Below are 110,639 nucleotides of genomic sequence, written 5' to 3' on the forward strand. Positions count from 1 at the left end.
AGCTCCAAGGAGTGCTTACTGTGCATTTGGGACATTTCTGTCATACGCTTCTCTTTGTTCATCTGTCGCCAGAGGTTCTTGCTCAGTAATGATGTTTTGAAAGAAATAGTAATTTTGTTGGTCTGGATTTATTAGAAAAGGAAAAAGTATAATGTTTACACTTGAAAGAAATTGTAAGCTTTCATCTTTTCACTTAATAATTGAACAAAACACTAAAGCGACTAGGGGTAAGCATTTCTTAGAATGCAATTATATTATTCACCTCATTTAAAAATGTTTGCTATTTAAAATAAAAAAAGAAAAAAGTCTGTTTGTTGTGACTTTACAAAAAAATCTAAAAAAATTAAGTAACTAAATAAAACAATGGCATAAAAATATAGAAAGAAAAAAAAAAGAATTAAAAAAGCAGCTTCTCCGCACTAGACTAGCTAGGAGCTCCAGATGGCAGGAGCTACCTCTTCAAGACTGGGCTCTAATCACAGCTGTAAAAGAGGAAATCCAAAATATGCTTTCACGCATTTGCATGCAGCCATTATCTTCCAAACTGTGGAAAGAAACAGTCTTGTTGCTGGCTGAGAAGCACCTCACACACCTCCTCTCTCTTGTTCTGAATGGTGTTTGTGTCAGTCTGCAGCTGTGTATGGTATTATGTCTTATAATCCTGCATCACTTCTATTCTATCCAGTCATATCTAATGTAGAAAATTAGTTTCCAGTGAAAGTAATATGTAGTGCTTTTATGATATTTGTGTGCAATATCCCCTCTTCCATTGAGGATATTTGATGTAAAGGAAACAAACTCAGTTCCACAATAAAATACAAAAGTGGTAAAGTGGTGTTGACATGTTTCTTGTCTTTGTGTATGTACGTATTTTTAAGTTTTCCCTTTCCTTCAATCATTATTACCTACTATATGGGTTTTTTCTCAAAAGATCAATAACTATTTAAATGCTAGATAAGAAGCACTCTCTATTTAGAAATTGGAAAATAAATGCGGAAGATTACTTTTCTCTCTTGTGGCATAAAACATTACCATGATGTACCATGACGTGGCTTCTTTTTGTTGTTCTCATTTCTGTATCCCTCAGCAGCATGAGAAAACACCTCATTTTCAGTGAGTACACATTTAAGGGGCTGTGTCAGAGATAATACCCAATAAAGTTACATCAAACTGAGCCCACCCTCGTTTGGAAAGGAGGTCTTTTCCCAAGTTGTTGCAGTTCAACAAGAGTGCGCAGCTCATCTCCAGTGGCCATGGACCCTTCGTGACCACCACTGCCCAGTAATCCCGGTGAGAGGGGAGAGAGCATTTGGGGAAGCTGGGCTCTCAGTTTAGTTTTTTACTTTATAAACATCAGACTTTTCCTCTCCTGCTGTTAAAGGGACCCTGTAAGATCAGGCTTTTTATTAGCTCGGGGCGATGGTAATGACATGAAAGCAGGTAAAGGCTGGGGCAGCAGGGAGCAAGGGTGCTCATGCCCAGGAGAAGCAGTGGCCCTGTGGGATTTCCTTCACCCTCAGACAGCAGCCTTTTTTGTGGGCCCTTATCCATCTCCAGCATCTAAGGTTTCATTTGTAACTTCTAATGACATTAATAAATACTGTGCTTGGCTTGAATTGGGCTGAGCATGGCGAAGTAGAGAAAAATGAAGACCAGATGAAGGGAGTCAAGTGCTGCAAATCTTCTATCTCAAGTATAATCCTGCATATGTGCACATCAAGGTTTTTTGAGCTGTTGTGGTAAAGTAGCCTGATGCTACTTAAAATATATTAAAATGACTGTGCATAGCAGACCAGGTCAGGCTTCAACCCCAATTGTTCACCTGCAGTTGCAGGGTGAAGTTCTGGATTTGCACAGGTGGGACCACCCATGGTACCTCTGGATAGGGGCAGGCCAGCCTGGTCTGTAGCATTTGGCTTGCTGCTTCCAGATGCCAAATGAAAGCTCCTTTCTTCAATACAGCTGCTAAGGAGGAGAAATTTTATTCCCACTAGTGTTGTTAATGAACAAATTCAAGCAGCTTATGAAGTATTTCAGATGGCATGGGAAAATGACAGTCCCTCAGACCTTTTCGGTCTATCTAAAATGAGGGATCTGTCTTGTGGCATCCTAGACCTGGAGACTGTTTAATACTGATTTCTAGTGTTCTGTGGTTGGGAGGAAATTGTAGCTTTTCATGGTTCCTAGGACGAGGTGAAAAGAGGTGTCCAGGGGGTCTCTTGGGTAATAGCCATGGTGACACCTCATAGATCCAGCTCATTCCCAGCATTGCAGCAAAGCTCCTTGATTTCCTAGAGGGTGTCTCTGGGCACATGGTACTTCTGCTACATGAGCATTGCCCATGTCCTTCACTCAGTGAACAGTTTTTGACCACTGCCTACTGCTCTGGTCCCTACTTTCATCTCCCACAGACACGATCAGTCCACACTAGCATGAAGCCCCCAGGGCATTGTCCTCTGTTGTGCTGCATGTGCTTTCTTCAGGTTCAGCCCAAAACCACCAGAGGCTGAGTAATGCTGAGTGCCTGCAGCTTACCAGGGGATTTGCTGGTTTTTGCCTGCATGCTCAGCATCATTTCCACCAGAAATGAAATACTGAGGAGAACTAAAGAACTAAATCAGCAGGCGCTGTAGTCTGCACGAGCTCTGTTCGCTGGTTCTCACGGATCCTTACCACTTGATGTAGCTGCTTCTCTGCAGTTCAACAACTCCAGCATTACCGGCCTCGGTGTGAATAGCTGGCAAGGCAGGGGTGGAGGTTAACTGTGCATCTGCTGCCAGCTTCACTGCCAAAACAATTGCATGCCATGATTTACAGCTGCAGCTCGGCCCATCACCTGTGCTTGTGAATTACACAAAGAACATAAGTGGAATAGATGGAACTTATGTCCTAATACAAACAAAGCTAAATACACATAACAATGTCTATACACACTGAGGTTACACCTTGTATACCTGGTAAGGACCAGAAATTAATTTTGACTGAGCTTTTACAAACCTTATGTTATCTCAGCCCAGGGGTGTTCCTTTCTTAGCTTAAAGAGTTGAAGGTAAACTGAACCACTGAACCACTTTAAATACTTAATATGAACCCCTCAGAGTGCAAGTCAGTATTTCCAGGAAGAGTTTAGAGTTTCCAAAGATGTAATTATAGCAGCAGTTACCATGTGTAAGGACCAGAAGAGGCTTCAAAGTTTCTTACCCAATTCATTTAAAGGAGGAATTGTCAGAATTTGCAATAAACAAGGTATACTGAAAGCTGAATTTTGTCCTGAGAATCTAGTGTGCTCATCAATGGGGCTCTAACACTATTTCTGTGCCTGGGGCATCTGCAATTTAGAATGGGTTGAGTGGACTTGAGTTTATCAGAAAGGTTTGAGCAGCAACAGAGCTAGTACTGTGCAATTGCTGAGTTCAGTGACAACTTTGTGATTACTGAGATATATATATTTCCATGGGGAGATTGACCCAGAGCAGATGGCACAGTTTTCTATCAATCACGTTTAGTATCTTGAGTTACTCTTGACTTAATGTTTTGTCACTAATTCTTGACCTATACTTCATTCTCCACGGTTTTATTTTGAAAGAGCCACTGTCCCAAGTTCAGGTTGTTTGTCACTTATGTCAGCAGTAGTTTCTTTTCTACAATCGAAGAGCCTTGTCCTCATCTCAACATTTCCTATCATTAAATTTCTGGGAAGGTAAATGTAACTTCACTTTCCACAAATATGCTCAAATACTCACCAGAAATACATTTTGCAAGGTTCAATTGTAGTTTCTACATAAACAGCCCCAGCAAAACCAGCAGCAGTACTTGCAGAATTGGATGCTGTTCACTGGACCACATCTTTTGCATCCCTCGAAGTCAAGGGTGTAATTCCCTTTTGTAACTATGACGCCAGCTTGTTGAGGAGGTGGGGAAAGAGAGGACACTTACTAACCTGTGCCCCAGGCTGCCTTCTGCCTGTCTCAGCAGCACAGTGACGGCTGCTCAGGTCAGAAACCCCCTTGCACCAGCCAACCTTCATCTGCAGCTGGGGTAGGTCATCGTCCTGGTCCCACAGTTTTAGGGTGACCAGGGAGCCCTGGGACAGGCAGGCAAGCAGCTGAGACAGGCCACTGGGAGAGGGAGCAGGTGCTTGAAGCTGTGGGAAGGGGCTCGATACCAGCACGGTGTGTAGGACACAGCATCTGACTGGGTCCAAGAGCATTCAGTAACCTTATCTTGGCAAGGTCGGATGTTACCATAAATAGGGCCCATCTGTGCAAGGCTTCAGGCAACATTTATTTGAGCTGCAAGGGAATAAATATGTAATTTTCCTCTTGTGAATAATGGATAATGACCTTCAGTGCTTCGCTGGAAGTGTTCTGCCAGTGACACTTGTGGGAGGAAGAGTTACATATCCGCTTGCCTAATCAGCAGCGTATTTGGTGTCTGCCATGGATTTGAGTTGGGAAGATGCTTTCTGAATTAAAAGGAAGAGCTTTAACCTTTAAAGTGCTGGCTTTTTCTCCTAACAGCAGCCGAATTCATGCCAACATACCAAACAGGCTTTGCATTTGTACTGGTTTCTGTTTCTTTTGGCTAGTATTGTTGAGAGAAGGGTCTCTCCCACACCTGGGGAAACACAGGAGAGCTGTTAACACTGCCTAGCATGTGCAACTCTGGCAATGCTGTACCATAAGCATTAGCACAGACAGGTACTAATTTAGGTTGCTGGTCACCTCGTTTGCATGCACAGCTCAGTGACTGTGCATGCAAATGTATTGCTTCTAGCACTGGGAGATTTTCCTCTGCCTTTAGCTATACAGACACCAGGATAATGAGTAGGGAAATTATTCAAAAACTTTCATGAAGAAAGATGCACTCCTGTGATTTAGAAATATACTGACAAGGGAGAAACTGCAATAGCTTTAATCCAAATCACTCCTGTAGTCACAAACGAAAATAGGATGTCAAGGAACATTTCTAGGAGAGGTGATCCAAAAAAAGGCGATAGTGTTACTACCAAGAAAGATTTTGGTCTGTCCCCTCCAGGAAATATTTTGCCAGTTCCATTGACATACAGAAAGGTCTAGGCAGCTGTCTGAAACAGTGCAGCAAGGAGAGCAACATTTCAAAAAGCTTGAGAGTGTCCTAGTGAGGAAGTGCTCATTGGGTTGTAAGCGTGTATCGAATGAGTACCAGGGTGCAGGACTGGATGAACTCAGCAGCTTTTTGTGTTTGTAGAGTACAAAAGTATTTTCTTCTTTTTTATATGCATATATACACACATCCACATTCCTCCCTTACCATCAGAGCTCATGTTTAAGCAGCAGCAGATCAAAAGCTGCTGTATGACTTCTCTGCCCTGCTTCTAAATGCAGCCGGCTGAATCACAGCAGGTGATGGTTATCACAGGAGTGCGCATAAAGTCACGGGCATCCAGATAGAAGGGCTTTTGACTACCTAGGGCCCAGTTTCACTCCTAGGTGTTGCTACAAGTGTTCTTCAAACTTCTTTTTAAGAGTAATCCACCAAGCAGCTGAAAAACAGGTTGTGTGCGCAACATGATTTACGCAAGGCGGTGAACAGTAAAGTCTACCTTACTTTTCCTGGAGTGGAAAGGAGAAAAGCAGGTAAGTCAAGCTGAGTTAGTGGATATTCTGTTGATTTTTCATGCTGCTGTATTTGTGGTGCACAGCTACCATCTGTGTCTCCCTTAGGAAGCTGAGCACATGCCTGAACAGCACTGGTGTGTCAATTACCCCATCTCACAATTCGTCTGTCTCACTGTTGACCTTGCTTAAAGCTAGCAGGTTGGAGAGAGCACCGAAGAGGAGAGTACCTTCCTCCCCTCCCTCAAGCTTCAGTTGCTAATTCATGTTTCCAACCTCTTGAGAGTGAGCTGTGTCCAGGGGCCTCAAACCTCAGTGTGCCCAAGTGCTTGGTACCCCAGGCTGCTTGCTGTCTGCAGAGCCAGGGGCACATTGCTGTCTGAGATGGAGGTGCAGGGCAAAGAGACATGGCCAGCCTCCTTGGAGAAGAGGAAGAAATAAATGTGACATGATACACGGGAGGAACTTGAAGGGGATCAAGGGTGAGGTCAAAGGGGAAGCAGCAATGAGGGTTACTGGAGAATTCAAGAGGGTGCAGGTAGGCTTGTGGGAAATGTGAGGCTTTGCTAGGTGAGAAAACACTGGTTTGGCAGAAGCTGGTTGCTATTGAGACAGTGGTGAGACCTGGGGTAGGGAGAAGCACAACGGAGGCTACTGGACCATGGAGAAATACTTGGCTGGGCCATGAGGGTGGGGGAAGAGGGGCCCTGGTGTGCAGCTGGCCCAGCTGGTGGAAGTGTCAGAAGTGGTTTCTCGCTCAGGTTGATACTGAGGGGACAGATAAATGAGAGGGCTTGGCAAAACTTTCAGCTCCTGAAGCTACAAATGGTCTGGACCCTCTGCTGCAAGTCTTGGGTTTGGTGTCCTTCATCTGGCCCCAGGAATTTGCTTTGCTGCCTGCAAAGCATTTGGTAGGGAAGCCCCCCTCTCCCAAGCGCAGAGGGGGATATCGGAGGAGATTCGGGCGACGGCAGAGAAAAGATTCCATCTACGGTGCTTAAGTTGAGGCTTTGGACTGGGCTCAGAGCATTCAAACCCACAGTGCCTGGAGTAAAACACGGAGGCAACCTGTAATATTCATTAACAGGCTACTCAAAGTTTAGAGGAGGATTTTTTTTCTCCTATTGCTGTAATAGTTAAGTCTAAATAAATGCAAAGGCAGGTTAGGTGTGGGGAAAGTGAAGTGTGCGGAAAGTGAAGTGTGCTCTGTGAGAGAGCAGGGGGCATGGCAGCTGGCAGCTTGCTGCAGCTCAATTAGCATTAGCAGCCTGGCATATCTACCAAGCAGGGTGAGGCAGGGTGGAAGTGGGGCCAGAAACAGGCTCCTGGTGCTGCCAAGAAACAGATGCTAACAAGAAACAAGGAGATATGTGGCAGTGCCCCTTGTGGCCTAGCCAAACAGTGTCTCATAAGCAACAGGATCAGCAGCTGCAGTGGCTAGAGGCCATGAGTCAGCAAGAAGGGTCTTAAAACTGTGGTGGTGTAGAGAAGATCCCAGGAGGGAGAAGCGGTGTCTGTAGAGAGAAGCTGAGAAAGGAATCAGGATGCAGGAGTGATTTTGAACCTTTGGAGGTACAAGCCGTGTTCTGATACTGAAGAACTGAAGTATGTAGTCAGGGAAGGGACACTTTGTTCTCCTGCGGCTCGACTCGGAGCGATGACCTCTTTAAAGCCACCAGTTTTAAGGAAATTGTTCTTAAGAGTGTGTTTGGCCTCCTGCTCTCCCTTAAGGCTCCCTAAATTATCCTAGTAATCAGAAACCATTTAGACCAAGAACGAGGAAAAAAACTTCAGGAGACTTGAGAAAAGCTGCCTAGGCAAGTCCACTGCTGGTTTAGTTAGGCCGAGCCACAAAATCATCCACTTACCTGGAGACAGCACTCTCTTACAGCAGTATGGGAGAAACTATGGGACTTGCTGACAAGATGGGGTAAAGGACCTCCCTGCCAAGTTCTTGGATGTGAAAGAGCAATCAGGCTCTGAGTGTGTTTGCTGGGAATAAGAGAGGTATTTGGTATATGCGGTTAAAATGCTTTCCTCCACTTAAAACAAGTTCACAGATTTGCAGCATGTTCTCACTGGATTTACAGTGAGCTTGTGATGTTAGTATTATCACTGTAAGACTAGACAGGTGCATGATAAAACTGGAACTGCTTATCAGACCCTGTGGTAAAGCACAGTGAGAGAACACTGTTGTTGCCATAACAAGCTGCAAAAGGTTGCTGGCTGCAGCTGATGAGATTCAGTGATGACAGGAATGTAAGCAGGGATGGATGCTGATGCATCCCACAACCAATGCACTATGATCCTTTCCTCCCTTGCCGTTTCCTTCTGCTCTGTGTGAATAGCTACATTGTTTTACCAGTCTGAAGAATGGGGCATGGGACCGTGTACACAACTGAGACAAAAAGGCAATTAGGTCAAAACCCCCATGAAACAGCGTCCAGAATATAAAAGGAAACTGCACTGCAGTATGAGGCTCCTCGGTGTGTGCCGAGGTCATTGTGCGTGTTTCTCTACTGACCTTAAAAATGGAGCAGAGCAGCACTAGTAAAGTCAGAAATTTCTAACTTCCTTACAGGGAAGGCACACCTGAGTGCCTGTAAAAGTGCTAACTCACTAGGCTGAAACTCTTTAAAAGTAGTTTTAAAAACAGTCTAAAGTTAGGCTTCCAACTCCATGTATAGTAGCCTGAATTTTCTAAATGCGTTGGGGAAAAAAAAAAAGCAATCAATATACGTTAATCCTCTTAGTGTCTGAAGTTCAGAGCAGCCAAGGCATTCTTTCCTGTGAGAAACCCCTACTGAAACAACTTGTGTTTGAACTTCTTCCCTCTTCTTTTGTTCCTTCCACCCTCTACACCTTTCATCACAGGCAAGCTACTTCTTATGCCTTTGTTTCTTTGTGTTGTCTCCATCCCACCCCCTGCCTGGCTGATGGTAGGAGGAAAATACATCATATACACGATGAAGATTTCTGAACCACATATGTTTACTTCAGGAAACAAGGCAAAATGGGAAAAGTTTAATTTGCATATAACAGTCACATACAGTCACACTTGCAGCAGGATTGAAGTGAAATATTAATAATGGTGAACACTCCATTCACTGCCAGAGGAATGCATACCACTATGGTAGTCCTTGAGTTCCAATACTAAGCAGATGCTTTAGCTAGCTTCCTAGCTTCCATTTCCTGCTTAGCCTTTTCTCTCAGCTCTCTTTCTCTCTCAACGAGAAGTGCTTGTTCTTGCTCCCACTCCTTTAGCTTCTGCTCATGTTTTGCAATGTCTTCCACTTCACATGCTGGCAGCTTTTCCTTGACAAGTTGGGTGGTCAGGGTTAACACGCTTTCAGATTCAACCTTGCCAAGTGAATGCAGCTTAGAGTACAGCTCCTGTCATAAAAAGGGATTTGGCGGGGAGCGAGAAGGAGAGAGCCAGTCAGTCACAAAATAATCAGCCACAAAATACTTCCCTATAACAACCAATACATTGCTGTTTGAATCTAACTGTTAGCTGGGCTATACAGGCCAGGTAACTATTTTATCCCAGCAAAGTGTTTTGACTGTGGTAGCTGGTACCATTTCTTGAAATGCTAACCTCTAGAATAATTTCTGTGAGCAATAAAACTAAAACAATGAAGTTTCATTTTCATTAACCATTGAAGTTCTCTTTATTTTTCCAAGTTCAGTTATCTGGTATTAACAAAGATCAGCTGACCAGTCAACTGCAATAAATATAATCTAAACACCTTGTTTTTGTGTCTTACCTCAAAACCGACTGAACGATTTGCTCCACGCTGCCTGCATTAGCATCCCTCTCAACAGAGGCACATCACTTCAAATGCTCTCTTGCTAACGCCATACTGAGTAACTCCCACTATTTTTCTTCCCAACAGTTACTGTGATCTGAGGCTTGACTATGCTTACACTGTACAATAGCGCTAAAGCAAGGGATATTTTTTTCAGGGATACTCTACACTGAAACTAAGAGCAGGGCTTCAGTAACTGTGCACTATTTCTTTCCTGAGCTTTACTTATCTAGATTTCATGTAGCATAAAAATGTTAATTCACTTAACAAGATGAATCATCCAGTGATACTATTTCTGGCTTTCTGGAATCTTTAGCCTGATGGCTCACTAACAATCTGATTAATTGCCTTAAAAGTGCAGATACACCACCAAGGAGGAGTTTCCTGTGGGAGCAAGATGACATGGCACTGGCAGATTCTTTACCCCTTGCTCACTCATTAGATAGCAACATATTTTCCTCATTGTTCTTTTAAATAAAATGTTTTACTGAGCCCAGCACTTGCAGAAATGTTTAAAGTAAGTAAGTGTCCTAAAGAAAGGTACATCCATGCTTCTTTCCTGGGCCCTTTGAATAAAGCCTACTGTTTCGCATTGCAGGATGATGGAAAGAAGATGTGCGGATCATCCACCTCCAAACAAAATGGCAATTCTGGGGCCATGCAGATATCTGGACTTCCACTTCCAGTTACCACTGGAAGCTTATGTGCTGTGCTGCTGGCCCACAGTGTTCCTCTTACCCCAGCCCACACCGGCAATAATCTGCAAAGGCACTGCCCCTCAGCTCCTGTCCTGAGGCTCTGCCTTGTTCTTACGCAGGAAACTATGATGTCCCCTCTGAGGACTCTCCACTTCTCTCTGCCTTAGCCAACGCAACTGCAGGCTTTGTTGTGTTTTGCCAGACCCTTGAAGGTTTGAACTTGATTTAAAACGCTAAGCATGCAGGTCTGAGGGGCCTGGGTATTTGGCTCTGTCTGTTTTTTGATTTTATGATAAAGAATGAAAACAAAACCAATGGCTTTGAAGCTAATGGACTAAACCAAAGTCAGTAATATTTAGGTGTATTCCTCTCTATTTTGTTTGAGATGTCATAAGTATACAATGTATCAGTGAGAAACACAAAGAGGCCATACAGCTTGGGTCTGGGGAAGGAACCTGACAATCATGTTTACAGATTAGATATTCATTTTGAACATAACTGGTTTAGATCCTTCAGACTCTCCCTACTACTGACTACCAAGGATGTGCTGAAAAGGGGGTTTATGCACTGAACCTAAGCAGTATGAAATCGAAGTAGAGAAAGGCAACAAACTGGAAAGTACCAGGACTCCTCTCCTAAGCCATTACTGGTACCACTGAACTCCTGGAATCTTCCCTGCTCTGCTGTGATACATTAATGAAACTAATTTAGGAAAGCAGCAGGTACCTGTCCTGCAGGTACCAAAAGGGCACATACTTGAGTGGCTAAATCATTGATTTTTATAAGCAGTCTCCAGGGCTCTGTATGCAGTTAGAGAAGGAGCACTGCTTTTACGGAGGGTGTTCCCAGCATTTATGTGATGAAATGCTTGCCCACTCCTCATTGACACAGATGGAAGGAATTGCCTGAGGAACACTGTACTGAGTGGTAAGCCTCAGCATACAGGATCTGAAAACAGGTAATTACAACACAAATGACAGTGTCAGACAGAGTCTAAATTACAGCTCCAAAGGCTTTACCTGGAAAGAGCCAAATTCCCTCAAGTCCTGTTTGTTTTGGCGGAAGTGAAGGACATGCTGCCTCTCACATATCGTATCTGTTAGGCTGCCGTGGCTTTTTCAGGTACTTCCACAAATGGCTGTTCTGAAGGTTAGTATGAGACGTGGAGTTCAAGTGTGTGTATAAAAGCCATGCAGAACAAGCTACAGTTCTAGACAGGAACTGCATGTCTGGAGCAAATCCACATGCTTTTCCTCACATACCCAGGTGTATGACTTGTGAAAGAGAACTGGGCAAGCAGGAGACAAGCAATTGGTTTTGAGCTCAAGGGGAAAGACTGGGACGTGCTGGTTAATGCAGGGCTGCACGAAGTGCAACCAAAGTGTTTTCAGCAGCAGGAGTGCAAGTCCTGTGTTGGGGTTACACCACACGAGGGGCAGATGATCTGTGCTGGGACAGCAGCTGTGAATGCCAACATCACCAGGTTGCTTCAGAGCTGCCATCTTCCTTCAGACTTGTACGGATTTCTAGTGAACTTCTCTGCCCTGTGAACTACACCCGTAGGTGCCCAGGGGTTCAACTGGGAAGACTGGCTGGTGCTGGCCTAATGGATTTGAGAGAAGAGTCCGAGAGCTCTTTCAGGTTTAGCTGAAATGGCACTCTGACTTGAGAGCTCCTTTTCTCATCCAGACAACCAAAAATTGTGGCTTATTTACATATAAATTACTGTTGGATGCCTAGACTTCACATAAGGGCTATATCTTTCTTATATTCAGACTCTTCTGGTGAGAGCTTAGAGCTAAGCATTGGGACTGTAGTTTGCTGGCTCAAAGTCAGGGCGCTCACTGCCACACCAGGGAATGCCTGAACTGGGGTTAATTATGGAACTTGTGGAAAAGTTGAGGTGAGAAGAAAACTACCGTCTTGGCACCAGTCTGTCCCCAGTTTGACATTCAGGCCTTGTTTTGAGCACTCCGCATTATTTTCTTCAAGGCTAGACAATGTATAGACAAAGAGAGACTCATAAAAATGTCTCACTCCCTCCTTCAAAGGGCACTTGTGTTTACCTAATTCACTGTAATTCATCCAGGCATTAATTATCACATGCTGAGCACTCACTGATTCCCAAACACTTTAATTAAAAAGTTCTAAGTGCCTACAAAGCAAGTTTAATATCCAAAGATTAGTGGCAAATAATTTATGTAAATAAAAATTAAAGAAAGGAAAAGTGTGTGTACGTGAGGTGAAACCATAGAATACTAGTCTTTTAATTTCTGAAATTTCTTTAGAACAACAGTCTGTATCCAGAACAACTGTCCAAGGTTGTGACAACAACAATGGAAACTGATGGCCTATGGAAAGAGTACTGCTCCTGGACCTATAAGCCAGATCAGTTTCAACCTGAGGTATTTCATTTTTACCACATCACAAATCAGAGATGATAAAATACAATGAGCTCGTTATATCGCTATGAGATGATCAAATAAAATGCACTCATTATATAGCTGTGCCCTAATGAACAACTGTTTGTGTTTCATATTGTTATCATCAGCGTGACGACCTAAAGATAAAAGGGACATGATATAGCCTTAATTTCCCAGACTGAAAGTATAGGATGGAACATTCCTACTTAATTATAACATACACAAATGGACAATAAATTCAGGATGGCCTCATGCCTATTACAATTTATTTTAATGAGCAAGAGCCCACACAAGGTCAGATAATGGATCTCTAATGACATACCACTTTCATGAACAGGACTTGATTTATCATTTTGATGTATGAAAAGTGAAGATAAAATCCCAGCAGACAGACAAAAGACAAGTGGCCTTGAGCATTTATGTCTTTGTAGGCTGCTGCTTCCTGTTTGAAGAAGTGAAAATGTAAGGTGACATCAGTTTCAAAAATGCCAGGTAGGATTCCTGATGTACTGAAGGGGTGTCAGTCTACTAGCCATAATAAGCCAGCATATATATTTTCTAGTATATATTATGGTGATCTACTGCAGCTTAGAATATTTAGATAAATTAAGCTCTCTTACCTTGAATCGGCTGTAGTACTCGGGTGCTTTAGACTGCTCTGTTTCTTCTGATTCTGCACACTGTGACTTCTGCTTTAATTCCTTGACTTCCTCAGCTGATTCTGGACCGGGTTTTGCTTCAAGGACAGACTGCAAAACGGTCTCCAGAGCATTAATCTGAACAATCACATTTGTCATTGTTAGCATAAACAGGTTGGAAATACAATCCGAGTAACACTGCTATCATGTTTACAAACAACTTCATGAGTTACCATGTATTTTGAGATGACTTCTGAGTATGGAAAAAAAAAAGAAAACCAAATTCTAAAAGGAAATGGGACTATTCTTGGAAGAATTTTGTACTGTACTTGGGATCTCTGAGGCTGGACATTAAACCCCTGCAACAGAAAAACTCCACCACTCCCTGTCAACAGTAAAACGCCGCATGACTCAGATGCTGACTGGCATTTGCAGATCTGTCAGGCATTAGGGTAATGTCTCCTCTTGGCCTGATATCCGGCTGTAAATACTAATGCTAAATGGTAGTCACAGTGATAACAGCACTAGCATGATACACAATCACAGATACATCTAAACAAGGTATTACTATGGAATGTTTGAACAATATAATCTCTAATAGATCATCTCAATACCCCTTTGGTGAAAAGCAGCAGGGAAATCACCTGTTCAGCAACAAGAACATTCATTCCTATCATTAGTTTGATAATTTAATGGGAAAAATGGAAATGTAGGCATATAATATATTGGTATAGGCATATTTCTAATCTGTCACACCTCTGTTCTCTTCATGCTTTTGTCTTTCAAGGTAGTAAGAGAACCACCCTCTCCTAATCTAATTGCAGCTGTATCAAAAGAATGCATTAGGTTCACTAAGGGACTTAGTAAATTATTTCTGTATGTATTATTTATACAAAAGATGGAACTGATATATGGATGCTGCTGCTGTTTTGGGAATAACATGATCTCCATAACTGGAATTATTGGATGCAGGTTGCCTGCATTTTAAAGTTCAGCTTTTACAAATGCAAAGAGCTGTTATCCTTCTATGAATCCTAAATCTGAATGTTTATCAGTAGGGTGAAATAACTGTGTAACCTTTGAATCTGTGATGCTGTCTCCAAGCAAAAGGGATCTTGATGCTTACGGTTTCATTTTCCTAGCATAAGTATATAATGCTAAAGGAATAAAAATTAGGCTTATTTGAAATAACATTCTTGACACTGAAATGTAATCTTTAAACCAGCAGTACTGAAACAGGATGAAATAAGCAATGAAATAATAACTATGTGCTTGGAAATACATACACTCATTTAGAGACTTTCTCAAACAATTGAAAAAAACAAACCTTGTCTTGCTTGTTCACAGTTAAACAATATAACACAGTACTAAAACAGTATTACTATTGTGTTGTTAAGATAGTAATGGCAAAGAGAAGACACCCTTCTAGTCAGAAATGAATGGAAGCTTAAAGCCTGAAAGAAAAGTAAGTGACTGACAATGACTGGGCAAATCACTTGCAAATGTTTACACCAAAACTGCACAGTCAAAAAAGTTCATTTGAAAACTTCCCTTTTAGATAATGAAATTTATTCAGCCAGAAAGTAGTATTACATTTTGGAAAATAACCAAGTTCGCAAAACCAGGGCCGTCTCTTTCTCAAGTAACTCTGTGACTGTACAGGCATGCAAGGACAATGATTTATAACACAGTCCATACTTCTCAGTGCTATGATAGGGATTTATGAGAATTGCATAATGGTCAACCTAGTCCTGCCCAAGAGAGGCCCAGGATACTACAGGAAAAAAGGGTTTATGGCACTTGAGGTTGTTTCCATCATATCTGCTGCTGAATTCAGTGGAAGTTGACTGACCCCAATATTGACCTGGTCAGTGCTCTTAGTCCTTCATCCTTAGGAATACTGCATTTTAGTTTGAAATATTAATTAAAAATATCTTGTATGGATTTTAATAGTAAAATCCTAATGAGCATTTAGATAGAAAAGGCCAGATGATGCAAATCAATACACCGCAATTACTTTACACCAGATACGGATATGTACCAACATGTTTTCCTTGTTTTCTTTTCTCCATTGGGGTCTGTCCTGATTTCAGCTAGGACAGAGTTAATTTTCTTCCTAGTAGCTGGTATAGTGCAGTGTTTTGGATTTAGTAGGAAAATAATGTTGATAACACACTGATGTTTTCAGTTGTAGCTAAGTAGCGTTTATACTAAGTCAAGGATTTTTCAGCTTCTCATGCCCAGCCAGCAAGAAGGCTGGAGGGGGCACAAGAAGCTGGGAGGGGACACCGCCAGGACAGCTGACCCAAACTGGCCAAAGAGCTATTCCATACCATATGACATCATGCCCAGTATATAAACTGGGGGAGCTGGCTGGGAGGGGCGGATCGCGGCTCGGGAAGTAACTGGGCATCGGTCAACAAGTGGTGAGCAATTGCATTGTGCACCACTTGCTTTGTATAGTTTAATTCTTTTAGTATTACTATTGTCATATTATTATTATCATTATAATTGTTTTTCATTCCTTTCTGTCCTATTAAACTGTCTTTATCTCAACTCATGAGGGTTTTTTTTCCTGATTCTCTCCCCCATCCCAGGGGTGGGGGGTGGGCGAGCAGCTGCGTGGTGCTTAGCTGCCGGCTGGGGTTAAACCACGACAGGGTCACAAAAATGCACTAGAGAAAAATTATTTTGATAATAACAAACCATCCAGGCCTGCTCTTGGTCCTCAGCTTGGTGACACTTACATGACTTGCACTATTGTTTATATACTGCTACCTAAAACCCAAATGAGGCCAAGTATCTCTTCAGGGAAGTTTCCGTGTCGCTCTCTCAGTCATTGCTTTTTGGGCTCTACTACTGGATTTGTACAGAGACACCTGCAGCATTAGAGAGTAATCAGTAACAACCTTATTTTATAAGTTCTTAGTTGTTCACTGAACAAAGTAAAAAGTGTCCCTGCAAAGAAGGCATTGCTAGATATTACTAGCGTTTACTATTTTTACGGTATCAGTACACAGAAGGATGGGATTGTCTATGGACCTGTTGTGCCACAGACAGATGCAGCCTTGTTTCAACACTAGGATGTTCATCTACAATCCAGAGCAAGCTGAGGAGTTCCTTAATTTGTCTGTTTGTAAGCAGAAAAAATCACAAGCGTATTAGGTGGAGTTCTTCAGACTTGGAGTAAGGAAGAAATCCGCAAACCCCAAAGAGGTTACTCAAAATGGTGGAAGCTGCAGATATTCACACTTCCTTCCTTGCACTGTCCAGTATTACACAGAGCTGCTTCCAAGCATGGAGCAACAGACAGGAGAACCCGCTGAGCAGTGCCCTGGCCTTTGTTTGTCAAGGGAAATGCAGAGACTGCAAGCCTAGTAGTGATGCTAGCAAAAGGGAGACTCCCATCACCAGAGACACCTTCAGGAACGAGTACCAAGAAGAGGAGGTGAGACCTCAGTGCTGTTTCTATGCTCCAGCCCGTGTGGTGGTGGTTTCCTAAGTTACTCCTCCTAAGCTGCCTGATTCCAGCATCAGCCTGACGCTCCACAGCACTCCTAAGCTCCAAGTCCCTTAGTCAGTGCTGACCTCACAAAAGGACTGAATCTATCCATCCTCCCCAACTGAGGGCACTACAACCCTTCCAAAAATCACTCTACACCATTTTTGGACCAGTATCACTCAGGACCTCATCTCAGAGGGCACAGAATACATGGACTTAGCTGGGAGAGGAACAAGATGTGATATTTCATCCTCACTGCTAAGAAGTATGTCTCTGAGTGAGTTCAAAAGCTCGGGAAACAAAGGTGTCTTCCCATCCCCACAGACATGTGCTTCCTGTGACACAGACCCAGGCGTCTCTATAGGCAGGGGAAGGCCTAGGAAACATACTTAAATGGTCTGCGGCAATAACAGACACTCATTCCCAAGGACATGCCAGCAGACATCATCACTGGCTCATCAACTGAGGCAGTGGTTCTGTTCTAAACATTACTAGTTCTCCTGTATTCCAAAGACCTCTGAAGTATTGCTGGGCCTCTTCTCATTAGCAAGGCACAGAATTCACAGGTTTTACTGGAGTTTGGCTTGTACGAAATTTCCCTCCGTTCAGTGGGTTATAGCCTTCATACTTACAGCTTCTTTGCAGATTTTGCTGTCCCCTGACAATGAAGCCACGTTCTCCATCACTTGCAAGGCTCTATTCAAGTATCCAGGTGTCCACATCAGTGGCATTAGATTGTATACAGCTCTTAGCCCTTTATTCAACTCCACTTTCCCTGTGATAAAAAAATACTTTAGCGTTAGTAGTTCAACACTAGAGTCTTAACAGAATCCATCTTTTTTAGAAGTGACAGCAAGTGTCTTGGCTTCTGTGGTAAAAACAACACACTCTTCTAAAAAGCTGCTCTGACAGAACTGCTATTATCTTATTTTATTAAGGTGCCTTCTTTTTGCCCAACTTCAAGGCTGTTACATGTTTGTTTCTGCTTTCTCCCAATTCTCCCTACCCCCTCACCTAGAAATTTTGTCCAGATGGAAAAGAGGAAAAGTGGTCAGGTTTTCTGGTTGTCTGGCAGTTGTAAGAGCAGCTCTGAGCAGGATGTCTGCAGATTTCAGACAAATGTCTCCTTAGCCTTCAGGGACTGACTGTGCAGCATGTGTGCACTAAATCTGAAGCTCTGGACTCACCTCTGTGGCCTTTAGGGTCTACTCACACATGTGTCATGGCCAGACTGTACAGTATTTACAGCACATGCTCTGGCTAACTATACAGCTTAGTACCCCTATTTCTGCTGGAGCTTCCTGAGAGGAAATATGGGACACCCGCCAAAATGAAATTTTGGTTCTTGATTTAGGACACTCCGTGCAACAAGGTGTTCACTGACTTTAGCAGGACCTGCGATGCACAGCACCACTGACAATGTGGCTTTTCTTCTGACAGTAATTACTAGAGAACACAAAACTGCTATATAACAGAGGAAATGTACATCACGTTGCAGTTGGTGAGTACTAATTTACAATGATCATCACTTTAAAGTTTTGATTTTGTCATTGTCAATGTAACAAATAATACCACTTCAGTGTAGCTTACAAGAGTTGTATCCTAGCTCTCAATCTAATTTGCACTCTGGCTATAATGACACAAAACTACAAAACACACCTTACTCTTCTTTACATGGAAGAGAACAGTTTAGGAAAAGCAAGGTAATAAGTACACAGACAAAGCTTATGGACTATGGCTGAATTAAAATAGCTGAGGTGCTTGAGGCCACTTTGTGCCTGTAGATATCTTTCACTCTGAGAGGCCGGTTCCATTAGTGTTGGCAAGACTGTGGAATACATGACATAACAGTAAATAGCTTTTGATCTACTGAATGTCAATGTCATGGAACAAGTACTACTGCTCACAGAAAACAGTGAAGTGCATTTTTGAAATATGGCCACTACTCAACCAATCTATATGACATAAAAAACAGTCCAAACTGAATGCCAACTGGACAGCAAAGTCCCTATTTGTATCAGTGTCTCCACTGGATAACAAATTACAGCTCTACGGAAAATCCTGCTTTCAAATTAATTTTCACATTTATCCCCCTTTTTGACCGAAAAGTAGTTTTCTGTCTTATGGTCATGATAAATCTGAATCAGCATCCTAACTCTGCCACTACACATCGTATTTTGGCCACATTTTAAGAACAAGTTCACTTTTTATTACCCTCAATAAATTCTAGAACAAAATATAACACAGTAATGGAACAACTGCATAATCATAAATGTTAAATTAATTAATTACTTTCAAGTAAACAATCATTTTGTAAAGAAGAACAAAACCTATCTGCACTACATTCCTCTAAAGGTTAGAGGAAATTCAAGAATTAATTACCCCATTCCCCATTTACCTTCCCTCCAATTCTGGATATACTCTGATCTAACTGCTCTTTAATAATATACCGTATCATTAGCAGTGAAGACTCCTTAACAGATACAGGATAAAGGCACTGCTATGTGCTGTTCACAACAGAAACATTAACTTTACAGTGAGTAGTAAATGTTCTAAACACAGTATTTTTCAGGCTGTGCTCTCTGAACTTCTTGAGGTTTAAGGATTATTTTAAGGAGCTCACTAACTAGAAAAAGAATCTATTGTCCATAACCTTAAATTTGTGTTATGGAACTCTGTACTTCTGGGTTTTTTTTAAAATTTGTTGGTCCACAAACAAACCAAACCTACTGTTCTTTAAGAACGTCCTCGTTCTTTCAGCTGCCAATGCAAACCTGCAGGGAGCCCTAAAGGAGGTTCTGAAGCTCTCTGATAAAGGGCATACCATTGAAATCAGTACTACCCTCCAGGCTTAGAAAACAGATTCAGTCTTAACTCTGCAATTGTTCCTTCCACTATTTCTGCCTTTTTTTTTCCTAGCCTTCTCCTTGATTACACTTTAATAAAGCAAAGATGCCAATTTAATTCAGCCACTGAAGACAAGTGGGAAAAGATGACTGTGAGGGAGGTAAAACTCACCAAGGAATGCATAGCCATACAGCTGGGAGCTAAAACCCACAGTGCTTGTTTGCTTTAGGCCCGTAAGCACTAGCGATGCTCCAAGATTTCTCTCCTCTTCCCACTGCAAATAATGTAAACTAAGTAAATGTTCCTTGACAAACACAAACATAAAATGGCAGCAGCCAAAGACAGCACACGTGGCTTTCATCAGAAGTCTTAGCAATAAAGTAAAGAATCATTAAACATGTCTAGTGTTCAGAGTTACAGTACGTATATCCTGAGGAAGAGTACACATTATACTGAGGAACACTTCTCTTTCCAGAAGACAGTAAAATGTGAGTGGTTGAGACTTTGCATGGAAGTCAATCAATGCATTTCCTTCAGGACAGAGGGTTACACTGATTTACATTGGCCAAGCTCTGTCTCTGTCCTGTATGTCCTACCACTTGCTTCAGGCTAACACTGCTGAAGAAAAAAATGACATGGCTTCTGTACTAGACCAGTCTTTTGTTTTAAGTATGTAGTAAGATACATCCCTCACTAGAACAGGAAAATGCCGAGAGATGAATATGCCGCTAATGGCTGCTCTGAGTCCAAAATCTGCACTGTGAAAAGAACATATGCAACTCAACAAGACCACTGTATGCCCCAGAATTAAAAGTACAGCTGCCTCTCCAGCTACAGAGAAGGACCAGCTGTCTGAGCCAGACCACCAGTGATGGCTAAAGAAGGGCACCCAATCAGTAAGTACATTAAAACCACAAGAGCAGTGTGAATTTTGTTTTGCTATGGGATAGTACAGTACATTTTTCAAGACCAGAGAAGCAGAAACATCCAGGATAAATGCCTCTTTACGGCAAGTGAACAACTCCCATTGCTAAGAAAATGAGGAAAAGGTAAACTTTTTTTTCCCCAGGTAAACTTAGGGGAAATAAAATATATTCAAGATTGAATGCCCAACTGACTGCACCACGACACTTAGAAACAGAGACTTTGTGTATCGTTTTGAGTGTGGTCAGCTTACCATATATTCAGACTTGGTTACCAGGTACTGGTATAAAACATAGAGAGACTTTCTTGCAGCATGATCTCTGTTACTACAGGCAATAGACTGGAGGAAGCCTGACTCTCTAACACATGGTTTTTGTGGCAGGGTACTTCAGTGTCTTGTTTATTACCTCATGACCTGAAACAAATATCCCTGGTGAAAGGAAGAAGCCTTCTGAAAAATTCCCTGAGGTACACCGAGTCTTAAAAAGCACTAAGGTTCGACCTTCTGGTTTAATGCATTATTCAGAGATGTCTTTTCAAGGTATGGCATTTTTTTGTGTCTCCATTCGGGTGCTACAAGAATTTGCATGTTATCATCTGACACAAAATACCATCACCTGACAGCCAGGCAAGGTATTTGTCTGACCCAGAAAAGGGATACAAGGAGATCGGGCTGTTTCGTGCTGAATTCAGCACTCCAGCTGAATGTTACAGGAAAATCAGATGCAACCGGAAAAACAGGGCTTTTAGCGGTCTAGGTTCTTTTGGGAGCTAGCCCATTTGGCTCCAAGAGCTGGAGGAACTGCAAGAATTCAATGTTAACACCTTTGCAGGGGAAGGTAGCAATCATACTGATTGTTTGCAGCAGTCAAGGAGGAAACTTTCTGGGGCGAGCCAAGACCAGTCAGGCTTTCAGTGGTGTTTACAACAGCAGAAAAATTGAAGTTCTCTATCACCACTGCTATACACACTAAGGACTAACATAGTTAGATTGCTCAAGATTCAGCTCTCAAAGTTAAAAAACATTTCATCAGGCTGCTGGACCCTAAGCTACGGCCAAGGGCCTGTCTGCAACAGGATACTGGCTGACCTGTCTCACACCTTGGGAAAAGGGAATGGGATTTTCAGGAGTAGCTGAGCAGATCTCATAATTCTGTCTACCCCCACTTCTTAAATCAAACACAGAAAATTGGTACTGAGCATTATGAGGTGTTGAATGATGCTCTGTATGGTATACACATATGAAAAAATGGCTTACTGCTGTCTTTGGATGGGGTTATTCCAAAATGCATATTAAATAAGTCACAGCTATATAAATATGCTTCCCTTAAATGTGTCATGTGTCCACACCACCCTTGCTTCCATATTCAGCTTTTCACGAAATGCTACACATATTGACAAGTGCTTGTCTTTGCAGTGAGGATACACAAACACGGACAAACACAACGGGAAAATGAGATGTTGGTCCCTCTGCTTTTCATATACAAGTGATCAAGCATACTTGACTTTTAGGGAATGAAGCAGAATACAGAACAGGGTAAATGCACATCTGTTTTCTATAGTGAAAACTGACATTACAACGCAATTGAGTAAAACCTTAAGGCATCTGTAACATGCATTTTGGAAGATGCTTCAAGGAAGACAAATGGAGGCTTCAAGTGTTTTCCTTATGTACGACAACATGCTATTGAAGGCTTGTGCCAAACTACATGAAAAGTAGCTGCCTAAAGTGATGGACATGGCAAAGCCCTTTTCTGATACCTAACTGAGCCCCTTCTGCAAAGGTAGAATAATGCCACTTCCAAGAGCCTGAACTGTCATGTTGGCCCTAAGCAAGCGAGATGTGAATAAGAAACCCCTAATCCTTGGAGACAGGAGAGATGTAACGAATTTAGTTTTAAAACAAATACATACTAGAAACAATACACCCAAAGCCAAATGGGATAGTAAAAATCCTAGTGAAAATGTTTTATAATTCTGCAACATTATCATTACCAAGCTCTAATGGTGAGCAATACTCACCTTAACAGGGTCCTATACAATAGGGGACAACAGTTTTTCTATGTTAACTGATAGAGCCCTCTTTGAACTGAACTGAAATGCCATTTCATAACCCTCCAATGCGCATACATTACATCTGAAAATCCCAACACACCTTCCCTTTCAGAGAAAGGAGCAAAAGGGGTGACAAGTTATTTGATGGTTTTCATATTTTGTTGTTTCTTTTTTTTCCTTTCTTCTGCAGTTGTAAAAATAATGAAAAAAAAGGCGTATTTATTTTTTCCAAGTAAACTCTGGGAAAGTAAAATATATTCAAGATTGAGTGCCCAACTGACTGCACCATGACACTTAGAAACAGAGGCTTTGTGTATCATTTTGAGTGTGGTCAGCTTACCGTATATTCAGACTTGGTTGCCAGGTACTGGTGTAAAACATAGAGAGAAAGAAGCTGTGTTGAGAATTCATCAAAACTTTCTTGCAGCATGATCTCTGTTACTACTGACATAGCATCTACGGAGGAAAACAATACACAATCAGCAGGTGCAGATTTACACAGCTCCCTTTCGCACCCACTCATGTTCACCAATACTTTATTGCTGTAGTATGTTTTGAAGTAGTTAGCGAGAAAGTTAAAGATGTCTTATGACTAGTAGTATAGAACTAGTCTTACTTGCTTGAGTTATTCAAACACCCTGCGAGAATGAAGAATGGGTTGAATAGCATGAGATCACAGTGAAGGAGCTTTCCCGACTCATCTTAGCTCTACACTCTCCAATTGGCTCTTCCTTGCTCAGCCCTTCAATCATTAACTTTTTTTAAAAAAATCCCTAAAAATGACTTCTTTGTTCTTGTGTTTAAATTACAAACAAGAGAAGACTGGCTTAAATTCACTGCCCTTAAGGTGACAGAAGAGTACAACGGAGCAGAAATGTTGTCACAGATCACCCACAGCACTCACTGTATTCAGCAAACAGTGCTCTGAGGAGCTCCACAGGGAGTTCCAGCAACACTCCCTGTCAGGAAGGACACTTTGTTAAACAAAAGGCCTCGAGCCTGTCACAGAAAAGAAATATGGATGGAATAAGGGGGAATTCACAGACAGGGGGGCTCTCAAAATAAAATAAATACATGTATTGATTTGCCATTTAGCAAAACCTTCATGATAAAAGCTACAGACAAGTCCTGCAATTCTATTGTTCCTTTCAGTTATTTGTTTTATAAGAGGCTTATGCAAAGAAAAGCTCGCTGCAAGTCTACAGTACCAGAAAACTTGCAGTGAAATGAAAATCTTAAATATTTGTCATCAAACATGAGAGGATTATTCACCTCAACACTTAAACAGCCAACAGTGAAAGACAGGCACCTTGACATGGCAATTCAGCATAGCTGGCTCTCTCCAGTGACAGGCAGGAAGTCTAGACAAACAGTTTAGATACGTAGCATTCTGAATAGCTAAATGTAGGTAAGACGAACTCTACTAACATGCACTTCAATTCTTATAACACTCTAATTGTCACTAATAAATGCTAACAACATCATAGGAGTTAAGTCAGACTTGTAAAAACTGGAGAATTTGATTTACATTTGGAATGGGATTAATCACAGTAGAAACTGTGAAGTGCATGTGTTTCAAAATTATATAATGAATAAAAACCCAAAAGAAATGAGATATAAACATGCAGAAAAGTAGTTTAAAGGAAGGAGAAGGTATGTTTTTAAGGTGACTTCAGAGAAAATACGGCTAAAAGTTTTTAATTCAAAGAAAGGCTCTGCAGATGTAAGAGCATACAACTAAGGATGCAGAATTGGTACATATTTTCTTACCTTCATATTTCTTCTGCTTTATAAAACAATCCAACAAAATATTGAATGTAAAATTATCTGGGAAAATTCCGTACTGAACCTGAATAGAAGAAGGAAAAAAAACCAGTGTGAAGATCTGCTGTTCAAATCTCTACAAGCATAGCACTGCAGGTATCAGAAAGATCAGAACCATGGCATTGCACACTGCTGCAAAGTGGCAGTTAGTTAAGCAACACAAGGAGATTAGCACGGCTCCCGTGATGTAGGCCTTCTAACTTTTGATGTACTGGATTTGTTTTGGCATTTTATCTGAGCCTTTGGGACCAGGAGGGGCATTGCCTACCAGGTTTTCACGCCTCTCCTGCATCTAGCATGTTTCGGACACCAACACTGTTTAAAACAAAAAGCTTCCTGGGAAAGAAGAGGAAATAAAAGCTGTAAAGAGCTTTAGCTAAAATTCAAGTGCAACGTTAATCTTTGGTTTGACAAACAAATATCTGAACTTAAACCCACAGTCTACAGGACCTGGCTGCAATAGGAATTCCAGGTAAGCCACACTTGTCTCAAAAAGCCGATCAACTATATTCATGGCTTTTCCTTGTAAAAACTTACCTTGTTTTTTAACGTGTATAAGGCTTTGTCTTCTGCACCATATTTTAAGCACTGTCTGATCCAGCTGTGGATGGTCCAATCTCTCAAGTACCAGCAATTTGGACTATGCCGAAACCTAAAGGATGATAAACGGTCCACGTGACAATATGACTCTTTGTTATCACAGAAACAAATTCTGTAATCAACAAGCTATTGAGTTTCAGAACCCCTGCCTTTCATGATCTCAAATATAAATGTGCCTGTATTTGACTTTGCAGTCAATCATTGCTCTCCAAAGAGCTCCAGCTAGCCCTTTCAAGTAAGAGAAACAAAACTTTGACACACTTTAATAGTGTGTATGAAGGGGGAATCTGACCTTTTCACAAATGGATAATATTTTAAACTTCTCACTTTCCAGAAAGCCTACTGCTTTTCCCCTGAGAAGATGAATACCATAAAATAATAGCTTGGTATATTTATGAAGGCCAACTGAGATTGCTATAAACACTGTAGTACTTTTTAACCTTGTCGTTCTGATTGTATAAGGTTGTATTGTTGCTGGTCTTGTCAAAGAGCAACAGTGCTCCATGACTGATGACATCAGCAAGTATCAGAATTACATCAAAATACAGCTGGGTCTGAACCTTTGGAGCTTGTGTAATCTGGTGTCTCCCACCCCCCCTAACTCATGCCTCACTTCAACCACTTAAGAATTCATTGTGCCTCAGCACAGACCATCGCTGGGCTGCTGCATGCTTCATTTGCTCTAGAAATGCTTTATCAGTGAGGCATGCCTCATGCAAGGGGAAACTCTGCTGGAGAGCCCTCCCTTGTCCCCCTGCACCGGCTGCCTTGTTCCCGACGGATGTTTCTTTAACCTGTTCTGAGACACCTCATGCCATGGCTTCAGCAGTCTTCCCAGGCAAGCTACTCCAGTGCTCAACCGATTTGTAAAATTAAATCCTTTTAAGTTCAGCCTCTTTTATTTCATCCTTATTCAGACATACAGACTTTGCTCTGCATTTGGAGAAGTGGTGACAAAAAGCAGATGGAGCTTCACCTTTGGCAAAGACTCAAAAACCAACTAAGAGTCCAGTGGTAGGAGCTGCTGCCTTGGTCCTGGGCTGAATTTCACACCCCAGTGACAAGAGACGCACACAACCTTTCTCAATTCAAATTGTATGCATGAAAAATGGGCTCAGTCCTCAGCGCAGAAGTGACTGCCACTTCCTGTAGAAAATGCCGATGACTGAGCTGGGCTCATGTGCAGATGCTTGCAGCCTCAAGCCAAGCTGCAGCACCATTTAGAGGCAAGGTTGGCTCTTCCATCTGAGTGAGCATGCTTTCCAGAACATTTATCAGATTAACGTGGCCACCAACTCTCTTTCCCCCTCAGTGAATCTCTGCGTATTGCAACCCACGTCTGAGGGGTACACAGATGATCAAGCCTGGAAAAGTACTGCAGCCTAGAGAGCCTTCAGAATGCAGAAGACATCCGTGCCAAAAGCGGAGCTAAACAACTACACAAAGTCTAAATATACGGTTTCGTAAGTGGCACATGAAATCTCCCCATTAAATTAGAATTTAAAAGAAAAAGAAAAGCATGCTTTGAATATTAAATTACAAACATCCATTTTGTTGCTCTAATTGCTTTCCATTTTCTTCCCTCTGGAGTTCAAATATTGGGAACAGCAAGAATGTATACTTGCTTTCATTAAAGTCCTGTTTCAATAATGCTTACAGGAAGCATCAATTACAGGCATTTGGATTTAATCATATTTTGATGAAACAATTATCTAATTGCTACAGACTGTTTCACCAGCCATTTAAGATGGGTTAGAGTGCAACACCAGCACCCAGCAAGAAAGCTGCCAGTATCTTTTAAAGTTGCTTCGTTAAATGGTTAATATTGTTTCACAAGTGGAAAACAACAGATTTGTCTTATTAAAACATGACACTGATGCTCTCAAAGACTTGGGCCTTTCTTTTGATACAATCTTTGGCATCCTTCCTACTAATTAGTTACACAGGAGGGAAGCAAACATTTAAGAAAAAAAACCAACACCCAAAGGTTTTAATGGGTTTGAATATTCACCTTTTTGCAGAGCTTTATTTATTCTCTTGAGTACACCATAGTGAGAGAGAGCACTCCAATACCTCCTGCACCTTGGGAATGCTACAGCCTACTGTAATGGTGAAATGCTTCTAGGTTTCAAAGTCAAATTGCACTTGGACAGTAAAAGGCCTAACAGTGATGCGATGCCATCTAGAAACAGGATGAAACTGATCCTCAATCAACACAAGCTTCTGGAATCGATATGCACAAAATTCAGAGGCATGTTATAAGAACTCTTTTAACAAAATCTTCACATGAGCTTTGTACGGCTGGGATTGATTTGGGAGTGTGTTTTGTGTACGGACAACCACAGGATCTATCAGATACAATTACTGTATGTTACTATTAAGATCTTTAGGCTCAGACCAGGTCTCCACTGCACTAGGTACTATGCAAATAAGAAGCAAACAGCTTCTCAGCCAAAGAATTTTCTAGTTAATTCTAATAACTAATTACAAAACAGTTGCCTGGGAATGAAGAGAAGGGACTGGTGCCAAATTTTTTCTGTCTCCATGTCAACAAGAATGCAATACATATGCATGTACATGGTCCCTCAACACTACACACTTCCATTAATCCATGATATAGTAGAAGGAGAATTGGAAGTGAAAGGGCAACAGGTACGCTGCAATCTTTAATTGTTTCTGATCCATATAATGCTGGGATGAGCTCTGGCTCTATTCTATCACCTGAGAAGAGAAGCCAACAGAGTATCTCTTTTTACAGCTAACCTAGACAAACTAACCAAATGTTGTGGCAGACATTTTTATTTGAAAGGGAATCAGGGAAAAGAGGAGATTGCTGGTCATTTTGACAAGCATTAACATCTTCCTCCTTCTCTTTCTCCACGAAACACAAAACAGGATATAATTAAACAAGGCAATATGTTCAGGGACAGATGAAAAGACAGAAGGAAGCTAAAACTACAGAAAGCAGAGGATTCAGAGTGAATTAAATAAAGGAAGCCTCTAGCAATTGCTGTATGTTTAATGGAAAGACCGAGAGGTTATCTTGCAGATGTCTGCTGTTGAAACTCATTTTTCTGAGAACTAATAAAAACCTGAGAAGCACAAGATTCTTATAATGCGTTCAGAAAAGACAAGGAGAAGCTTCCATAACAGTATTAGGGGAACTCCCTGTTGGTACGCTTTAATGTTAATTGCTAAAGAATCAATACGGTCATCATGCCAGTCATTGAACTGAGACCATCTGTCCCCACAGGGAACAAGAAGAGGAATATCTGTAAGACACGGAGTTCCTGAAATATCAAGGTCATTGTGAATCTAACAGCACCCAGTGCAATGGTACTAGAATTCCCCATATTTTGGAAAATTGTTCAAATGATGCAGTCCAGAAACTTGATTTTCATCAAACCATTGCTTTGTACTTGCAAAATGATTATAACTTGGAAGAGATACAGTGAGTGTATAGCCTCAGTACAAGGCAACCAGAACATTTTTAGCCAAGCAAGTGCACACTCTTGCTCACAAACTGGCCAGCACATTGGACTAAGAATACATTTTTAGTTTACTAATTTCCTGCACGAGGCCCTATTGCTTATTACTTACAACAGTGCTAAAGTACTCATGCTGTGTTAAAGAAACTGAACAATGGAAAAGTTTATCAGATGCTGAGAGTGCTTTATGGAGTGCTCTACTAATACAGCAAGTACGAGTTACTTCTATTGGTGCCCTCCCACACTGCAGAAAAGCTGAGTTGCCTCCCTTCTTTATTTATTTATTTTAAATGGTCTTTCAAGTTTGTTTGCTGCCATCAAGTGGTGATGCACTCTAGTGTTGCTTTCACATACCTTGTATTCTCAAGGGAAGTAATACAGCAACCCTGAGAACAAACAGAAGCAACAAGATGCTGGACTGTATTCTTTTCCCTAGGTTTGGTACAGGGGAGTTCATTCCTTTGGGGACAGTCACAAATGAGGAAGACTGTGAAAGAAAATTTGCTGGATGACAGAAGAGCAGGTGCCGCAGAAGTAATATACTACCACGAACAGCTCTGCTGTACGGAGGGAAAGCCAGCTCAGCAGATCTGTTCTAATTCTTTGCTAAGCTGACCAGAAACTCCCATTTTGTACTCTGTGGCTTTCTTAAGGGTCGATCCAATCCCTGGTACTGCCAGAGGCTATCCTTGTGCAATACACTATTTTTTCTTTTCCCCTCATCCATGAAACAGGAACAAGAGTCCCCTTCCTTTCTCCAACTTTGTCTGACCTAATGAGAAAGTATTTTGTAATGATCTACACACCCAGTACACAGAACTGTGTGATCTCTTAGGCCTCCAGATTTCAAGACTTTCTAAATTTCACCTGCATTTTGCTTTGCTGATTTTGCATCACCATACATAAAACCAACTCCTTAAATACAACCTCTTGTACTATAATGTTCTTCTCTGTTCTTATGCTTTAGAGATTCCTGTACCATCTTCTGCCACGTTGCAAGGAAGTGGAGAAATTAACAACAGAAGGACACTGAGCAATCTCCATTCTTTCATTATTTCTAATATAAATCATTGAGACGTGTTATTGTGCTTTCCTCAGAGTTAAAACCAAAAAGGTTTCATATGTTGCTAGTCCCCTCGTAGGATCTAGTCCAGGAAAGGAGAGAACCTACCTAGTGGTAGTCACTGTAACAAATTTCTTCCACCTATACTTCAGATCTCTCTTACTTCTTTTAGAACTACAGAGAAATATGGGTTTGCATGTTCCTTTGCTTTAATCAGGATGGGAGACTGCCAGATTTCTTCTCATCCACTTAAAATTCTAACAAGTCCTGAAGCAAAATGTAAGGAGACTTAAAATGAATAAATATCCTAAGAAATGTCTCTGTGAGCCAAGAAGAAGCTCTCTCAATGGAATGAATCCAAAATCACTCCACATTTTACAAAAGTCATACAGGGCTGTGAAGCTCCTTGGCAATGCTATGTTTTTTTCTTCCCAGGCACATTTTTTAAGCTACAGTGCATAATGATCAAATGGATTCCAGGCAGGCTTAGCTTGGAAACTGGAAGGCTAAGGAAACATCACCCAAAACTCTCTCTTTGTTTGTCACTTCAAGCCACAGGCCTTGGGAAAAATCATCTGCATTTTAAATGCACCCAGAGGCATTGCTCATGTGTCAGCATCAAAGGCAACAGCCCTGGAAAAAATCTTTGGTAATTGAAATTTCCTTTTAAACATGAACAAAACTTTTCTCTCTCTTCTTTGCCTGCATCTTAGCCTACACCTTTTTTTGAATGCATCCTTTTAAAAATTTCATGTATAAACACATCAGTCCTATAGGAAATACCTCATGCATTAACAGCCTACACTCAAGCAAAAACAGAGGGAACTCTTTCCTTTTGTGTTGAAATAAAAAACTCAACTAGCATATGTAGTATAAGAAATCAATTATCAAAAGCAGTAACAGGACAGGTTTAAAAAAATTAGACGAGTCAATTATAACAGACGATAGTCTAATGCTGAGGCAGAACTGTGCTCTTACACAAGAAGAAAAGCGGTTTGCAGACTCCCTGAAGAAAGCCCACATTCAGCCCTTATTCTGTTTTAATTTTTACTGACTTTCCCTGATCTTTGATTTTAAACTGATTTAGCTCTTGATTGCTTTGACCATAAAATTAATTCTTCTAAACTAGGCTCGCTCCACCTCCACATGAACGCGTATTACAGCGTCTTTTGTTCAGGAGTTGCACAGAGGTCTAACACCACTGACGAATGCAGCCTCAGGCCTAAACGATCAGTTTTTAGATACGGAGAAACTACAGTACAAAAGCACAGTCAAACATCAAGGCTGAACAGGAGACTTAAAGAATACTTTTAGTATCTGGTCTTGCTTTCCCGTTACACTACATTCAGCTTTTATTTCTGTCCACTCTCATGTTACAGGTTAACCTGTTTCTTAACCCTTACGCTTGGTAAAAGGACCAGATGTGGGAGAGTAGATATTTTGGGTAGAATTATATACTACGCAGTTATTTAGGAAGTCTCAGGATATCACTCTGGTAACCACTCTCTCCTAACAACTGAAGGGACAGAATTCACCATTCAGTAGTCTCAGAGTAGCTATTGCATTGCTCAAAACCACCCTCCTGCACAGAAAGCTCAGCTTTACAAAGTCTCTTTCTAACAATGACTATCACATACAGCAATCAACCATATAGCGGCTAGAATCTAGTTTACCCTTTATTAACCTAGCTACTTTCACAGCCAGTTATTAGAGCTGATTAACAAATGACAAGCTGAATTTCTGATACAACAAGCATTTCTGCCCATTGTTGTCAATCTCTTATGTCACTAATGCTCTTCTTCCTTTTGATGGATTTAAGGCACCCTTGTAAGTACAACACAAGGAACAGCCTTATTATGTTAAAAAGAAAAAACAGTATCATCAACCAGTTGCAAAATCCTAGATAAAAGTTATAAATTTCAAAACAATGTATGAATGGAGAAGCAGTTTACAGCAGCACAAAAGAAATGCTTTTCTTATACAGAAATAGACATAAGAACTACCACAAAAGAAACAGTAACAGCAACAGATCCAGAGCCTACAGCAAAGTTTGAAGCAATTTATTGGGATTCCTGGCTCTGAAAAGTACCTGAATTATTTATCTGTCCTTCCACTCACAGGCAGTGAACATAACAGAACTGGAGTGGAGCAGCTCTTCCAACGTTCTGCCATCAGGTTACACCAAGCAGCTTTGAACCTCTCTAGAAGCATTTGCAAAGCACACAGAGGAGGAGTCCTTCGGACAACTCAATCAACTTAAGTATCCCACAGGCTTGCCTTGAATGCCTCAAATCTTTATACTAATTAGTTCATAACCACACCGAAAAAGCAAAGCCCAGGCTCTAACAACATACTGCTTCTCAGTACACTCTTTGTCCCCGGGAAAACTCTTCCAGGCTGTTACATGCGTTTCCTAAAAAGCTCCTCTAGCCATGTAGATTCAAAATACTCCAGAACTATGCACTCCCCAGCAGGACACCAATGGAAGTCCACTTCTCAAAAGAACACGAGTCAGGATTTCTTCTGTATCAGCTTGGCTTCTTCTGTATCTGCATGCCTCAACCTGACATAACAGGACATCAGTTACAGGCCTTGTCTAGCTAGCAACTAAAGGTCTTAACATTTACAAATCCAGTATCAACATGGTTCCTTGTTCTAAGCATATTTAAACAAGACAGGCTAAAGGGAAGGTTGCCAGTTAGCTCACTAAAGCTAAAACTGGCCATTTGGGGATCCCCAGTGTGACTGGTAGAGAAAAGAACATTGTAATGGTACAAATATTGCTGCTGAGAAAAGGTGGTGGTGCCCGGTTTAGTTTCATGCAGAAAATAAAACCGCGTCATTTTATCGACATTCAGAAGTTTTATTTCAAATGCGAACTATGAAACAAGCAACCCCCCTTTTTGGCTTTACTCCTTTATGGTCCAGACAGAATGAGGTGGTGAACAGCATGGGAGATTGGCTTCACTTCTTGTTGCTTAGAGATACATCCCCAATGAAAGAAACCAAATAAACAGACACTTTAATATAGTATTTCTATTTTTCTCCTCCTAGGATAATAGAGTGTCTTGTTACCCAACACCCTCCAGCTCTCCCACTCCTTTTGGAAAAGACAGGCAGGAAAATCAGATCTTCTTCTCACACACATGAAGAATCTATACTACTTTCATCATAATGCTGAAATTCACTCAAAGAGCAACAGTTAACATGAAAAAGGAAAAGTCTTGTCATAATAACAACAACAATAGAAAGCCCAACATTTCCCCAAACTATTGACTGTAAAGGAACAGCTCCTAGAATTTCTCTCTGTTAAACATACTTCTGGGCTTACAGTTGAAATGACTGGTTTCGAATATAAATGTCATTAACAATCTAGTGATTGAACAGAGATTATCACAGGCTGAGGAAAACACAGGGAATGATGGGGTGAGCTGTTGCTATAGTGATTCTGATAAGATGCTCTCTAGTGCCTTTCCTTGTCCCCATGCAACCACAATAAAGTCTAATTTAAAACCAACTCTTCCATGAATTATATCTTTTCCTGGTATCCTGCCATGCAAAAACATAGAGAGAGAAATTAAGAACCGTATACCACACTACATTTCTTGCTTTGGGAAGATTTTTGAATCTCAACAATTTCTAAGTGTGTCAGGCTGAAACTTGCTGTAGTAGAGCTCAACAAAGGGTCAGCTCTGCTGGAATCTTTACTCATGTCTCCAAAAACTGATTAACACAAAGGATGTAAAAAATGGCATATATAAGTAAAGCACTGATTTGATTGTTACCATTTTATTAGTCCAGCTATGCCCATCATTACTTCAATTAATTCTCCACCTGTCTGAAAGCAGGTACACAAGTTATCAACTGGATTAATTTTTCAAAATGAAAAAGAAATGTTTGTGAAAGGCCATTTGTAATTCATAATTGCTGAAATCACCTTTGTACCTGGTTCACTTTGCAGAGTGACAGAGAACTCCTGCTAAAGACTGCCAGAAAGGCAGTTTCTAGCAGAAAGCTAGTTCCCATTAGCTGCATATTGGAAGTAAGTTTAAAACCTTCTGGGTACCAAAGAGTACTTATGCAATGGGCTTTCTTCAACCAGGGCTATCGGTAAGATTATGTGATTTTAAGGAATAAATTGCTTCAAAGCTAGTTAGAAGTTTTATTTTTAAAAATAAATAAATGACTTCAGATGCTTTAGAAAACCTCCATCTGTTAGCCATCAACTATTGCAGGGATGCCACAGCGAAGCCTGCGTTCCAGTAACCATTAACCAAGGTGGACAGAGATGTAGCACCAAAGGCTTTTCAAGCTGACAAGACAGCGACTCCAAGTTTTCTAATAGTTCATTCAGTGTCAGAGGGAGCTGAATCAGAGTTTGGACCAACGTTCAGGAGTTTCTGCCTTCTAGTGCTAAGCTTAAACTATGACAGTACACCCTTTTCACATTATATTAAAAAGGAACATTTTATGGGTATGCATAACAACTGCTGTCAACAAAAGCCAATAATGACTTCTTAAGAGCACAAAAAAACCCCAGCCTGTAACTAGACATTGCTATTACAGTATCTGCAAACAGCAACTTTTTAACAGTGTCTAATATACAGTCTAAATTTAACCTGAGTCAAAATTAACATAATTTTGTCAGAGACCTAATTCACTGAGAGCTGGAGTCCACATTGTGTCAATGTTGCATTTGCCACTTATTCTACTAAAATTCTTTATGCTTCACGAAGTCCCACCCAGAAATACACCACATACTAGCTTCAAACTACGGTAACGTTACACCCACTGACACAAACCTTGACACTTTTCAGTTTGATCACTGTTGAACTTGCACAGATTACAAGCAATGTATTCCTCTGGCTTGAGTATAAAAGGCTGCAATACAGAAGCATATGAGCCAAAATGTTTATTCTGCAGAGTTGTTCAGTTTCACACCACATGCAACCTAAGCAAAAAGAAGGTGCTGGCAAGAGAGTGCTGCAGGAATACAAATACTGAATGGATCTTAGTAGCCAACTTAAGCAAGGGAAGAGCCAAACCCTACATTTGCTGCCAAACATTTCAAAAACTGGATTTGCACAGTTCAGGTTTCACCTTTTCAGATTTGCTGCCGTAGTCCCACAATTCAAGTTAACCTAATTTTGACCTACGACCTGTGCCCTTTTCATTCTTCATTGCTAGAATCTGATTTCCTTGTGCATCGCTGTCCTTCTGCACCCCATGAGCAAAGGGGAGGCAGAGCTACACAATAAGCTGTCAAGGTAAACAAATAACGTTTTCATATTAAGCATAAACACCTGCAACAGAAGGGACAAATCACCTGATGCTCAGCTCTAGTTTCAGCCACAGCCACTGTCAAAAAGGCAATCATTTCCAAAAAGTAAACCACAGGTGTATAGCCAGGTCTTGGCTACCGGACAGTCCACCATGAATCCATCTACATTTCATGTCATGTCTCAATGAGCAACAGCTTATTGATATTTTTTTGTTCTTCCAACCATGCAATTTCCTGAGAAAAATATTTTTAGCAATGAAAAACAAAAATCCTTGAATCCTTCATGATACATTTTTAACTGTTCCCTAACCACAGTAAGTTACACAATCACAGTACTTCAGAGGCTAACTTCTAGTTAGCATATCTCTTAGTGTATCTAACTTCTTCCAAGCCCAGTGGGACAGGAATGTCCTTTATTCCATTGCATATGATGTCAAGCACATGGGCCAGTAAGCAAATCAAGGATAAACATGGCAAAACTGACTCAAGCATTTTGTCAGGCACTTCGAAATTTGTGGGCTCTTACCAGCTTTGTGATTGTTTTATTCTTTTCAGAAAAATACTGTACCATCAGATCTGTTATTTAAAGAGACAGTAGGTACTCACTAAGTACTGCTTGTACGGTAGGACAAAAGTTCCCTTGCGTACCTACCCTACCCTAGGTAGGTACAAGCTGCGCAGTAAAATGAGGTTGTGCTACTCAAAACAGGCAGAGGATTCCAAACTGCAAAGGGATATTTTATAGTGCCTCCCCTTTTGAGAAAGGAACACAGCCAAGACTGTTAGTTATAAATATAACCCACTACTGGCTTTGCCTCTGCTGATGAGCATCAGTGCATCACGCAAGGCAAGGATGCCCCACCACTTTGCCTTGTTGCAGTGGCCTACTCAGATCTTGTATTCAGGCTCCAAACTGACATTTAGAAGCATCCAGTTCTCCAAGGCACTCACAGTATAGGAGGCTTATACATGTCATGTTACCCACTGCACAGGAGAACAGAGAAGACAGAAGAGGCGGGAAAACACAACTATGTGCAATTATGTACCAGATGTGTTTCAGTCTGGCTTTTTTTATTTTATTCCTCCAAAGAATCATGACTTTCAAAACAATACAATAGTATCTTACATAAGATGAACTTGCTGCTTTATGATTTAACCTGGACAAGGGAAACTCTGCAAAAAGGGGTGATTGCTGCAGGACACTAACTTCAATGGAAGACAAAAAAGAAGCCCCTCTGCAGAGAAAGCAGAGTGTACCACTCCTGCTGTGAACGTTCCTCTGTCATGCTCTCACAATAGCTGCTATACCTTGTCCACCCCCAGTTACAAGCAGCAGCAGCCAGTCTGGTTTGTCAGAGCTTTGGCACAGGCAGTGTAGGCAAGGGAGGGGGGTGGGTTGTCCATTTTACTCCCAGCTGTCTGCTGCCAGAAGCCATCTATTTTGCTTGTGGCTGGATTTAGCCCTGCTCTGTTCACTCCCTAATGGAACTAAGTAGAAATTGGCTGATTAGACTGAAGAAAGGAGTATTTTTCCCCTTTGTTAAATGAAAACAGTAGTGAAAGAGGAGAGATCAGAATTAAATAAATGACAATTTAAAGAGGATGATCACAAAGTTGACTTTAGAGATTAAAGCCAGTTTTATATCCACACCAATTCTTGGAAAAAGATATTACTCATAAAGGTGCAAATCTGCTTGCAAAGCCAGTTGCCAAAATCCATGCACTTTCAGCTAGACAAGCTCTACAGTGAAGGCGGGGGTGGGGGATCAAAATCCCTGTTCATTTTTCAGCAAGAGGAAGAAGGAATGTTTATTGTGTCTACACTTACAGCTGAGAAAACAGGAGTTTCTACCAGCTGCTCTCTTGTATACCCCTTTCCAATTTTAACAACAAACTGAAGAAAGCATTCTTTGTTGGCTGTTTAAATGCTCCCTGAACTAGATCCTGGGCCAAATCCTTACCTGGTCCAAAGAGACAACACATGGTTCCCCCAGCTACCAGGGACTTGCCTCAATCTGCTGAGGACCTGGCACACCACACATGTGCATGGATCATTAATTAGACTAAAGCTGGGAGACAAGGACAACTCTAGCACCTTTCAAGGATGTGCAGCCCAGCGTCCCACAAAATCTGTCAGGGTGGTGAAGATGGAAATGAACTGCTGAGAGCTGCCGCAGTGTTATTCCTGAAATGGCCAACTCCACATTTGACAGAGCCCCTCAGGCTTTCAAACTGATGTAGCAAACGGGAGACAAGGAGGCAGCTGAAAAGCCTGGGGACATTCTCTTTCTGGGACAGGGGACACACCAGGATTTTAGGAAATATGTAAGGGGATATCATCAGCTGGTACGAGGGCCTTTGGCTTCTACCTAAGCTTCCCCCGCCCCATCCTGTCCTACACCCCACCCCACTCCAAAAAAAAAAAAAAAAAAAAAAAAAAGAGGAAGGTATTATTCTGCCTAGGAACCAAAGATTTACCAAGTAAAGAACAGAAATAGAAAAAGAGGTAACAGGGACTCTGCCAGAAGGAACAGTCGCAGGTAGCTGAGCACAGTGACTGGAGTGCACTGAAAATGCAACTGGCCTCATTCCAGCAGACAGTATAGATATCTGCAGCATCCAGCTTTAAAAATAGCTCACTACTAAAGCAGCACTAAAACAACCAAAAAAAAAAAAAAGAAAACCCCCAAGAAATAGGCACCCTGAATAACTGTTTTTTTCACTTTGCTACTGGGCATCTTACATTCAGAAATTTGCACCTTAATTTCCCCATTTCTGGAAAACAAAGAGAGAGAGTAATAACCTCAGAAATCACGCCAGGAAATTGTTAAACTGTGACCTTTGTTTATCAGTACCTCTATTCAATTACAGCAAAGCATTGTTTTGTGGGTCTGTTTGCCATACAAGCTTCTTCTCCCCTTAGGGAGTAGAACACTTTTTCACAGGCATGAATGTGTATGCAGAAATAAGCAGCCATACAAGTTGAATAAATGTACCTGCTTATTTTCATTTTTGTTCTGCACTGTAATGTTTGTGAATGTTTCTGAAGAAGACGGAAGTATTTAGAAAAAATGAACCACTGGAATCAAGCAACGTAAACTGACTTTTCAAATTTCTTTATTACTGGGGCCAAAAAGAAATCTACAGCCTGATGGATATAATCAGATAATTTTCTAAATGTCTCGATAACTGATTGCTGATCAAACATTTCCAGTCCTACAAAAGCATAAACACCCATTTCTGTAAATAAAAACAGCCAGCTATTTGAAAATTAACATTCCCAATCATTTATAAGCTAAAGAAAGATGTATGCTAAAGTAGGTCTCTCTCCTCCCTGTCAAAGTAATTCTGATTCTGTTATAACCATTTTTTCTATAGTGGTGTATAACAGAACAAAAGAAGATCAGATCTATACCTATGGTGCATTATTTCATCCCTTATCATGGTCATCTTAATGTTGTTTCAATTTCCAAAGGCTTTCACCTACCTGTTACTACATACTATGCAGCAACATGCATCAAAATCACAGATATTCTCAAAGCACAACACAACAGATACTCTACTGGATCACATTACCAAGTTGAACGTCTTCACTGTTACCAACAAAGCACAGAACACTTTTCTTGACTACTAGGAAGTCCAGTAAGATGGTGTAGGCCTTTTTTACGTGCTTGATCAGACTGTGTTCATCTTACATGCCCTGTGGAACACAGCAAGCTTATATACAACAAGTTGTTTAAATTTAAGATCATATGGATTTTTCCTTGTATACAGTAAAATGAAGAGGAGTTCTCACTGAAAATTCAAGAGCCTCGTATTTCATATGTTGGCTGAGGTAACACAGGAAAAAATATGTTAGTGCCTTTGTCCTTCTCTCCAACAGTCTACACTATAAAACCAGCACATGACTTGCCATCATTCAACCATACTGACAATCTTCTTAATAAAGGTGGTGCAGAACAGGAATTCTCATGCAGTGAAATGTCAGAGAGATGCTTTGGTTCCAGCTCTGCTTCCATGCACCCTGCAAGAGCTGATACTGTTTCCATAGCAGAAAACCAACAGTGTCATGAAACTGCCTGTATAGGTATTACTAGCACTCATATTAGTCTCCTGGAGAAACTTTTCTTCAAACATTGTAAAGAAAAAAAAAAAAAAAATCAATGGAAAGACAAATCCGTTTCCATGCTAACCTACAATGTACTGTGGCCTGGAATGTTTCAAAACATTTCACATTCTTAGTGGATCTCCAGTCCCACTTATAAGCATTACTTTTCATTACAAATAAGAGAAAACAATTAAAACAGAAAATCCTGAGTAAACCCAGGTAAGTGGATCAGCTTTACAACATGTACCTTCAACCCAAGATGTAATTTCAACATAACAGCTGTGGCAGGCTATGCAGCTCCTATACCCAACATGAGGACACTAGAGAGCCAACACTACTTTCTGCATATCTTTCCTCTCCAGCTCCTAACTTAAATTTTTCCAGAATAAAACTGACAAAGTCAAAACCATGTTCAAGCTCTAAATACTCATCCTGTTCTTAAAAATTCATTTTCAATAAAATGTTTGTCCTCATCTTACCAGCAGCTCATCCACAGTTGCTTGCACAGTCCATCTAAGCCATGAACACCCTGATTCACCCCATAGAAAACCATTGCTAATAGCAACAAATCAGCACCATAACTTATCTCATAAATTGCCTTTACTTACTCTCTTACTACTGATTACAGTAAAATAATCACAACCATTGGCATTCCTATGAAATTTTCTGCCTGATCTGGAAGCCTTTTGACTTTGTACTTATTCCTCTGTCTTGTGACATTTAAACTGTTCAGCATTTTGAGTACACACAGGTTGCACTAGCACAAACCCCTATATTTCCCAAAGTACAGGATAAATGCTCTCCCATTTTTAGCCTATTTTGTTATTTTATACATGATGTGTGAAAATAGATGAAGTTAAAATGGCCTATCGTTTTCATTTGAATGGCTACCCCCACTTTTGCTCACATCATAATCCAGTGCTACTCAGCAGTGTGACTCAGCAAGTTAAAGCTAACAAAAAGTTAAAAGAATTTCTCTTTGAAATAAACTGGTCACACACACACACCCCCAATTCAACAATTTGCATTAAATATCTTTTTTTCCTCAAGAAACATATCTTTTACAGCTAATTTTACCAGCAGGATACCATGGACTAGAGAAAGTTACTAGCTAGGCAACTGAAACCAGAATTTTTAATGACTGTTGCCTCTTCTACAGCTGCAATCATAATATATTCCTTATTCTCCTATGTTATGTTTAGTTCAGCTCAATAATGAGTAACCTGTGACTGCAAATAGCAAGAATGCATGCTTACCTCTTCTAAATAAAAGAGCAATAAAAACTGGCACCTACAAATACTAAAATCCTGACATCTTGAGAATCTGTTCATTTCACCAAATAAAACCAACACTTCCTGTAGCTGGTAAGTTTTAAATGCAAAACATGTTCTGATAAATGCTTTCCATATTGTATCTAACATAATTAATGTTTACATAATTATTAAAATGTATACATTTGCAGAAAAGTAATACTTTCATTCAAGTTCCTTTCTCAAGAAAGTTTCCACATCAATGAAAAATAGCACTCTGGTAAGCACTTCTCTCTTTTTTTAAAGATAATCAAATATATAAATTAAACCTGTAAATAAATACCTGCTAACCTTGTAAGGACCTACACAAGATAGTCTCCTTGCTCAGCAAAAAAATGGTTCCAAATTTAATACAATCATTCCAAAGAAAATCAAAATGGTTTAAAAGGTTACCAGAAAACAACAATAAGGCTTTCTTTAGAAAGATAAATAAAATTATAAACATGAACATGATTAAAGGCTTTTATTTGAATTAAGGTTTCTTGGTTGCTGATTTAAACTGAGATAAAATTCAACAATTCAAATAATTCTAATTCTAATCAACCTATCTGTAATAAGACAGCTCTGGTCTACAGCATGTCAAGATTATTCCTTAACAATGTAGTTCATCATTATTTTTTCTGCTGTATTTATTTTGATTCAAAAAGGAATAAATACTTGCACCATAAAGGAATGATTTAGGTTGATGGATACAATAACTACAAAGTTAGCAGTTCCCAAAGAAGGGATCATGGCAGCTCTGGGTATGGTTGTAAGCCTAATAAAAATTCAGCTTTTTATCCTAGTAATTGCCATCTTCAATATTACTTAAAGGGAAAAGATTGCTGTACTGTTTAACACTAGTTAGGAAAGCTGTAAGAGAGGGAACTCAACAGAAAAAATAACTTTTGTCTTCTGTTTACACAGGTTTGGAGCTGCTGCCTGGCTCTGGCTGCCATTATTGCTCAGGGGCTGTAATGGAACCTGAAGTTCCTTTCAGGGGAAGCCAGATGGGGTTAATTCTTAAGTGTATCTTTACAATTATTAGTTATCAAAGCTAGCAAAGGAATAGATCTCTGCATGTGTTTGTGTTTTAAATTCTGAAGCTTATAAAAGGCTTTACTCCATCCTGGTCATTTGTATTCATAGGAACAGCTCACTCTTTACATTTTTGGCTGCAATTTAACCTCTGTCTAGACTTTCAGTATTTCTAAAATATAACGCAAGATCTGTCTCCAGATAGGCTTTTTGCTGGTGCAGGAATTTAAAAAACAACCTTTAGAATGCCACTGGATATAGCGAAATTGACCTTTAAGGTAAGTATGAGTCAAATTTCGAGACAAAATTGCCTTTTCTCCTTCAACATATGATGAGTACAACACTCGAGATCTGGTCCTAAATACTTACTGCTCACATTGTACTTCAGTCTATTTCCAATACTATCTGCTAGATAGAATGCTTTGAGCTGTTGGCAAGAAAGATGCTGGTTGAAAGATATGAAAATTCTGCTAATATTCTTTTCTTGCAAGAATAGTAACGAAAGCCTTTCTCCCAACGCTAAATGAAAAATGTATCTACATAGGGTGTGGACTAAGTCAGTTCTTTCCATTTCTGAATCTGACTGGCTTTACCTTTCTATCTGCTCCAGAAATACTGGGGGGGGGGGGGTGGGGTGTCATTGCCCCCTAAGGTTGATATATGCATTCTGTTTGTAGAAGAATCTTTCTTTTTCCCTTGTTTTAAATAGAAAGGTTTTTAAAATCCAAAAACTTATCCCCTTTAGTGTTGGCAACATGAAAAAAAGAAAAGATTAGTGTCGAAGGAAAGTCTTCCAACTTTTTCTACTTTTATATGCAGTGCCTAGAAAATTGTCCAGTTTCTGCCAAGCTTAAAGGAAAGCGTATACAAAAGGACAGATGAACTATGTAAAGCAGACGACTGAAAAGGCCTGCGTTACAGGAAGAGATCTTTCTGAATGCTTTTCAGTGTTCTATCTTTATTGATGGTTCACCCCCACTTTACAGCACAGTTACACTGACTGAGCACACCTACTTGAATGAGATGTGGCTACAGGATTAGGCTTGCTGAAACCTGGCTCTGGGTTCTGAAATGTAGTTGCTAGTTATTTTCTCCAAAGATTCCTATAGCTCAGGCTCTGACAAACCATGGACACACAATAGAGAAACCGTGAAAGGTGACAGGGAGAGTACACACATGTGCCCCTCTGTGCAGAAATGAGTGAATGCTGGAGCCAGAAGAGCCGTGGAGTCTCCAAGACCAGAACGCTTACATCTGACAGCACTGGCTTGGAGAGTGACCAACAGTTCTTCCCATGAAGCAGCATCACACACTGGCCACCATAACGCAGTAACATTAAACACAAGTATTTCTGTCATTCAGATGCAAATTACTAGAACATTCTAATGAGGTAAACCTCTCTGGTGCTTCCCTTTCTTGTGTCTCCCAACCTGCCAAAGAGCAGCCCAGATCTTTTGCAAATGAAGTTACTTTGGACTGCTCAGCTGAGGCAGGTGTCCAAACTGGTAAAACATACCATTCTGGCTACGAAGTGTATTATTCTCTCAGACGCTTCCACCACTTCTCAATATCATTTCAAAATAGAACTGCTGCATAATTTGAACAATATTCAGGCAGATACTTCTGACTCATTTATTTTTATATCTCTTTTTTTTTTTACCCACATACTTCTATGGAGGGAGCAAAAGCCAAGACCTGATGAACTGACAAAGTCTATGTCAGCTACAGCCTTAGGACAATGAAAACATCTCAGAGGAAGAATTAAGTATGTTGTAGGATTGTGTCTACATCTCTTCTTTTCCTGTTTGTGCTGGAACAGGTTAATGGTATTCATTACATCCTGTAGATCTATACACAGAAACAAAATATCATATTAGTGGGAATGAATGCCATGCAAAGTGTATTTCAGGAGTAAATTTTTTTTTTTGTCCATTGTGATCATTTATTACTTTAGAGTAACTGAACCTTTTCAGATGCTAGACTGCTTGATTGGCATGAAAGTGTCAAAACCTGCAACTTCTGCACCCAGAGAACAGACATGCAGATATGGACAGTGCAGGTGAAACTTACTTTGCATGTGATGTTGGACTAACTACTGACACACTAGCATTACAAGGTATAAGCACAATTTCATATATATGGAGACCACTATAGTTCCAAAATGATTTAATGGCTGAAATCGGGCCTCAAAACTGTAACTTGCTACCATGAAAGATATAACAGCATATCTAAGAATAACTTATAATAGTTTGCTGTTGTCCCATTTTCTGATAATAATCAACCACTGACCCCAGGTGATAAAATTCTGAAATCTGCAGAAATAACTCTATTTTCAAAAAAGCAATTATCAATCAAGGAACGGCAATGAAAAAATCTAGGTAGACTGTGCAAGTATTTGCAGAGCACATGCATACACAAACATTTACATTTTACAGACAGTGTGTATACTTTTTTCTACACAGTGGGTCATAGGACTAATGCAGTTAAAAATCTTCCTGAGGAATCTCAACATAAAACTTCCACAATTGCTTTCAAACACATTGAAAATCTTTGTTGCCATAAAATGTACACACAGAATCAGCAGAGTTACCTCACCACAAAACCTCTCTCCATTATGCTAATGTTTCCATCATACAAAAAACACCCTGACGTGAGAAATAGTGACATCTCAGTGAGACAGGACGGGTCTTTGATCTGGCTGAAACTGCTCTGCATTCTGATTAGAATTTCTGCTGGGATCCTAGGAGATGAAAGGATTTTTTAAAGTCTGACAGTTAACGGAGGGGGGTGAGGTATTCAGAAGAGAACAAAAAGAGGAGCACTGAAAGCAGATGACATCATGCCTCAAAATGGCCTTTACCATCTTACTGACATGTTCCACAATGTAGCGTAGCAGTTTCTACACAGCTATTCTTGAGAGCTCAAGATCCTCTGTGGAGACAGTATGGCTGGAGATCCACTGCTTTAAAAGAATGGAAAGTTGAAACAGGTCTAAATATAATACATATATCGTATTTTGGGACCCTAAATTCATTATGGTAACGCTCCAGAATACTACTTTTTGAAACTATGTTCTGCCTGACACACTACAAGGAAAGTCTCCAGTCCACAAAGCTTACAATTACAAGTTCTGGCACTCCCGTCTTCAGGAAAACCCTACAGAGCAAGCATGGAAATGCCATTTACTTCCCTGTGATTCTTCCCACAGGCGCAGTTTGCCCTTTTGTACCAGGAACATCTTCCAACCTTGTAGGGGCCTTGGAACTGACTACCCTTCACCTACTGCCAGAAGCGCCCAACGCTGGGAAGAGACATCAAAATCTCCCCCTTATACTATACAAGCAGTTAAGGGGAAAAACACAGGACTCTGGGAGCATTCTGCTTATTGATGTTCGGCAAATGCACATACAGCCAACTTAACAGGCCATGTACATGCCATCTGCTCACAATGGATTTGTATACCTTAGAAGATATAAAAAAGCTTTTTGTTGATACTGCCTTTCTCTTTTTTAGAAGCTCACTCTCCTTACATAAAGTACAAAAATTGTGCTTTGAACTGCTTCTCATTAAGCCAGAAAAAGAGATTTCTTGTCAAAGCTTCTCTGTTTCTTAACTCTCCCTCTCTACCATCTCCTTTATGTTTCATGGTGTGGCCACTTTTGCAGGACTTCTTCTGTCTCAAACATCCTTGCAGCCGCAAAGAGGTATCTTTATAAACATGTCCTTCGTTTGAACTCCAGCCTAAGTGCAAAACGTAAAGAACAATAAAAGGGGCCTTGTGGATACCAACCACATCTCCTGTTTCCTGAAGCTAGCACACTTATTTTCATTTGAAAGGGAAGCTGATGTTATAATTGGGATTTTTACATTTTCACATGAATTACAGACCTCTCTACACTGTTTCACTACCTGCATATAAATGCACTTTGAGAATAGTTTCACGGATCATGCTGGAATGAAGTCTCCTGGAAAACTGATGCTAACATCACCAAAAGACTAAGCATTTTGCAACATCAAAACAAAGCAGCATTACAGGAACACACACAAGAAAAATTCCAACCAAAGCATGTCTGACAAGCCATGTGACACATCAGTACCTCTCTATTGTCTCCAAATAGACTACTAAAATCTGTATCAATTACAAATGATCATATTTGAAGTGCGCATAACTATACTCTCACCAGCCGCAGAATTATTTCTTAGAGAAACAGTAAATAACTGTAATTATTTTTGAACTGCAAATCTCTCCTTCAGAATGTGTTTTTAAGGATAAAAACCCTGTATTTTAAACTGATGTACTAACCAGGCACAGATGAAGAGTGAGAAGGATATTTCAATGTTAGAGACTCCCATTCTACTCTCTGCCTGTTACTATGGAACATTTTCTATGCTTCTAATTTTTTGTCACATCTCACTCTATCTGGATTTTATCTGTACCATTTTGAGACTCAGCAATTAAACTGCCACACTTTCCTCTTGGTGTCAGGGCATTCAAAGGTCTCTTAGCGTTCCTTACCCTACAGGGTCTGACTCCATCAGAGAGAACTTAAGTCTGTGTGGCACAACGTACATTACAATCTTCAAGAATGTTAGCAGAAGGTACTAATAGCACATCTGTAAAACAAAAACAAGGGTTTGCCTTAAACTGGCTTTACTTTCTCCTGTTTTCATCTCACCTGTTGCAGGATGGAAGACTGATTTCTGACCACAGATTCTGACAGGACTAATGAAATCTTGATCAGAAGGAAGGAAAGCTCCACTAACCTCCTCTCCCTGAAAGATTCTTCTTCCTCCTTTTATTTTTTCATTACAGGATATTGCCAGTATTAGCAAACTGGGTTTCTCTTGTTTCCATCTTGAAGCTCTGAGGTTCAGATACTACCCCAGTAGTACAAGAGAATCAAGAGATCTGAAGTCTAATGCAGTCATGCACTTACAACTATGCATATACTTAAAACAATCATCCAGTAAACTTCATTAAAACAACAATCATCATTATTTACAAATAACAACCTGACATTATTTGTAAAGATGCTCTCTCATGCACTTTGACAGGATGAGTTACTTTCTCCATCAGGAAACCTAGCTCTCAAAATGTGTGTGCAACCATCCGTAAAAGAACTAATTTATTTTAGTGATCAGCAAGAAATACTTCCCTCTTAAAGTCGACACTGAGATGTATTGACCTGAAGGAAGCAAGCATTCAACCTGACACTAGCAGAAAAGGTACCCAATACACTTCACTCAACACAAAAATAGTTGCAGAAAACCCTAACAACCCATGCATAAGGTGAACTACACAGCTTATCTGGGGAACATAAAGTACTGAGGGGATAAAAACCCAAACTATACTGCATTTAGCCTTGCTGACTTAATTATTACCACAGCATGCCCGTTCTTATTTCTGTCCATTCTAAGGAAACAAGCTTCCCTGAGTCCTACACTTACACACGCAAATATGCATATAGCCAATTTAGTTAAATTATGACTCAGAGAACAAAAAAGTATCAGAAGGAAAAACTGTAAACAAACATAATTCCTTATAACTTCAGCATCTCTAATACAAATCATAGCTGGAGGTTGTATTAGCTGTTCAGTGGCTCAGACTAACATGCTTGACAGGAGTCAATGCCAGAGGTCCAGAAGGAGGGTAGCCGTATGTGTTGGGTTTGTGTGTTGGGGTTTGTGTAGCAGGGGAGGGCTACAGGGGTGGCTCCTGTGAGAAGCTGCTGGAAGCTTCCCCTGCTCCAAGTCAGACCCGCCGCTGGCCAAGGCCGAGCCAGTCAGCAACGGCAGTAGCACCTCTGGGATAGCATATTTAAGAAGGGGAAAAAGGACTGCTGAAAAACCTGCAGCGGAGAGAGGAGTGGGATGTGAGAGAAACAACCATGCAGACCCCGAGGTCAGTGAAGAAGGAGAGGAGGGCTTGTGTAGGGCTGACCCCCGTGGGAGGGACCCCACACTGGAGCAGGGGAAGAGTGTGAGGAGTCCTCACACTGAGGAGGAAGGAGCGGCAGAAACAACGTGTGATGAACTGACCGCAACTCCCATTCCCCATCCCCCTGTGCTGCTGGGCGGGGAGGAGGCAGAGGAATTGGGAGCAAATCTGAGCCTGAGAAGAAGGGAGTGGTGGGGCGAAGGCGTGTTTTTAAGATATGGTTCTATTTCTCATTGCCCTACTCTGATTTGAGTGGTAACCAATTAAATTGATTTATTTTTTTGCCCAAGTTGAGTCTGGTTTTTGCCTGTGACCATAACTGGTGAGTGATCCCTCCCTGTCCTGGTCTCGACTCACGGGCCTTCCGTTGTATTTTCTCCTCCCCATCCTGCCGGGGGGAGGAGTGAGTGAGCGGCTGCCTGGTGCTTTGCTGCTGGCTGGGCCTCAACCACGACACCATAACAAAGGAGAATTTACCACGAAGGCCCTTACCTGTGAGCTCTAAGACAAGTAGATGCACATATTTTGCAAAAGAGAAATCAAAGCTGGAAAGGTTCAGAGTCTTAAAAGGGCAAGACTTCATGGTATTTACTTTTATGTCTCAAAGTTTATGTTGGGGGGAAAAGATGCTTACTTGTAAAGGTAGTATTCGGCTTGATCCACTTCCTCTCGTGAAGAAATGTTGTCAACAAACTGATTAAAAAATAAGAAATAAAAGCTTCAGAGGGAGCACTCACAAAGCGTATTAGAAGAAAATGCCACTTCAATAAACAAAATACATCTGTTTGGCATACTTAGGTGTCTGACAGTACTGGAGGTCTTCAAGTCTTTGCTTGCTCCTACTCAGGTTTCTTCTAGACTGCTAAAAGTCAAATCTTTTTAAACTGAGACAACTCCCCTCCTCACCTCTAAGAAACATTATGCACCTTGAAAACACAGAGACCACTTGAAAATTATGTCCATATAGCTCAGTACCCTGTATTTTTGCTGCTCCTCTGTGAATTTTTTGCTCTTTAATCACATCCTTTGAGAATACATTCAGTTCCTTACTTTTTTCCCTGCCAATTTTGAGTGAGTCTTGACATGCCTTACTTCTCTTTCTAAAATGTATTCTTTTCCCTAACGTTTGCCTGTTGTGCCTATTCATACTATAAATTCTGAAGGACATGAGCAACAGCATTTTGTATGTCACCACACATAAATAACGGTAAGAAAAAAAATCACCTCCCATGCTCTAAAGCACAATTTTCCTCTCATTTAAAACCTCGTCTACACCAGGCAATCTTCCAAAATTCCCAGTGCTATCAACTATTTAAATAGAAGCCAAGTTTTCAACCAGACTTTGTCTTATGGTAACAGTGAATCCTGTTTTCCTATAAAGATACTGGAACACTCCAGAGTCTTCCCAATATAATACCTTTAGCTCAGAATATATAAACATGTTCTCAAGGTCAGTACTTCTCTTCATCCTAAGCAGAAGCTAAAAAGAATAGTTTCAGCTGAGTGGTACTTGCTCTCCTGTTTCTTAACTCTCCTTGCATGCTGTATACATGTAGGTCTTATCTTTTGAGAGTGGCAATCACATGCCTGTGCGCTTTATTTACATTTTAGAAAATAAGACTCTGATGTGAGCTCCAGGTATTGGAAAGTGGGGCTGTTTGACAATCTGGAAATGCCACTTCTCTAGGGAAGAGGTCAGCCCAAAGCAGGAACATGAAGGAAAGGAATAAAGCTGATTAAGTAATAAAAGGGACAGGAACACCCATTTCCCCCATGGATGCTGTCTCAGAAGCAATTATCAAGGATGCTTGATCTGTATAAATGCTTGATCTTGTAACTGTACAAAAAGTTCTGTGACTCCTCAGTTAGTGGTGCCAATGATCCTAATTAGTGGTGTGTCCTGGTTTTGGCTGGGACAGAGTTAACTCTCTTCTTAGTAGCTGGTGCAGTGCTGTGTTTTGGATTTAGTGTGAGAATGATGTTGATAACACTCTGATGTTCTAGTTGTTGCTAAGTAGCACTTATCTTAAGCCAAGGACTTTTCAGTTTCCCATGCTCGGCCAGCAAGCAGGTGTGCAAGAACCTGGGAGGGAGCATAGCTGGGGCAGTTGACCTGAACTAGCCAAAGAGGTACTTCATACCACAGAACATCATGCCCAGTATATAAACATGGGGGAGTTGGCCTGGAGGGGCAGATCGCTGCTCGGGCATCGGTCAGTGGGTGGTGAGCAACTGCATTGTGCATCACTTGGCTTTTCTTGGGTGTTATTTCTTTTTTTTTGCTGTATTCCTTTTCATTACAATTATTATTATTCTTAGTTAGTAGTGTATTTTATTTTTACTTTGGTTATTAAACTGTTCCTATCTCAACCCACGAGTTTTACTTTTTCTTCTTTCCTCCTGCCCACCCCACTGGGAGGGGGGCGGGGGAAGCGGCTGCGTGCTGCTTAGCTGCTGGCTGGGGTTAAACCACAATATGGTGTTACTGAGGTGCCAGGGTGGTGACTCAGCTTTTTTGGATAATTTTGAAGATTGAAATTAGTTTGTTGGTTTTTTTTAAACAAGTGACATATTTATTCTCCTTCTCAAGTACACACACTAACTTACACAGGGAACTTAAAAGCACATCTCTGCCTTCAGTCCCCCTCCCCAGATTAACCCATCCAGAGGATGGAACTGGTTACTAATTCCAGTAAAAATAATGGCTTTGCTTATCCCACACCAGCATTTGTCCTGCCTCAGCCTGCTGAGGCAAGGAAAGAAAACTACAGAGGCAAAATGTATCCACCTCTGCCTCACTCTGAAAGGAGCCTGGAAGTAGAGGAAGATGCACGCAGACACGCAGTGTGCTAACTCATTGCATTCCCTTAGCAGCCTGGGTTCTTACAAAGTCCCTGAGCGGGCGTTAAAGCTCTCACTAAGATAGAAACCACAGGAAGGCAGGGAATATATATTAGGGAAATACACAGCCTAGTAACAGTTAGGCCCGATTTTACTGCAGAAAAAACTATTTCTGTTTTGAAGACCCTACAGTCCAGGTACTAACTAATGAATACAAAGTAACAATAAAATGGCTTTACACAGCAATTTAACAGTATAACAAGACATTTACAGTCCCCGAACTCCCAGCAGAGGTGATATCATTTATCCCCTCTCAGCTCACTTGATTTCATAAGCATTCCACTGTCATTTCCATCATTTTACAATTGGGATTTATTTCCTTACCCGGGCTATTGTCAAAGAGCTGACAGGCAGTTTTCTTTCATAGGTTCTGTCCATTAAGTGGGCTAAGTCAGCTGGAGAAAACAGAAAAAGAGGACGTTTAATCAACTGGCATTACAGGAAAATCTGCAGAGCCATCATATAACGTAGAATAGAACCTCTGTCCATGAAACCAAATTCTGGTTCCTTCGTAACATCTCATTTTGAAGTTGTATGAAAGCAATACTTTCAATTATTGTCACATACTTTAATATAAAATAATACATGGAAAGGTTCTCAACATGATGATTTTAACTTATTAGAAAGAAGGGGGAAAAAAGCAAACTACCCTATAATGTGTTGGATGAAATTAGTATAACTAATACAACTCATCTAAAAAAACTGAGCAGATGTCCTTAAAACCCACACTTGCTTTCAAGCTTAGCATGTGCTGGACAGTGCTTTTGGCATGGGTTTGTCCTTTATTTTATGGTAAAACAATGAGACACAGAAACAAGCAGTACCGTACTGATAAACCCTAAAGTCACAAACAGCAATCCAAAGAAATCCTCTTAATCAAACTGGGCACTGTGCCACTACCTTATTAACTTTATAGCATTCTGCTCCAGCAGTCGTATAACAATATTAATTTGACCATACAGGGACTTTTAGCTTCTGACTGTTGAACAGGCAGCCAACCATTGCATTTAATGAATTTAATTGGAAGTTAAATTAACTTAATTTGGAGTTTTAGTTTTGTACTGTTCCTGGAAAATAATGACGTCTCAGGAAGAATAAGCTGTTTATTGTATGCTTAGTGTCAGCTGTTTGATTCTTAGCTGAGACATGAACTGATGATATCCAATCTATAAAATTTAGAGACTTCAATCATACTGTTTCTGTCTATTCTGCTACATCTTCCAGGACCAGGAATCCAACATATTATCTCTGCATCATTAGCACGTTGCTTCATCCTTTGCACCCCAAGACTACAACTGTTACTAAACCAGCCTCTCCTTCGACACCTCTCGATTAGTCCCATTGGCCATCCTTCAAGAGCTGATGGGTTGGCTCATTTTACAATTCATTTTCCAGAAAAGCCATTCGACCTCCACACCTGTCAATGAAATGTAAGGTGAGCACAACTTGCAGCTCCACATCAGAACTGACTAAGCCTTCTACTCTGGCAAAGTTGTCAGGGGCAGGAAGCAGCATTGCACCAGTAACATGCTGTTGTCTCCGAGGGATGCAGTCCACGTACGTTCTGTCCACAAAACAAGTGATATCACTATTCCATCATTTTAGAAACACACCTGTACCACCAGTGAATACTGAGGGGTATACAGTTCTAACAGTATGAATAGCATTCAATGCTACTCTGACCTTATAGGTACTCTCTCAAATTACAACACATGTGCAAAGATTTTTGCTGCAGTAAAATGACAGAGCCTTGATTTGGAATCAAATGGTTGACTCTTAGTCTGCACAATGCTGCTGTCTGCCACACAGCAGTATTTCATGTTTACTTAACACGTTCCTTCCTGAGGCACTTTAAGGTGTTCTTCAAAACACAAAAAGAGCATTTATCTCTGGCTGAGGGAAGGCAAGCATTTCATGACCATGAAAGCAAAGGGAAATCTGGGGCAAAGGTACTGAGGAAAGTACCAGCTCCAGCGAAATACAACACAGGATGCTGAGCTGATGTGGGCCACCAAGGCCATGCTATACCAGATAACCACTAAAACAGCAGATCAGCTTTTTTAATGGTAGAGGAATTTCTGCGGGAATATCCTTACAAGAAGTGTCTGTATTTGACTTTGTATTATCTGTCTCTCCAGCACTCACAAACGTCACGATGGAGCACGTAGGTAAAGACTTTGAGGACATTCCCAGTAGTGCTAGAAGTTAGAGAGAACAGATGCTGTGGCCAAGTCAACTTGTCAGGAACTAAGAACTGGATAGACCCTTGCCTAAACATACTAAGCCAACTGTCATCCAACACTCTTCATCTGCATTTCGAGATAGCTGGAAAAACGTACTCATTCCGAAATCTGCTATGTTTGATGACACAGGAACGTGGACCTGTGACAGACAACTGCAGAGGATGGGAGTTCAGTTATCTATTCCAGAACTATTTTTGTTATATGTCACACTCTGAAAACCAGGAGGGACCATTTTGGGCCATACTCAATCCCTGAGCTTGGCACTTCTTTTGTCTAGGCGCTCATGAAGACGAAGAGCCCATTTCAGGAAACACTGAGTACTTAGGTAGAATATAAACCAAATAAATACAATGCTATGAGTGCGAGATCCCATGACTGCCAGCCATTTATACACAGGCCTCCTCTGAGAAGGTCCACACACAGAATCTTAATGATTGACCTTTTATACTGTCTCAAAGCTGGAACTCTCCATCAGAACTTTAGCATGGAAAGCAACATGAAGCACTTATCTATCAGCTCCAGTGTAAGAGTCACAATAAAATGAAAACTGATTAAACCTTAAAGAATAGAAGACAAATCAAGTTAATGGGAAATTTAGCTTTGTTTCCAGACAAATTTTGCTGGAAGTTTCTAGATATGAATAATATGCAGTGAGTAATGCTTTCCTGGTTTGTTTTCTCTGAAAGGCACCAAAAACCACACTTTTTTTCTCATATTCATGATTTGAAATAATTCAGCTACCTTTTGTAAACCAAGTATGATCCGTAAGTTGCTATTCAATAATCAAGATTAAAGCTTCTTCTTAGTTAAAAACATCCTGACAGAAGTACTAGAATGCAAGAAAGTGAATGCCCAAGTCTCCCAGCACTGTTGGTAGTAAAATTTGAGCGCTAACGTTGGTGTATAAACCAAATAAATGTTTTAATGACCAAAGCAAAATTCTGTGTACATTCTAAAAGATACATGTTGCAAATGCTTTTATCTGATAATCATAACCAAAGAGAACACTAGTATACATAATCTCTCATACACATTGCCTAAAAATACATTTCTACAAGATGAACTTTTACAAAACTTTGATTTCTCCAAAAACATACTTCTGGATATTGCAGAATCTCATGGATTTAAATAAACTAACAAAACAAACCATAAGTCTGAGCTGACGTCATTTAACTTCTGGACGTGACTTCACAGTTGTCTCTAGAATACTGGCATCTGAGATATCATGTTCATTTTTATTTTCATTTGTTCATAGAAACTCAGTGTCTTGGTGCCTGGAACAGGGTGATTCAGGACAATGACTAGGAAAATATTGACCCTCACCTTCCAAGTCAGTGGTTATGACATCTAATACCAGTTTGGTGGCCTAGGAAATCAACACAGTTTCAGTTTGATTTGCATTGTGTACCTACCCACAGCATGCAGCTACATCAACAAGTGGCACATCTGGCCACCATATAAGGTCACTACCCTCTTATTCTTAGAAGTGGTCCATCCAGGACAGGGTTGAAAACCAGTGATAGGGCAGCAACGGGAAAGCTGATACAACTGTGATGAAGTTTACCTGTCCTGGGAATGATGGGCAGAGCTAATACTACAAGCTAACATTTTGTTTTCTATATAAAGAAAGCCTTGATTTATTTTAAAGACGCATTTAAAATAAAAAGTAAGGCTGAGGCAAGTACTTTGCCTTACAAATTTATATGTTTCACATTTCTCAGTATTTCCACATCCCTAGCAGCTTCTGCAAACAACTACAGCTTTGTACCGAAGTCAGCTTTGCATGGAAATTATGAACTTCTGTAAGGCAGCACTGCCACCTGGTGTTGCAGATGAGCCATTTTGGGTACCATGAGTTTTTCTAAAAAAAAGACATTTCCTATCTCACTTGGATTCTGCCATCCCTTGGGATTCTGGTAGTCGCTATTGTTCTCATCAAGATGCTTACTGTCACTTAATTTTACCCTTGTTAGTGATGAACCAACTGCAACATTGGAGAATCTAAGCCCAGCCATGCCTCCCATTTCCTTGATATCTAATTTTTAGTAAATGGAGTCCAAATTACTTCTAGACAGGTATCTTCCTACCAGCAAGCAGTTTGTAAATTCCAAATTAACACATTTTCAATTCCTACCTTTTTGAGCAAATATGCTTCTGTACACAAAATACAGTCTTGTTCCTTCCCATGCTTTTTTCAGTACTAAAGTTTGCTAAACTCATTCATGCTTGGAATGCTAAACTGAGACTACAAAGAAGAGAACAAAGCGTATCTTATATGGACACAGTAAATGAGTTTGAGTCTGGGATGGCACCACATCACTGCAGCAGAGAAACAGTACTGACTTTAAGTCAAAAATATTTCTTTTTCCTTTAAATGTATTCTCACAACATAGTTTTGCAGAATAACAGTTCTGAAACAGTGTTTGAAATACACAAATAAAAGAGTGTCTCCTCAACACAAGTAATTTACTGTAGCTACAATCACCAGTCACTACACACAAGATTATATGCGCAACCATACAACTGACAGCTACAGAGCGGACGTCTGCAGGGCTGTCTCCTCTTTGAAAATGCTAATACAGCTGACACCATGTTAACTTGTTTTCTCTTTTCTGTGAACACAAAATGAAAATGCAAAGCAGTTCTTCGAAAAGCATGGAACAGACATCTGCTCTGGATCAAGATCATTGGCAGAGCAGCAGCAAGAACTGTGCTTGCTAAACAGTCACGGAAGGTCTTGCCAGGCCTGCGGAAAGCCAAACGTGGACTGTACCAACACTTGCAAAACAATGTTTTCTTATACAGTGGATTTCTATTGCCTATGACATTTGTCAAAATAACCCTTTTTCATCTGCAGGTGACTGGTTCAAGTGCATCCCAGGGCACTAGTCTGTGGCTCCAGCCCAAAAAACACTGCATGAGCAGTCCCACTGACAGTAAAGGGTTACAAGGTATTAACAGTCTCTGCAGGATCCAAGCTACAGTCATGAGCACCCACCGGCTGTTTCTGGCCCATGTACAGTAAAACATGTTGATAATACCAACCTAGCTGTTTATAGGCAAATAACAGAAACAAATTAGTGCATAAAAAACATCACTCTGATAACTGTATCTGTCTTCCTCCCTGACAAAAGCCCTTGAATTTCACCTGCTGCTTCTTCTTTCAGCCTCATAATCTGTGTTACAATTAACAAACACAGTTCAGGGGCCCAGGAATGAAAAGTGGAAGACAAAGATTATGCATTAAGGGGTCTCCAAAACACTCATGGTACAAAATAATGCATATATATCTTTAGCATGGCAAAATGTTTTGCATGATGCTTTCTATTTAACATAGTCACCAAAAAGATTGTGGAAAGTCATTTCAAATGTAATCTAGCTAAAGAATTTAGCTATGAAATTCACACAAGAGATCTCAGTACCGTATGCAGATACAGTTTAATGTACAGCTTCTCGGAAATGAAATGTTTAGTCTCATTTTTCCCCAAAAGAAAAATCTAAAATTTTAACAAGAAATGTAACTTTCCCTCGAGGAAAATGTTCTTTAAAAAATATGTTTTTAAACAGGAATGCCCTGTAATACTTATAGAATAGGTCTTCTTTCGCACTGCATGACAATTACAACAATGTTAATGAAGAGGACACTCGGAGACAGTCTTAACTGTCAGACGCAAAACTATGACATTCAGAAAACCTTTGGATTTTATGAAAGAAAAAAATCAGCTTGTAGAAACCAAACATGAATTAAATGGGCAAATTCTAACTTGTTTCTGCATTATAGTATTGAATATATGACAGATTTTTAACATGTTGAGCAGATTTTGACATAGAATCTCAGAAGCATATTGCTCCACATATTTTTTTTATTTTGAAGTATTTATAGATGATGAGCTAGTCTAAAATGAGTTCAGGTTGCAATTAATCAGTCAAAATGGAGAAACAGAAACAAACATTTCTCACCCAGGCTATACTCCTCTTTTTGTCTCTTTTCCCATTTTGAGCTGTCCACATAGGCTGCAGAAAGCAGAGATCTTCTACCTAAGGTAGAAAGAAATCACTACATAAGCCATGTTGCTTAGATATCTCTAAACAAACTAACACTTTATTAGATATCACCTTTTTCTGTCACATTTACTGAGTTGGATGCATTAAACTGTCTTTATGACACAGCTGTCAGCAGCAGCTACCATAACAGTTCAGATTCGTTGTACGTGGATGAGCCATTACCTCGTCATTTTTAAAACAGAAAAGCTTTCCCCTAAAAGTTTTTTTTCCAGCATGAAACAAATCTTCCCAAACCTGAAGTCTGTATTTAAGAAAATGATAAATTTGTAAAAGTAGAAAAAACATCAAACAACAATAAAGGATAGCTTCTTTGTGCACATAGACCTTTTTCATCAAATGCTAGCAATTAGCTAAACGTAGGCATAAAAGCATAAGCAAAAAAGATGAATACACACAAAAAGGCCTTTCTGTTGTTGCTGGATGGTTATTTTTTCCACCTGTAAAGATCTGTCTTACTGGAAATGAAAGCTAGATGCTCATCTGGAAATACTCCATTTTTGATCATCTTTTTTTGCATCTCCCATGAACTGCAGAGTTCACTCAAATAAATGTTTTTGAAAGTTTTTTCCAAATGTTCTTTGTACCACCTTTGAAATCTGCTCAAGACACTGTTCTAGCTTTTGAAACAAAATGGAAAATGCTTCAGTTGGAAGAACAAACCATATTTGTGCATCACTCACAGATGATGAGGCCTTCAACACGTGTGAGGAACACCTGGATAAAATTTGTTGATGGCAGGTATAGAAAAACGTGCAGAAGGTTGCAGAAATTAATGTTAAGAAACATGAAATATTTTAAAAATAGATGTTACTATGCTACACACAAGTCTTAGCAACTACTTTAAAGCCTTTATCTGAAAATCTATCTGCTGCCTCTAAAAGTTTGCTGTTCTTGGGTTTGAAACAATTTTTCTCCTTATGATCCTTCCGACATGCAATTATACACACACGTCCAGCTCTGAGCATCTTTGCAAATTTTTGTCAAAAAGACCAGGTACATGGAATTCCACAGTCAGAATATGAGAATATGTACAACGCTTTACCAAACAGTTAGAAAATAAGAGAAAGAGGTATTTTTGTTTGGTTGGTGGGGTTTCTTTTAAAGCTATTTTTCATTACGTTGATAAAAGGGGCACATAAAAGATCTGGGGTTGTTGGGGTTTTTTTTAGAGTAAACTGCTGTATGCTCATTCACAGCTAACGATGCCACTAACAAGCATGAGGGTTTAAAGAACTATTTTCTATAGCACAAGCAACTGTCTTTATGACAGTGCTTTGCTCAGGTTAGCTGGAGGTCAGGTTTGAGCGCTTCACGCCGGTTCACTGCTGAGCAGCTCCAGTGCCAGAGGAAAGGGCGGCGTTTTTGAGACACGGGTATCTAGCTACCAGGAAGCAGCACAGAGAAATTTCTGCTCGGGGAAGCTGAAAAGGCACAATAAAGTTACGCATCATCACAATACTTTAAGTAAACATTACTGAGTTGAATTCTTCCCAAAGGTCAGGGTTTTTGGAAAGGCAGCTTTTCAAAACCATCAGTCTTGGTTGTGCTTCTGTCACCTGAGTTACTAGGTTTTGCTGAAGACTTACTGCCGCGGGCTTGGCAGCCTCCATACAACTCCGCGTGGCTTCCAGTGACCCAAAAGGCAGGTCCTAAGATATCAAGCTATGAAATCGGCAAGGTGGACTATCTATAAAAAACAAATTAGGAACACTCTCCCGCACCGCACGCTAGCGATACGCCGTTCTCAGAGCTGTCTCCAATTTTATATATAAATGTACAAAGGCGAAGAGAAAGTCCCTACGCAGCACCCCGTCCCTGCTCACGCTCCCCACGGTGGCGGCCACCGCAGCCGGCGGCAACCACGGCAACTCGAGAGCCCGTCCCGCCAGGGCCTGTCCCCCGCGGTGCGGTCCGGTCCGGTCCGGTCCGGCCCGGCCCGACCCGACCCGCCCCGGCTCGGCCCGCGCCGACCCTGAGCGCCCCCCCCCCCCCGCCCCGCTGCCGTAGCGAGCCCCGCTACCGCCTACCAACGGACCACCAACCTGCCGCAGCGCCGAGGGCCCTCCCGCTCCAGAGCACGCCTCGCCTGAGCACGGGGGCGGCCATGGCGCCGAGGGAGGAGGCGAGCGGCGGCGCGGGGCAGGCCTGCCAGCGCCCCGCCCCTGGCCGCCGTCGGCAGGCCCGGGCGCAAGATGGCGGCGGTGCTCGCTGGCGGCTCCCAGCGGGTGCTACAGGAGGCGGTGCGGCGCTCGACGGTTCGCCCGCCTGCCTCGGGCTGCTGGGGCTACGCGCCTGGAGGTACCGCGGGCTGCGCGGCCGGGGCGGGCGGCGGGATGCCTGGCCGGGGCCTTGGGCTGCCGTCCGGCCGGGGGGCCGACCGGAGTACTACAACTCCCGGCAGACCCGGCGGCCGCCGCCAGCCTTGTGCCTGACGGGGGTTGTAGTTCCTGCGGGGATGCCCCTCTCGGCGCGGGGTATTGGTGGGGGGAGCGCCGAGGGGCTCCCGGTGGGCTTCAGAGCGGGCCCGTTTGTGCTGCGGTGGGCAGTCAGAGCTGGTGCGGCAGAGTTATCCCGCGGGGAAGGGCTGGGAGCAGTATTACTCAATTTATCCCGTGCTTGCTGCTGGCTGGATACGAGCCACTGAAAAAAAAAATAAACGTGCAGCTTCGTAAATGCGTATGTATTCTGGGAGGACCACAACGTTATCCAGACCCTGGGCTGCACCTGCTGGTTGTCACCACCACCGCTGCGCCCAGGCTTAAGAGGCCTTTCGAAGGTGCTCCCTCGCCCAGAAGACAAAATGGGGCCACATGGAAAGGAGGTGTATGGCAGAGGGCTCCCCAGCGTCAGCACCCCAACTGGGCTCCCGGCCTGCTGCGCCGACATCAGTGGAGGTTTCACTCAGTTTACGGCTCTCTTAGACCCCTCAGAGACATGAAGATCCCCCCTGCGTGGTGGTCTGCTCACGGCTCTTCACTGGCCTTCCTTTTAGAGGGTTGCGGCATGTCTGAGGTAAAGCAGGTTGGTTGGTTAAGTTCTCCAGGATGGCCTGCACAGCCTGCGCGTGCCAGCCGTCATATCAATCTCCCTCCTTTTTCCTTAGAGGCCCTCTTATTTGGTTTTGCACTGGTTTGTTTCTATAACACTTCAACATACGAATTTAAGGAAGCGGTAGGATTCAGCAAATTGAATTCAAGAAGGGTAAAATTCTGCTGCCCCAAGCTCTCTGCTGACACTGCCTGTGACCGCTGAGTGTCCATGCGGTGTGGTGCGCCTGTCCCACCCCAGGCACCAGCATGATTCCCGCATCAGCTCTGGAGAGGCCCAGGACAGGGATGGTCTTTTGGTGTTAGACCGGCTGAGAAGGTCTGTGGGAAGTAAAGGGCAGGGCAATCTAGGCCAGTTTCATGCTGGATAAAGTGTATTTGTTTACCCATTGGAACTGTTTCCATTAAATTTAATGGCTAAAGGTACTATTTAATGGATTTTTTCTTCAGATTTTATGAAGCGTGTCATTAGCATGCTTCACTTGCACAGAAAACAAGTGTTTTTATTTGTATGGCCTGTTGCATTTTGCTAGGGAAATGCAGGAGGAGAATAAATAACCTAACTCAGGTCAATACTTGCTCTTGTTCCTTCATGATTAGAATCATTCTTTAAGAAGCCAAAAACTTAAAAGGTTAGATTGTGACAACATAAACTATTATAGTGACCCTCTGTTACAAAATCATTGGTTGCAAATAAAAATCTACTGGAGAGCTGGTTTTGTGACAGCAGAAACTTCACAAACAGCATTTGCATGATGCTTTTGTTAAAGGAGCTTACAACACAGAACAGTTGAGGGAAGCACCCAAAGTTAATTTTGAGATTCTAGACTCAATGACTGTCTTATCTGTGATGTCTGTGCTGCACCAGAACTTCACTAGGTCTCCTGAGTGTTACTACAATCCAAATAATAAGCTTTGTGTTTTTTCCTTTTGTCTTCCTAATGCGTTTGGAGCTTCCAGAACGATGCATTCTACAATAGCAGGGACAGCACATGTGAGGAAAGGAAGCTGTGCCACTAGTGAGGTGTGGTGAATAAAGAGATGACAAGACAAATCATTATAAAGGCATGAAAGGGGAGGAAGATCTTATTCTTGCGCAGAATCCTCTTGTACCTTGGCTAGGTGGAGACGAATGGTGTCTCTAGTTTTTCTTTTTCACATCCAATAAATATATACTTCTTCATCCTTGTACAGATTAACTCTGGAAAGCTGTGACATAGTGCTCAGGTTCTTTTGTCAGTGACGTGAGCAACTGCAATTTTTGCAGTCTTTTTTTAGTGTCATGCTGCCAGTGGTCTGGCATCACGCAATAATTAACAGCAGTAATTCATAAATGCAAAGTTCAGTGGTATTAAAACAGACGTAAAACTCAACCTTCCTCTTTTTTTCTTATGGTAGGGAAGCGGTATCTGCTAACAGAAGATGATATAAAGTTACAAGAATTTCAGCAGATGAAAGTGGCAATTAGGAATGAAGTTCATGGCAATAAAGGTATTAGTATTTATTTCGTAATCACCATTCTCAATTTTAGTGTGAGTCCTAGGAAACAAGACAGTCAGAGTCATTACAATATGACACCAATTGACCCCATTTAAAGCAGCAGCTTATGTCTTCCTCATGCAAATTTTTTGTAGCTAAAATTATTGGAAGATCTGAGGCTTCGTAGAATGAAGCAATATTAGTTATGCTGTGTTGGAAAATGCGGAGAAGCTTCCAAGTGTGCAAGGTGTTTACGTAAGACCTGAAATGTTTGTGTCCTTGCTTTTCCAACTTTGTCAGATAGTCTAGTAGAAAATACTGTTTCAGTCTACAAATCTTACTTCAAATATATCATCAGCAGAGCAAGTTAATACAAAGCCTAATAGCTGCTTAACTATCCAGAGAAGGCCTATGCCGGTAATTCTCTTTTAATCCACTCTGTAAATTTATTTAGCTTATACTTTTAGATTTTTTTCCTTTTACGTAATGTAAGTCCTCAGTTTTACACCCAATTCCAGATGACGTATGCATACTCAGAATATGAAAAACAAATTCAAGTTTTCCAAACTAATGAAGGAGCAAGATCAGTGGACTTTTTCTGATGGGGATTTTGTCATGCTGTTTAAAATGTATACAAATTCCTTTCTTTAAGGTACGTAAATATAAACATAAATCTGCCCTTAATATTTAAGAAAGATTAGGTAAAACTCCATTTCCTGCACCTGTTTAATCATGTGCAGATGTTCTCGTGATACAAATTGACAATAGTTCCAAGGATGTAGTCAATTTTAATTTTTTTTGTGTGGCAAGGAGGAGACAAATATTCAAATTTAGTTTTATATATACCAGTCTTCTGGGACAGAGAGGGAGGTAAAGTCAACATGACAATTTTTCTATATTAAGTAAAAGTAGAATTTAAATGGGGTGGTGGCAAGTCATAATGTTATTATATTTTGCTGTGATGATGACGTACTCATGTTGGGGATTATTCATCCTGTACTTGAGATACATTGAATTTATTGCTATGGGTCAATCACTCTTGCTAAAACAGGTTTGTAGAAGCCAAATATTTGGCTTTACAGGTCACAGTTGACCTTTTTGTTTTCTACAAATAGTAGCCTTTGAGAACTGATGAAAACAATGTGCTAAGCACCTATTTGTCTGTATGTGTGCATACTGTACTCAGTGTTTAGTCTAACACTTGAAAGATGAAAAGAAGTAATTAGGGCTGATAATAAACTTCATTTACAAATGGAAAAAGCAGTAATAACTATTCTGTTACACAGAATATATAATAGCTATTATTTATTATAGTTATAATGCAACTATTAACTGTAATAGTTATACTGCTAACTACAGCAGTTAGACAATTACCTACAGTAGTTATAATGACTATTATGTGTTCTTTACAAATACAGTTCGGATCCCAGGTGTTTTTTAAATTTCTGCGCATCTTTGAACACATCACAACCATTATATATGCATACTTATATATACACATTCTTCTGACTTCACAGAATTCAGCTCTGCATCTCAGTCTTGAGTAAGGACTTGTATTTGCATGTAGCAACAGATATACATCCAGTAGGTGAATATGTTGTTCTCTGGGGTGCTCACTTTGCACCTCTTGTGTAGGTTACTAGCTTGGAAGCAGCAGTGACCCAGCAACTGCTACAAAAAAGTTCACTTCCCTGCCCAAGATGGGGGGCAGCACCATTAGAGGAATGGGGCTGCCAGGTGGTACATGTGATTTTCATCTTGTGTATGTCTGAATCAGAGCCTTGAGATTACCAACTGAAGGACTTGTCTTTGTGCTTGCTTTGTCATAGGAAAATGTGCTGGATAGAGAAGCTTCTTTTTCAGGGGGGAAGGGAAGCAACTCTAAGTGTATGGCTACGTATAGAAATACATAGATTATTTATGAGACTCTTTGTGTTTGCATCAGTTGTGCAGGCTGTACGAACAGTGTTGAGCAGAAGTTCTTATGCTCATTTGAATGCTGAGTGGGATTGCTTTTGTTTGTTTGCTTGCTTTTTGAAAAAAGAACATAAGGCAGAAAATGTCACTTACAAAACTTCCTTTCTCTTTAAAATTTTTGTATTACCTGTTATATTCCATAACGTACACAATGATTAAGTTCACAATAAGCATCTTCTTGGTTTTCCAAGTCTGACATGACTTCATGGGGACACCTAGGCATGCTTGTCTGTGAGAAGCTTTATGCGTTGTTTTTGGTGAAAAAAACAAGCTTTCTGCTTCATTGAGTCTCCATGTTTCAGTTACTAAGTATGCAACACAGGTAATGGAATTGTCTATAGACTGCTGCTATGATGTGTTTTATTTTCAGATCCATATTTTAAAAGTATTAAAGAAAAATTAAAGAAAAATGGAATGATTCTCAAAAATGAATTAAAAAATTTACTGCATTTATGTCAGACTTCATCTGATGTGGAACTAGCCAGAAAAGTTATTTACAGGTATTTTTAACAATCCAGGTAACACTCTTTTCTGTCTTTATTTTTTTGCTTTTATTAGATCATCCCAGGTTATATCTGCAGTTGAGGGCTTACCTTAATTCAGTGGCTATATGCATAGTTAATCCCTTAAACTAAGGCTATATTTTCATTTACTTTGGATCTTCCAATCCTTCAGAGACTCTCAGATCAAAGGAGAGTCAAGCTACGGGAGTAAAGTGGTGTCCTACTGTATGCAGGATGAATAGTGAGCCACATAGAAACGTCAGCTCTCAGCTGAGAGGTAGTGGTGTGTTCAGTGGTATTTTCCAGCCAAGACACACCTCGTTCTAAACTGGTCTGGACCTAGCAGTGGTAGGTCAGGAGGTTTTGTGAATTAAAGCCTTCCCAGCAATTACAGTGTAGGAGCTATAAGAAAAAAGTGTAACACTTTATTTTTTTTCTTTTTGTTTATTTTTTAGTGGAGGAGGGAAAAAGTTGAGGTATTTTAGCAGGTACTGCTGCTAAAATAGACTGCTGCAGCTTCCTGTGCTATTGCACTGTGAATAGAAGGTAAAGTAGCTGGGAATTTTCGTGGCAGAGACCCATTCTATTACTAATCCAATGCAGGTTACTTTACTGGAAATAGAAGAGATTACATATTACTAGTTAATTTATTAGTTTGATCAAAACAATATTTTTTCCATAAAATTAATCTCCTCTTTTCTAAATGTCATTGGCTGGTGCAGAGAAGTGTGCCTCTGTCATTGCACATACAGATCTTGCTGTCTCTTTAAAGCTGTTTTCCCTTGACAAATTCCATGCCCTGTGTGATTAACTTTTTTTAATCTTTCCAATAGGTACCATGAACAGAATGGAATCACATCCTTACATAATTTTAAATTTGGGCCTCTCTTTATGAGGCTATGTTATGAGCTGGACCTTGAAAGTCCTGCAGTAGAACTTATCAAAGATCAGGTAATTCTCCTATATATTTTGAAAATACATTGTTATTAGTAGTAGTCCAATATGAGTAATTGATGTGCTATGCATGAGCCTTGCATGAGCTCATAGACTGGAAGTATATGTGTTGCAGTAGCAAGGATGTCTATGGCATTAATGTAAGGATGCAGATTACATGGTTTTTGTTTAAAAAATAGCAAAACATTAATTAAAAGAAAATTAAATGCTAGTTTGATAACTTTTTAACTGTACTGCTATATAATTGCATCATTTGAATAAAAAGTATTGATTAAAAAATATTTCCTCAAATGAACACAGCTGATGCATGTTTTCCTGCATCCTGTGTTGCATTAGATCATTCTTGGAAATGAACATTTCTGAGTTTTTATGTAGTAATCCTCTGAAATCTCTTAGATTATTTCCACCAACAGATGTATCATGTTACTCTGTACTTTAGACTCCCTCTGAACCATGTAGAGGTGGTATGATATTCATCAGCTCAGGAACTTGGGCATTTTAGTGCTGAAGAAACTTAAGGACTTGGTTTTGAACATCTGTAAAATGCTATATGTGCTATTATGACAAGACATTAGTTATGCCCAGTGTATAATAAATCGAAAAGATTCTGTGCAATAATGTTGTGTCTTCAAAAATCTCTGGCGGCCAGTGGAAAGTCATCTCTATGATGTCAATTCATTAAGGCATGAAATATGCCTAGCCAGAAATGGGAGAAGTCTTGCTTGGGCTACTATTCTTAAATTAGGCGTGTGTTAGAGTACATCTGGTTTTTGTTTTGGTTTGGGTTTTTTTGATTGAGGTCTATGTCATTAACACAGGTCCTGCGGTACTTGCAGGAATTAGTAACTGATGGGTAGTAAGGTACAGTACCACTTCTTCAGACTCTGCTGCAGAAATTTAGACTTAATACCTTGGCATTTTATTTTGCTATTCCCAACACACAGTGTGATTGAAGTGAAATGTAAAATATACTTGTTCTTTCTTCTGCTACTCTGCTTGCCATCACTCAAGCCCTTGTGCTGATCTGTTCATCATTTGATATTGTGATTAGCAAAAAATTCTTTGAGTTTTGTGGTGGTGGTACTTTAGCCCAAAGATATTGTTAATCAGCTGCAAGCTGTATTTCTGCTGAGATTTTGGAGTTGCCATTGGTCAGTGACTTCTGCCTGTGTTCGCTTAGAGGTCACAATCTGTCATTAAAAAAAAAATGATAGTGGGAATCTCTGGGAAATTTCTGTTTAATTTTAGTGAGCTTTTGACCATACTGAGTCGCTGGTATTTTAGAGGTTACTTGACAGAGGGACAGTCAGGGAACCCAGAGAGTTAAATGTTGAACTTGTGAAGATGGGGCTTATTCCAGTAGGAAGACCTGCTAAATGCTGTGCACAGTAAGAATGATCACTGTCCTAACTTTCTTTATGCTTGCTCTGTATGTTTCTTCTCCAGAATTTGCGTGGTTTTTTCTCAGAGAGTACATCATTCCATATTTTAATGACTATGTTGTTTAAAAAGGGCCATTTTGAAAGTAAGTACTGTGTTTGTTAAGGCAAATGAATTTTGAGGAGGATGCCTCTCACTGTAAGTGTGTGTGTGTATATATATATTTATATATTGCTGATTGGTTTATGGTTTTAGAAGGCCAAACATCATGTAAATCAGTGTAGATGTGAATGAGCTGCACTGTAGTGTGTAATAAAAATGGAAGGCTGTATTTGTTTCATACTTCCAATGGTATTCTTACCATTCTTAGTTGCACAGAATTGTGATTATCCAGGGGCGCTTGTTTCCTAAACCGTCTTCTCTGAAGGCTTAACTTCTCTTTGGTTTGTAATTTCCCATAGCTTTTTGTTTTCTCTATTCAAAGTTTGTATTACATGATTTTTGGAACAGTAAGTTCTTCAATAATTTTTTTGGCAGTTCTGCATTTATGTCAGAGCAGGGAAAAGTACCCTTTTTCCTTTGATAACAAAACCAGACCACAGTCTTCTCTTGGTTTGTCTTACTAGCGTGCCCACACAGAGTGGCTACTGCAATATTTAAGTCAAATGCTTCAAATCAGTTTGGCCCTTTGTGAGGATAAGGGGGAATCATATGACCTGACTGAAAAGACTTTCCATGAGAAAATCTTAAATTGAGTGCGGAGTGAGCTTTTCAAGCAAATCCCTTTATTTGAAATTTGTTGAACGTGCAGCGCTTGGTCTCTTGACGTTTGGCAAATCTAAGTCCAGTGGTTGTCCTAAAAGTTGAGACTGAGCCACTGTAAAAATAACCAGGTCAGAGCCTGAACGCAGTGTTATGGTGTAGTGGAGCATGTGCGTTATTGAGGAGCTCTTAGATAGTTTGCCTAAAAAGGTGGAAGCTTTGATCATGTGTTTAAAAGGCTTGCCTTCTGGGCAGGTAAGAAGAATGAGGATGGCTTTGTCAAGTATCTAGAATTTAGTTTTAGATTTGTATGAAAATAATAGAACAGTAAGGCCAGGTGCTAATGTAGATTGAAAACCTCTTTGCTGGGAAGAAATATCTACATCCAACTGACCCTAAATTAAACTTTTTGAAATGTATTAATTTTTTAGAAAATAACAGATTTTAGTTTACATTCTGATTTTGAAATAGACTTACTGAGCTCAGACCACATTGAATTTATTTTTTTTTTCAGTTACTAAATGTACAGCCTTAAATCTGTGAAGTGAGTAACACTAATGTATTTTTGGTAGGTGCTTTGGAAGTTCTGGTAGAAATGAAAAAACAAGGTATACCTTTCAACAAAGAAACTTACCTACTTGCATTTGCAATATGCTACAAACTGGTAAGTATTTTCAATTTACATGGTGAAAAAGTATTTAAAATGCCTTCTCTATGTCTTCCTTTTTTTTTGGATTTTGAAATTTCCATATGTTCCAAGTCATGATTTCTTATCTAGTGCAAATATTTTAGACGTGTTTAAGTCCTAAATTGCTTCATTGTGCATGATGTGGTGCACATATATAGCTTCCCATACAAACTAATGTCACAAAGCAAATCTCTAAAAAATTACATGGACATAAGCACTAAGGAATAAATTTGATACAGGCTTTGATTAGCTGATAGTAGTCTTTCTCTGGGATCTGTGCATCTCTTCAGACTATACTCTGTGCTTGAGCCTCAATATTGGTTTTATAATCTGGCTTCTGTAAGAGACAAGGCATCTATATCATATGTTCTGTTTGTCAGACATCTCCCATCCATTTCTGCCCTGCCCCTCCAAGTAACCTTGAACCATTTCCGTAATAGTACCCAAATTTGACAAGGGTTAGAGTTCTCAAAGGTAATCTGTTCCTACATGCCTGATGAAAATGGGCAGCTGAGTGGAGAAAAGAAACCTAAATGAATGCCCTCAGTGAGAGACAGGCTGCCCCTTCAGCTTAACTGTATTTTTAGCTCAGAGAAGAAGAGCATGAACCCAGTAAGAAACTAGGCTACGTAGGTTTGACGAGTGTTTCCTTAGAACTGTTTCCCTTTTGTAGCAAAGTGAGATCCCCAAACTTTTTTATTTTGATCTTCCTCTCCAGATTTGAATCAATTCTGCAATTTGAAATATTAACATAGGCCCTTCCCAAACTCAGTAGGAAACTCTTCTTCAATTTCCTCATGTTTTTAGGAAGAAAGACACTAGCTGAGGAAAAATTATACCACTAGACTAAACTTCCTCAGGTTTCTCAGTTAACCATACAATGAATCTGAGTGCATATGTGATAAAAAGGAGTTGGCCTAAAATGGTAGCTCAGCAGTAATTCATGTGATGCTTCTGAAATTCTCAGTTCTAACGAATCAGGGCTGCCTTTAGGTCAGGGGAAATAGATATAGCCACGTGGCTTTGGTGTTTGGAGAGTGGGGCAGTAGACAGAGCTGAGAAAGAGCAGTGGAAGTTGTCTGCTGTTAAAAACAGCTAGAGGTTGATGGTTACAGTCAGTTTAAGGATGTTACCAGTCCTACATAGAAGGTGCCTTTTTTAGAAAGTTATTAATGTACGAAGACTCTGACACTATGCTACAACCCAACTTTGTAAGCTGGTGTTTGCTACCAGCATCCACTGAAGCAGTATTTACCACTTCAGGGTTGCTCCTTGGTCTATACTCTGCCCGTTTAGGTAAAGGCTTTAACAGAAACCCACTGTGTTTCTCTGAGGTATCCTTTACTCCCTCTGCTGTAGCTTCTTCCCTGAAATCTGCATGGTTCTTTCAATGGCCTGCTGTCAGAAGGCTTGGATCCATGGTAAGTGCAACAGGCAGAGGCTCCTCAGAGTTCTGTTTTCTACTACTTCTGGCCCTACCTGTGTTTTCAATAGAGAATCTGGCCCATCATTACTTGTGAGCAAATTGATAAAAATATAGTGGAAATGATTCTAAACAGTCACTTGGTTGTTTTAACAGCCACAATAAATTTGTGGGGTTTTTTTCATTAGAATAAAATGCACTAAAAAGTACTAGGCGAAGCTCTTTCAAAAGCTTAATCTGTTGATTCAGCTATTAGTGGTAAGAGAAAAAACCATGAAGCTCAAAAGTGTTTTTGCTCATGATGCAATATAAGAAACTTCAGAAAAAATCTTGAAGGGAAATATCTTCAAGATGCACTACTTGAATACTGGTAATAATGGTGCTGGTATCATTAAGAGCAGTGCTGGATTTTTACCAGGTTAATTCTTGGTTTCTTTTGAATAACCATGCCAGAGACCAGTACAGAAAAATGTACAAGGCTTAAAGCTCAGATTATTGCTAGTGGATAAACAAAGGAATTAATGTTTAATCTTTGTACAGAAGTGTTTTAGAGGTCAACTCTAAAACACTTCTGGGATGTTTTAAATCATTGTAAGGCACTGCTATGCTCTAAGGTAACAGATGGTCCTTCTTTTAGTGCAGGAAAGGGCTATAGGCCTTTTGATGATGTAGTGGTTTAACCCCAGCCAGCAACTAAGCACCATGCAGCTGCTTCCCCCTCCCTCCTCCCAGTGGGATGGGGAGGAGGGGAAAAAAAAAGGTAAAACTCATGGGTTGAGATAAGAAGAGTTTAATAACTAAAGTAAAATAAAGTATACTACTAACTAATAATAATAATAATAATAATAATCATTGTAATGAAAAGGAATATAACAAAAAAAAAGAGAAATAAAACCCAAGAAAAGACACGTGATGCACAGTGCAGTTGGTCACCACCCACTGACCGATGCCCGAGCAGCGATCCGCCCCTCCCGGCCAACTCCCCCCACTTTGTATACTGGGCATGACGTTCTATGGTATGGAATATTCCTTTGGCTAGTTGGGGTCAGCTGTCCCAGCTATGCTCCCTCCCAGCTTCTTGCACACCTGCTTGCTGGCAGAGCATGGGAAACTGAAAGGTCCTTAACTTCAGATAAGTGCTACTTAGCAACAACTAAAACATCAGTGTGTTATCAACGTTATTCTCACACTAAATCCAAAACACAACACTGTACCAGCTGCTAGGAAGAAAATTAACTCTATCCCAGCCGAAACCAGGACAGATGACAACAAAGTATTTATGTAATAATAATCAATCTTCTGGTGGTCAGAATGTTTCTAAATCTTCAAAGAACATGTTTTTAACCACAGGTTTCTCATGTGGTTTAAAAGGTATTTTCACAAGCTGTGCAGACCATTCAGCAGTGGCATGGAAAAGCATCCCTTAAACACCTGAAGGATGACCCTATCCCTTAAATCATGGCCAGTATTTTGCAGGAATGACTCTTTGAACAGTAGGAACAGAAATCAACACCAAATACTAGAAAGGAATATGAAGGCCCTTATCCATATTGATGGTACCAGTTGTTACAAAACCTTCCTGCTGCCATCTTTTAAGTTTGGCAGGTATTATTTTGTTTGGGGTCCAGTCAGCTGTACTCTTAGTTTCCAGTGTGAGGAGCATTGTTTTTGAGAGTTGGTGGTTTGTGAGATAACACACAGGTAAGCTCATTGGCTTTTACTATAGACTCCTATTGAAAATAGTCCCAGAAATAATGGAAGCTTTCTCTGTTGGAAAACAGGCGAATGTCTAAGCTATCGTATCAGAGTATATGCTTTGGAAATGTCTTGCAAGATTTGATCCATAAGAGAGGCTAAAAATTGCTGAATGTTCAAATTCACACATGCACAGATTTCTTTAGTGTAACGGTGCTGAGTAGTTCAATGCTTAGAAAACATTGGTTTGCATTAACTCTCTAATGTAGCTTTTAGAATAAAGTTAAGGACAAGAAGTCAGCTTTCTTCCTGATTTGGGAATGATTGGAAAGTGGAAAGGAAAGTAGCTGTTGGTTTTAGCGTACTGCTGGGGTTGTTTTATCTCTTGTAGAAGCCAAAACAGTTAGGGCAAGGCGTAGTTGTTAAATTAATGGAAGTTATTTTTACCTTCTTCTGAACTCTGTAGCTTTGAATATCGTATTTTGATGTGTTTCTCAAGAAATGCTGCACAGAATCTGCTTGGTTGGGTTCAGATATGGATTGCCTTGCTGAATGTGATTGCAATTGCCTACAGTCCTTTCAGATCACAAGAATAACAAGTGCAACTTAGGTTTGAAATTTCTATGCAGGACAACCTGGAGTCTTGCAAAATCTCTGCGAAACTGCTTGAAGAAGCACAGCTAAAAGGTGACACATTACCACTGCGAGCGTTCTGCTTTGCTGTGGCAACTGCTCTGAAGCAGGTACAGTACCTTTTGTTTTGATTTGTGCCTGAATCTCTATAGTTTTATTGTAGTAAGATAGTCAGTGAAAGGAAGCTAACATAGAGGAAGCGTAACTGATCTATGTAATAACTTCAAGTACTAGGACTCTTAGGCCCCCAAAGGAGTGGGATTATAGACAACTCCCATACAAAGTGAATGTGGAAATTCTGAAATATAAACATATGTCTTGAGTCTAATGCACAGGTATTTTGTGCTAATGACAAAGCCATATAGAATATTTTTAGAAAATGAAAGAGAGTTGGGCCAGCAGGTTAGGTGTAACCATGGACCCAGTCGTGCAGATACTGCTATTTAGTGACAGTTTCCTTTAAATAGAATTAAAATGATAATTTAAGATATTTATACAATCATCTCTTAAAATGTTTATCTTGGGAGGCAAACTCAAAGGCTATGATGTGTATTGCCTTACTGCCTGGGAGATGGCCTGTCTTTCTCCACAACATGCTTCTTCAGGGGGAGGTTTTCATATACCTCATGTGCCTAAGCACTGATATGAAGAGGCTCTGAGGCAGTACAGGGTGAAAGATTGAGCAGGAGAATAACAATTAGGAAATTCTGAAGTCTGGTATTTCCTCTGCCGTTAATTTGTGTATACAGCTTGAGGAAATTCTAAACCTTCTCTGTTTCATGTCTAAACAGAGGTCAGAGGCACTAGCAATTTGATGTTGTTCACGGATTTGAATGAATGAAGTAGAATTGTTAAAATTTTCTTATACATTGTGGTCTTTTTTGTGCTGTCTCTGTGAACAGAGACACTGAACAGTAGCATCATTGAATTTAATTTATGTGCATGATGGCATGACAGGGCTTCTCAGTGGCATTGAGGTTAAAAACCAAGATCTCTGTCTCTGAAACAACATCAAATATCCTTGCTGCTGTTGTTTTATGTAAAAATCAGTTAAAATTCTTGTTTTGCAAATGGAATAATGCTCCATATTACACTTAACTATTTCTTAAGCTGCATGATCTTTGACAGCACATCTTGCTGTGAGTGAGATGTTTCTTGATCCCAAGTAACAGTGGTTGGTCTAGTAAATGTCAGTGTAACATTTACTGTCTATACAGATCAGTTGATGGCATAGATACAGTACTGTAAATGTGTATATCCAAAAGGTTAAACATGCTGGGCAGGATAAATACCCACATTAACATATGCTGCACTTCATTTAAGTACTCTGACACGTGCCAAACTGAGCATGTGTGTAGATCTTTTATCTTCTAGGTGCTTTCATGCTCAGTGTTGGTTACATGCTTCCTTTTGCTGCGGATCTGAGGCAGGGTGTACTGTCTGATGTGCTAAAGAGCCAGATGACATGGGAACTCCAGCATGGGGTGTTCCTATCACAGGCCGGATGCTGTTTGGAGTCTATGGATCTTGGTGAAGAGGTTCTAGATGCTGGTTTGTGATTCACTGAAAAGTTGTAAGACTGCTGTTTTTCTTGAACTTTTATTGTGAAAGCATGTCACACGTGTTTAACCGTATTTTTTTTATTATTTGTAATTCCTTCCTAGAATGATGTAGCACAAGCCAAATTTTATTGTTCCCAGATAATGAAAACGGAGAACAAACTGTACAATAATCTTAAAGTAAGTATGCTTGCTTTGTATTAGAATCTTGTAGAGAAGTATGCTATACTGGACAAAAAACTGCCATGTGCAAAGTAACAGGTGTCTGGCTTCTTAGTAGCACAGGCATGTATCAGTACTGTTGCTGAGCTTGTTTTTGAGCCAACAGACAATTTCTGTCAGTTGTATGAGTTACATTCTGAATTGTTAACACCCTTCCCCCATTTTTTAAAATTGCTTCCTGCCATAGATGGGAATGGAAAGTAGACTAGTCCTACTTCTGTGAGTATAGACCCATGGAAAATTTCTAGTTACAACATCGTGACTTTTTGCTTTCTTGCTACAAGAGATTTAAAAAAACACAGCTCCAAATAAATGTCTTCCTTAGCTGTGCTGTGCCCACTTCAGGCCTCCTTCAGCCCTCTGAATCTTAACCACATATGTACATACAAGAGTTTTTTCTTTAATTGCATGGTCTACAACCTGAGAGAAAGTCTACTGCACGTGCCCCGTAAGTGACCTCTCTAAGCTATGGAAAAAAACACTTTATTCAAGAACAGCTAATGCAGCTCCATCAGAGGAGCTCTGCCTCCAGGCTGACCCTTCCTTTCCAGGTCCCAGCTGCAAAAAAAACCCAGACCTCTGTGGAAATTGATCATTCCCTCTGCTTTCGTCATGATTAATGGATTTTTATCAGCACAGCATCTAGAAATGTATTTTGTCCTGCTTTGCTTCACGTCTTCCTCAAACACTTTTTTTAAAATTTGCATTCTGATGATAAGTACTATTTGTGTGGTGTGGTTTTATTTTATTTTTAAGGTTCTTGTCCAGCTCAGATCTGGTTCGCTAGAAGAAGTAATAAAGACATTAGAGGCAGCAGTGGAAGTAGATACTCCTTCCTTTGTGAAAAAAATCGAGTTTTCTGAGCAGGTGGTAAGTATACAGTAATGAGAGGAGGTCCACAGTGCTTGGCTGAGCCATGGTGACAGTGGTTCAGCTACAGAACTTCAGGTGCCTGACTTCACCCTACTAAAATTATTTGGGTTCTGATGCATTCAGATGCCAAAGCAGCTGGCTGGCTTTCTGTACTGTTGGACAAAGCACTTAGCTGTCCACTTCCCTTTTGTATTGTGGATCTTGCTCTTAGAAGCTCAAATTTCATCTGAATGTAGATGAAGCGTTCCCTAGTGGCATTAAATAATTTAATCCCTTGCCTTCTATGCTATTTTCATTTGATGTAAAAACGAGAATAAAGTTCTGATCACAGTGATATTGTTAGGTTGGTAATATTGGCAAAGACCTGTGATGCTGTACAGGGACGTGTGATATGAAAAATAATAGCTTTTGCTGTTTTACTGTATTTTACTATAAAAAGTAGCTTTTACAGTACTGATCGCCAAGAAGGCTTCCTTCAGAGCACATATGTAGGCCTATCAGCTTGGCAGCATTGCTGCTGCTTTTCCTGAAACTTATTAGTGTATTCATTTTGAACGTGTCTATGGAACAAGATATTTTAAGACTGTGTTAATAATTAAATACTTAGCCTTTCACTGCTGCCTGTTAAACAAAATTAATAACTGATCCATAAAATAACAAATACTAGCTAGAAGGGGGCCACACCTTTCAAAACATAGCCCATATGTATTAATTGCTATGTTGAAAATAAATTTTTTTAAACAGCCTTTCATTTTGTAAATTCATTGCAATAAATGTTGCATGTGTCAATGTTGTATTTTGGTTTTGTGTGGCAAATTTGTAACAGTCCCTAAGAAGACTAAGCATTAGTCCTAACCCATTCCTTCCACAAAAGGTTATTGATCAATAACAATTTTCAAGAGATTTACTTATACTTGAGCTCATACTCTTTGTATGGCATACAGAACTTCTCAGTGTTCTATAGTCTGACTTTGATTGATTTGCACTGTACTATACATTTAGTGTGATACTTAATAATAATTAGAATTGTGCTGATCTGGAAAGTAGATTCCAGGAAGCAATTATGTTTCCTGGGTTTAAATAGAAAATAATTGTGTTAGTCTGTACTAGGACTGGAAATAGGACTGTACAAATTTGAGGGAGTTGTAAATCTAATACACTCTCTCTAATAAGTATCCAGTGCATTTCCACCATTGTCTGGTGATGTATAATGTGTGCTGCGTAAAATCCTCTTCTTATGAGTCATTGCATTAGCCACATATCTTACGTTGTGTATTTTTTTTTTCTTTGAGTGATTGCTTGTCTTCAATATGGTGATTGAATGAGATCTTCATTTGCTGAACTGTAACAGTCTGTCATTTTCTCCTCCTTAGCTGGCTACAGTCAGGGAAAAGATGGAAGAAAACCCTGACCTTTCTGCCAAATTAGGAGATATTTATACAAAACTACAAGTTTCAGGACGGGTAACCATGTGCACGCTGGAAGACATGCTTTTGCAGATTCCTAGTTCAAAGAAGACCCCTGCAAAGCTTTTAAATCAGAAACAATTGGGCTATCAGGCTGCTAAACCACTTCGGTCAAATCTGTTGTTGGAATAGTTCAATATTTGATGGCAAACTGAACTGCTGTTAGCATCTCTTAGAAGCCAGGTTCAAATAAAATGTCTTCTCCCCTCCTCCACAATGAGCAATTGTTTAAATTGTTTGTGTGAAACTGCATTTTAAATACAGGTCATGTAGCTTCCACGTTTCAATTTTGATGCTAAAACCAAGCCGTGATGGTGGGTATTTGCGTGTTGTTCAGAAATGGAGTCATAGAATGGTTTGAGGTTTTTCCTCAGGCACTTACATTGGGATTTTCCTATGCTAAACGTCTTGATGGAAGTGAACAAAATAGTATGTGTATCTGACCTGACTTCTGTGGTTCATGAGAAGAAAATTCAGTCTTCATCAGATGTAATGTTCTGACTGAAAGGACAGATGCAGTCCAGAGTCTAGATAGAAGAGTATGGAAGTGCTTTAACTGTTTTATTCAAATTCTGTACATCTCAAGAGAATCAGGGGAAAGCAAGCATCTTTTGTTCCCTTTAATATCTTCTTCTTCAGAAGCAATATATTAGTAAGTTTTTTCATATCAAATGGGATCATGGAAATGCTATAGGAGGTAGCATGGTAACCAGCTGGTTGTTTTCTCACTTGAAGGAGATTCCTGAACAAAAGTCAGAGTCTCAGAGTGAGTGGCCCCACATACTGCTTCCTTCAAATTTTCTGATATTAAGCCTCCCAGGATAAGCAGATCTTGACACAAATTTGCAACTGAGTCCTGACAAGTTTCTTAGAGCAAGTATGATCACTTTTTTAGACTAGAATTACATATCTGTATAATTCTCTCATATGTAGAGCAAGTGATCATAAAAACAGTAAAAGAAGCTTCATGTTGACCCAGCTTTAATGACTCCAGGCAAAATGTGCTTGATTCTAGTAATAAAAAGCTGTTTGTAACTGTGAGTCCTGTATACCCAAAACTCTTTTCTCATTCACCATCCAGAATAGAAGGAATTGGAAACAGCTATACCTTGGCTGGCACTCGGGTACTTTTGGTTACTTCTGCAGAGGAAGTGATGAGCCTGTTGGTACAGAGCTTAGCAGTCCTGTGAGCACAAGACTAGCTGGAGTCCAGCTTGGTACTATCCCAGTTGGGCCGCCTCATCTCTCCTTTGGCTTCTGTTCTTTTTATTTTTATTTTGTCTGTCCCTGCCTCAAGCACGTGTCAGAACTCAACGGATTTGTTCTGGGAATGAATCTGTGCATGCTGTGTGAAACTTTGTTGAAGCCAGTGAGTCACTGTGAAGAAACAAGAACCAATCCATGCAGAAACACAACGTTAGCCGTGGCTACAGCATGTCAGAGGTTTCCTTCTGAGGCTCTAACACTGTAACTCATTTCTGTCACTGATGTCTCTTGTTAATACCAAAATGCACAGAACTGTTACACAGTGGATGGAATTTCATGCAAGTGTAAGTGAATAATTTGAAGTGTGTGCGTTTGAAGGCTGTGATTTTTGTGAAATGTGTGCACGCTTTTTATGAGTGGTTGCATAGGTTGAAGTACTACATACATTAGTCTAAGAACACAGCTAATTACTTGTTCTGTAATGTTGTGTAGCACGTAATTTCACACATAATTCAGGAATACAGGTTTTTAACCATTTTCTTTTCCCTCAGTTGGAAATTCTTTCAGCACTTCCAATACAACATGGACCCTTAAGTAGCTCCCAATCTTTCCTCCACAAATAAATTCAATACAGGATTTGTAAAGGCTGCTTGCAGTGTGGCAAGGATTAGTTTCAAAAAAATTAAAGGAGTGAACTACTCTTCAGTTTACTCGGTGGTACTATCAGGACAACTGTTTGATGTAAAACTACATTTTTATAGGGAATAGAAGATAGTTTGACCCATTTAGCCTGTTACATAGCAAATATATAAGGTCAATTCTGTTTAATTTCCTTATTTGGCACTTTCAAACTGGTATTAATTGCAAGAATTTGGTTCATGCTAGGACTGAGATGCGCATGTTTGCTTGTTTGTTTTAATCTGAATTGGTTAGGTTCCTGACTGAGACTGTCTCCTACCTGCAACTTAAGTAATGATAACTTCTATTACAATTGTCAATATAGCTGATGTTTTCCATTCTTTGTTCTCTTGACTACTTGTTTTCTTGAGACTTATTTACTCAAGGTAACTATTAAGTTGATAATTTGTGTTAAAGAAACACAATTTCTTTGTCTTGAGGGAGAAGGGGGATACCCTTAAATAACTAAGAATACTTCAGTAGAAAAAGAAAGCAGAGACCTAAGAAGGATTAAAGGGTAGGTTCAAAGAAACGCACACAAAATTCAGGCAAGTAAACATTAGAATATTCAAGGTTGCTCTGGAAGTGTTGTAGAAGACTGGTAACATCCTCCCTTAGGAAAAAAGGTAGGAGAAAAGAGCAACTTCTAATATTTATGCAGCTGATTTCAAACAAAGTCTAATTTGTTTCATACAAGTTCCATAGAGGCTTGTTAATCGGGGAAGCTTGGATTTGAATGTGTATTTATAAATTTACCTTTTGGTGCGTCAAGGTCCTGAGCACACTGGCTTTTGTGCAGAAGAGTCTTCAGCCACGTGCTTAGTTTAGTGTAGGGGTGGTTGGCTTCTGGTTTCCCAGTGCCCAAGATCAGGAAACCAAACTTGTCTAAAGTTAAGCAAATACTTGGGGGTTTTGCTGGGTCAGGGTGGCTGGAATGTCAAGGGCTGAGTTACTAGAGAGCATTTCTTGGAGGCAGCCTCAGAGAATAGGATGTGCACTATGCTATTGCAGCCAGTGGAATAATTATACTTTGCTTATACGGAGTTTTAACCAAGGATGAACCTTGGCATTAAAGAGAAGCCAACATTGTGACATTCAATTAATAGCTTTTTTTTTTTGCGAACAATCTGGAAAAAGACAAGGCATTTGCATTTCAAAGTGAACCGCTGCATTTTTTTCTAGGTTTCGCTGTAGAAGACTTCTGTAGGAAATGCTTAAAGCTTTATGTAGTGAGTAGCTCAGATGAGGATCTGAGGGCTCTTTTAGGTACTGTTATGTGGGAAAGGATTGCTCTTTATCATATTCAAATATTCTTCCTGCAATAAAACAAAACATGAGTTTTGTGCATGTCCTTGCACTCCAGCAGCTTTTTGGAACAGTGATCCAGGAGACAGCAGGTGGCGTTTCTTGATCATACTTTCCTACTGATGTGATTTCCAGAGATAACTTTCACCTGCAGCGTCAGTTATGTAAAGGCAGGCCAGAATGAACTATTTGCCCTATGTTTAATGCATGCCATCTTGAAATGGAAAATCCAGGCATTAGTCAGCAGCCCTGAATGGTTGGTGATGGGCATAGGCTGCAAACCTATAGATTTACAGCATTTAATTTGAAACTTACTGCATTTATTGAAACAACTCATCTTTGCCAATGATCACAATGCAGTTTTTACAGTATTCTGTGGAAATACTAATCAATGACCTAGGAGACAGGCTGCTGATGTTACTTCTAGTACACCAGTGACAATTATAAAGGCTTACTTTGCTATTCCTTTCAGAGAAAGTTGGGCAGCTTTTCCAACTTGAATTGTGAAAGCATTCATTTTTACATTCACATGGGATCTGGATTGTGTGCAGTCTTCAAAGAACTGATATTCCTCTACTATAGATGCTTCTCCTTTCCTCCATGGGTTAATACCTCTTTCTTTTTCACATTCCTTTCCACAAGCATCTTGAGTCTTGGTAAGGAAGGATCACTTCCTCTGTGCTTCTCCCAGGATAATTTTCTGCTTCAAAACAGTAAAAATGAAGGTGAAAGGCTTAGTCATTGCAGGGGAGCTCAGGAATGCTTCCAGGCCTCAAGAGGAGTTTTTGTGTATTTAATGAACCTTCTATACAAGGTTAAATAACTTGAAACAAAGACTTCTTAGAACTTTGCAGCACTGTAGAAAGTAGGGAGACCTATAGTGTATAGGTCTAGAGCTATTCAACTTTGGGTTTGCTTTTTTTTTTCCTCAGGGTTGTTTCAGATTGCATCCTTCTAAAAATTTTTATTGCAAAATAAGCAGAGACTTGTTTGTTTGTTCGTTTTAAAGCTACATCTGTTGTGGCTGCTTACATGCCCTTGTGCTGCCACATATTCCTTAGCAAGTTCATTAAAAGTAGATGTTGCTCATACACCCCCTTCCTCCTCTGTTTCTTTTCTCCTGCTGCTTATGAACAGTGTTTTGAACTCAGCAAATGTCTGATTGTCTGCTCCCCTTCCAGGCTGCTTTTTAAGTCACCTTATTTCCATCTGATTGATAAATTTAAGCAGCGAAAGGGACTAGGAAGACTTAAAGATACTACTGGTACTGGCCCCATGTTTTGTAATGTGAAATATAGTGCTATTTCCATATCTATCTTTGCTTATGCTATTGAAGATAGTTGGCCGAAGAGCTTCAGGAGCTTTTGGTGTGTCTTTGCTCTGTGCTGTTGTCTGGACCTCCTAGTAATTCTAGCAGCATGTGCAGTGAAAACGGAGATAGTGTGACTTCACCTCCCCAAGCATAGATGCTGGTTTTTGGAAGTACTGATACTCTAACTAACTACAAACCCTTTTGTATACTATCAGGTAAGGTCAGCTCCCAAGTCCCTATGCCAAGCAGCAACTCAAAATAAATGCAGGAGCACTGATATCAGAGGGAAGCTGAGTTAGGGACCATTGGCGCAAATCAGACATATGGGATCAGAGCCAGCTGAGCCTGAACCTGGTGTCCACGTGAAGGGTAAAAGCAGTGTGATAGTTACAGGAGACTGCCTCCTATGGAGATGAAGGCAGCAATCTGACAACCAATCTGGAAGTTGTGGAGGTGCTGCCCAGGCTTGTTCATCCTTTGGACTATTACCTCTTGCTGATCTTCCATGTGGGCACCAGTGATGCTGCTGGGAGTAACCTGGGGTGCATTAAGGGTGGCTACAGAGCACTGGGGATGAGGGTGAAGGGCAAGGGGGGCAGGTGGTGTCTCCTCAATCCTGTCAGTGAGAGAGGGAAAGGCCCAAGCAGAAGAGGACTCATCCACTTGTGTCACGGCTTGGCTGCCTGGCTGGTGTAGCAGGCAGGACTTTGGCTTCTGTGACCATCGTCACAGCGAGGGCTACTGAGCTGGGATGGGATATGCTTGACAAAGCATGGCAAGGGTGTCTTTGCAAACAGGCTTCCTAACCTGATGAGGAGGGCGTTACATGAGTATGCCAGGGAGGGTTACCATAACCTGGAGAGAACTGAGGGCACAAGAGGCAGAGCAGATGCGCCTGGGAGACAGCATGACGGGGGAGGCTCTCACAATTCCCCTGTAAAAGCAGCACAACTTGGGACCCATCTCAAATGCCTGTACAAAAATCCGTGTAGCATAAGGAACAAGCAGGAGGACAGTTTATGCACAGCTGCAGAGCTAAGACCTCATTAGTACCATGGTGATGTGGTGGGATAGCTCTCATGACTAGAATGCTGCAATGGAAGGATGCAGGAAAGACAGGGGTGGGCAGGGATGGCAGAGAGATTGAACTCTATATAAAGGAGTTGTATGTATGGAACTTTGCCTTGGGACAGGTGATGAGCCAGTAGCGAGCTTGTGGGTAAGGATCAGACGGTAAACCAGCACAGGTCATGCTGCAATGGGTATCTGCTACATCTCATCTGGTAAAGAAGAGGGGGCAGGTGAAGCATTATTTAGGCAGCTGGAGAAGGTCTCAGTCGCAGACCCTAGTACTCATCAGTGACTTTAATCACCCTGCTGGAAGGGCAACTTGGCTGGGCGCAACCTATCCAGGAAATTTCTGGAACATATCGAAGATAATTTCTTGATGCACCTGACTGATGAACTGCTGAGGGAAGGTGCTCTGTTGGACCTGCAACTCACAAGTGAGCAACAACTGGTGGGTAGCGTAAAGGGCAAGGGCAACCTTTGCTGTAGCAACAATGAGACTTGTGGAGTTTAAGATCCTGAGAGGAGTAAGCTAGATCCAGGACTTCAGAAGAGGAAGCTTAGGCTTGTTCAGAGACCTGCTTGCAGGATCCTGTAGGAAACTTTCCTGGAAGGAAAGAGGCCTGGGGGACATGGTTGATCTTCAAGGACAACCTCCTCAGAGCACAGGAATGATCCTTCTCAATGTGCAGAAAGTCAAGCAAGCTGGCAAAAGCCCAGCATGGATGAACACAGAGCTCCTGGCTGAGCTCAAACGTAAAAAAAAAGCACACAGAAGGTGGAAGCAGAGATAGGCTACCTGGGAGGAATGCAAAGACGTTGCCCATGCATGTAGAAATGGAGTAAGGAAAGCCAAAGCTTAACTGGAGTTGAAACTAGCAAGGGAGGTAAAGGATGGCAATAAAAGTTTTTCTAAGAAGTACATTGGCAGCAAAAGAAAGGTTAAGGAGAATGTGGGCCTACTGGTCAGTGGAGCAGGGGAACTAGTGAAAAGTGACAGGGAAAATACTGAGGTACTCTGCCTTTTTGCCACCAAGATGGTCAGGGGAAGAGAGGCTGAGAGAAATGGGTTTGCTCAGCCTTAAGAAGAGAAGGCTCAGGGAGAACCTTATTCCTGTGTGCAGCAACCTGATCAGAGGAAAAAGAGAAGGTGGAGCTAGACTCTTCTCAGAGATGCATGATGATAGGACAGGGGGCAATGGACGCAGGTTGAAACATGGCACATTCTGATCAGAAATTAGTATAAAAAAAGTTATTGTGAGGGTGATCAAAACCTGGAACAGGTTGCCCAGAAAGGATGCAAAATCTCTATTCTTGGCAAGACTCAACTGGACATGGCCCTAAGCAACCTGACCTGATTAGACCTGCTCTGAGCTGGGGTTTGGACTAGATGACCCTTGGAGGTTCATTCCAAACTGAATTGTTCTGTTATACACCCAGGTGAGCTACCGACTATCCTGGCTTGCATTCCCCCACTGTCCTGTGAGAAACAAATGCACATGAAGATTTCAAACTCCCGGCATGCCACCATGCAGCTGGCTTAGTAGTCTGCTTCTATACATTTGTATAGACAAGGCTCTCTTTTTAGTCTCTTCCATAATGAGGACGGTGATTACCCAGCTGGGGGGTTGCCCAATCCCCATGCTCACTTGGGGTGTCAGGGTTATGAGTTACAATGAAAGTTCTGGACTCAGACCTGGCCTCCCTGCTGCCCCTTTGCTATCCAGAGCAGAGCAGTGCAAATCTCCAAATCACAACAACCATGTGCTGTATGAATAGGCAAGATGACAGCTAGTCTGGCTAATTCCACCCTTCAGAGTGGAAATCACCAAATTTAGCTAGACATAGTATAATAAGAACAAGGTGGCCTTGGGAACCCAATAGTCAGTAATGATCTGGTAGACATCCTGAACAGGCATGAATAGTCTTTTCACCAGTTCTTTATAGGACCTGTGTTATGTGGTCAAACATTACTCTTTTTTGATGGTAAACATCTCTAAAAATCATATGTCCAAAATTCTTTGGTGGGGGGATTTGAAATGACTTCAAGAACACTGTCAGATACTTTCATCTGCGGTGGAACTGTAGCACATTTTATTCCTTTTCCACAACTTTCTGATTCATATTGTAAAATCCAAGATTGAAAGGGATAAGATCAACATTGTGTTGCCACCTGGATTGTTCTAGACAGAACTGGTGTCCTCAGCCTCTGATTCAAATATTCAGTTGCTAGATTCTGCTAGACCCAGAATTATTGCTACTTCTCTGGTTTGTTTGAATATGACATACCTCCTGGTATTTCGGCTTGAGATGCTGGTACAAAGTTTTCACAGAGAGCTCATGTGTATAGTCTTTTAATTTCACATAGTATCAGCCTTTATTTGTCTTCTGAATCTTCACAATTTGCCAGGATAAAAGAAAATACACATCTCAAATGAGCTTTAATTTACCATATCAGTAAGAACAGGCCATTAGAGCAATGGTCTTAAAGTTTCTTGCTATCTTTGGAGTAATTTGAGGAGATGTCTCCTTTTCACACACAGTATCAAAGCAGATAATGATGTGGACTAACACCATGTTACCAGCAGTCTGCTCTAATTTCCTTACCAAATAGCCACAGCTCTATGCACAAGTCATACCCACTACCTGCTTCAGGAACGAGACAGAAGGAAAAAAAGTGCACTCACTTCTGTCAAACACAAAGCTTTGACTTAGCTGCTTGGACTGATGGTATCCTTGGACAGGCAACATGACTGTTGTTTGTCTGAAATACCTGGGGCTCTCTGTTCCTGGAGTCCCAAGGGGATGGGTGCTTGCAGCGCCCTGCCCCTGCATCCACTCCGGCACCTACTCCAAAAAAGAAATTGTCCTCTTAGTTCGCATTAAAGGTGTTATTTTCAAGGTTTTGTACTCAAGGTGGATTGGAAAATGTGCTTTTCATGTCCGATTTCCTAAGTCCTGAGCTAGTCCTTACTTTGAGTTTCTACGCAGTTAAGGGAAGTCTGTGGGGTCTCAGTCCCATTGACCTTTGTGAGATGCTTGAAGAGAGGTTAGGACCTCAGCTATATCCAGCAGAAACTGCAACATTGAAATAAAATAGAAAATTACCCACCTCCAGTCTTGCCTGTGCTAGGTAATTCAGGCTAACTACCATGCAAAAAAGTACCACATTTACTTTAGGAATAGGAAATGTCTTCTAGCAGGAGACTTGGCAGCACCAATCTTGATGGAAAATTCTAGAAAAGAATAATGGAAAAGGTAACTTAATAATAACATTTGGAACAGCTGAGAGAGTGCAGTGTGAATTCCCAGGTAACAACTCCCTGGTAATTAATCCATCTATAACTACTTACAAGTGCTGTAGCACCTCTTTCGGCTTTATGGCAGTAAATGGACTTTGCTCTGGATGGCAGGATTTTAATGATCATTTTTTTGTTGCTGGCTTAACTGTTAGAAAGAGTTGTCCTGCATTCCTCTCAAGCACCATGCACTGCAGAACTGGAGCTAGAGTCCAGCATAACTTGTCAGAACAGGAAAGGGAATCAGTTCACAAATTCACTTTACCTAATTAAAAAAGTCCTAAGTGTATGGTTAAACGTTAGCAAAATAGTTTGAGAAACTTCTCATCCTCTTTCTCTATAATACCATCACTTGGGGAGGGGTAAAGGGAAGGGAGGAAAAAAAAGGAGAAATAAAAGGCAGAGACATTATTGAGAACTTCTTCTTTATGTTTGAATCTTTATCAGTTCTCACATCAGAATGACAGAAAAAGAGAACTGTGATGGAGAAAGGATGATACATCTACAAAATTGCCCTAGTGGTTAAGTACTTTCAGGGGAAATTCAGACCACAGAATCTGCTCTGCTGCACTTTTACTACCCTTTGGAAGGGTTTAAGATTTGTAAGCATTGGCAAATGAAAGCTTTGAAAAATGCCTCACAAAATGCTAAAAACAGTGTATGCTTGATTTTAGAAAAGAACCTGTGGTGGCTGTTGCCCTGATGCAGCTCCCGATGGCCAGCCACACAGATGAAGACATCAGCATGACAAATTTCAGGCCTGAAAGTTGGCACAGTATGCACCTTTGCATGGGCAGAACTGGTTGGGCTGCAAGGCATTTCTCCCTCAAGTTGCCATGTATCTTTCTCTGCTGTGGGTATCCAGATAAAGTAGTTTGCTACCTTGCAGAATGTGATGGAAAAAGTGTGGTGCCTTGTTGTATCTGCATTACCAAAACCAGTTTTAGATTTTTTGTTTGTTTTATAGATATTTGTAACCATGTTAGTGACACCTATGTCTTGGGTTGATTTTTTTTTCTTGCAAACTGATCACGGAACTGTAGAATAACTCACATTGGAAGAGGTTTCTGGAGGTCATCTTGTTCCACCCTCCCATTACATATCAGCAGAGAATAGCACTGAAACATTAAGTCAGAGAAAGGAAATTCAAATCTTTGCCTGTGCAATTGTAGCCATATGGGCGTAGCTCCCTTTTCTTCCAGGGAAACCAATCTTGTTCTTTCACTTTTTATTCATTTTAAGAGCCATATATTTTCAGTTAATTGTCTTGCTTCATACCTGGTTATAGTTAGCTCTTGTTCCTGCCTACTCCTAAAATGACTGTGCTCCAGACTCAGTAGAGTGTTTTAAGTATGGGCTGAGAACCTCTCTGAATCAATGCCTGTACTAGTAACTAGCTTTTATTATTTTCTTCCTAAGCAGGGGGGCCTAAAAATATCCTCTGACCTCCAGAGAGTCGAGCAAAGAAGTGTTCTACCATTGACAGATGATTTTAAATATCTCACTGCTGTAGCACCATTTTATTCTGCCCACAGTCTATTTCTTACCTACTGGCTAAATATAATCAGTCACTCTCTGCTACAGGTGAATCTTTCGTATGAACTAGTACACAATTCGAAGTCCCATTTATTTCATTAACATTCTTTTTATATTTACACCGTTCCTTTAAATGTCTTTTTCTTAGGGTCAGAATAGATGTACAACTTCCTGAACCAAGTCAGGACTTCCCATATCACTTATTTAATGGAGTACCTATATAATTAGCCACTTTTATCTCCTATAAGTCCTAGGGATGGGGGGGTTAGTGATGTTTTTCCCAAAGATATTTCTCTAAAGACCTCTTGCCAAATCCTGGTGACATACCTAGAAATGTCCAGATCACGGAAAGAGTTTGCATACTGCCAAAATAGCAGCCATAAGAAGCAATATCCCAGCATGGCTCTGATTATTCCTGTGTGAGATGTATGTTGTGTATAAGGCTTGTAAGCAGTATAGGACTTGCTGTGCTGTCTTTTCTCACTCGCTCAGATTTGGACGTCCAAAGACCAAACTGTTTTCTTCCCAAAGTGAGCTTCAGCAGTCAGACATTTTCTCTGGTCCCAAGATGACATGTCAGTGTATGTTTCTTCTCCCTTGTACTCACATATAAAGCCATGTGTGATTTTTTTTTCCCCATTGTGTTCTGCTTGGTCCTGTTCCTTCCCTGTCATTTAGCGAGAGGTGTAGCACTGTGCTCAATTTGCCAACGAGAATATCATGCATGTTATTATAACACTTTGCTTGCATAAATCCTTAGTATTCCTGTTAGCTGCAGGGAATAATTTACGCATGTGGTTTTTGTCTTATAAATATTCAAGGTCAGTCTTATAAATACTGAGTCAGGCCATTAGTGTGTGTTTTGAGCAAGACTGTTCATTTAATTAGTCTGGACATTTATGCAGGCAGCCTGGAAGCTGCAAGTGAGAGTCGTACTGTGCTGGTCTTCTGTTTGGTTTCTTAATATTTCTTTCCTTAAACTTGCACATTCAGAAATGAGACCCATGAAAACAGAGTGGTGGGGAAGAGGAAGTGAGAACTGCTTCTCCGTGTTAGAAGAAAACTACATCAGTGGGTGTTTACTTCATCAGAGCTGTTTTCCTATCCTGGATGCAGTCACAGTTCCTGATGTGAATTAGGGCAAATCAGAGAAATGAGGAAGGGTAGTAACAAATCAGCTGGTTCATAGGTATGCTGAGAATGTTTCACAGCTGTTTCAGCACCCATCATATGCTGTTAAATAGCCCAATACGCTTCTGATGAATATATACTTTAAAAAGACAACACACAGAAAATGGCTGTAATGCTGAATAACTGAATCAGTTCCACTATGCAATGCAATAACATAGAAGATTTCCTGTGAATGACATGAGCGACTGCCATCTCTCTCTGATTCTGAGCACAAGTAGAGATATGTCCTCTGTATGCTGCAGTGGCCATAATCAATCACTCGTGTGAGAACTGAAATCTGTTCCTTAGGACCACCTGAGATAATTTAGCCAACCTGATTCCTGAGTTGCTAGCCAGAAAGACTGAGGGGCTAAGAAGTAACATTTATGTGATGGGATTATTCCATGTATTTTATAGACAAATGTGTACTTATAGCCAAACTTTTGATATTTGCCTTAGTTTTGGAGAGACTGTCTCTGGAAATTTAGGGACTGATTTTCAGATGCTGTTTCACATGGATTTTCTGTGCTGTCTGGCAGCTCAGAAAATCAGGTACAAGGTAGGGTGTGCCAGAAATGAGGCACCCCAGAATGGATGCCTTTTGTAAAAGTATTGTTGACGGTTTTGGCTGGTAACTATATGGTATCTCAGTGACTTCCAGCTGTGAAATGAATTAATAACTCCTGGCAGTCAAGTCACATGCCCACTGTAAGTGTTCTTAACCAAGCTGTTTTACTTCCAAAGCCCTTCCTTGTGCCAGAAATAGAGGTGCAGGAGGATGATGGGAAGCGATGTGATCTTGTAATTTTCCTACACACTTGCAAATCCAAAGATCCCAAAATCTTGACAGTTTTTAAATTCCAGCACAATTAACCTGAAAAATTCATAAAACCCAAGGTGTTTGAATGTTTCCATAAAACATACCTTATCTTGGCATAGAACTACTTTTGTATTACAGCATCCCAATAGGCTTCATTCAGGTATGCGAAGCTCCTGGGCTTTTGTGGAAACTCAAGAAAATATAGAAGCCAGACCTCCACTGGTATAAATTGTTGTGTGTCACTTTCTTTCAGCTCAGCTTTGATTTCTTCTGCTGTTAGAGGATTTTCCATTGGGTTCCAACACCAAGCACCCGGTCTGTAGACTTTGTAAATGTGGTTAAAAGAGCAGCTCAGAGAATGCTGTTGTTTAAACAATAAGCAGAAACGTAATGAGTGAGAATGCTTCCTGTTTTCCTAAATGACCTTAAGGGAAAAAATGAAGGTATAAAACTGAGAATATCAGACATTTTTTAAAAGTGCCTTTTTGAGTAATAGAGACAAATTCAGTCCAGAAGTATAGAAAAACCCACGGTAGATTTGCAATTTATCATGCAAAGCTAATTTTGGTCTTGTCTAATTTAACTTATTTTCTTCTTTGTGTAAGTGAATAAACTCCAAATTTTTAGTAAGATTCATGCCTCATCATTGGCAAGGTCATTTCGGTATGCCCTGACCTGCAAGGAAGCCATTCTCCTTGTATTGATCTTTATCTATGCACATAGTTTTCTCTTTCTCTTGTGGGACAGTATTACGCACCTCGTGCTCTGCCAGGTAAGACAGAAGGCAGGGACCTTTACCTTTGTTATAGATGGATCTTTCTTTGTGCATCTCACCATTGCTGCTGCTGCCTGTAGCTGCAGCCATTCTTTATTGTTTCTTGTTCCCTTACATTTATGGAATAAACTGAGACTCTGAATTCGCCATTTCTATAGCAAAATGGTGGTGAAGATGTCTGGCTAAGTCTGGACCCACCTATGTCGTGTTTGTGAAGCTAGAGAGAGACTGCAATTATTTTTACTGATGGAATCAAATGTTTGAGAACTAGGAAGGCCAAAGGGCTTTCTGAGAAAAGAAAATGTTCTGCTTGCATACGCCATTGAAAGCCAGCTGGTGCTTTGTGCACTTCCTCTCTCTAATGATAAATGCGATACTGCTCTTCTGGCATACAACAACTTTTTGTGTGCATAAACTATATATTGTAGTTGTAGGCTATAAATTTCAGCAGCATGGGCAGAAACTGGGCAAATACACAGAACAGTATTTTGCTGTTTCATGGGACCAGATAGTTGCACATGCACTTTGAAACATGGTAGATGAAATAATGTGAGATCAACTAACAGTATTACAAAGCATTTACAGCTGGAATCAGACCTGGTAATACAGATATCATGATGCTGAATCAGCAACAGCAGAAGGCAAATGAAGGCAAGATAAAGCAAGAACTGTTCAAGCATTGCAAAAAGAGCTGTTTCTCAAAATCCTGTATGTCAAATATAAAGAGACAAGTTCAAGAAAACTCTATGTACATATGAGAAACCTTCTGCAGATGGGGATCTACATAGCAAGTGCTAGTTACGCTGGCTATTTTACAAAACAAAATCTATTAATATACTGCAGAAAAAATTAATTTATTACTGGGAGATAATGTTTCACCTAGGCAATAGTTAAAATTTACTGATTCCATTGTGTGTGACACATAAATAAAATAAATTCCTTACACATTGTGGACGTAATGAGGTATATACTTAATGTTTCTGATGTATTAGGAGGACAACTGCAAGTTTGCCATTGACCCCATAAGCACTGTTTACCTAAGTCCAACTACTTGCCATATTTTAGGTATTTTCAACATAGTTCTGTTCTGTGTTCAACATCTGTGAGACAAAATTTCTCTTATGGATTCTTTGCAAGTATATATGACTTTCAATTCATATTGCATACCTGCTGAATTCTGTACTGCACTTGCTGGTATTCTTACATAGAACAGACATCTACTGGCTACACTGAACTTGCATGTACTTAAAAGATGCTCCGCTTCAACTCCACCACTGTTTTTGCAACTTCATTTGACTAGGACCTTAGTTTCAGCTATCAGAAGAGATAACATTGAGGAAACACCTTGTTGTGTAAAAGGTTTTGTTCACAGAATTAAAATTTGTCTTACTGTGACACTGATAAAAATATGTCCTCTTTCACTTTCAGCATGAGATGCTAACTCTCAAGAACTTCACAAACTATAACTCTATCAAAGTGATTGCATCTTTGGAATGATTTCAAAGAGTGATGCAAATACAGAATTATGCTAAAGTTATTTATGTATGGTTTTAAAGAAGCCCCGGAGGTCATACTGACCTCCATCCATCCACCTCTACACGTAAAAGAACATTTAGAAGAATTTTGTGGTTAAAGATATTTTCTACTCTTGACTCACAGTACACACATTACAAAAGTGCTAAATAAAAATGAAATATCCCATCACACTTACTAAACATGATGGACTTTTCTATTCTGAATATGTGTTATACTGTTTTGCATTGGTACCCCAAGTTTGGTATCTGTGGCTCTCAGTAGCCAGAAGTCTGATATTACCTGAACAACCCGATGTTTAGAAAAACTCCTGAAATGTCTGAAAAATGCCCATGTGCTCCACCAACACATTACAGTGAACATAACTGAAACTTAACTTGGCTAAATGCAAAATCAGAAAGTCAGAGTCACCTGTTCTGGCACCTTGTCTCTGCAGCAGGACTGAAAATAGACCTTCATATGTCACTGTAGCTACGAAAGTTTCATCACTGAAGGAATGATGCTCCTTATGTTCTCTCTGAGATCTTACATCACGGTATGAAAACATTATTTTTCCAATATATTGAGGATGCTCAACTATGAAAAGTGGTATCGTGTGGAATCTGCAGCTTGTCTAGACAGGTACTGGTGTCCTCCCATGTATTTTCTACTGTGGCGACGAGAGATGCTTTAGACTCCACAACAAAAAGCTTAACCATTCCAACCACTTTCTACCAATACTTTGAAAACAAAGTTTTTGAAACTTGTCCTCTTAAAGTTATTCCTCTGGAGTATGTGATTGGAAGGAAGGTGGTTTCCCTGAAAATAAGCAGCTATGCAAATTAAATAGTAATCCTTTTCCAATTAAGAGGCAAATAGGCATGAACACACTTTGACTATTTCTACTTGCCTCCGCAACAGCAAATCTTGAAATTTGTCATTATACCATGAAAAAACCTTTAAGTATTTGTGATTATGCACCCAAATTTTACCTTTTCTCATTTTTTCTAGCTTCCAGGCATGCTGTTAGCTGTTTATCTATTACAACATTTAGTAAAGATCATTATGAATTATTTCAGTTCTTTTTGTAGCTAGTCAATAACACAGTTTTGTTACATTTCCTCCAGGTCTGGGTTTATTGTTGGCATTAGAGTGGACATATTTCAGATCAATTTAGTTCACAGAAGCTTAGAAATGTAGGCTGGAACAGCCACTGGTGGTCATTCAGTCCAATTTCCTACTTGAAGTAAGACTACTTCTCTGACTAAGTCACATCAGCCACAGCTTTTTCTAACCGAGTCTTGAAAACCTCCATGGACTGAGAGATGTCTCTGGGCAATCTGTTCCAGTGCTGCACTAGTTTTTCCTAGCAAAACCATGCTTTCTAATGCCCCTAATGTACAACCTGAACCTCCCAAGCCACAATTTCTGGTCACTGTCTCTGTTATATCATCTAGCACTACCAAGAATTGGTCTGTCACCTTTGTAACTACCCTTCAAGTAGTGATAGGTAGCTGTTAGATCACCTCTTAGCCTTCTTTTCCCTAGCGTAAGTAAATCCTTCAGCCTTTCTTCACAGCCTATACGCTCTAGGCCCCTGGTCCTGTTGGTAGGCCTCCACTGGACCCTTTCTATTTTGTCCACATCCTTCTTGAAGGGATATGAATAAAACTGGTGGTAATATTCCAGAGCCAGCCTCACCAGCACAGAGTAGTGTGTGTTAATAAATTTCCTTGACCTGCTGGCTATAGTCCTCCTAAAGTAGCCCAGCACATCAGCCAGGTTTACCTGGTGTGCAACAAGAGTGCTCTTAGCCAGTTCATTCCCAGTCATACCAGTGCATGGGCTTCTTCCACTTTTCTTTATTGAAACTTATGAGCTACCTGTTGGCCCAGTCCCTAAATTTATCAAGATCTCTCTGCGCTGAGACTCCGCAATTCATTGTGTTAGCCACTTAACCTTGGTTAGTGCCACATTTCAATTACGTTGCTCAAAATGCTTCTCTGCGTCTAGAGATCCTCTCCTTTGAATCCCCCGCAGCTCCACCACTATTGATTTAAACCTCCTCTCATCCATATAGTGTATAATCTCTCATGGTTAATGACATACATGGGGACTTTGAATAAATAAAATGTATGAACCATTTGCCCTCTTGTTCTTCACAGACTTTGTCAGTGCTGGAGAAAGAAAACAAGCCCATTTCCCTTGGGTGAAATAGAAATTGGATGTAGACTACATGCAAAGAAGAATAGATACCTGTAATTTATGAGAAAATGCCTTTGATAATGAGGGTTGGATTTTTTCTATAGCAAACCTGGGCACTTGCTAACTCGTTTGTTATTAATGTGCTTTTCCAATATACATTAATGTAATTTCCTTTACAAGTTGCACACTCTGGATCTTCTTACTTTTCCTATAAGGGGAGAACAATAGGAGGAAGGAGAAATATGTGTGTATCATTTAAACTGAGGAAGGGACAGGTGCAAAATTAAGTGACTTCTAGTTCAATAGCACAAAATGTTTACACAAATTCAAATGGGAACCACTTAGATATGTGCTAAGAAGATATTTGCAAGAACTGATGTCATGCAAGGATGATGATATACGAGCTACTATTCTAATACTTTTACTGCAAGGTACACGGAAGTAACTACAATATCCTGAGAAAGAATGCAATGGAGATTTGTTAGAGCATGTCAGGCATTTACGAGGTCACATGGATGTTGGAGACAGGGCAAACAGCTCTGAATCAGAGATTTGGGGCAATTACTTTACTTGGTCCCCCTAACATCACACAACTACTGTTAACATTTGTAAATCTGTGTGGCTCTCCTTCATTATAGGAATGTTGTAAGGAAAAAAATGGACTATCCACACTGTTCTATGTGTTTTGTAATAATAATAATTTATGTTGGGTATTCAAACATATACTTGAAATTTCATTTGAATAATTTCAACAAAAGTTTTAGTAGCAGCTTGCAAGCAGGCATTTTATTATTAGAATGACTTGGGGCATTTTACAAAGTGTACATAAGTGTCATTAGTTCTATCTTTACTTTTAAATGACAGGACTTAATTTTCAGCTAGGTTCCAGTGACTTACCACACCTAGCCTTAGCTGACAGATTGGAAATATTTTCTAGCTAAACTGCTCTTCGGCAGAAAACTAAATTTTTGATGAAATTTTCCCCCAAAGATATTCTTCTTCCATGAAGAAGAATAAACTTTTTTTGGGGCAAATCACGGAATTCCTTGAAATCAGTAAAGGTTTTCTTTGTGGTTGAAGTTTATTATATTTCAGCTGAAATTAAAGACTTGTTTTCTGAATAGTGTCTTTGCAAAGTGTTGTCTATCAGCAATGAGTAAACTACATCTTCTATCATACGTCATGGCTCTGCAAGCATAATACATAATTTTCTTTCTTTTCAGAGAAGGAGAGCACATAGCGCCTTCCCAGAGGATTCAGCCAGCTAGGGGTCCTGGCCAATAGAGAAAAATAGCATTCTGATTGAAAAATCTGTTTCAAATGTGACTGTGTTGTACCACCTAGCCGGAGCCATAAGACAGTGCAGGTCTCCTTGCATGGGCTCCTGTTCCTTCTTTCACTCCTTTGACGTGATCTTTGAGTTTTCGAACAGTACCAGGTCAACTGGACAACAGAAATCAGAAGCTTTAACTGAGTATAAATAACAGGGTCAAAACTACTGGCTGAAAAGAAACAGGCAAAAATCAATAAATCAATATGAATCTTTAGCAGCTCAAAGGTCACTGCCACTAAACCAACTGACTACTATGATGAGATGACTGCACCACACTTTGCAAGGCTTTTGACATGGTCTCCCATAGTATCCTAGTACGCAAATTGGGGAGCTAAGGATTGGATATGCAGATGGTCAAGTAGGTGGAAAATGGGCAGGATTGCTGGGCTCAAGGGGTTGTGTGACCATGAGTGCGAAGTCCAGCTGTTGGCTGGTTACTCACTGTATCCCTCAGGGACAGATACTGGGACCCATACTGTTTAACATCTCTGTTAATGACCTGGATGATAGGAACTTCACCCTCAGCAAGCCTGCCCATGACACCAAGCCAGGGGATGGTAGATATGCTGGAGGGCATGCTGAGAGGAACCTGAGATTCTCAACAGGCTGGAGAAATGGGGTGGCAGGAGCCTCAGTAAGTTTAAAAAAGGACATGTCCAAAGTCCTGGTAGAGAATAACCTCCTGCAGCACTACAGAGAGTGGGATGAGTGGTTGGAAATTAACTTTGCAGAGAATATTTAAGTGCTGTCTGCAACTGCCTCATGGGAAGATATAGAGAAGACAGAGCCAGACTCTTCCTGGAAGTGCACAGTGACAGGACTGGAGGCAACAGGCACAAATGAGAACATGGGAATAAGAAACAATTTTCACTGGAAAATTTCGATTGCACTGGAGCAGGTTTCCCTGAGAGATTGTGGAGTCTCCATCCTTGGGAGATACTCAAAACTCAACTGGTCAATGTCCTGAACCATCTGATCTAGTTGGACCCATTTTGAACAAGAAGTTGGACTAGATGACCTCCAGAGATCCCTTCCAACCTCAGTTATCCTGTGATTCTCCAATTCTGCAAATATTGTGTCCTCTTCAGCTGCTGAAGTTATTAATACAATGAATCTATTTTCCTTTGTCAGTCAGACAAGTTGTAATTTCCATGGCAACAAGGGGAATTCCTCTTTCTCAATTCTTCCTACTTGTTAGATTAATTACCATATTTTAAGAAGACTTAACTGAAGGTGGAGGAATTCCTGATTACTACAGGATTATCTTTTTTTTCACCATGCTGTACTATTCAATTACTCTATCAGATGGGGATTTTGGAAGACAACGTTCAGCAAATTGTCTGCATAGTGACTGTTGGTATCACTAAAAAATGTGGAGAGACATTTCATCTTCTGCATGTTGTTTCTTGCACAAAAGTAGCTAAAGAAAAGGAAACTACTCAGCTGCTTTACCAGAGTCTGATTAGCAACCTCCCACGTGAGAACAACCCGACTTCAAATGAGTTATTCCTGGTTTACACCATAAGAAGGCAATCAAGTTCACCATAAGAAGACAATCAAGTTATATTCCTGGGTTTAAAACCACTAATAAGAACCAACAAAGAGTTAAACGTTTAACATGTCTTGCTGTGGAGAGGGGCAATAAGGTTTTAGATATCTACTGAAGTCTCTTATTCCTTTGCTCTGACTTTGTGTTGCTTTTTAACTGATTTAGAAAGATACTCGGTTTCAGCAGTGTCTGCTGTGCTGTAAAATGAAGGCTTCACTAACTGCTATTTACCTTAATAGTTTTCAGATTGCATCCCATACAGCTACAAAAAGGGAATCATCAGCTATATTTACAAAGTCAAGAAAGACAACATTTTTTTCCTTAAGCTTTCATCTTGTTTGCTCCCTTAAAAACACTAAAAATGAATAGAAAAGAATTTCCTGGGGAAAACTCTGAAACACTTAGATAAAATAGAAGGAAATGACAGTGAAAGAGAATGAAAGGCCTGTGTGTCATGGATGGGGGTGGGAGACTTCAAATTATGAAGCAGAGGGTAAGAAGCAAAGTGTTTCTTCATAGTCAGTGGCTAAAAAGTCATGACATTATTAATCATTTGTATAGGACAAGAAATGTGCATGGCTCTGTACTGTGAAAGATAAACAAATAGATGGATCTGTCATGGGTTTACATTTTAAAGGAAGGGGAAAAGTCAAGGGAACACAGTACCGCACATGTAACCATCACAGCTTTCAAGTTTTAGAGAACAGTTGTAGTTTTTATAAGGTCAGGAGTGGCTACAGTTGAGAAACACTTTCTGAGTAACTTCTGTCAGAAGAAGCTGTTTCAAATCAACCTATTTCTGTCCTGCAAAGCCGTATTTATTTCAGTGAAAATTTCTGCAGTCAGAAAGGGTTTTACTTCAGAAAAGATTCAGATTGCATTTTGGAATCTAGTCTGAAAAAAATATTGTTATTTGATGTCATTAGATGATATCACATAAGTAACCTACGTTGTGCTTGTAAATGTTTCTGGGCACCCGCTAGCTTACGTTTCTTGCCATAACTAGCTCTTCATTTGTCTAGTGTAACATGACTTAGATTTGATTTATACTGAAACATTTTGGGGAGAAGTTGGTATATATGCTACTTACCTTTATCCAGGTAAGCTGTTTGCTCACTGGGAAGCCAGTCTTCTTGCATAGTCTGCGGAGAAAGAGGTGTAAGTGCCTTTGCTTTCTGTGATGGTGATTTACAAGAACAGGGAGAGCAGATTTGGAGGCTGAAACAATTACTGCCCTCCATTTGCTAAAAGGGGATCCTACAAAATCTTGAGCTCAGAAACCATTTTTCTAAGGCAATGTGTCAAATTACTTTTGTAAAACAAACATCAAACTGCCACTCTCATTCAAGTGGATTTCAGCCAGCTTTAGGACCAAGCAAGCAGCTTGCTCATGTCCCTTTCCCATTGATGAATTGTCAACTCTCCTATCGGATTCCTAAACTGGACTAGCTAGGGATATGCCACGCTCCCAAGCAGCAAAGCATTTACTAAATCACAGTGTTCGTGAGTCACATCTAACAACTGCTGCTGCTAAGAGCAAATTTGGCAGAGGGATCGCATTGTTATACCCTTCTGTTTTGTATATCATCAGCTGGAGTTATTTTTCAGAACAATGCTGAATGCCTATTACATACTGCTTCAAGCATGTCAGTATATATTAATATTACACTGACCAGCCATATTTCATTTTCATGGATGTCATGAAAGGAGTCAGGGAGGTAATATTTATAATTTAGATGTACAAGGTGACCCTCAGGGATGTGAAACTAAATTAATTTTAAAGTAGATTGGGTAAACTGCATTTAATTCCTTTTTGTATACTGTTTTTAAGAATTAAATTTTTATGTAGCTTAATTCAAATTCCAAGGAAATTTAATCAAATCAAATTCACGCTACCTGAGCACCTAACAATCTAAAGCTGTAAGAAAGCTCCACTTTAAATGCACACCTTTATATAATTCAGATTCATCTTCTCAATTCTGATCATGTTGTCAACCTGCCAGTTGAATTTCTGCATATTCTAACTTGTTTTCTTTTAATAAATACGACACTTCTAGGCTGGAAGATGATGGTAGCTGTCAGGGTTTATAATTTTGACGTATTGGTGATCTCAAATCTCAGTATAGCTGGCTAGTAGACTTTCATATAACCTCACTGAGAAAATAATTAAATACCCTTTTGCTTAGCAACAAATGAAACAGTAGAAACTGCTACCCAAGTCACAGACCAGCAAGGTGCTAAGGAAAGCCTGGACTGTAGTGGTCAAAAAGCTTTCTCTGGGACATTTTGCAAACACAGACGGTGGGTTCAGACTGGATCATAAAGGTGCATATGTGTGAGTGTGAAGTGAACCTAACAAAAAAGTAGTCAAAAAAGAACCAGGGCCAGCCAAGGAAGTACCAGCAGCACGGCCCTGGAAGAAATCCAAAGAGGGAGAGAAAGTTCTAATTTTGGACAGAATGCTGGCTTAAAACAGATTTGATTTTCTGAACAAAGAACTGCCTCCTGTTGTTTATCCCTACTGTATTCAAAGAGACAGAATTCTGTGTACTTTCCTTGTAAATACAGAGCAACTCATACCCCAAATCTCAAACTGTCCAGATTTAACTTGGTTTACATCAAAAGCCTTGGCTGAAAGCAGAATTATATGCCTGGGGTACTTGATATTTGGTTCATAGCGACTGTTTTTCTAAAATCCACTGCCTTTGTTAACTCTATTCCTCAGCTTCTTTTGCACAGTTGCAAGTGGGTATCGATCTTTGGCAGAAAAAATGGTCAATTCAAGAATCTAAACACTTCTTGTTTTTTCTCCTTGCATATTGTGCATTGATGTAAATAGCAGAACAAGTCACCATATCCTTCTCTCTGCGCACTGCTCCCTGACAATGCGGAGCACCCCTCCAGAAAGGCACAGAATCATAGAATCATAGAATCGTTTAGGTTGGAAAAGACGTTTAAGATCATCGAGTCCAACCGTTAACCTAACACTGCCAAGTCCACCACTAAACCATGTCCCTAAGCACCACATCTACACCTCTTTTAAATACCTCCAGGGACAGTGACTCAATCGCTTCCCTGGGCAGCCTGTTCCAATGCTTGACAATTCTTTCGGTGAAGAAATTTTTCCTAATATCCAATCTAAACCTCCCCTGGCACAACTTGAGGCCGTTTCCTCTCGTCCTATCGCTTGTTACTTGGGAGAAGAGACTGACACGTGCCTCGCTACAACCTCCTTTCAGGTAGTTGCAGAGAGTGATAAGGTCTCTTATCTCCCCTCAGCCTCCTTTTCTCCAGACTAAACAACCCCAGTTCCCTCAGCTGCTCCTCGTAGGACTTGTTCTCTAGACCCTTCACCAGCTTCCTTGCCCTTCTTTGGACGCGCTCCAGCACCTCAATGTCTTTCTTGTAGTGTGGGGCCCAAAACTGAATACAGTATTCGAGGTGTGGCCTCACCAGTGCCGAGTACAAAGGGACGATCACTTCCCTAGTCCTGCTGGCCACACTATTTCTGATACAAGCCAGGATGCCTTTGGCCTTCTTGGCCACCTGGGCACACTGCTGGCTCACACTCAGCCCCAGGTCCTTCTCTGCCAGGCAGCCTTCCAGCCACTCTTCCCCAAGCCTGTAGCGTTTCGTGGGGTTGTTGTGACCCAAGTGCAGGACTCGGCACTCAGCCTTGTTGAATCTCATACAGTTGGCCTTGGCCCATTGATCCAGCCTGTCCAGATCCCTCTGTAGAGCCTTCCTACCCTCAAGTAGATCAAAACTCCTGCCCAACTTGGTGTCATCTGCAAACTTACTGAGGGGATGGTTAGCACAAGGTCCTCATTCCAGGGGGAAGCTCCCTGGGTGCTGTCCTGGTCTGTTTTCAGCCAATGTGAACCCACATCCCCCTCTGCAACACAGCAGCTTTGTGAGAACACCCCTTGCCTGAGCTCACCTCTCAGTCTTCTGGGAAACCAGGGGAAAAGATCAGCAAGAGATGAAAGATGCTCATTTTGACCTAACTCAAAACCACCACAATCACAATGATGAAGCAGCTTGGAGGGGAAGTTATTCTGCCTGAAGCATGATATTCTTCTATGAATACTCTTACTTTATTCCTGCTGTGGATTTCTTATCTCTCTGGCTTAGACAAATACACCGCATACCATGGAGCCTACAATTGGGTATTAATAAACTTCCAATGATTTTAATTTCCCTAAATGCTTTCTTATCACTGACTTTGATTTCTAGTCACTCAACTGAACAGTATGGTAGATCTCCAATGTCTACCACCTTGCTTTCAGAGTTGGAGCGTAAACCAGTCCCACAGCTACACCCATGATACAATGATGTAACAAACAGTGAGAATGAGTAAAAATTATGAGAATGTGAGGGTATGAGTGGTAACAGAACAACTTTGTTTCAGTTGGAAACTAAAATATAGGCTCCCCATTTCTTTCCTCCTGCTATTCCAAGCCTCTCCTTCCCCTTCAGATAAGGAGCTAAGAAGAGCCTTATACAAACACATGGCTTGTATTGGTGCCTTTGTGTTCTTAGACGGGACAGATAGTTCTTCTAACTTGCTGTCCTCCAGGAAGAATATTGTGCATCAGCTCAAGTGACTAGACCAACAAAACCCATTGCAAACTGATGTAGCCTTTTTTTTTTAAATAGGATTAAGAGTTTCCATGAGGACAGAAAGGGAGAGGAAGAAAGTGATCTCATATAACCAGTTTAACCTGCAGGTGATGAAGTCCTTTCTAATAGGCTGGCATTCTTGAGAGCACGATGAATGTAATCAAACTCTGCAGTGGCACCTTGAATTCCAATTTAGATTACCACCTCCCATGTCCCATTTTATTTACCAAGGGTTTCCAGATCACACATTTGCATCTGAATAAGGGGTAAGTGCTACTATAAGAGCTGTAACAGCAATTCTCTATTGCAAGAACTCCTTTCTCTCTTACCAGGATTTGCCATGGGTAATGACATTTTTTGCTGCTGGCTAGCACAATGAAGCTGAAGTACAGCCTTGGGTCAAGACCCATATCTTTACAGGGTCAAATTGTTCTTTATCTAGCTCAGCATCTTTGCCTGCCTGCACTGCTGCTTAGGCAGAAGAAGAAGGAAGTTTGCATGTCAGGAAGATTGCTTCCTATTGCAGCATGAATAACCCAACTGGTAGCAACTTGGCTGTGTGCCATTCAAAATTGAACAGCCGAGTCAAACTGGGTCAGGTTTGCACTTTACCAGGGTAATGCTGTCTAGTCAGACACCGGCATAGGAGCATTTTCAGATCAGAGTCTGCTCAGCCATGGAAAGAGGAAGAGAGAGCAAAGGAAGTTTGGCTGTCAGAAGCCTTCTGTTTTATCTTCTATTGTAAGTAGCCAACTGGCAGCTGGTCATGCATTCAAAGTTGAAAGGTCTAGTGGCACCTGTTTTAGGTGCATCCCTTCCTCCGTGAATGGGCTGAAAGCGTAAGCATCAGGCAGCAGTCTCAACTGACAGATAAAGCCATTTTCCATTTCAGCTGTGTGGTGGACTACATCGATCTGTAAGTTCTGTGTGTATGCCCTGCCTATGGGCACACAGCTCAGGTTGATATTGTCATCGCCGGTTGATGAGGCAAGCGTAGTTCTGGCTGTCAGGCCCAATCTGCTGCCCATGAAAGACAGGGAACAGACCTGGGATGCTGTTCACGCGTGCTGAACTGGCTCCATGAAGTCATCTTTACTCTCATATGTGTTACAATTGGTTTGTGGTAAAGTGAAAGTCAGTTCTGAAAGTCAATTCAACTTTCCTGTGGATCATGGTTTTAAAATTTACCCTTTTAAAAGCAATCATCCCTGAGATGGCTAAAGACAAGAGAATTAAAACTTTCATTTAAAGGTGGAGAGTGCAATCACATCCACCATAAATACGAAGCTACTATTACTTTCTTGCACAATGAACCTTAACACGTGCTTCAGCTGCACAGTTAGGGCAGCAAGCGGTTTTGCTCTATATTTTCGTTTGATCTTATAGTCTAACATAACCACCTACTGCTTCCCACCTGAAGAGAGTATGTGCCAGTTGCATGTACCTAGAGGAAAGAATAAAGAACGAGCAAAAGGAAGAAAAAGCAGAAGGGAAAAAAAGATTGCTAGAAAACACATGGAGCAGAGTCTGACGGCACTTGAGGCCAGTGATGCTATTCCTCCTCTCACAAAGGAGAGCTCCGTAATAACAAAAAGTATGCCCTAACAGAACATTTTTCAGGTTGTAAAGTCAGACACCCAAAGGTTAGCAGAAGACAAAGTAGAGGAGGTGTGAGGAGAAGGGTTCTGACCAGGAGAGGAATGGGTTCAAGCACCTCCATCAGTGTGGAAACCAAGTGAGCTCACCGGCTCAGTGAAGGAGATTTGTCAGTGGTGGAGAGAGGCAGTCAGGGGGTCCGGAGGGAAGAAGTCCTATTTTTCCAGTGCCTGGAGGAAAAACTGAGGTTTTGATATGTAACTTTGCTTTAAAGATGTTGGAAACCTGTAATGAAAAATGAGAAGAGGAGCGTAAGGACTGGCTATCCTTGTCAGATGGTTACTGGAGCTGTTATGAGCAGGGCTTGTACCCTGCGGTGGTGAAGGACCTCAAAAAATGGACATAGAGCTGCGTGCAGGGAGAAGCTAGCAAAAGTGAAATACACAACTGCGTTTCAGTTATGACTGTGTGTTTCTCCCCTGATGAGCTCTGAGGCTGGTTTTCAACAGAGCTAGCTGTTCCTGAGCGTATTCATGCTCTCCTGAAAGGCACATTTCTTAAAATAATTCCCAACAATGCACAGAGCAGGTCGAAACAAGACCCTATCTCTTGCATCTGCTCAGATTGAGCTTTATGGGAGAAAGCATAAGTGGTTACTCATGGTAGTGGTGATGCACAGACATAGTGCAGTCCCTTTTTGTACAGCTTTTGCATCCCTTTCTCCCACCAGTGGCAGGCTGGCCCCAGTGCCCCAACCTTGCTGTGGGCCACTGGGCAATCCTGGCAGCTGTGGTGCAGCTGCTTCAGCCCTGGGAGCTGTTGGGTCCGTTTGAAGCTTGTCACCCTCTAACATGGTGGGGGAAAGCCTCATGTCTCTCCTGTGAAACCAATTGCAATGGCTTGCACCCCACAAGACCAAGCTGGAAAGCTTTTCCTCAGCAACAGGTTTGTAAAATGCAGTGATCAGGAGGTACCAGCCAAGCAGATGCCTTGGCTGGAGAGGACAGGGCTGCAGGGTGAGGGAGGTGTGGTTGCTCTGTGGGCCTTGCCTCCGGGCATGCTCCCCCATAACTGATTCAGAAAGTGGCAGGAGGGTCAGTAATGTGAAAGTACAATGTAACAAAAAAACTGCAGCGTAAAGCTTGAAAAGCTACGCATTTAATTAAATGTTTTTGGAGGGTTTTCAGGTTTGAGCCGTGCAGGATAGCTTTCTGCTTGCTGGGCAACTAGGCCTTGTCTTCATGTTAACATCATAAAGAAGCTTCAAAATGAAAGAAATTTTAGGGATGTTAAATATACAGGTTGGAAGATGTTTAATATTGGTAAGATTACCTATTTTTTTAATCAGCCTAGCTCTCCAAAATGACTGTGCGGTCTCTCCCTGTTCCCTTAACTTTTTTTTGCATGACTCATGGCAATTCAGGTTGAGCTTTTAAGGTCGAAAGTTGAAGACAGTTGAAAACAAAAAGTTAAAATGGGGAAAATCTTCTGATGTACAAGCAAATGCTCCTCTCCTTTCGACAACACTGTAATTGAGGTGTTTGAGCAGAAGAGAGAAGGTGGCAGATTGTTTTTGGCAAAGGGATCTTTAACTGTGCACTTACAAACCCGCATTTGTACAACAAGAGCAAGTCTAAGTTTTCTGACTGTGCTGCTTTTATGAAGCTGTTGTTTTGGGATTATATGAACAGGACGAGACCACCCTTCATATCCTGATTGGCAGGATTTTCTGGTTGCTGTCAATCCAAAGGGATTTTTTTCATGTGTCTTTGAAAGAACTCACATATGGAAATAGCTACGTTATAAATATACTCTGGCTGACTAGACTGCTAATTCATGGGATATAAAGATAAAAGGGAAATTAACAATCTTTGTCCACTATGAATGAATCTGTATGTTCCCACTGTCTGCTATTACTCATATATTCAGTTTGCAATCTGAAAAGTGCAAACCCCAGAACACTGAAATAGTTTTTTAAAATTAATCTAAAAATATTTAAATCTGCATTTTGCTTAGAAGTGAGGACTAATGTGCTGTACTCACAATACTGGCTCTTGGAAATGATACTAAGTGCACTTGGATCTGTCGTTCTGTCTGCTTGTCTGTCACACTGGGGTATTCTTTTTTCTTTCAAGCATTTCATAAGAAAAGGATGGAAATGGCTGTGCAGCAGTGGTCTCAGAGCAGGGCACCCTGAACACTTAGGGTCCCCTGTAGGAAGCTGATCAGTGGTCTATGCACTAGGGTCCTGAAGAATTAATCAGAAAAAGTGAAATGGAAAAAGAGGAAACATTTTTTAAAATACAAAACAAAAAAGCAGAAGCATAAGAAAATATAATTTGCTAGTCTGCCACCATCTGAAAAAATGCATGCAAGTAATCACTTGCACTTAGTCTCCTCAGTATGCATGATAAGATCTACACAAAAACTGGTTCTACGTGGAAGCCTAAAAATGCAGAAATAAAACCCTGGAGAAATAAACCTGGAAGTATGTGATTGTAAGAAACTGAGGAAGCAGGTCAAACCATCTGCAAGGTTATTAGACTCCCGTAATGAGACCACTGGGGCAATGGAAATGAAAAAGCCCTACATTATCCAACAAGGTATGAGTAGTTGGGTGGTTTCATGCTGCACAGGGGTTGGATCTGCTAATATAATTCAGGCAGAAGGACCACTGACCTCGCTGCTGAAATCAGGCACGTTAGTGGATGTCCTTATCAGATTTCATTAGTAAAATGGGTGCAGCTATTTAAAATGTATTTGTCCCACAGCTGCATGTTATAGAAGAGTGGGTGGAACAGGCTGCGTAAGCATGCCTCACCCCCTTCAGAGTGAAATTAGGTGGGTTTGCTTAACCTGGGGATGATATAATTAAAATGAACTAACTGCACTAGAGTGGGTGACATCTGCACAATCCTCTCTCATGATCCATTCTGCTGGTTGGCTGTGGGGTGGTTGCCTCCCGCAGAGTGATGGTAACAAGCACGTATGAGCTACTGTTGTCGTAAGCAACCCCAGACACTTCTGTAGGAAATATTTCAGAGTGGCGTTAGTTTTGCTGGTGTCTAGTCTCAACTGATTGCTCATGTGAAGTCTGCCTCCTTTAGAACAATCCCTTTAGAACTTACAATGTAGTTAATCCCAGTTTAATAAAAACTCTCATTAGGGGACAGCTTTTAATTTTTTTCCCTTAAGTAAGATCACATTTCTTTCTAAGCTCCCAGGCAGTGTTTGCATGTGCATTTATCAGACCTATGTCATCTTGGACCTGTCTGGTCTTGGTGCTGCTCTCATAGACTTCCAAGATAGATTGTACTAGACACAATCCTGTTTCAATTTTAGTGTAACTTTCTTCACAGCAAGACTTCACTATTGTTGTCAGTTTTCATTATATTTATGTGGCTGGCTGGAGAGTTGATTCTCTCTCTTGTACAAATACTTTATATGCTGATTTTAAAAAATCGTCTTGGCCTATGAAACAAATAAAAAAGATCAAGAGTTAGTGTTTCTAGAAAAGTCCTATAGCTTGTAGTAGAAAATGGCAAGGTCTGTAAAGAATTAAGCAGCTTGCAGAATTCGCTGGCAAGATATCACTCTATATTGATAGATATTTCTCTAGGTTTATATCTGCCGCTTATCTTGCTCAACTCTATTTCTTTTAGGGACATTTCTGTGATACCTTGTCTGTCATCTTTATACTGTTCCCATCTCCGTTAATTTTATGATAGCTCTCCATAGGGTAGAAATACATTTCTTGTTTTCACACAACTCCATCGTTCTCATTTTACTGCACCCTGTCTTTTAGTTGGCTAATTAGTGTCTCAATCATAATTTATTCTTTAACAATTTTCCATTCAGAACTGTAAGTACTGAAAAAAGTACCATACAAATGGACAATCCCAGCTCCAAAAACACAAGCCAACATTCTCCACTGACGTAAATTGACAGAGGTCTGTTGAACAAGAATGCTCACACTACAAGAGATTTTTCAATCCAGGAAGTAATTCACTGAAAGGAAATGGTGTCTGGCTCCATCTAAATTAAATCATTTATATGATTGGACTGGATATACAGTATTTTTTCAGACAGGGTAAACAGAATGATAGGACACCAGAAGGCTTATTTACAAAGTGGCTATTCTCTCTTCAGCTGTAATTTCATTGCAGGCTGATCACTAGGGAAATTTATGCTGTATGATCCACCATGCCATCATACTATATCTGGGAATAGCATTAGCAGTGATCCCTATTTAGTGTTTCATCATTTACAAGTACTGAAATGACTGACACCCTGCATGTGTTTTTAGATCAGATTTTTGCATCATGAACCAGTGGGCAAAAAAATTTAGCTGTATCACACTACACAAGCCATAGACTGTACTAATGGGACAAATCTGGTAAGACGGTGTGTATGCAGCCTTGTTACTTAAACTAGGATATTAATCTGTTGAAGGTGTAACACACTGCAACTTGACAGTGACTTGCTCTTCTCAGAGATATCCCATATGATTTTTTTCCAACTAGGGTTGTTTTTCCTTTTAATGATTCACCACTTTTTGTCACATCATCGATATTAATTTGGCTGTCGCCAGGAAAATACGGTAGATATACCGGGCCTTTCACCATTTCACTACAGGCACAGAAAAGCCCCTGGGAACATCTGAGAGGCTCTCTTCTACTTCATTTCTGCTTATTTGAAGACATAAGAGAGCATAGCTCAGTTTTCAATGAAAATGAAAAGGAAATTTGTTAAAAGGACCAAACATATGTTTTTCCAAATTATATTTTTGTGGCTGGCAAAGGGGAAACTTTGAGATTCACTGATACTGAGTCACATGGGAATGAACTAGGTCACTCCCCCACATCTCCTCCTGCTCATGTAGAGGTAGCTTATAATCTTCATAGTGGTTGTTACCTGCAATCAAAACAGAAGGGGGAAAAAAGAAAATACAAAAACAGGAAAGAAAAAAGGCTTAGTTCTGTTTCATTTAGTCTCTTACATGTATTTCTAGTGTTTGTGTAAGCCTTCCTGCGCTTTTTAAGGTATATACCCCTGAGAATTAGAAACTGAATATCTCTATTTTCTTTATTACTTGAGTTATTTTATAGCCAACATTCCAGTTGCTTTCTCTCTGTGCTCAAAAACAGCTTAAAATGTTCTCTGCGAAGTCTGATGATGGCAATTCCATCAGGATCTCATTAAAACAAATAAATCCAAGAGTTTAGTCATCACTTAAAAGTGATGCTTTCCATTAGAAAAAGAAACTCTGAGCCGCTAAGTTCAGAGTCTTCTGCTTATTCCTTAAGTTGTAAAGGTATTCCTACTTTCTTAACTTCAATCTCATAACATGTCTGGTTGTTTTTTTCTCTCTTTTTACATGATGCAGATCTCTGAAACATCTTTAAGATAAGGATTACATCTTTCTTTTTTAGCTTGTCTGAGGCCAAGTTAACAAAAACCATAATCGTTCCAGAGCATTCTTATGTCCTCCCTGCAGTCTGTAATAATAATCTATCTCAGAGGACCTGGCAGCTCTACTGCCCTTGTCTTCTAACTAGTCCTCCATCATTGATTTAGGCTTCCCTTTACAAGGACCACTCTTCAGTGGTGCTGAGTGAAGTATGATCTTGTCAGACCAGCCACATGCATTTACTATATAAAATAGCTAGACTGCCGAGAACTCCAGATCCATTTCAATACAAAGTACAGCAGCTTCTCCAGTATATATTTATTTGCTTAAATTAATACAATACATCATACATGCTTTTACTATTGAGATAGAAAGCCAAAAACTAAATATTCACAGATAGTTGGTTGATTTTTTGAGTTGGGGCTTTAAATAGGAACCCAGTGTTCTATGATGTGAAATAAATATACACCACATTATTTGCAAAATCTGTTAGGAGTACAAAATGTTAGCTCTGTTACATCTTGTTCAGCTAAGCAGACATAACTTATTTTCAAAACTGTTAATAATTATTAAAACCTTCTGGGAATAATAAATATAGTACTTATATTACTTCTTAACTGTACACTCTTAACAGCAGAGTCCAGCAGCACCATATGAAGAGAGAAATCAGAGAATAGCTATTAGACCAACATAGACTTGTAAAAAGGTGGGTGCAGTAGCATTACTTGGTCTTTCCAGTAACTTGTTTTATAGGACACAGCACAGGATAAACTTTTATTATAATATTATCATAAACTGTTTTATCCTTTGAGCTGCTGAACACAGAGGACCTGTCTGCCTTCACAGACTGGAGGCTGCCTGGCAGCCAGGAGAACTCACGTTCACAAGGAGATGGCTGAGTCCTGGTGGCCAGACTCAAAACACCTTGTTCGAGGGTTACCTACAACTTCACTTTCTCAGTAAATACGTTGTATTTCTTTACCCTCAAATTTTACTAAGCCGACTTTTGACTTTTCATCCACCTCCTCTGTTCTGTACAGTGTCTTGCAGAATGCTCCCTGCTGCAAAAGAGCCTCTAATTTAACAAAACACATGCTTTCACTTGCCCAGACTCATTGTGGTGTGGTCAATTTACCCTTCCTCAGCCTGGCTTCTTGAAGCATCTCAGTTTGTATGAGTTTGGAAAGCATCTCAGTTGTACGACTTTGTGGCCACTCTTATTTGCTCTGATGCTCTCCAAAAGGATGAAGTTAGGCTTCATATAATAATGCAGGGAAATGGTATAGATGTGATTTAATATACAGGTGGTGGAGGCTGGGCTTTAATTTCATGTGTTACCACAAGCTGAAAATCCAAATAGCAGAGAAGAGTCAGATAAATACATTTTTTTCCACAACATAGCAAGAAGGTAGATGATAGATTAGGAAGGAGGAAAAAAAGAAAATGTGTCCCCCAAGGTCTAGGACACAGGCAATGTCTCTACAGGACTCCTGAGCCTCTATTCAAAGCAAAACAAGGAAGCTAATCCCTAGAAAATTAGAAATGGGAAATAACTTCATTATGAGAGCAAATTTCTATAAAGCATTTTCAAAGCCATTAAAAAGCAAAGGCTGTTACTGTCTGTTCCCAAAATGGTGCCAATGTAAATAGCGTGAAAATAACTTATGTTTGAAAAGCAAGGTGCTTCACAATGAAGGCTGTTATTTCAGTTTTAATTTGTCCCTTGGGACCTCTTTAAAACAAGTGTCTTAGACCCAGCTGCATTATGTTCTGCAGTAGGGGAACTATCATCTCCTAATCTCTCTGCTTGAGTCACTTGGTACTGTCTCCTTGTCTCAGTAACAGTTTTGTTTGCAATTCCTCTGACTGGTGACTTACAGTTTTAGATGAGTTCTCTACTATTTTAACATGAATTAGCCTCAGGTATTTGTGAATTGGCTTAGTGTGACTATGTGACTGGGCACAGTCTCAAGGCCTCATTGTAATGGAATATTTGTCACTTTCTAGGAAGAATGCAAGAAAAGGGATTCACATGAATTATTCCCAAATAGCATTGCCATTCTGGGAACGTCTACTCTTTTCCACCTGGCTGTATGTGGTTGGTAGTTGCTTTTGCTCCAATGAGAAGTGGGATTGTAGAAGTGGATAAATTGGGTGCAGTGACGGTGTGGTTTAAAGTGTTTGGGTTAACCATTCAGACAATCCAGAACTGTTTGCAGGTTTCCTTTCCTAAGGACACATCTGGCACTTTCCCTTACGAGGTCTGTAAAGGAACTCTGGACTGCATACTTCCAGTAGATGTCATTTTTGTGGTTACGATGTTATCTACTGGGAGCTGAGGTCTGCTGAAAATATCTCCTTTGCTCCATTTGCCTTGAGTGCTGTTGATATGTAATCATTTGTCTCTTTCTTGATAAGGATTGTCTAGCTGTCCCATAACACTCTCCAATGCATAGACAACAGGGCTTTGCAATGGAAGGGCTGTATGCCTTTCTGCTTTACCCACCACAGAAGTGAAGGGACTTGCTAAGTTCAACACATCTGCACGATCACCATTCTAGAAATTGCAACCAGGTTCCTGATTCCTTGCTTATTCCTCTTATCATAGGAACGAATATGGCTGCAAAGGTGGAGTGGACTGATCTTGCGTCATGCACAGCTGGAAACTACACCACCTTGAGAGAGACATTTCTAAGAGTCAGTGGCTCCCAGCTCTTGGCTGTATACATTCTCAAATAGGAGCTTTTGTCTGGCAGAGACAAGATATTGCCAAGAAGGTAATCGAAGGACTTGTTCCCATTTCTAAGAGACAATTCTTAGACCATGATGAATTTCTACTTGATCATTTCCCCTCTAGTCTAAGAAAGAATGCAGTTACACACATTACTCTGAAAATTTTCTAATTCTTCTGCTTGACCACAATGTCTTCCTAGAAAGAAAGATGGCTCCTTTTTCAAGAGGAGTTATCTTACAGTGGAAGCAAGGAAGTTGAATGTATGTGGTAAAACAGTTCACCACCAAAAAAACATGGCTATGTACCTCTGAAATATACCTCATTTTGAAAGACATCATTAATTCTAGGCCTAAAATGACCTACATTCCATTTCAATTTGGTATACCCTTTTTATTTTAAAAAAGTATGTACATCAGCTGTAGAGTTAATTACATTTAGAAGAGTCACCCATATGTTACAGCTTCTTTTATCAACAGCTTTTTCTGCTCTTTATTCAGAGTCTTTATTATGCCATGTTTGAGCCCTGAAAAATGAAACCACCTTCTGCAACCTCGGACTACACAAATCCAGTTTTATATGATGAATAAGGGCTGCTGCCCTGTGAACACTGATTAACTGGTAGGTGTGAGAATCATTAGTTCTGTAAGGTGAGTGGTTTCTTATAATGGCAGAGAGCTGCAGCTACAGGACTCTAGCCTTAGCAAGCCATAAGTATATGACTATATTTAATTATAACTTGCTATATATTAAGCACGATAGAAAGGTATTTCAAATCAAGAGCTTGGCAGGTAAGTGAAGAAGGTAGTAATATTTGGAAAAGATGTACCATATATATGGATTTTAACCTTTTGAGCTGGGATGTCAGAATGACATAGGACTAATTAAATGACTTTTATAAAATCTTTATTTCCTATAAGCAATAGGATGACATGGGGCTGTTTGTCATCTATCTTGAAGATGCAGGAATCAAGGTGCTGGTCAAACTATTCATGCAATTAATGGAAAGTGCTTAACGGAATGTGCTTTTAGCATCTTTGTTATGAACATATAATTGTATAGGAATCAGAGGATGAAAAGTTGGGAATGACTGAGTAAAAACAGCGTGAGTGGAATTCTTCTGAAAGGCCTGGAGCTTACTGGTCAAGCCATGTTGATAAGGGAAAATTTCTGACTCCGATAAGAGGAAATCCAAAAATGGTTTTCCTCTATGAGATACAGCTTGCCCTGTAAGGGCTCTTTTTTGGCATACCTTTTAAGATAAAATCTGATCAGACCTGTATATTTCAAAATCATCCTTGCTAACCAAGATAAACTGAAGACACAAATGGCAAAATTACATCATTTTCTCAATGAAATCACTCATATTGCTTTATGTGTAATTACAGCAAGACTTGCAAATGCTACATGCTGCTGCTGCTGCTGCTCATTAGATATATTGGTCTGAGCAGACAGTGGAACAAAATGTCAACACAGTCCATGCTATTTCACTTGAAGAATTGCTGAATACTCCCATACT

General features: G+C 40.5%; 2 protein-coding genes across 2 annotated transcripts; one reads left to right on the forward strand and one right to left on the reverse strand.

Annotated features, from left to right (window-relative positions):
- Nucleotides 1-8,564: 8,564 nt before the first annotated feature.
- MRPS27 (mitochondrial ribosomal protein S27) lies at nucleotides 8,565-58,437 on the reverse strand. Its single transcript, XM_050913284.1, has 11 exons — nucleotides 58,374-58,437; nucleotides 56,227-56,304; nucleotides 50,348-50,418; nucleotides 47,757-47,815; nucleotides 24,855-24,969; nucleotides 24,264-24,342; nucleotides 22,834-22,949; nucleotides 19,686-19,788; nucleotides 17,300-17,442; nucleotides 13,148-13,303; nucleotides 8,565-8,990 (listed from the first exon to the last, which is right to left on the reverse strand). Exons 1-11 carry the CDS (start codon nucleotides 58,435-58,437, stop codon nucleotides 8,751-8,753), a joined length of 1,224 nt encoding a protein of 407 aa, XP_050769241.1. The 3' UTR covers nucleotides 8,565-8,750.
- Nucleotides 58,436-75,203, forward strand: PTCD2 (pentatricopeptide repeat domain 2). The gene is given in 11 exon segments (XM_050913283.1): nucleotides 58,436-58,495; nucleotides 58,497-58,629; nucleotides 60,777-60,869; nucleotides 63,205-63,334; nucleotides 64,159-64,288; nucleotides 65,738-65,816; nucleotides 67,006-67,097; nucleotides 70,869-70,982; nucleotides 72,537-72,611; nucleotides 73,410-73,523; nucleotides 74,900-75,203. Coding segments are annotated over 11 exon segments (1,245 nt in total). The 3' UTR covers nucleotides 75,125-75,203.
- The last annotated feature ends 35,436 nt before the right edge of the window (nucleotides 75,204-110,639 follow it).

The sequence above is a fragment of the Gymnogyps californianus genome, chromosome Z, assembly GCF_018139145.2.
Source record: "Gymnogyps californianus isolate 813 chromosome Z, ASM1813914v2, whole genome shotgun sequence".
In the NCBI taxonomy this organism is placed as follows: Eukaryota; Metazoa; Chordata; class Aves; order Accipitriformes; family Cathartidae; genus Gymnogyps; species Gymnogyps californianus.

What these genes read in the sequence shown, in the direction of transcription:
- MRPS27 (XM_050913284.1), bottom strand. Translation starts at nt 58,437, where the DNA reads ATGGCCGCCCCCGTGCTCAGGCGAGGCGTGCTCTGGAGCGGGAGGGCC. An exon ending in AAAAGAGGAGTATAGCCTGG is followed by an intron (nt 50,419 to 56,226) that starts GTGAGAAATGTT and finishes TGTTTTCTCCAG; the next exon opens with CTGACTTAGCCCACTTAATG. An exon ending in GTATGGCTATGCATTCCTTG is followed by an intron (nt 17,443 to 19,685) that starts GTGAGTTTTACC and finishes TTTTTATCACAG; the next exon opens with GGAAAGTGGAGTTGAATAAA.